The 144179-nt window shown below is 37.5% G+C and overlaps 5 protein-coding genes and 1 pseudogene across 14 annotated transcripts; 4 read left to right on the top strand and 2 right to left on the bottom strand.

Moving 5' to 3' along the window:
- Window positions 1-14128: 14128 nt before the first annotated feature.
- Window positions 14129-19726, bottom strand: LOC107791220 (O-fucosyltransferase 39). Of its 7 annotated transcripts, none has more exons than XM_075228511.1 (11): window positions 19581-19726; window positions 18907-19041; window positions 17291-17353; window positions 17103-17184; window positions 16884-16954; window positions 16694-16782; window positions 16410-16613; window positions 16035-16305; window positions 15545-15772; window positions 15250-15447; window positions 14129-14661 (listed from the first exon to the last, which is right to left on the bottom strand). In XM_075228511.1, exons 2-11 carry the CDS (start codon window positions 19003-19005, stop codon window positions 14452-14454), a joined length of 1515 nt encoding a protein of 504 aa, XP_075084612.1. In that variant the 5' UTR covers window positions 19006-19041; window positions 19581-19726; the 3' UTR covers window positions 14129-14451. The 7 variants fall into 7 exon arrangements, with proteins under 7 accessions (XP_075084612.1, XP_075084611.1, XP_075084614.1 ...); XM_075228510.1 differs by having other exon boundaries at window positions 19571-19725; XM_075228513.1 differs by having other exon boundaries at window positions 16884-16951; window positions 19571-19714.
- Window positions 19727-28268: 8542 nt separating this feature from the next.
- Window positions 28269-32939, top strand: LOC107791219 (very-long-chain (3R)-3-hydroxyacyl-CoA dehydratase PASTICCINO 2A-like). 2 transcript variants are annotated; one of them, XM_016613235.2, is made up of 9 exons: window positions 28269-28537; window positions 28632-28743; window positions 30112-30130; window positions 30230-30318; window positions 30391-30444; window positions 31225-31295; window positions 31439-31520; window positions 32466-32562; window positions 32696-32939. In XM_016613235.2, the coding sequence occupies exons 1-9, from the start codon at window positions 28467-28469 to the stop codon at window positions 32764-32766; spliced, it is 666 nt and encodes a 221-aa protein (XP_016468721.1). In that variant the 5' UTR covers window positions 28269-28466; the 3' UTR covers window positions 32767-32939. The 2 variants fall into 2 exon arrangements, with proteins under 2 accessions (XP_016468721.1, XP_016468722.1); XM_016613236.2 differs by lacking the exon at window positions 28269-28537 and having other exon boundaries at window positions 29973-30130.
- Window positions 32940-34763: 1824 nt separating this feature from the next.
- Window positions 34764-40846, bottom strand: LOC107791218 (MADS-box protein JOINTLESS). Its single transcript, XM_016613234.2, has 8 exons — window positions 40517-40846; window positions 37766-37844; window positions 37319-37383; window positions 37127-37226; window positions 36970-37011; window positions 36611-36652; window positions 35837-36024; window positions 34764-35055 (listed from the first exon to the last, which is right to left on the bottom strand). The coding sequence occupies exons 1-8, from the start codon at window positions 40696-40698 to the stop codon at window positions 35037-35039; spliced, it is 717 nt and encodes a 238-aa protein (XP_016468720.1). The 5' UTR covers window positions 40699-40846; the 3' UTR covers window positions 34764-35036.
- Window positions 40847-61187: 20341 nt separating this feature from the next.
- Window positions 61188-89733, top strand: LOC107791217 (kinesin-like protein KIN-14B). The gene is made up of 23 exons (XM_075228509.1): window positions 61188-61627; window positions 65054-65177; window positions 66326-66412; window positions 66719-66889; window positions 66977-67083; window positions 67459-67590; window positions 67716-67894; window positions 68579-68737; window positions 70070-70161; window positions 72751-72902; window positions 73146-73319; window positions 77903-78049; window positions 78918-79106; window positions 79373-79444; window positions 80419-80471; window positions 80562-80781; window positions 81196-81387; window positions 81485-81700; window positions 82613-82960; window positions 87344-87442; window positions 87881-88021; window positions 88124-88282; window positions 88991-89733. The coding sequence occupies exons 1-23, from the start codon at window positions 61397-61399 to the stop codon at window positions 89444-89446; spliced, it is 3900 nt and encodes a 1299-aa protein (XP_075084610.1). The 5' UTR covers window positions 61188-61396; the 3' UTR covers window positions 89447-89733.
- Window positions 78174-78349, top strand: LOC142168536 (U2 spliceosomal RNA; annotated as a pseudogene).
- A 1065-nt stretch (window positions 89734-90798) lies between the features above and the next one.
- LOC107831564 (uncharacterized) lies at window positions 90799-108072 on the top strand. 3 transcript variants are annotated; one of them, XR_012698185.1, is made up of 17 exons: window positions 90799-91038; window positions 91209-91302; window positions 91740-91784; window positions 91931-92098; window positions 92169-92253; window positions 92389-92495; window positions 98242-98322; window positions 100275-100327; window positions 100414-100516; window positions 102112-102249; window positions 102755-102851; window positions 104132-104354; window positions 104459-104552; window positions 104717-105715; window positions 106645-106737; window positions 106837-107118; window positions 107485-108072. XR_012698185.1 is itself a non-coding variant. In XM_075228503.1 (17 exons), the coding sequence occupies exons 1-17, from the start codon at window positions 90908-90910 to the stop codon at window positions 107606-107608; spliced, it is 2901 nt and encodes a 966-aa protein (XP_075084604.1). In that variant the 5' UTR covers window positions 90801-90907; the 3' UTR covers window positions 107609-108072. The 3 variants fall into 3 exon arrangements, 2 of the variants coding, with proteins under 2 accessions (XP_075084604.1, XP_075084606.1); XM_075228503.1 differs by having other exon boundaries at window positions 90801-91038; window positions 106853-107118; XM_075228505.1 differs by having other exon boundaries at window positions 90803-91038; window positions 91711-91784; window positions 106853-107118.
- The last annotated feature ends 36107 nt before the right edge of the window (window positions 108073-144179 follow it).

The following is a 144179-nucleotide window of genomic DNA, read 5'->3' as shown; positions in this document are numbered from 1 at the left end:
TTTACGGTGTGCCATGTGAGGTATTCACGGATCATCGGAGCTTGCAGTATTTGTTCAAGCAGAAGGAGCTCAATTTGAGGCAGAAGAGGTGGTTAGAGCTATTGAAAGATTATGATATCACCATATTGTATCATCCCGGGAAGGCCAATGTGGTGGCCGATGCTTTGAGTAGAAAGTCAGCTAGTATGGGTAGCCTTGCATATATTCTGGTTGGTGAGAGACCGTTTGCATTGGATGTTCAGGCCCTGGCCAACCAGTTCGTGAGGTTGGATGTTCCTGAGCCCATCTGTATTCTAGCTTGTACAGTTGCTCGGTCTTCTTTGCTTGAGCGCATAAGAGATCGGCAGGATGATGATCCTCATTTACTTATCCTTAGAGACACAGTGTGGCACGGTGGTGCCAAGTAGGTTACTGTTGGAGATGATGGAGTTTTGAGGATGCAGGGTCATATTTGTGTGCCTAATATGGATGGACTTCGTGAGTTGATTCTTGAGAAGGCCCACAGTTCCCGGTATTCTATTCATCCGGGCGCCGCCAAGATGTATCAGGACTTGCGGCAGCATTATTGGTGGATACTAATGAAGAAAGACATAGTTGCGTATGTAGCTCGGTGTCTGAATTGCCAGCAGGTAAAGTGTGAGGATCAGATACCTGGAGGTTTGCTTCAGAAAATAGAGATTCCTGAGTGGAAGTGGGGGCGTATCACTATGGATTTTGTTGTTGGACTCCCACGGACTCAGAGGAAGTTCGATGCCGTTTGGGTCATTGTGGACATGCTGACTAAGTCAGCGCATTTCATTCCTATGGAAGTTACCTATTCCTCGGAGTGGTTGGCAGAGATTTACATCTGTGAGATCGTCTGTCTTCACGGCGTGCCCGTGTCTATCATTTTTGATCGAGGTACACAGTTCACCTCGCACTTCTGGAGGGCAGTGCGCCATGAGTTGGGTATGCAGGTTGCGTTGAGCACAACATTCCATCCTCAGACGGACAGGTAGTCCGAGCGTACTATTCAGATCTTGGAAGATATGCTCCGCGCATGTGTTATAGACTTCAGGGCATCGTGGGATCAGTTTTTTCCCCTTGCAGAGTTTTCCTACAACAACAGTTACCAGTCGAGCATTCAGATGGAACCCTATAGGGCACTATATGGTGTAGGCGGTGCCGGTCGCCAGTTGTGTGGTTCGAGCCGGGAGAGGCTCGGTTGTTGGGAACAGACTTAGTACAGGATGCCTTGGATAAGGTCAAGATTATTCAGGATCGACTTCGTACAACTCAGTCCAGGCAGAAGAGTTATGCCGACCACAGAGTTTATGTTTTTTTTATTCATGGTTGGAGAGAGAGTTTTGCTTCGAGTATCACCCATGAAGGGTGTAATGAGGTTCGGAAAGAAGGGCAAGTTGAGCCCTAGGTATATCGGACCTTTTGAGATTCTAGAGAGGGTAGGATAGCTGGCTTTCAGGCTTGCGTTACCACCTAGTTCAGCAGATGTTCATCCGGTATTCTATGTGTCCATGCGTCGAAAGTATTAAGGCGATCCATACCATGTGTTAGATTTCAGCTCTATCCAGTTGGGCAAGGATTTGACTTACGAGGAGGAGCCGGTGGCTATTCTAGCTCGGCAAGTTCGCCAGATGAGATAAAAGAGTTACCCTTCAGTTCGAGTGTAGGGGAGAGGTCAGCCTGTTGAGGCAGCTACTTGGGAGTCCGAGTCCGATATGGGAGTAGATATCCCCACCTTTTCACCAGCCCAGGTACTTTTGTATGTCCGTTCAAGGACGAACGGTTGTTTTAGAGATGGAGAATGCAATGACCCAAAAGGTCATCTTATGTTTTAGAACTCGATTTTGCGCACTTAAGCCTTACAAAACTCATTTTTATCCTCCTCGATTTGTGTGCGCAGTCGAACATGTTTCCGAAAAGCTTTTATGTTGAAAATTGATGAAAATAAGAATTTTGCCTTAAAAGTTGATTTTGTTGACTTCGATCAACATTTTTGGTAAACGGGCTCAGATCCGTGTTTTGATGGTCTCGTTGGGTCCGTATTGAATTATAGGACCTGGGCGTATGCCCGGAATCGAATTCGGAGGTCCCTAACTCGAGTTATGAATTTTTGATGAAAATTATTTATTTCTAAGAATTGATTGATGTTTGGCATTGTTAGTACCGGGTCCGTATTTTGGTTTCGGAGCCCGGTACAGGTTCATTATAATATTTAAGACTTATCTATGAAATTTAGTGAGAAACGGAGTTGATTTGACGTGATTCGGACGTCTAATTGAGAAGATAGGAATTTTAAAGTGTTCTTGAAAATTTCATTTGATATGATGCTAAATACGTAGTTCTAAGTGTTATTTTGGCAATTTGATCACGCGAGCAAGTTCGTATGATGTTTTTAGACTTGTGTGCATGTTTTGTTTGGAGCCCCGAGGGCTCGGGTGAGTTTCGAATAGGCCACGGGATGTTTGGACTTTGGAAAATCTGGTTTTTCTGCAGATTCTAGTGTTCTCGCATGTCCTTATTCGTGTTCGCGAAGGTACTCTCGTGAACGCGAAGAGTAAACTGGTCAGCTGGAATTTGTTTTCTTCGTGAACGCGAAGCGATAGGGGTGTTATCCTTCGCGAACGCGACCAGCTCCTCACGAACGCGTAGTGTTAGGCACACCTGGGGGAGAGTAGGTCGTTCCTTCATCGCTAACGCAAGCAATGGCTCGTGAACGCGAAGGCCGGGGGGAGTAGACTTCGCGAACACGAAAGAGGTCTCGCGAACGTGAAGACTTGGCAGCTCTGCTCTTCGTGAACGTGACAGTGGCCTCGCGAACGCGATGCACGTTGTCTCCCAATGCATAAAACAGTATCAAACACGGGTTTAAGCCATTTCTTCAACATTTTCAAGAACCAAACGGTTAGAGGCAATTTTCAAGAGTCATTTTTTTCCCCAAAGTGTTGGTAAGTGATTCTAAACCATTTTCTTTCAATTACCCATTACATTTCATGAAGTTTCAACCTAAAATCTAGAGTTTTCATGGTAGAATTAGGGGTTTGGGTAGAAACTAGGGATTTCGGAAATTTGAGGATTTAGACCTCAATTTGAGGTCAGATTCCAAAACCAATTATATATTCGGGCTCGGGGGTGAATGGGTAAATAGATTTTGGTCCGAACCTCGGGTTTTGACCAAGCGGGCCCGGGGTCGATTTTTGACTTTTTGGAGGAAAATTTGGAAAATTTAATTTATGCAATATAATTGATTCCCTTAGCAATATTTGATATTATTGAGTCATTGTTGAATAGATACGAGTGGTTTGGAGATGAATTCTAGAGGAAAAGTTGTGATTGAGAATTAAGTGGCCTTCGTAGCGAGGTAAGTGTTGTGTCTAACCCTGACTTGAGAGAATTAGGAACCTTAGACTATTTGCTATGTGAAATTCATGTGAGCGGCGTATATGTGAGGTGACGAGTACTTATGCGCCGCCAATTTGCCTGTTTTCCATGTTTCTTCCATTTTTCTTAATATTGTCTCTTTTATATGCTTAATTGCTACGTGTTTATACTAGCGTTTTTAAAATGATCGTTCTTATCATGTTTACGGATTTTCTGGCGATAATTGAATATTTGTTTCAAAGTTGAGATTGATATTGTGGAACCAAACGTTGAAGTAAGGTTTGTACTTGTTATTCTATCTCCATGTTGTTATTTATGCATTGCATTATGGTAAGGGAGAGTTTTAATGCACGAAGGGTGATACCGTGCCATATTGTGAGTGTTAATGCACAAAGGGTGATGTCGTGCCATATTATGAGTGTTAATGCACGAAGGGTGATGTCGTGTTATATTGTGAGTGTTAATGCACGAAGGGTGATGTTGTGCCATATTGTGAGTGTTAATGCACGAAGGGTGTGGCCGTGCCATATTGTGAGTGTTAATACACGAAGGGTGATGTCGTGCCATGATATGAGAGTTAATGCATCAAGGGTGATGCCGTGCCGTTTCTATTATTTTTATGGTGAGATTGAGAGTAAAAGCACGAAGGGTGATACCGTGCATTTTTCCTTTACTGTATTCGTTGTTTATGTTGATTCATAGTATATTGGTTGTTCCAGTTATCATTCTGTTGTAGTTCTTATTCTCGCATTTCCCCCAGCATGTTTCTCTCTCCCGATATTTCCTGTCTAGATCTCCATTACTGTTATTTGTATATACATTGTTAAATTGTACAGGTTGATTTGTAGGAGCCTTGCCTTAGCCTCGTCACTACTTCGTCGAGGTTAGGCTCGACACTTACCAGTACATGGGGTCGGTTGTACTGATACTGCACTCTGTACTTTCTGTGCAGTTTTTGGTACCGGCATGGGCTGATTGAGATTTTGCTATTGGACCGCTATCCGGAGACTCAAGGTATATTTGTCTGCGTTCACAGACCTTGAAGTCCCCATCCATCTTTTCTGTTCTACTGTTTCTTTCATTCAGACAGTTGTATTTCTTTCAGACTATTACTTGTAGCAAATTCTAGAATGATCATGAATTGTGACTCCATATCCGGGTGGTAGTAATTAATACAGTTTTTATATTATTCCGCACTTATTAGGTTTCATTTTAGCTAATTATTGTTATTTACTGAATGAAAATAAGGATTTAGTTTAATGATTCTCTAACGTTGGCTTGTCTATCAAGTGAAATGTTATGCGCCATCACGGTCCCGACAGTGGGAATTCCGGGTCGTGACAGTAATTATTTGAGAAAATTATATTTGAAAGAGAGTTATTTGGAAGAATTATATGTGAAATACATTTATTTGAAGGACTTGATTTAATTGGGTGTAATTTTATTTATTAATTGTTGGGCGATATTATTGGTGTTCTTGTTGTATGTTGTGTATATTACTGGTTGTTTTATATTGTCCTTATTGTTATTTGTTTTCTATTATTTTGTATATTATATTTCACAGGCTATTAGACTAGTGAGTGTCTTGACTGTACCTCGTCTCTACTCCACTGAGGTTAGTCTTGATACTTACTGGGTACAGATTATGGTGTACTCATACTACACTTCTGTACATTATTTTGTAGAGCCAGGTATTAGAGATATTGGACTTGAGTAGAGTTAAAGCAGGATCGTAAGGATTCAAGGTAGAGCTGCTTGGTCGTCGCAGTCCCTAGGAGTCTTTTCATTGTACTGTTAATTTTTAATCAAACAATATTGATATTCGGTCCTCGTGATCATTCCATGTATTCAGTTAGACTTCGTGACTCAGTACTACCAATCTTGGGAGGTTTTATATTTATATTTATTCCGCTGTTAGTTTTGATTACTTATTTAATTCAAAAAAATGGCTTCAAAATGTAATAGAAATCGGCTTACCTAGTCTTAGATACTAGGTGCCATCACGATGCCTGTGGTGGTATTTTGGGTCGTGACAAGTTGGTATCAGAGCTCTAAGTTTATAGGTTCTACGAGTCACGAATGAGTCTAGTAGAGTCTTGCGTATCGGTACGAAAACGTCTGTACTTATCTTCGAGAGGCTACAGAACTGTTAGAAAATTTCCACTTCTTTCATTCATGTCGTGCGGATTTGTTGATTGTGGAATTTGAGCCTTTGTATCTCTATTTTCTCACAGATAGTGAGGACACGTGCTACCGGGTTAGCTGAGCAGGCACCCGCACATACTGCTAGAGCTGCTAGAGGCCAGGGCCGATGTAGAGGTCGGGACCGATGTAGAGGCCGAGTCATAGGTCGAGGAAGGGCACGTTCCGCGACTGAAGCACATGTTAGAGCAACAACTGAGGAGCTGCAAGTAGCTCTAGTTGAGGGACAGGTACCAGAAGTATCTGTTGTTACCCCCGGATTTCAGGAGACTTTGGCACAATTTCTGGGTATGTTGGTACATTAACTCATGCGAGATTGATCTCTGTTGCACCAAATATTTCGCAGATTGGGGGAGTAGCTCAGACTCCTACCACAACTCCAGAGCAGCAGGTTCACGTTGGTCAGGTTTCGGGTGTAGTACCGGTACAACCTATTATTCTGGTTCGGCCTGAGGTCAGGCCAGAGGCATCAGAAAAAAGAACAATAGAGGCTTTAGAGGTTTAAGAAGTATGACCCACCTACTTTCAATGGCACGGCTACAGAGGATGCCCAAGGATTTTTGGAAAATTGTCATTGTATTCTCCGCACCATGGGTATTGTGGAAGTGAGCGGAGTTGCCTTTACTACATTTCAACTGTCAGGAGCAGCGTATCGGTGGTGGTAAATCTATGAAGAAGGTAGAGCAGCCGATGCAACACCACCAACTTGGGCTCAATTTTCGAAAATATTCTTGAAAGAGTTTGTTCCCCAGACTCTCAGAGATGCGTGGTGTAAAGAGTTTGAACGGTTGCGATAGGGCACTATGACAGTGTCAGAATATGCTATCAGGTTCAATGAGTTAGCCCGTCATGCACCTATCTTGGTTCCTACGGTTAGAGAATGGGTCTGCATATTCATTGAGGGACTCGATTGTGATATCAAAATATGCATGGCTCGAGAGTTGCAAACTGATACTCCATTTCAACAAGTAGTGGAGATTGCAAGAAAGATTGAGGGTATTTTAGGCGAGGAAAGGGAATCTAAGGAGGCCAAAAGGTCTCAAAGATCTGGAGGGTTCAGTGGATTTTACTCTTCAGCTAGGACCCATTATAACGGAGGCTCGAGCAGTCTGCCAGCTCAGTCCGCACATCAGATTACTCGGAGTTCTCCAGTAAGTTCTTACAACACACCACCGGCATGAGATTTCTATAATGATTATTTCAGTTATCCGGCACAGACTCAGTTCGAGCAACCGTGACCTCAGAGAGGTTGTTATGACTGTGGTGATATTAGGCACATCATGAGAGATTGTCCCAGACTTGGGAGGGGTGGATTTCATCAGAGCAAGCTACAAGATTTATTCCAGTTAATACTCCACGTGCACAATCAGCTAGAGGTGGAGGACAGGCGGGTAGTAGGCGCCTAAGAGGTTGAGGCCCGACCCGTTGATATAATTGCTATGATTTGGCTGAGGCCAATACACCAGATGGTGGCGTTACAGGTACAACCCTGAATTGTTATAAAAGAATATTTTTCCTTAGTTTGATTCGTATCTGAATATTGAGGTGAGTCCTCCTAGTATTCTTCGCTTATGGGTGAGCTTCATAAATTTTGTGATCCACTTATATGTTTATCCCTGATGGGAGATTTGAATATGTGAGCCCGTGTCTGTCATTTTATTTTTGTACACCATTGAGGGCTATAAGTCCAAAAGTAATTCTTATTATTCATTACAGTAGGTTGAATAATTGATTCCAATTTTTATATGAATTATATGCCCTACCTGTATGAGGGTTCATAATGTGTTGTGGAAACTGTTTATGAAATATATTGAAAAGAAGAAAGAAAGGAAATTGAAATTTTCAATTGGCACAATGTGCAAAATACTTGTGATTCGGAGTTGAGGACGAGATCCTCGCATTTTTTATATGATATGAACTATTTAAATCGGGCTACAAGCCGTGGTGGAAGTTATATAAGGACGAGGTCCTTGGGGTGAAATATTTATGATTTTAAATATATTATGACCCGCGGTGTGTGGTCGAGTTTGATCTACTGAAGATTCGAAATTAAATTAAAAGAGCAATTCTTAATTAGAAACTTAAATGGAAAGAGTTGACCGGAGAGTTGACTTTTGAGCAAACGACCCCAGAATAGAATTTCAATGATGGAAATAGATTCGTATGATGATTTCGGACTTAGGCGTATGTTCAGATTTGAATTTGGAAGTCCGTAGGACAATTCGACACATTTTAGTGAAAGTTGGAAAATATAAGACTTTGGAAAGTTCGACCAAAGGTGAAAATTTTGATAACGAGGTTGGATTTCGATTTCGGAAATTTGAATAGCTCCATTACGTCATTTATGACTTGTTTGCAAAATTTGAAGTCATTCCGAATTGATTTGATACGTTTCGGTGCAAAATATAAAAGTTAAAAGATTTGAAAACTTATAATTCGATTCGATGCGCGATTCGTAATTTCAGCGTTGCTTGATATGGTTTGAAGCCTCGACTAAGTTCGTATTGTATTTTGGGACATGTTGGTATATTTGGTTAAGGTCCCGGGGGCCTCAGGCGAGTTTCGAATGGTTAAACGGACCAAAAATTGTGCTTGAAGGAATTCTAGAATTTTCCAGTTCTGGTGCAATCGCACCTGCGATGGGAATGGTCGCACGTGCGCGACCGCACAAGCGACAAATTGGTCAAATATGCGGCCTGGGCAAGACTGGGGAAAGTTCGCAGATGTGGACAGCCTTCCACACCTGCGCAATCGCAGATGCGAGGTTGAGGTCGCAGAAGCGAAGGGAGCAGGCCTGGGCAATGGTCGCAAGTGCAAAAATTATTCCGCACCTGCGAGGCCGCAGAAGCGGAACTCTTCCACATGTGCGAGAGGGCAGTGGTCAGTGGACATTCACAGAAGCGATAATTTGCTCGCAAAAGCGAGCTCTCAAGTGCGACTAAAATGTCCGCATGTGAGAAACTGGGCAGAAACATAAGGATGGAACTTGGCCATTTTTGGCATTTCGTTTTGGAATTTTTGGAGCTCGGATTTGGGCGATTCTAGAGGGATTCTTCACAAGCTTGGTTGGGGTAAGTGTTCTATATCCTAAAGTGATTATATTTCATGAATCTATAGATATATTCATCATTTAACTCGGATTTAAATGGACAAATCAAGATTTTTGTAAAATCTTCCAAAAACGAAAATTTAAGATTTGGAAGTCGAGTTTTTATTGAAATTCGATAAAATTGGTATGGTTGAACTCGTATCGGAATGGGTGTTCAGATTTTATGAAAATTACAACGGGTTCCGAGGAGAGGGCCTCGCGTTGACTTTTGTTGACTCTTTAGAATAAATTTTTAAGTCGACGTATTATTGTCTGGAATAGTTTTCAATGAATTTTAATAAAGTTATATAATTAATTTGGATAAATTTGAGCAGTCCGGAGGTCAATTCAAGCAAGAAGGCGATTTTGGAATACCAACATAACTTCAAAAAGGTAAGTGTCTTGCTTAACCTCGAGTGTGGGAATTACCCCTTAGGCATTGAGTCTTATGTGACATTTATGAAATGTGAAAAGCCGTGTACGCGAGGTGACGAGTACGTACTCGGGCTTATATGTAAAAATTTTATTAGATTAAAGTCTTAGACATTATTATGTAGTAAATTGGAAAATTGTGGACATTTATTAAATTATCTATTTGCCATGCCTAAATCCTTGTTGTTGAATTTATTTTTATATGACAATTTGATGTGATTGTTACTTGAAATATTTATGAAATTTCGTGAGTATTGTTGGTTTAATATTTCTTGAAAATTAATTTCAATATGAATTTTCCCTATGCAAATAATTAATTAAGCAAGTTTAAAAAGAAGTGTTAATATAATTATCTAAATTTGGATTAATGAAGGCTTTGCTTTATGTTGAGAAATTTCTATCTTTGTTGATTGTTTTGGGAGTGTTATACACATTGTGTGAAGCCTTCGGCTATTTGTTATGAAATTAATTGATTTGGTTGTATCTTTGGAATTTTGGTTGTGGCCATTGGGAAAATTGTGATATGAAATTGTTGTGTTGTGTGAGATACTATTTTGAGGAGATAAGGGTGTCATTTCACCGTTGATATTATGTGGGTATAAGGGTGGCATTTCACTGTTATTGTATTTATTGGAACATTGTCTGGGTGGAGCGATAAGGGCGGCTATAGGAGCAATAAGGGTGGCTATATGAGCGATAAGGGTGGCTATTGATATTGTCAGTGCGAAGGGATAAGGGTGGCTATAGGAGAGATAAGGGTGGCTATTGTTAGGGACGATATGCGATGATATGGAGTTGTGGTGTTGGTGATTTTCATGTGATGTTGTGATTTTCTTGTGTTTATTTTTATACCTTGTGCAATTTATCTTGTTGTTGGTAAATTGATAACAATCTGATTTATGTTGAAATTGAGAGCTTGTGGCTATTGCCAGGCGGATTATAAAATAAAATGTGGGCACGAGGTGCCGTGAATAAATAATGAGGATATTGGCACGTGAATTGTTCGTGCAATTGTGATACGAAATGAGAGCACGAGGTGCCGGAAAAATATGATGATTTAATTATGGGCACGAGGTGTCATAGAAAATATGAAAAATGGGCCGAGACCCGTGTTTACAAAAAATATGAAAATGGGATGAGACCCGTATTTTTATGATTATGAAACGAGGTGTCACATGGTGATTTTTTTTAATTGAAAGAATTATATTCAAAATATTTATTTGGAAGGATTTTTATTTAGAAAGTATTATATGAAAGAATTGTATTTGAAAGATATTTATTTGAGAAAATTATATTTGAAAAGATTTATTGAAAGAATTATATTTGAAAGGTAATTATTTGAGAAAATTATATTTGAAAGAGAGTTATTTGGAAGAATTATATGTGAAATATATTTATTTGAAGGACTTGATTTAATTGGGTGTAATTATATTTATTAATTGTTGAGTGATATTAATGGTGTGCTTGTTGTCTGCTGTGCATATTACTGGTTGTTTTATGTTGTCCTTATTGTTATTTGTTTCCTATTATTTTGTATATTATATTGTACAGGCTATTAGACTAGTGAGTGTCTTGACTGTACCTCGTCTCTACTCCACTAAGGTTAGTCTTGATACTTACTGGGTACCGACCGTGGTGTACTCATACTACACTTCTGCACCTTTTTGTACAGAGCCAGGTATTGGAGATATCGGACTTGAGCAGAGTTAAAGCGGGATCGTAAGGATTCAAGGTATAGTTGTTTGGTCGTCGCAGTCCCTAAGAGTCTTTTTATTTTATTGTACTGTTAATTTTTAATCAAACAGTATTGTATATTCGGTCCTCTTGATCATTCCATGTATTCAGTTAGTGTTCGTGACTCAGTACTACCGGTCTTGGGAGGTTGTATATTCATATTTATTCCGTTGTTAGTTTTGAAAAATGGCTTCAAAATGTAATAGAAATCGGCTTACCTAGTCTTAGAGAATAGGTGTTATCACGACGCCTGTGGTGGAATTTTGGGTCGTGACATTAGGATACGCGTGTCGCGCGTGTACCTAGTCTCAACGAATACAAAGTTTTAATCAAGTCAAATATATATTATTGTAATATTTGTGTTTGAGATATATAATAAAACATAACGAATAAATAATGTTAAATCATGAATATAATGATTGTCAATCCTATTAGTTTTTTAAAAAAAAGAAAAGATTAATGTAACTTTTTAACATAGATTTATTTGTTGAAAGAATAATTTATGTTTAAAAGGTATAAAATTAGATATATCGGGAAACTCAACTTTCTAGCAATTAACTTCATATAAATTACTCCATAAAGTTTTACATTGTTAGGTACCTTACATATAATTTACTTTTTGTTAGGTTTATTTCTAGAACTTCTGAATTTATTTTTAAATTTCAGAATATTTATTTTTTTCAAAATTACCATTTACTAATAAGCAACAAAATCTCACGGCATTTCTAAAATATTCTACAGCAGATGTAGGGGTAAAGTCTGCGTGCACACTACCCTCTTTAGACCCTACTTGTGAAAACTCCCTGAGTTTGTTGTTATTGTTGCTGGTTAACAGCAGAAATACACATTTTGATAAATATAATTAAGGAGGTATCTGCGGAATCTTTTGAAATAATCATGGGGACTGGATTTTGGGATTTTGCACCGCAGTCGTTGCCTATACCCCTGCTTACATGGAGCTTCTAGCTCTCAAGACTGGGCTACAATTAGCCCGTGAAAGAAACCTTTTAAATTTAGAAATTGAAACTGATGCTACAGGTATCATTCGGAGATACTTGTTCGATATATTCTAACTTGGTTATTGAGTGCAAGTCACTACTGAAGAAACTGGAGAATTCGCCGATCCGGCATAACTTCAGGGAAGGAAACAAAGTTGCTTACTTTTTAGCCACTCGGAGATCCAAGCAAGCAAACAATAGCCCTCTGTCTCGTTTGGAACAACCGCCGAATGCCCTCTTGAAAATAGTCCATGACGACAAGATTGGCTCTATTAAATCTAGGCTTATATCTAGTAATGTATTTACTAACTTAGTTGAACTTGGGAACCCTTTTGTAACTTGCAATCCAAATGCAAACAGCACGGTGGCAATACCTACTGACGAGCCCAATGGGACTCTTGCTTTATGTAATAGAATTAGTTAGTGAATGAAAATTTCTTATTTCTACCAAAAACAAAAAACAACTATGAGTCGTGAATTTTAATTATGGCTGTCCAACGGGACGGGACGGGATGAGATGGGATAAAATTAACGGGACGGGACGATATTTAGCCGGGAAGGTGGCGGGACGGGACGGGATGAAACGGGACGGGACAAACGGGACGAAACAGTAGGCCCATCCCGTCCCGCTAACAAACGGGATGGGACGGGACGGGACGGTAGGCCCATCCCGTCCCGCTAACAAACGAGATGGGACGGGATGGGTTCGTGGGTCTTAAGTGTCATTTTTTAAAAAAATTTATTTAAGTATTGAGTTTGGCAACGGTTATTCTTTTGACAATGACTAAGTTTTTAAAGTTTGCAACAACTAGTTTTTTTAACTTATTTAATAAACTTAAAAATTAAACGAAAATTAGGAAACTAAGTAAAGAATTATAAAATATTAAAACAAAAGACTTGTAATGAAATATTCTAGTAATTATAAATTTATAATAGAGTTATAATTTATTTAATATAATTTTAAGTCATTAAGTAACTAAGTAAGAGTGTAAGACAATTCATAAAAAAAACTCAAACGCTTAGAGTCTTTTATTTTATTAATAGAACTTTCAAATCTCACATACAAATATAATTCTTTTGAAGAGCACCTAATCTATGCAGCCACCTCCTAGGTAGGGTCCTCCGCTAATGAATATTTATGATCTCCGATTTGAAATCTTGCCGCGCTAAAAGCACTCTCCGATGCTACTGATGATGCTTGAATAGAAAGGATATCTCAGGCCATTATTGAAAGTGTTGGAAAAGTATTGCCACGCTCCCTCTACCATACCAAAAGTTGTTCGTTGCTTTCTTCGTCTTTAATATTTTCCAATCCTTGATTAAGATAAGAATCAAGTTCATCATCAATAGAGGAATCAAAACCTGTTATATCATCCATATCTTCCCATAGAACTTCTACTCTAGACTTAGAAGTAGAAGGAGCAGTTTCACCACATGTTGTTTCCATAGATTTATATTTATCAAACATTGATCTAACATAAGAATATATGTTAGCTTGGCAGTCTTCGAGAGATGGTTATTCATTTTCTTGAATTGCTAAATTCTCATAAATTTTACGAACAAGTATGGGTTAAGTATAGTAGAAATTAAATAAACTTGGGGAATAGGGAAAAAATACTTTATAAATTTTACAATCATTTCATTAATGGCCGGTGCATTAGTTGGATTAGTTTTATACTTACCAAATACAACAAAAATTCCACAAATATACCATAATATTTGTGTAACAGTAGGATAATATATACCAAAAAATTATTTTGTAACATAATAATTTTTTTCTAAAATTTGGTAAGCAATTGGAGCCGTTGCGCAACGGCTAGAATTCAAAAAAAAAAAAAAAAGGACGCGGGACAGGCAGGACAGGACGAAACGAGACGAAATGGCCATCCCGTCACATCCCGTGTCCCGTTTAACATGGGCCCATCCCGTTTAGAACTAAGTGGGACAGGATGGGACGAGACGCGGGACGTCCCGTTGGACAGCCTTAATTTTAATTAGCCTGGATAGTAAGTTTTAGATGTTGAATCTCGAACAGCCCGGTACACTAAACTACTGTTACGCTCGGGATCCGGAAAAGGCCAAACCTCAAGAGAATCTATTGTGCAAGAGGCTATTTCAATACTGGAATGACCTCATTGTCACATGCAGTCAAAGTAACTTTACCGGATATTTTGGAAAAATAAAACCTCTTATTGCAGTAACTCTGAAAAGAAACAATTGCAGTGGCCCTCAAAATGGAAACTGAACTGCGGGACATTAAATCAATCAAGGAAAATACAATACACTGGCTGCATTTGATAATTACCAACCTCTACATACCAAAATGAAACACCCTTTTAAATAGTCTACAGAACTGACATACATTAGTAAAATATCTTTAGACTAGAATACTACTATCTGTATATGCACTCTTCATAGGAGTAATACATATATTGTACACATATTCCACCCCTACAGTAAAACTCACGTGGTAACACATAAATACTCCTATAAGTAAACAGAGGGGTGGCAACTTATTTAACTACATTATATAGGCATAATAAACAATAATTTGAGGTCCAAACAATACAGATCTATATGGTAATCTCAAAACCATTAAAATCTCAGTAGTAACTTTCAAGCTTGGCACATGCAATCAGGAGCAGGATATGTATAAAGGGATTGCTTTGCTTTGCGAAGTCTAATTTGCCCTTGTCTGTTCTTGTGGCCTTCAACTACTGATTCTTGAAACTCAGGCCAATTCAGTGTCTTATTCAGGAATACCTGGCCTAATAATGCCATGTTTGGCCTTATTATCTTCATATTGTTGTATGTTCTATGTCCCACCTGTCATTTCAATGTGTATTCATTAGCTGTGGACCACATGGGATTCAAAAATATATAAAGAAAACATAAAGTTTTGTGAATAGAAACAAAATTTGGGTTCGATTGGGAGAGTATACAACATATATGCCGTGTTTGACTGGACACGAGGTGTAAGGGGAAAAAAGGGACTTTTGCACATACCAAATGTATCCTTAGAGATTTTGGTTTTAGGCGTGCCACAACATTTCTATGATTATAGGAATAGAATAGTAACGGTAAAATGAGAAGTTTAAAAGTTTCCAAAAAAGGAATAGACAAAAAAGAAGAGAGAATGATATCAAATGTAACACGGAGTAGTAATTTTTGGTTTACCAAATTGATTGTTCATCAGCAGCTATTTCTTTTCAAACATGTTAATATTTGGAACACTAAATTAAAGGTAATCGAGAGCTTTAAAAAAAGAAGTTGTTAACCAAAGAAGAACCTGCTTCTGTTAAAATCCAGTGGCACGGTATATGCAGCTATCCCTTACATCTTATGGAATAGATTCCTGAAGTGCAGTACAGCAGCTAAACTGAAACTAGAAGATGAATTGTTTAAAGTGCTTACCATTGCGTTGTGCATATTTCCAGGGGAGGCAGAAACAAATATATCACTGTGCATGCCGACATAATAATCAACTGCAGCTAATAAGGAAGCCTTTCCTTTGATAAGAGCTCTTTCCTCAGAAGATGCAAGGCTCTTTTTATCTTCCATCAGGGGAAACAAATTTCTCAAGGCCGAAATACGGCGTTCCCCGCCATAAACCTAGAAAAGACATGAACAAAAAAAAAGCTTCAGAACACAAAGATATAGGCTTTACTTCAAGTATTTAGCACCTTAAAGAAAGGCTTTCAGTGTTCACCTTATGGGAGGCAAGATATAGGCGAGTGCTATTGTCGAATCCCAAAGCTGCCAGCAGCAATCCAACTTCTTCTGGGGTCAATGGGCACCGTCCTTGACTCCTCAACTCTTCATCAGTAAACTGAGAGTTGATGACCCTTCCTCCCCAAATTACTTGCCGGTATTTAGCTAGAGCCAGATTTTCAGCCTTGCCACCACCAAAATCACAGGCTGAATGAGCAGCCATATCCTGGAGAGATTACAAGTCAAAAGCTTTTTAAAATATCACATTCTAAGTGGAGATAAAATTGCCCAAATACAAAATACAGAAAAAGAGAGTACCGAGAAAAAAAAATTCATCAATAAATAAGTAGAGTATATATTACCATTAACAGGCATTTCTTTCCAGGAAAGTGGAAGTATTGACATTAAATCGGGAGATATTGCAGCATAGCTAGACAGTGCAATATCCTACTAGAATTCAGATAACAGTACAAAGGAAGGCGCTTTACCTTGTCGAAGCGAAGGTGGAGAACAGCGAACTTGCCTGCTCCTTGTTTGGGCTTAAGATCGGTAACCTCTCTGAGGTAGTTGTTACTAACCATGTTGCCTTCACGAGGAGGATTCCTGAGGCGATTGATAAGGGCATCCCCGAGATGTCTGATGTGAGGAACAAAGGCCAATGCTTGAAAGTTGACTTTACATCGTAGATGTTGGAGGTATTTGGGCATGTTGTCGAACGTCAGCCGATGAGAAAATGGCGCTATGGCAGCAATTCCGTAACTGATCCATTTATAAAATATTAATATACTAAGAATTAATATAGGTCACATGACTACCATACAACTAGACCAAAACCTTCAACAGAAATCGATCATGTAACTAACCTCTGCAGGACAGGTGAAACATTCTCTAAATACCAATTTGCTGAAGCATGAACTGGAGCAGTCTTGATTCTTGTAGGTCGAATAGCTGTGCCATAATATTCTCGTGTGCTCCAAGAGAATTCATCAGGCAACTCTTTGACTATAGATACGTCGTCTTTCAATACATTGATGAAGTGATCCACATCAAAGATATCCATGAATGAGCTATAGGAAAGAGGAAGATAAGTTTGTATATATACTTAAAAGTTGAAACTAAACCAATATTAGCAATATACTAAAAATACCTTGAATCTTGCCAAACAGGATTTACTTCCAACTGAGGGATCACAAGTGTGGCGTTCAGAATTTTGGCAACAACAACTGCATCACAAATCTTTTCCAAGAAATATAGATGTCAGTAATGAAGGGTCAAATCTTATAATAGATGGAGTTAATCATTAAAGGAACTATCAACAAAGGAAATGCGATACACACCCCCATTCTCTGTTGATTTAGTCCTCCATCAAGGAACACTTGAACGTACCCCTCAGACTTTTCAGGTACTGCTGCAGAGTGCAAGGAACAGTAATTAGACATTAGAAAATTAGATAGCAAGATTAAGTTGATGCTCAACTGAGAGATTGCTGAACACCGAGCCATGAAACTAGATGTAAAATTCAGAAGTAATAAAAGACGTGATCCATAGATACTCACTGGAGGCAGCATCAGATTCAGTACAAGGTTTCCATCCTTGGTGCGCCAAAGGAGTCCAAAGCTCTGACTGTTCTTCATTGGACTAAAGACAAAGAAGAAACCAAGCAAGACACAAAAACTCATTGACAGGAGAACAGAAGTTAATTTAAGAGGAACAAGTGAAATGTGATCAATAAGGTCTTACGCACAGTTTGGCGTTGTAAAGCACTCTTCGCAAGACGTGAGTGCCTGAATTTTGGAGCATTCAAATCCTGCACATGCAAATAAGCCTATACAATCAAATTTTTCTAAAGAGTTTAAGTCAAATTACATAGCGACTCAAAGCACACAAAATATTTTATATGGACACAAATTTACCAGATTCCTAAAGTTTGTCAAAGAGACCACAAAGAAATTTAGGAATCAGAACCAAAAGAATCTAAATACGTTGATTAGTCCAACTTCCTTCATAAAAGTTTTATTCAGAAAAGTTTGCAGACTCAAGTTAGTTACCCCTTTTCAATCCTTTTATGTGGTGCATAAATTTAAGACCTCACTCAAGGAAGCAACTTTAAAAACCATGGTATAGCATTAAATCAAGATTTTTATTTTCAGTACTACTAACTTTAGATTTGAAGCCAAAACCATGGATTGAAATAGTTCGTTAATTGGTCGGTTCATCTGACCGCTGGAAAAAGGAATGACTGTTTCCTTTTCTTTGGGCTTAGATATGCATCTCTACGCGATGTATTTCCCAGAAAATTATGCTTTCTTCTCTTTGAAAGAGATGTATAATCATCTTGCACCAAACAGAATTTTATTAATATTATTATAGTTTTGGGAAATAGCAACATCTTCTACCGTGTTGATCTACCAAACAAATAAATTTTATCCCAAAAATCAGATCTTTTCATTGACTAAAGAATTCTTCTATACAGACTGTACAGTCAATAGATCCAAACTTCACATTCCTGTAAACCATGCAAGTGGCATGAAGATAGGCTTATACTGAAACAAACCATTAAACAAATGACACTTAACTAGTCCAAGTCAACAGATCCAACTCAATGACTCACCAAACACCTCCTTAAACACAAATTAGTCAAAAACTGCTAGATTTAGAAATTATACCAAAACAATAGTTTTTTTGCCAGTTACTGCTTCACCTTGTGAAGGATTTTGATATCAAAAGATACTACTAAATCAGCAAAATCCACCTAACAAAAATTCAACTTTCTTTCCACACTGCTAGTAAACAAAACCCCAATTTCCATATTCAGAAAATTTCCCCACTTGCCATATCCACCAAAAATTCAAGATTTCATCCTTTCTTCCTCAGGTAGAAAAGTCCACTCCTTTAAACCTACATTATAAACTGTATGCCTAACTCAAAGATCTAAATCTTTTAAAACCCTACCCCCTACCTCCCTCTTTAATTGATTTAAACTTTAAATGACACTTTTCATCAGAATTTCACATACCTTATTTTACAACCACTTTCACTTCAAGATTACATTTTTACTGCTTTTTTCAATCAGATTTTTCCCTACCTTTTTCTACAACCACTTCATTTCAAGATTACATTTTTACTGCTTTTTTATCAGAATTTATACCTTTAACTACAACCACTTTCACTTCAAGATTATATTTTTACTGTTTTTTCCTTCACCCTCTTTCTCCATCTACCATTTGTAGTCAAATCCCAAAAGACCAACAAGAAAAAAAGTACATTAAAGGAAAAACAAAGCTAAATAACTATGTGGGTAATTCATAAAAAAGAGATACAAAATCCAAAGAAAAGATTAAAAACACAAAAGAAAATTACCTTGACAATGGTGGGGGAAGCATGGCTCAAAAGATTAGCACAGAAAATAGGCAAAAGAAGCATAAAAACACCAGCTATAGCACCTCCTCTCATTCTCATGTTTCTCCTTCTGTTGTGACTAATTTGGCTCAACCCCTGATGAATTATAAAGCAAAATAAAGAAAAGGGGGTGGCTTAAAATGCTCAAAAGAACTTAGAAGAAAGGAATACAAGGAAAAAAGAAGTCTTTTTTCAAGAAAGAGAGAAAGAGGAGGAGAAATAAAAGAATCAGTAGGAAGAGGAGTAAAGAGGGGCCATTATGATTATGAGCCTCAGTAAAAGCATCTCACATGGGGACACCAATCTCCATATATTATATCAATCTAACAACAGCACATATAACAAAGTATTGGGAAAAAATAAAACAATCTGGTGTATTAAGCTCATGGGCGAATTTGAAAAAGGTAGAATCATAAAAATGTAATGTACCCAACCGAACCAGTGACCTCCTTGATGCTCAAAGGTTCAAATAGTATCGGAGCACAAGAATTTATTATATGCGCCAACATGATAATAACTTTATTAATTACTTTATATTTTTGTAAAATGCTATAATAACTTTACCCCCAAAGATGCCTTAATCAAAATAAAGGAAAGGAAATATAATAAGACCAAAGAAGCATACAGCAGCTTACAGCTGCCACTGAAGTGATTTTAATTTACTGCTATAATTGTATTAATAATTCTTGATTGTGAGGAGTAAATGCTGGGGGTGGGGTGTCTTTGTCAAAAATGCAGAGACCCAAACCCAATACAGGAAACAACGGATAGATTCATTTCATATCATAGGGAGAAAACAAAGAAAGTAATAAAAAGGTGGAGAGCACCGCTATGTACGTGGCAAGAAATGAGGTGGGGTATGAGTCTTTTTCTTGATTAGCTTTATCGTGAATGTCACAGGTAGACACTACTTTAATACTTTATTAGTAAAATGTTTGTGCTTTTAATGTGACTACTAATAATGCTGGCAATGGAAAATTGGCAATTAGGTGCTGAGCCACCGACACTTTGCTTTGCTACAGTTTTCTAATTTTTAGAGGAAGTTGCGTTTTATTTATTTATTTTTTTATGCTCAACAATATGTCAAACTGGCTTATAGCAAACCTTCGCAATTGGCACGCAAATATTCTTGTCCGTTGGATACCATTTTAAGAAAAAATATCTATCTTTATGTTATGGCTCTATCTTGTGCATACATTGTTGGATTTATTGGTTTAGTACTCCTATTAAGTAATCTGTGTTAAGTATATGATGTTAATCATGAAGTAGTAGGCTGCCTTTCGCTCTTCATCTTGTTCATAGTTTACAAAATGAAAGAACTTTTCTCGAAACATATCTTTCTCATCTGTTAGCTATTTTTAGCGAGTACTGTTTAATCTAGAGAATAATTTTTAATACTTAAAATAACTAACGGTATTTTTGTAAACTTATCAGTTACAATACAATACGATACAGTCAAACCAAACAGCAAAGATATTATTTAACAATAACAAACAATACAATGTATTCAAACGTTGTATCATTAAAACGATACAATATAATACAATACAATACGATACGATACATTATAAAATTATGGGTAGCAATGATCCAAACAGAATGTTAGTGCACTGAACTGTCCTTTTTAGATATTTGGAACGCATGTTGAGATCTGATTAAATTTGGAGTCGCACCCAAAAATCTCATATTGAAAAATTTCATACCCAAAACTCGATTCTAAACCTCTAATTAACAATAAGGGGGTACTTACTACTTCACAACTCTTGTCAGTTGGACCTTTCTTTTGATTTTTCTTGCTCCTGCTATTTTTGGAGCCATTTTCTTCTTTAAATTGAGTAGTATATTTTATTTAATAAATTTTAGTTGGTTAGTGATATACGGTTCAAAAATAATAAATAATAGATTTTTTATTTATTTAAATATTATTAAATTTTTAGTTGCATTATAATTCATACTCTGTAACGTGCGCTTAACTCACACATTATGTTGTTGAATTGTTACATCTAAGTAAAGCCTCGAGAGCTAAAGGGAATATTGTTTTGCTTTGGAGAGGAAACAAGCCAAAAAAATGAGTAAATTTCACCTTATATTTTTAATCTTTGAATTTAAAGATTGGCGTTAGCTTCACCTATTAATAATTTGTATCTTGATCTCAAAGCAACATACAAAATTTAAGAAGAAAAAATAAACAGAAAATGACCTTCAACTCTCCTATATAGGTTGTAATTGTTGATATACAGAGTGGTCAAAATAAAACTGGAAATCCCTTTCAGAGTTGGCCGGAGGTAACTTTTAGGTTCAGTCTATTAAATATATAAAAATAATTAATTTAAAAATTAGTAACTTAAAAGAAATATTAAAATACATTAAATGGAATCCTTAATGGAAATAACTACAAGCTAATTATTGGTTTTAACCAAAATATCACCCACACTAATATGTGTGCAGATATAATGGCTTTGTGGTGGGGAAAAAAGAATTAGTGGCTTTACAAAATTGCTTTACAATACAACTCAATGCACCTAGCTATAGAAATCGACACAAAATATGTGACATTTATAAATTCCTCTTTCACTTAAATATGTTTAAATACATAATACATCAATTTGTGAGTAATGCTTCTTTTAGAGTAACATTGTGAGCGAATAAGTTTTTTTCATTGGTTTTGAAGTTAGAGGAATACTTTATCTCATTCAAAAGGTGAAGGAAATATTATTATCCAAACTTAAAAGGTTAAAAATATTAAGTAAATACCCAATGACCTTCCAATTTGATCAACAAGTACCTAAACATGAAACAAGTTAACAAGGTACGTGAATGATATATTCTTTTTTCATGCAAAAGAAAAAAATAAAAACTAATTTTACGATATAAAATATCAAGCCCTAATGTCATACCTCATTCATTTCAATTATACGATACTCTTTTTATTTTTGGAACTTTATAATGTCTAGGAAACAATTTCATGAAATAAAGATTATAGATCAACTTTTATGAAGGGTTGCCTATAAATAATTTTTGAATTGCCTAACAGTGCAAAAAAAATTATGTTGCCGCATATATAAATTTAGTCATCTATAAAGGATTTTACCAATTCTTATTTAATTAAAGCTCTTGTTAAAATAAAATAACGAAAAAAAATACAAAACTAGCACAATGATACGGAAAATAAGACAAGCCCAACGTCTACATACGACATTTTGATTCTTCTTTTAGCTAATAATTTATTTGTTTTTACCCTTTTGTTTAAGGATCATGTGATTAAATAAAGGGTGAATTATATGATTGAATGACAGGAAGATGAAAAGATGAAGAATCTTTAGCAAATTGTTAATAGACATTCACCTTATCATCTATATTTAATTTATAATTTTCTTCGTACGGCATGTTAACTTTTTGCTAATTTTTAATGGACTTTGTCATTTTAACTAAGAGAAAAAAAACGAAAAAGAATTCCAAAAGGAATTGGACAAAGAATAATGTTAAACGAGTTTTGCATTCCAAGTGGCGGCTCCTCAAAATATCAATAATTTAGGCCAACCACTAAAATGGGTCCCTCAACTAAAAGGGAGAAAAGGAGGGGGAAAAAACAAAAAATTGTGCGCCAATATTAAGAGCATTAAATCGTTTCTTAAGCAAGTAATGAGAGAAAGGAAGAAAAAAAAATTAGTATAGTACTTTTTTTTTTTTAGTGAGAGGCGGATCCAAAATTTTTACGAGACGGGAGCATAGTATTTTATTCAACAAATGTTTTCTAAAGGTTTTTAGTATTCAAGGTGATAAGTGCTTTAAATTAATTATTATTAAGATATATGCATGTACATATACAACAACAACAACCCAGTATAATCCCACTAGTGGGGTCTGGGGAGGGTAGTGTGTACGCAGACCTTATCCCTACCCTGGGGTAGAGAGGCTGTTTCCAAAATGACCCTCGGCATCCTTCCCTCCAAGAACTCCCCACCTTGCTCTTGGGGTGACTCGAACTCACAACCTCTTGGTTGAAAGTGGAAGGTGCTCACCACTAGAGCAATATTTTATAAGTAGTCATTAATTATTTTCTTTCTGTTTACATTTATTTTAATAAATGAAAGCTCCCTATATATTCGAAGTTAGAATATAGTATTTTTTTTTATAGTACTGTAAATATTATTCCATTGATTGAGAATATATTTTTCATCGTTTTTGTACTATTTAAATGTAATTGAATAAAAAATGTACATTCCTTACATCTTGATGACTCTCTGGCCCTTCAGTTCAGACTTGCACATGCATGGAGGTCATTTTTAATACTTGCTTCTCTCCTCCTGAGTTTGTATGGATAAATTGAATTTTACTCTATCCCAAAAGGGATGAAATAATTTAGGAAAGGATTAAATTTATCCCTCTATTTTAAAAATAGGATCGAGTTTACCTTATGTAAGAAATGTAATAGGGAAAAGGTCCAAATATATCATCTACTTTGGTATATTATTTACATGTACCCTTCGTTATACTATAGGGTCACATCCACCCTCAACGTTACCCAACTTTATAAAAATACCCTTCATTAAATGGAAAGCTATCAGATATTAGGGATGACCCATTTTTTAAATAAAACTATTTTTATAAAGTTGGGTAACGGTGAAGGTGAATGTGCCCTATAGTATAATAAAGGATACATGTGAACAATATTCTAAAATAGAGAGGTATATTTGGACCTTTTCCCAATGTAATATTAGGAAAAGAAAAGAACACTTAGCGAAGTTTTAGGGAGAAAGGTAGAGATGGTGAAAATGGTGGTGGTCACGGTAGTGTTGATGGCGGCACTAGTGGTGAAGGGGTAAGAGGTATCAGTGGTGGAAGAAGAAGTGAAAGGGAGGGGTAAAATGGGTTGGGACAGTGAGGTGGCATGCCACGTGGTCAAAATATGAGTGTAGGGATGATAATTTAAGTCCAAACCCATTCAACCTCTCAACTTGCCCAAAGTTGGGCCGCTCATTAATCCGCTATTGTTGAACTCATATCATTTTGACTCAACTCATTTTAACCTGTCCAAAATCTGCTCCCTCTCCTCCCCCCCTCCCCCCCCCACCCCCTACATTTAAAAACCCTATGTTAGTAATACGAGGGATTGGCCGTCCACCTTGGACAACCTTAACAACAAAAAAGGTATATTTGATCCAATTATATAATAGCGAGAGTATCTTTAGACATAATATAATGGAAGATAAACTTGATTATTTTCTCGTTGTAAAGACAAATTTGACCCTTTCCCTAATAATATACACATATCAATTATGTAAGTTGAAATAATAAAACAGATAATTAGTATTTGTTTCAGTTTTATTTTACGTGATCGATACGATTTAATTAGACATGGAGTTCAGAACTAATAGTTTGAATGTATTATTACAAACTATTAGTAGTGGTGAAGAAATTAAAATATAAGAGTAATAGTGGAAATTAAGGTCAGTTTGAAAGAATAAATATCACAACATTTCTTTTGTTTTACAAATATGTAAATTAAAGTTGAATGTATAGTATTGATAAATTGGTAACAATAATTCTAAAATGTTTAAAGATATAGAAAAAGATCATGTAAATTGAAAGGGAAGTTTGACTGACAATATAGATACAACACAACCTTAATTTTTTCCGAGGTAAGAGGATTCAAAATTTTTATTATATAGAAGAGAAAAGAGGAGGTCGACCAAGGGCATCATGGTCATTCCAAAAATATAACTACATTGTATAACAGGCTCAAAAGTTTGATTGTGGGTTTCTATTGACGGAAAAAATAGCCAATATTAATTGTTTATCTTTTCTAGTCGTATATATAGATTATACATAATTTTACACATGTAATATATAAATTATACATATATTACATACTCATTGGCTATTTTTAGTTTAAGTGATAGGGTGGACGATTATTTGAGTTAATTCTTCAACAATGTAAAAGTAACGTTGCCCAAACTATTTTTCAATGGACCCCACTTCCCATTCAACTTGGACTATCTTCTTTAAATGCACTACTTAATTAATATTACTCTTCAATTTGTTTGAAAGGAGACTACTTCATACCTTCACCGTCTAATTTGTTTTTTCCATTTAGTACTTTTAACTAAAAATATTATCTGTTGGGTAATTTTATAATTCAACATTTATTTGATTAAAAACATACAATGGTTACATACATTTATATATAACAATTCTAATGTCTCCTTAAGAAATATTATTTCATTTGTTTTATTTATTGACTATTTTAGGTAAAGAGCATTTTTTTAATTAAAAAAATGGCAATAAATAATGTAAATATTTATTAAGGTGTTCTTATATTAGTATCAATTGATATAATTTTATACAAGTTCTCATTAAATTGAAATTTTAATTTGAATACTTTATAAAATTAGGAAAAAAATATTTAAGAATAAAATATAGTCAAGTTCCTTTTTTATTATAGAATATTGAATAATTTTCAAATTGTATAATAATGATTCCCTCTATAAAACATTATTTGAGAATAATCTAAACAAAAGATTAAGACAACTAATTTGGGGAATTGTTTTCTTTATTATGTATTAGGCATCATAAGAAGCATCATTGTGCATGATTATACTTTTTCGTCTATGATTAAATTTAGTTGGGTACTTCCTCTGTGTTCAATAAATAATTCAACATTATATAAATTTCAAAATACATAAATATAAAATTAACAATTTTTTAAAAAGCTCAACAAATAATTATGGTAAAGAAAGTTGTATTACACCCTAGAGTATCTCAGTCATATCAAATGAAACTAGAAAAATACTGCAATGCTTCAATTTAAGGTCATTTTGATTAGTATTTAGAGTGATTGAAAAAATAAATTTATTTTTAATAAATTATTCAGATATGTCATTAAACTAGAATAACATACAAATTTTCTGGTAAAAAAATCCGAATAATTAAAAATTACAATTAATTTTTCAAAGAACAAAAAAAAAATCTTTTTCGTCAACTATTTGGAAATAAAATGAATATGTTTTATTATTCAAATTTTTATTAATATAAAAAGAAAAAATAATACATTAACACAATTGAAAATACTAAGAGAGTAAAACTATATATATTCAATTTAAACAATGAGAAAATAAATCGTGACTTATTTTTCAATTGAATTTTCAATCAATTTTTTATAATCAATTTTAAGTTTGGTGGTGCAAAATTATTTTTTAAAAATAAAAATATGTAGAACCTTTGTAGAAATACTCTACATTGCACTTGAAGTATTGTATAATCTTTGTAAAATAAAGTGTCAGACTTCAACAAGTATTACAAAGGGATTGGTATAGTAATACGATTTCAAAAAAATTAAAATACACACAACGCAAAAGATTTTAAAAAATAATACAGGTAATGTGGTTCTATACATTATTATACAAATACCTATATTTTTTTCTTTATCTGAAGACGAATAAAGTGTGTAATTAGCAATACACCAAAAAATATTAAAAGGAAGAAAATAAGAAAAAAAAGCAACAATTGGGCCTGTGCATCGCACAGGTACATCATCTAGTATTAAATAACAAGATGCGAAGAAGCTAAAAATTTCAACATCTCCTATGAAAAAAAATTTATAACCGTACGTATATATTGCATTTTTCTGACGAAATGAGTTGAAATTACATCCCTAATTCCACCCTTGAGTAGGAGTCAAACATGTGACCTAGAAATTAGAATCTCCGGAATGACAAATAAATATTATTTTCTCCGGTCTACTTTAAATGAATTTTTGACTGTTTTCACACATATTAAGGAATTCATCTTTTAACATTAATTAATAATAAAATTGACAATATTAACATTAATTTGTTTATTGAAAATATAACAAACCCTCCTAGACTCTTTACTTCTAGGACAACTTTGGAAAAAAAAAGGTTAATTCCTTCTTGATATTTTAAAAAATCAAATATTGTGGATTACAAAAAAAAAAAATTCAAAAAACCAATTAAAGTGGTCCGGGGGAATATTAAGTATTTGTCCAAAATGTAAATAAGTACTACTACATGAGAGAACATGCACAAGTTACAAACTCCATTAATTAAACTCATATAAGTGATGATAGTTGATAACTTTAATAATTATTCCCACTTTTACGTAAACTACAAGGGATCACAACTCGTTATTTGATAAAATACATTAATATTAATTATCCTCGCATTAAGTAAAACTAATCTTTTCGTTTTAATAACGACCTTCAAGCAATTCAAGTCTAAAAATTTGCACTTGCTTAAGAAGTGAGTTAACTACTTAACTTCACTAAACAACTCAATCCATATCACTTGTATTAAAGACAATCTCAACACAAATTAACTCGCAATCATTTACGTATACTTATACTCTCTCCGGTTCACACCGTTTTACCTTTGGCATACCCATTAAAGAAATACGAATTCCTAGAGAAAAAAAAATATATTCATTAAATAATTAACCTTAATTAATTGTTACCTTGACACATTGGAATATGTAAATAAGGGCAAATTTTGAAAAAATAAAATTAATTCCTTCTTGATTATGTAAATAAATACTTATTTTGGACCAAAATAAAAAGGTAAAATGGTTACTTATTATGGACCAGAGGGAGTATCACATTCAAAATTAATTACGATCAATGTGAAAACGTAAATTCTCAACATCCAACATACTTAATCAATAGAAACAAGATCAGTTGTGTAATCACAAAGCAACTCTAGAATATCCAATACATAACTGTTTCAATATATATAACTTACAAATTAACAAAAAGACACATATTGTACAAGTTTGGAGCTCACCAGGATAGCTAACATATACCAATTCAAATAAATACATAAAAGAATAATAAATATAGAAGTACTGTCTAATTAATACTAAAAATTTGTCAAATCTAGAAGTAACAAATAATTTTAATTTCTCTAAAACGAGTTTATGTTCTTTGTATCATGTGAATATTTTTTAGACTATCAAGTTAAGTTGACATACAACAAAATATAATTTTAATATCAAGATTGATATAGTAACCTAAGAAAAATAGAGTGATAACTAGAAGGTATAAAGTAACAACTTGTTAAAAGTTATAACCTACAAAATTATATTAATGATGTAAAAAAACAATTATGCCCTCACTGTATAACATAAATAAAGAAATAATTGACTAGTTCTTTTTTTAATTGCATAGTTATTATCGTAAAACAAAATTGAGAAAAGCCAATAAATTCTCTATGAATAAATTATAACAACTGATTCCACCACATTACGACGTCGTTATGTACACCCTGCATTACTATTTGTATTCTCTGATTTGAAATCAGTTAAGAGTTGCACTAGAACTTTGAGCTATACTCATAGAGTCAGCATATGAATGCGGCCGAAACCGAATCGTAGGTGGGTAATTTACCCACCTACGCAGCTTAATTATGCGTTAACACTAATTCTTCAAATACCCTATTCGATTCTTTGGTTATAGAACAACTCTGAAGAGTTTACAGTGCAGTTTTGATTATTTCTTGAGTTTATCAATGGCTGGCGTTTTAATAGGTCTAAGGCGTGTATATCTCATAATTTACAATTGGATTGTCTTTTTTGGATGGTAATTTGAATACCCTTTTGGAATTCTTGTTGGATTTCCACATTTTTTCGTTTTTTTTTTTTTGGGTGATGAATTTTGGGTTATTGATGTTCAGGTTTCAAGTGTTTTATTTTGGTGTGAAAACTCTGAAAGAATCTGGGCATGAACATGTCTATGATGCTGTTGAGAAGCCTCTGCTTTTTGCTCTAACTGCTGCCTTTTTGGAGGTAAGTTTGAGGCTACGTTTCTATTGTGATTATAGCACTAAGTAAGGTTGCTATTTATGTGGAATTGTAATGCAGGGATTGTCTGTGCGGGGACTAATAATGAAATGTATGTTATTCTTATTCCGGCATTTTATCCCCCGTAAAATAATACATAGATTAATGCATAACTTAGTTCACGTATTATTCAGTACCGCCAATCAAACACCGTGGGGCAATTATGTTTTCTTATGCGGCCAACCAAACACTGTGTTATCTTATGTGGGATTTTATGCTGGGATTGATTGTATTGAAACAGCCTCTTGCATTTCTGCAAGAGGCAAGGTTGCTTACATAAGACCCAATGTGGTCCGGCCTTTTACCGGGATGCCCTATTAATTGTTCCAATACAATCAACGCAACAAACCTTAAGAGGTATGATAATTATGGATGCAGGATAGAATGCTATGTTAGAATTAGAGGATGGCAATAGAAGATCCGTCTTATTGATTCAATTGACTAAATTTTAGAACAAGTTTTGGGAGTACAGCCTATTGTCCTGCTGAGTTAAAAAGTCACTAGTAATCCCAAATAAAAATTAAGTTATCTACATTTCAGAAGCCCTTTATAATATAAAGATAATCCTTTATTAAAAGAGAATGATGCCAAAATTCCAGGAACCAGCTAATTAGTCTTGAGAATTTTCGTGGTTCGATAAGGGAAGGAAGCTTCAAAGAAGAAGAGCCAGAATGTTATGGAGAAAATAGATAGAGAAAAGAACTAGTGTATTCTGTAACTGATTGGTTGTAAATGGGTTCATTTTCAAATACGAGTATTTATAAGCTCAGTTATCATGTAACTTCTCAAACTAACTTGGTAAACACTCTTTAGTTCACTAGCATTAGATAACTGCCTCTAATAGACCTTATGTCTGCTGCAGTCCTGCATTTCCATACATCTCGGCTAACTGCATTCTTCATTTTATTTTGCTGCATCAGAATTGAACTCATACCTCGAGATTTTGGCTCCTCAGCCTTAACCAGGCCAAAGACACTGGGAATCACATCCTTTGTGACCATAATTTCAAATAAAATATTTTTGTCAATTGGAGCTAGTATTGGTGTTTGGGAAAATCCATAACCAAGAGTCACTTGTGTATATTTGACACATAGTTGGGGTGGTAGTTCCATCATGTTCTCTTACAAGGATTTATTTTTTGGGGTAATGGAATTTGACGTGAATAAGTGTTGCAGGAAACAGTGAAATGTTTTCTGGACGATGATGATGATCTTGTTGTTGTTACTGTTGTATTATAATTATTGTTTATCACGAGATGCAAATGTTGAAAGAAGCCTAACATTTGATTGTGTTTCCCATATAAATTGCGGGCAGATACTTCATAGTCTAGTAGGTATGTTTACTTAATCTGAAGCCTTTTTTGTATTCTGTGTTTACGTAAAAGATTTTCTAATAAAATAACCCCTTTATCTTTTCCCTCATGGTCAAACAGGTTTGGTAAGATCTCCAATATCGGCAACTCTGCCACAGATAAGTTCAAGATTATATGTAACCTGGGGAATTTTGTGGAGTTTCCCCGAGGTTAGTATATTCCTTGGCTATTACTATGGCATTATGGAGCTTCTTTACTAATGACTGGCTTGCGGATTACAGATCCGGACTCATCTACTTGTTAGTTCTCTAGCGATTAGCTGGTCCATAACAGAGGTGAGCCTTGCTTATCCATACGCCATCAAATTGTGTCCATGTTTGAGATATCTCTTTGTAGTAACTTGAGATTTCAAGTTCTCAGACAAATAGTTCATGCAATAGCTTAAAAATCAATTCACCATTGGAAGAAGAAAACAAAATTAAATATCAGTTCTCTTACCTAGTATGTATGTTACAAGACTTTATTTCCTTTATTTGGGGGAGAAAAAGAATATTGGGCGACAGAAGGCTGATGGCAGTGCCAAGTGACAGTCGTTTCAATGTAGAACCTTTTTGTTCCATTTGCAGTTAAAGGTCAAAGAATCTTGCTCAAAATAGCAGAAAAGTATGTTCAAACTTTTATTTAGAGAATACATTTTTGAACAATCTCTTTACTCTCAACACAACACCTGTCTGTTCACTCTCTTCACAACCAAACATTCATGATGCAAATTATCTCACTTAAGGAAGAGTCTTACTCCATACTGTAAGCTTAGAATCCCATAGGGTTGACTTAAGCGTCATTATTACTTTATAATTTGTTAGAGCAATAAGAACAAATTTATGCTATTGTTTGATCACGTCGTAAAGTGATATTGTATCATTATTCTCCTCGTGCATCCCTTTCATTCCACTAACTTGTCTCCCCAACTGAGGGACAAATATGTTACTAAACATGCCAGTTCATGACTGTTTAACTGTTAATATTCATTGTGAAAATAATGTTTTGATATTGGTGCTAGTTCATGGTCAAAATAGTATTATTTATAGTGGTGTTATCCTCATACTCAACTTCAGATTATTCGATATTCATTTTTTGGTACAAAGGAGGCATTTGGTTCTGCACCTTCCTGGCTCTTGTGGCTAAGGTATAACCATTTAACTTTTGCCAGCATAAACTAGTGTGGATGATGTGTAACACATTGGATTTTAACCCATTTTGCCACCTTTATAATAATGGACAGATACCGTTTCTAGCATGTTCGTAATAAGTCTGATTTTCTTGCTGCAGGTATAGTACCTTCTTGTTGTTGTACCCTACAGGCATCACAAGTGAAGTTGGTTTAATATATAATGCCCTGCCTTACATGAAGGTACAAAGATCCTCTTTTTCAATTTTTTTTCTTTTTCACTCGTAAAAGCAAATTAGATTAGCCATAGATAAGAGCATATTTCTATCAATTTATTGAGCTAGCAATATTAAGAAAAATTTAAAGACCATCTTTCTATCTAATTAGTTGCTGAAGAGTTGACGAAGAGCTTTCCCTCTGTTGATATTTTCTATTTCGTCAATAAGTGACAAATGACACTTGCACAAGTTTATGAAAAATGATGTTGGGTGATAGTACCAAAACCACCAATTATGTTCTATGTAGAGATTTCTAATTGCAGAGCTGTAAGGGCAGTCCGGTGCACTAAGCTCCAGCTATGTACGGGGTCCGGGGAAGGGCCGGACCACAAGGGTCTATTGTACGCAGCCTTACCCTGCATTTCTGCAAGAGACTGTTTCTACGGCTCGAACCCGTGACCTCCTGGTCACATGACATCAACTTTACCAGTTACGCCAAGGCTCCCCTTCTAATTGCAGAGTTTTATTGAACTTATATTGGAATTTGAAGTTTCTATTAGAAATACATACTTGTGACATTGTTTTACTTTCTCTAAGCCTTTCCAGAACACGTAAGGGCACATTTCGAGACCATTATGTGCTAAACTGATTAACATACCAAAATTTGTATTAGTTCTGTTCTTGCAAAGATGTATAGGACTAGTTTAGGCTAATCGTGGATGAGACACTTCTTGCACGTTATCGTGATGCTTGAAGTATTAAGTAGCTATCTTAGATATTCTTTTTAAAGTAAGAAACGGGACTTTGTGATATTCAGCGCTCGTTATGGCCCAAAGGTGCTCTCTGCTGACAATGCCGTCAATCTTAACTCAAGTTTATTGGGCAGTTTTGGTTGAATATTTGTTCCTTGTCTGTGCTTTTGATTTAGTTTGCATACTTGCTACATCTTCTGATCAAACTATTTTTCTAGGAATCTGGAAAGTATGCTGTTAGGATGCCGAACAAATGGAATTTCTCTTTCGGTTACTACTATGCAGCACTTGTTTGCCTTGCCATCTATGTTCCAGGCAAGAACCTTGTCATTTTTCTTACGACATATGTCGCTTTGTCTCTTTATTCGTCGAGTTTACTATATCTTTACAAAAAAAATATTAGGTTGTTAAAAGCTGTGAATTGATAAAATGATGTTGCGAAATGCAGGATGTCCTCACCTCTACAGATACATGCTTGGGCAGAGAAAGAAAGCACTCTCTAAATCAAAAAAGGAATAGGCTTTATTATTTGTCTAAATTCAGCTTCTTGGAATTCTATTTGGGCAGAAGTGATGTAATTTTTGATGTTTTTCTGATCCATTGGAAACTTTCCACCTATTTTTTCTGTTCCATTAGACTGTTCAGAATAACTAAAAATTATCAGAAACTTCAAAAATAAAGATCTCTTGATCATTTCTCAGAGTAAAGGGCTTATAATGTAAGTACAACAACAACAACGACCTAGTGAAATCTCACTAGTGGGGTTTGGGTAGGGTAGTGTGTACGCAGACCTTACCCCTACCCCGAGGGAGTAGAGAGGTGGTTTCCGAAAGACCTTCGACTTTTAAATAGTTTTTGGCCCGAGCTATAGGTGAAAAAAGCCCAATTTAGAAAACTACAGTCCAGGTGATAATATCAGATACTTCAATTAACAAAGAGGTCAGATCAAATATCAAAGTAAAGCACTTAAATTACACATGATAGAATTTCAACCAAGTCCAAATATATATATTAAGTATAGGGCTAGGTTTATTTTGCTCCTTCTATATACTCCATTTGTTTCAATTTATGTTAACTTATTACTATTTGGGATCAAATAACGTTTTCTTTTATTATGTTTTCTGTATTTTACCCCACGGTGTTGGATAAGACTGGGTATGTTGTTGTTGTTGTTGTCTGTATTTTAAATAGTTGACTATTGTGACTTACAACAGTTATTATTTAGTTTCTAAATAGTATATAATTTTTATTTCAAGAAGTTTGACAAATTTACATCGAAAGTTAGTCAGTTTGATCCTCATTTTTCGAAAAGGTTCACATAAAATGAAACGAAAGAAATATAACTCTATCAGTAAAAGAAATTTACATAAAACAAAAACGAAACGAATGAAAAACTTATTCTATATCGGCAGTAGCTGAAGAAACCATATTAACTGAAGTTCAATCTCTCTTTTTTCCTAAGTTCTTATTTTCTATTGAGTAAGTTTTCGAGTAAGCCTTGAATGAGCCCTCGAAAGCTTGATGCAAATAAATAAATTTTTGACATCAATTTCACTGCATTTTCTTTTCAAAATTTCTGTTAGGTTGGTAAAAGACGTGAAATGACAAAATGAATCTCAATATGACAAAGTAATTATTGGTGGAAATGACACCTCGTAGCCACTTTTAAGCACGATGTTTAAAATATATCTACAATTTACAATATTTTAAAGATTAGTCAATTTCGCTCAAACTTTAAGACACAACGTCCTAGAGTTTAAACCTCAAAATTCAAACTTCAGGACATCGTGTCCTAAAGTTCGAAAATTGTATACAGAAATTCGACTCTTATGTCCTAAATTTTAAATTAGTTGTTCAGAAATTCATGACACTTAGTCCTGAATTTCAAATTAGCAGCTCAAAAATTTAGGACACTAAGTCCTGAATTTTCAAATTTAAGATACTTAATGGGCATTTAGACATGAGAATTGTAAAAGTCCAAAATAGGGGGAAAAATTTTTCAAGTAAAAATGGTATTTAAAATTTAGAATTGTGTTTGGACATGAATATAATTTTGGGTTGTTTTTTAAATTTTATGAGTGGACATGAATATAATTTTGGATTGTTTTTTAAATTTTGTGAGTGATTTGAGTGAAAATTTTGAAAAACAGCTTTTTGAAATTTTTTCAATTTTCGAAATTTTTCAAAATGTGTCTTCAACGAAAATTAGAAATTTTATGAACAAACGCTGATTTCGGAAAAAGTGATTTTTTTTTTGGAAAAAAAAAAAAATTCTTATGTCCAAACGGGCTCTTAATCCTGAAATTTGGGTGAATTGACTAATCTTTAAATACATTATACGGACTTAAAAGTTACTATTGGTGCACTTCACCCTGATTATTGCTCTGGACTTAGCTACTGTTAGAAAAAGTAGACCTTCTGCTACTAAATTAAGTTAAAGTGGAGATTGAATTTAGCAAACTCATAACCATTTTAAACATAATTGTTATAATAATTCATGGCACAAAAGATGTGACTAACTTAAATAGCCAATAATTAAGACCTTACAATATTACAATTAGTTGCCAAGTTAATCATAGATTTTAATGCTAAGTTAGATACATATTATAATACAAGAAAAAGAGACGAATTACATAGGAAAACACCAACTTTCTATGCTTTCAAGAACCATTAGCCAAACATGAATCTGAAATTCTTGGGGTTAGCCTTTTACATTCCACCATATTAGTAGTTAACAGATACAAAAAATAGTCACATCTTTGCTTTTAATTGGACTTTTGCTCTTCCCTTCAACCTGAGTAAGGCAGCCTGCCATATAAAAGAAAAAATAAAACCAGATGGAAGGTAAGAACAACTTAAAAACGACAAAAAGTTATGAATTCAAGATTCTGAATTCCTTAAAAATTATGGGGTTAATTTCTTTTTATAAGGGGGTGTTTACTACTTTTTTTAAAAATGTTTTCCACATATATTTATGGTTTATGTTGGAATATGACAGATCCAATTAAACTTCCTCTTAACACTCTAAGGACCCGTTTAGTCATTAAAAAAATTCACTTTTTTCGGATTTTTTTAATACTTTTTTTCAAAGTCAATGTTTGGCATGAAAATTTCAAAACCAACTTAAAGTAAAAAAATTCATAGTTTTCACTCCAAATCACTCACAAATTTAAAAATAACTCCAATTTATATTCATGTCCATATACAACTCCAATTTCCAAATACCAAGATTTTTTTTTAAAACCTTTTTTCCAGAATTTCACATTTTTTATGTTCAAACGCCCACTAAATCTTGCCTCCGATGAATGAATGTGTGTCGGGTTTTTGACAAAATCAATGTATAAAAAGCCTATAGTAGACGTACAACCAAAATGCAAAAAAAGACAATAAGTAACATGTTATAGTAATTGATTAATTTATACCGATAATTAATAAAATCAGCTAGCTTATTTTTTCTTTCTCCTTTCCACAATCGCATCTTCCCAATAATATTTTAAGTATAACTTTATTGTTTTAATTTACTCTGTAATTTTTTAGATAAATTTTATTAAGAAGAAAAATGATAACGAGTGAGATAAGAAAAACTAACCCCAACTTGAGAGAAGTATCAGAACTGTCATCATCTTGAGGAGGAGGACCAGTAGAGTTACATGCATTAGTAACAGATTCAGATAATTGACCTTCCTCATTTATAAACCCATTTTCTGATTCAACTGCTATTAGTAATTCTGCTGCTGCTGCTGGGTTTTGGTATCCATTATTAGATATTTCCATCACCTTCACACACATTTAATTTATTAGCAAAAATTAATATATATACTTGGTTTCATGCTACGTTGCTCGAATTTTTCAAAAAAGTAATTGAACTTATATCAGATCCTCTAAGAATGCAATACTTAAGGAGGTTCTCTTCACGCGTGGGGCAAATCACAAAATCGTTATAATTACAGGTTTGGCAGGAGGTATAGTTTCGCTCCTGGAACATAGGTTGCTCTCAGAGGTTTCTATAACGATACAAAATTACCGAAGAGTGCGAGCAACCTATCTTCCATGGGCGAAACTATCATTATAGTTACGGGTTCGGCATAACCTAGTAACTTTAAAATTTAATATGTATACATAGTCTACCTAGAACCAAGTAAACAAAATGGATTATATATGATCCAGAACCCATATAAAAAATTTGAATCCGCTTCTACTTAATTAGTTGATTGAATTAACTCCAGAATTCAGTGGATTTGGAGTGGTCTCATCAGATTTTTCAGTGGCCATTATTAGAAAAAGCACGTGCATGTTTCTGTATTTAACTTATCTTTACGTTTTTACGATAAAAACGCAAATGCAGGTGTTTGAGAAAACAAACCTGTTGCTTCAATATTTCATTCTCTTCCATTAGTTGCATGCCCTGTGGTTTTTCACAATATCAGTACCTTTGACGAAAAACAAGTGAAATAATGAAAATTAAAGAGTTTTAACTTTCTATATAAACTTATAGTACATATAATATAAATGAATTTTTACACTATTACTGTCACTTAAATAATCCAACTTTTTTAGGGACATTCTATATAGACTTATAGTACATATAATATAAACGAATTTTTACACTATTACTGTCACTTAAATAATAACTACAAAGAATGTCCCTAAAAAAGTTGGATTATAGGTTAATATACATTGACAAGTTCAACAAAAGTTGAAGTATGTAATTCAGTTCCAGACCTTTTGTTGAAGCTGGTTGATCTCTCTCATTATTTTATCACCCTGACAAATTAACAAAGCAAGTAGCACGTAAGATAACTAAAAAAAACCATGATCATCTGTATAATTCGACGGATTTAACTTATATACACAGACAGTTACGTGAATTTAGACTGACCTTTCTCTCTATGACGCGGGTCAATCCAGCTTCCAGAGACCTCTCCAACTGCTGTAACTCTTCAATACTTAATCCTTGGAGTTCTTCTCCCCTCATTTGCCTGTTAATTAGTAGAGGACACTAAATTTTTTGTGGATCAACTTTTCTTAGATGAAAATGCCGAGTATTATATAGAGAAGTCCGAATTAATACCTTAATCGATGACTTTTCTCAGATATTTCCTTGCTTAGTTTGGAGTAATTGCTGTTCTCTACTAGCTGCAAACAATACATTCACTCTTTAAGAAGAGAAGAAAGAGCAATTTGGTACACAAAGTATCCCGCATTCACACAGGTTCCGGAAAAGGCCATAGCCTAAGGGGTGTAATGTGGACAACCTACCATAATGCAAATATTAGCAGTTGCTTCTACGATTCAAACAGACAACTTTACTAATATTGCTCTAAGGCTTCCCTTCTCACTCTTTAAGAAACCATTTAATAAAATGCTTGCTAGAATATATGTTGCTCGAACTCTCCGAAAATATTGCAGGACGCGTCTGATCCTCCAAAAATAATGTATTTTTGGAGGATGCGACACGGATGCTGCATCATTTTGGAGAGTTCGTGCAACATAAGCTATAATGGACAAAGAAACTTACTTGCAGCTCAAGTGATGGTTGGTCCAATTTTTCCAAATTCTTTGAATGCAAATCACGCCTCTCAAGAATTTCCTTCATGCTTTTCGAAACAAAAGAAATTATAAGATTTCATCAGATTGCGACCAAAGTAAAAATAGTATAATCATATGATAAATTCCCTGAATGCTGAATAGGACATAGGGAACCACAATTAGGTTGTGATTGAGGCGTAGTTGATTAATCCAAGACATAAATGAGTTAACAGCATGTGAGGTTGTGACTTCATAATACGGCTCAAAAATATTATAAGTTACATTTTAAATTAATAATATATATACATATTAAATGAATTTCTTAAGACAAAGTATAAAATTTGAAGCAAAGTTACTGGATTTGATCGAAATTGTATCTTACGTCTTACGCACTAGCTCCGCCCCTGATCTAGACCCTAAATCAATTTTCAGTTATATGTAAAGATTGAATTTAATATAAAGAATGCACGCAAACAATAATCAAGTTGTATAATGTTCCAACTCTTCTTAATTTCGTATTCCTCTAATAATGATACATTATAGTAGTAAGTTTCTCTTTTCTTATTTTTCACAATTTCATAAAGTTAACCACAATATCTAATATCTATATTGCATAACATTACCCCAACTGGTCGTAGTTATGATATTAAACACGTACGAGTAGCTTCAAGAAAAAATCAAGCCTCACAGCAAAATGAAGTCCTACCCGTGATCGTACGTAGAACGTGAAATAAAGCTACAACTTATTGAAGTCTACAATAGTAAATTCTGGATTTATAATGCTCTAATAAGTGAACTTTATTAGAAGTAACTTATAGTAGAGATTACCACTTCAGCTAACTAGTTAACTTGGGGGTTGTTTGATTAACATACAAGGATTTACTAGCTACTTCTATAGTCGGTTTGGTTTGTTTTTTCCAGTTATTTTTTGATTGAAATCATAACCAAATCAAACCAAACTAAACCAAATTTGGTCGATTTTTTAAATTCAAAACCAAAACTAAACTAAACCAAAAGAGTATCGTTTTATTTTTATCAATTTAATTAGTTTGATTTTTCGAGTTTTTACGAACACCCCTACTCTACATTAACATCCTAGACTTCAACACACCACCTTTTATCATGGTGAGGCAACCATTCTAGTAAAGACTTGCTAAGCTATATCTAAATTTCATACATTTTTTGCTAGGTATTACTAGAGGTTTTTTATTTTTTATAATCGAGAATCTCTGAGAGTTAATGAGTTTGTCCCTTCTTCATTTAAATACCAAGTTTTTGTTTGTAACACAAATTAAATTTGTCTAGAGTTACAATCAATTGCATGTTTCCATAAGGTTTAATATATAAACTATAAAATAACCTCAAAGTCAAAGAAAATAGCAACCAAAATAGGAAAGTAAAAGGTAAATAGACTTGCATCATATAGTAGCTATGGGAACCAAGAGCTCATCAAATTTGCTCCTTTTTGCCAATACCTTACTATAATCCAAATGGCAAAGCATAATATTCCTAAAATATGCTTTTTTATTTATCCGAGAGAAAAGAGGTTTGTCCTATTCACCATAAATAGTTTAGTATATGATAAGCTTATTTTATATTTAGACAAGATATTGCCTTTCTGAAACAGATAAGATATGGTGGCCCTTTCGAAAACAAGATCCAGGTTTTATTCGTTTTTGCTTATAGCCCACTGCAAGTTGAGTTACTAAAAATAAAATTATCACATACCTCTCAACTACTCACTACTTACTACATCACTCATTTTGTGTTTATGTTTGTGTTTATGTTTGAGTGTGAGTTATAATTTATTTTATTTTCTTTTTATCTTCATTATTTTATTTTCTTCCTCGTTTCAATTTATTTGAACTTATTTACTTTCATTTTTAGTCTGTGCCAAACAAAAATGACTTATTTTTATATTTGAAAATTATTTAGCTTTATGCAATAATTTATAGACATGCATAATATATATGTCTCATTTAACGCCACAAATTTAAAAGTCTTTCTTTTTTTCTCCAAGTTATGTGCCGGCCAAATAGATTCAAACGAATGGAGTAATATTTATTGGTCCTTGTCCTTTGGTATTTTTCTGAAGAAACTTCCAATATTCCTATCTTATTAGACAAAAATCTCAGATTTTCCATTAATTATAAGCTCAAAAAAGAGTCAATAGCACTAAATGAAAGTTTCTTGAGGTGGATTCTTTTTGGCTAGCTGATAATATTGAAAGGATTTAAGTTATGTGCATTATCAATGTAAATATGTAATTTAATAAAAATGGTAACTAAACTGTTGTCACATATTAAACTTATATTATCGAAATATATAAGTTAAATCATAATTCTTGGAGCTATGTTCTGATCAATGATATATTCCTTTCAGTCCATTAAGCATAACTAAAGACACTCTTTTGAAATCCCAACAAAATGTTTCATTCTTTCACCAAATAAAGTAAAAGAAATCCTATTTTATTCAACGAAAAAATAATCTTTTCCCTTTATTATTAGCTCAAAAAAGAGCCAATAGCACAAAATGGGAAGTTTCTTGAGGTGGGTTTCTTAGCTAGTTGATAATATTTCAAAAGAGTTTAAATTTTGTGCAGATCGAGTAAAAAACATTTTCACAATTGGTCACTTATAAGCTTTGATTAACATTAATATATTACTTTGAAATCCCAACACAGTTTCATTCTTTCACCAAATTAAGTTTTAAAAAAAAATAAAGCAAAAGATATATATACCCGGAGCTTGAATACTCAAAGAGTTTTCCAGTAGATGAGAAAATAATGAGAGCAACATCAGCATCACAAAGAACAGAAAGTTCTTCAGCTTTCTTAAAAAGCCCTCTTCTTCTCTTTGAGAAAGTTACTTGCCTTGCTGTTGAGTTATCAATTTTCTTGATCTGAATTTTCTCTCTAGCCATAGTTGTTAATTATTGCTATTCTTGGTTTTCTTTCCAAAAATAGACAGAAAGAGAGTCAAGAGAGAGGGAATTAAGAGGGAACACAGAATAAACCAGAATACAAAGAAAGATGTTTGTGGGTAAGAAGTCTATATGTGGGAGTTGTGAGTTGTGACCTAAATTATAGAGGGGGATGAGAGATGGACAAGGCTTTCTAATTATAGAGATTGTGTATAGAAAAAGTTGGACACCTTATTTTGAAATGTGTTTTTGAAAAAAAATAATGCTTTTTGGAGAGAATAGTTTGTGATTGACTAATTAATCTCAAAAGTACTTTTGAGCAATAATTTATGTTTGATCAAATTTTTCATAAAGTGTTTTTAAGTATCAAATTGCGAAAATTAATTAATTTAAGTAAAATATGAAAATAAAATTTAAAATTACTTAATTCTTTTAATATAAGTTAAATATATTAAAAATCATTCAACAAATATAAAATCATTCACCCCTAAAGTTACTATATATTAGAAAGCTATCCTAAAAATAATAAGAAATATTTATACATTAATATCCTAAATATTAGGTGTAACGGCTATTTTGGTATATACTATATTTTGTTAAGGGTATTTTTGGTAAAAAAAAAAAGTCAAAACTGTTTCTGCTTTTGTTTTGGGGAAGAAACTATTTTTTTCTGCTTAATGCTTCTGCTTCTTCCCAAAAGCATTTTTTTTCCCAAAAAAACTTGGCCAAACACCTCAAGTTAGGGTAAAAAATGCTTTTGAGAAGAAAAAAAAAGTATTTTTGGCCTCTTGAAAAGCTTGGTCAAACAGGCTATTAATCTATATATACACTGGCAGTGTAAAATAATCTATTTTATTTTTAAAATTATTAATCTCATTTTTTTAATAAAACGAACGTAATCTGTAATCGCCTTTTAGATAACCTGATTGTATGTTAATATTTTCTTACACTATCACTATGTAGAATTAAAACTCATTTTCTACGAGTCAAACTTCTATATATACTAACAGCATTATCAAATTAACTAAAAGATAATAGTATATAACCATTCATAAAAATAAAATTAAGTAACAAGTTTTTAATTAAAAAAAGACAAATTACTTAAGGGGGAACTAAAGCTTTTGAGAAAGCTGGCAGTACGTTTTTTGCCAAAATTAAGAGGGAGTAAGAGAACAAAAACCCTAGAGAGAGATCAGAAGCTTTGGATATAGCAAAAACAGTCCTTATTTGGCCATTGATTTTGGTATTTCAGTTCCAGGTAATGAGAGAGAAGAAAAAGAAATTAGGAAAGATAGGGATAGGCTGTAAAGAATTAAATGCTTTTTTTAACTTAGTCTGTTTTGTCAGGGTGTTTGGTTGGGTCATTGGTTATAGTGCTTTGGGTTTATGGTTTGTTTTTTGGAAACTTAAAAAAGAACTGTTGGGGAAAAGAGTCACCAATCAATGAAAAAATATTAGCATATCAAATTATTTTAAGAAGTGCTTTTTTAAAAAATTAATTTTGAAAAGAAAAAGTTTGTATTTGACTAATCACTCTGAAAAGTACTTTTGAACAATAATTTGTATTTGGCCAATCTTTTCAAAAAGTGCTTTTAAGTATCAAATTACGAATAAGGACATGAATAAATTTATTTAATAGTTAATATTATAAATAAATAAATAATTTTAAAAATTTATTATTACATGCAATAATTAAATCTTTTTATTTTATTTAAGTAAAATATGAAAATAAAATTTAAAAGTACTTAATTCTTTTAATATAAGTTAAATGTATTAAAAATTATTCAACAAATATAAAAGCATCCACCCCTAAAGTCACTATATATTTAGAAACATATCCTAAAAATAAATAAGAAATATTTATACATTAATATCCTAAGTATTAGGTTTAACGGTTATTTTAGTATATACTATATTTTGTTAAGGATATTTTTTGTAAGAAGAAAAGTTAAAATTGCTTCTGTTTCTGCTTTTGGAAAGAAACTACTTTTTTTTACTTCTGAGAAACTATTTCTGCTTCTTTCCAAAAGCACTTTTTTTCACAAAAAAAGCTTGGCCAAACAACTCAAATTAGGAGAAAAAAGTGCTTTTGAGAAAGAAAGAAAAATATTTTTGGCCTCTTGAAAAGCTTGGCCAAACAGGCTATATGTCTTATTGATTTTGATGATCTCAAAATGATTCATGTTTTACTAATTCAAGAAATATTAAAGTGTTTTGAAGGATAATACTCCCTCCTGTCCATTTTAATTATTTATTTTGGTTGTTTTCACACATATTAAGAAATTTATCTTTTAGTACTAATTAACAATAAAATTTAACATTATTAACCTTAGTTTGTTCATTGAAAATACAACAATTACTCCTAGTTTCTTTACTCCTAGGGTAACTTTGGAAAAAAAATACTTTTTCTTGATATCTAACAAAATTAAATATTGTGGGCCACAAAAAAGACCAAAATATCAATTAAAATGTACCGGAAAGAATAATAGGATAATTTGTAATAACATGTTAGTGACAAAATAAAAAATGACAGCTCGATTTATAAATTATCCTGAATTTACGGAGAGTTTAAAGAAGGATCGCATCTCATGGTATATAATAAAGAGAGTCTATTTTAATAATTGAATACAATTATTAATGAGTGTTCCATGACATAAAGTAGTGACAAGATCTCTTTAAGAAAAGAGATTTGTGCTGGTTTCTAGCCAACCAATTAGTAGTGGTATTTTATTTTCATATTTTTGGCTTATATTACAGTTCAGTCCTTTTTCCATTTGTAAACTGTTTTTTTCTCTTCGATAATTAGGAAAGAAGTGTAATGCCATTAAAGATATTTAGGTGTCGTTAGGTACCACATATAAGGGATAAGTAATTCTGAAATTAAATTTGAAATGAGTTTATCCCACGTTTGATTAAAATAAAATTGTAATATTGTTCTGGGATTGTAGTATTATTTTCATCCCTATGAGAGGGTGGAATAACAATATCTGAATAATTAATTTTGCGATAACTTATTTCCCAAAACGACCCCTTAGGGGTTATTTGGTACAATGGTGGGATATCCCATTGGAATTATTATCCCACCTTCTATATGGGATAACTAATTTCACCATTTTAAAAGTATAAAAGTTATCCCCTACTAGCTAATACCCTAAACCAAACATAGGATAAAGTTAATATCAAATTTTATTTCGGGATTATTATCATTATCTCATTTACCAAACGATCCCTTAGATAATCAAAGTTAACCTAGCTAGCTATTATGAAGTGTTAACCTACATATTATATTTATATTTTTTATTTTAGTTTTTTGCAACCTACATATTAGTTCTATTTCTTGATTAGTGCTCCTACTTTTGTTGTTTGTCTTTTGACAGGGCTCAGTGTGTAGAAATTTCCATAAAAGGTCTGGTTTCGGACAATCAATATCTTATGGGTATCATCTAACAGATCAGCGTATTGAATATACTTATTTAGCCAATAACTCAGTGAATAGCAGGAAAAGTTGGTTCCTTAGAATATTAGTGGACCGACTTAGAGGATACGGTTGGATGAACGAGATCCTTCACTATTAACTGGGGTTTCGGATTCAATATAGTGGCGGAACCTTTGTTCGAGAGGTGAAATTGGCACGTATTCATTAAAAAAATTACACTATATAGCTAGCTAAAAAGATTACATGTATATTGATTTTGTTTAATTAGTAAAAACCTTGGCTTCGTCCATGAGTGCACACATGATTGATAATGAAGGGATCCTGTTTCCTAACGTTTCTCCTTAAAAATATTATACCTATTCTTTCAAAGGGAATGTTGATCATTCTCGGTAATCTTCAAAAGATTTACCTAATGCTAGTAAAATCATTGCAATTTGATTCCTCCTTTTTTGAGATTATTTTTATTCTTTTAATCATTCTAATATTTAACGCCCAAGGGTAGGTCCACTAGCCCAAAATCCTCTAAAACGTCCCTAACAAAAAGTTTTCTATTCAACTATATCCAAGTCATATAAGGAACTACTTTTAGTCAAAAGTGTTTACTGAGGGTGTGTTTGGTACGACGGAAAATATTTTTCAAAAGTTTCACGTACACTCACATCTAATCCCAACCCCCTCCAAATTCAATTTTTTATTTTTTTCGATTGTTGCGCCACCCACCCATCCCATCCTGTCAACCCTCCCCTCCCCCCGCCCCGCATTTTTTTTTTGAATTTTGAATTTTCTGTTTTCTGTTTTTTCTGTATCATCCCACCCATCCCCAATCCCACACATTTTTTTATATATATATTTTCAGTTATGGTTTTTTCATTTTTCTGGTTCAAAATTTTATGAATACCAAAGTTATGAGTTCGGAGGTTTGTGTTTGAAAATTTGCGGGTTTAGAAATTATAGAGTTTACGGGTTCGAAAGTTTGCGCGTTTGAAAATTTAGCGGTTTAAAAGTTTATGAAATTTGTGGGTTCGGAAGGTTGTTGGTTCGAAAGTTTATGGCTTCATGTTTATTGTGTCTAAATTATTTATGAATACTCGTGAAAAGTTATTTTTCTTAATTTACGTACCAAATATCGAAAAATGAGTAAGATTACTACTTGTTTTCCAAGAAAATATTTTCTTGAAAAACATTTTCCCTTATACCAAACACACCCATATTTTCCTTTTATATTTAGCAAAGTATGTACCTAATTAATCTCTTATCTAATTGTTATACTCTCATAAATCTGTCATTTTCCAGAAAAGACTAACAAAAAGCCTTCTCATTTTAAGGTAAGGTTTAGCTAGCAAGAAGCTTACCTCAAAACTATACAAAGAGAAAACAAAGTGGGAAACAACCTTCAATATACTGCCAAGTGACAATCATGTATGACTCAAATATTCTTATCATTATCATTTCTCCACCTTTAGCTTTTTTCTCTTTATCACATGTTTCTGGTATTCCCACTTTTTAACCACTTAAAGAAAATAAAGTAGAAAAAGGATAAAAAGAACTCGATCCTTGTTTTACCTTAAAATTGTTTCTTTCTTTACTGTAGTTTTTATTTTATATTTATTTTTAACTAAAACTTTTTCACAAAGAATAATACTATATAGTTTTGTTGCACATAGAGTTTAACTGATATACATTAACCTTGTGAAATAACTTTTAATTTCTAATACTCATGCTGATATTTTGGGTATCATTGCTGAGAATCTAGATACTCGTGTTAGAAATTTTAAGTACCCGTCATGAGATTTTAAGTATTCATATTGTGATAAGTACCAAATATTCATGCTAAGATTTCAAGTATATATGCTGAGGTATCGATTATTCATGAGGTTCAAAGTACCTGCGTTGAGATTGTAAATAATCTTGTTGAGCACAGATAGGTATCGAGTACTCGTGCTCGCATATGTAGATATCAATTACTCGTGCTAAGTATAGGTAGTTACTAATGAATAATTATCTTATATGGAAAAAATTCAATAAGTTCATTCTTTACACAAATAATATCGATGAAAGTCTCTCTCACAATTGACGTGTGTTAGATTCACCCACTAAAATCTTATTTTCGGAATTTATTTGTTACGGGACAAAATTGAACACTAAAGTTTCGGATAGGGGCCATTCCAGCGGGACCCTAAAGATTTGGGGACTGAAATAGTAATTATTGCACTTTGTCACCGTAACACATCGAAGACAACGACAAATTGAAAGTATAAAAGAAGTTATCGTTTGTTATTATCTCGTATCCGGTATCTCATCTAATATCGTCGCACGTGGGTGTATAATAAACGTATCAAAATCACCTGCCCGTGAGCTTTTTTCACGTCACCAATCAAAACTTTTTACCGCTTTTTTAACTGAATTTCTCTGATGCAATTTCGTGACACTTCACTGATATTTTGTACCATTTTTTCTTTAATTGAGTACTCTCACACAATTTATTTCCCCTTTTATAACAGCATTTATCCTAATTTGTTTGATATTTTTAAACTTTCCAAAGGTTGATTTGACTAATTCCTAAAATTGAGACAGAAGAAAATTGTAGTACTAGTTAATTTTGTTTACCTAAATTTTATACGCTAAGGGGTGGTTTGGTTAAAGACAAGTTATATTAAGATTAATTATGCTGATAGTAGTTATGATGTTATTATTTCTTATTAACTGTTTGATATATTGTATTAATTATAATTTTTAATTTTTAATAATTTATCATTGAATAACTTATCTTGTGATTATTATTTTATTATCTCGACACTATTTTTAATAATGGGCTAACTTATTTCAGAAATAGTAACCAAATAAAGGATAAGACGTTATTATATTTTTATTTCAGGATTATTTTTACTTATCTATCATACCAAACGACCCCTAAAGTAACTACACGGAAAGGAATAAAAGAAGAAACTACATGGAACATATGATATTTTCAGCTTTGAAAATATTATTAACAGAATACATTATAATAGTTAAAATTCACTTATTGTGCATCTCAATAAAAAAATATTTATTAGCAAAAAAAATTAGTTTACATAATTCAGTCAAATACTTTGTGCCGAATCAAATAACCCCTTCTTCCTTCCTTACATAATCGATATTGGTTTGGCTAACCAAATGCAAACGGCCCTTAATATTTTCAACAAAACATTATTTTTCATTTTATTTGATCGATAACACAATTTTTTAATTCTTTTTGTAGGGAAATTGGGTCCACCCATAAGGGGTATTTTAAGGTCCAATATGGTTATTAGTTAACCCTAATATTCTCCTGTAAAAGTACACATATAGTGTACAACATATAATACAGAAAATCATTATTTTCCTAAGTTCTCTTCTCCCAAAATCAAACGAGGGGTTTAGACTGTGGAATTGGGGTTGTTCTAACACACTGTGACAATTATCGCCGATAAGTAATTCCAGTCACGATTCAATTCGTTTTCGCTTTCGCTTCACGAATAACAAATAAGTTCTCGTTTTACGATTTACGTGCTAATCTGATATGTTTAGATTAAGGGGTTCCTTCACTTTTTAATTTAAAAGCAATTAAAGATCAGGATAACATTATAAACTTCCAAAAAGAGATACTGGCAGGTACGCATGTGGAAAAACAGTAATCACTGAAATAGCTATAAGCCTAGAACCTGAGAGCTTGAATAATTACTGTCATTTTGTACCTATTTTTTCCTTGTTTTTAGTTTTTCTATTTGTTTTTCTTACGTGAAGGTACGACTCTGTATTTACTTTTATCAGGAGTTGTTGACCTGATCTGCTGTACTTATAATAGTTGATTTGATTTGACAATTTAAACTTAATTTATTTTTTCGAATAACAATTTTGCGAATTTAGTAATGAAAAGAAAAGAAAAGAAATAAAAACTTAAAAGTCGAAGATGATCATATTTTAGAGGTTATTTTACTTTATAAAATTTTAATGCAAGGTATGATGACCGTACAATCCAAGGATGTTTCTTTTCTTCCTTTTTTGTTCTCCTTTAAACATCTACTACTACTAGTTTCCGAAGTGCATTTATTTTTAGAGGCGGAGCCAGGATTTATAATTTATTGGTTTAGAATTTTAGTTTTTTAAAGTTACTGAATTCTAATTTAATAAGTTATGTGTAACCAATTAATGTTTTAAGACAAATATAAGGTATGGACCAAAGCTACTGAGTTCGGTCGAACCCGTAGCTGAATAGCTGGCTCCGCCCCTGTCGATCCTCTTAACTAGGGGTGTACAAATGAAACCAACAAACCGCACGCGATAATCCGAGTCAAACCGAGAAAAAAAATCCGACTATGGTTTGGTTTGATTTGGTTTGGTGTTGGAAAAAAAAAACCGACCATATTTGGTTTGGTTTGATTTTAACTAAAAAAAGTCAAACCGAAACCAAACCAACCCGACATTATATGTATAGAGGTTTTAAATATATTTAATACAGACAAATATTTATTGTAATGTAGTTTATAAATATTTCTTAAGTTTTTTTATAGTTTTATTTTTTAACGTATTATTTCAAGCTTGGACTTATAATTTTTTGATGCTCCAATAAGTTTTATAGTCCATAAATGTTAGTAACTTAAATAAATCCTAAACCAAAATCAAATCAATACTAATGCTAATAAAAGACATTCAATTCAATTGTACTATGAATGAAAATAGTGTTGGATATCTATTTTTAGTTTTTCTCCATGGTTTAGATAAGATGTATAACTTATTTTTCTTTTAGTGGTTAGTCATGTAACTAATAGTACTTATTAGTCGTAATTTTAAATTATATTTATTTTCATTATGGCTTATTAATAATATTTATTTCATGCGATTTTATTATCTTTATTGTTGAATATTTTAGTACAATGCCATGATTCATCTCAAATTTATGTTATTTTATTGAAAAATACTTTATATAGTTTTGTCTTACTAGGATTAAAGACATATTTGGAGCACAAATTTTACGTTTTGTGCTATGAAGACTTTATGGGGGAAAATCAAAAAAAAAAACCGAAAACCGGAAAAATTCGAGAAAACCCGAGATTTAAAAAGCTGACTTTTATTGGTTTGGTTTGGTATTTAGATTTAATAACCCGATATAATTGGTTTGGTTTGATAATTAGAAAATCTGAACCAACCCGACATATGTACTCTTAATCACGATTCGCGTTGAAAAAGTATTATTATCGGTAAACACAAGTTTCTTTCATCATTTTCTTTATTTGATCGCTTAAAGGTAAATAAAACACGATAATAAACAACAGATAATTTTAAGGATAAATACTTATTCACGTTTGATGGATGATGCATTAAATTGTTAAGTGCAAAATTATGATAAATTAATATATTTTTGTATAAATATCAGGTATTTAAAAAAAAATCAAAATTTATGGGCCGGTCCGAGATACGGGCTGGTGACAAAGGTACAACAGGGGACGAGCCCAACTAATGAAAGCCCAATTTATGTTGATGTGGAATTGTGGGTGTTTCTTTTGTGTTTTTCTTTTTCTTTTTGGAACATAATATTCATGAAAGTTTTTAATAAATCTGAAAAAATGGAGTTAAATGTAACTCTTAATTTTTTAAAAGAGGAAGAGAGACTTTCAAAAGAAGGTCAAAAAAGAAAAATAAATCATAAATATGTAGCATAATTTTTATCTTTCTTATGCATGACATATGTCTTGTGTCCCCCACTCTTGATTATCAAATTTCCTTTCTTCTTCTCTGAATTTGGATATTTGTACTTTCAAATTTATATAATATTTTCATAATTTATGATTCCAGTAACACTTAAATTACATACTTATTGTGAATATATTCTCAATTCTCTTTCTAGTTCATCTAACAGATAGACATGTGGGTTCAACCGATAGATACGAAATGTTAATGCATCCTTTAGTATGTTACATTAATTGATGCGAACTTGGTATAATTTTATTATTGTTTGAATTTTTTTCATCCTTACAAATGATTCAGATTAATTATAGTGAAAAACTCAATACTTAGCAATTTACATAGGTTGTCTAATAAATGAAAGACAGTATAAATTGCTCCAAAGGTTTCCAAAGACCAAGTGGACAACTAAAATTAATTGATAAAACTGAAATGGTCTTCATACTTAGTGAAGAAATGATTTTGATCAATTTTACAAGTGTAAAGTCGAGCTTGTGGACCTATTTACTAACTTTAGATATAGTTATATAATTAACTTGTAATTATAACCGATGGATGTCTTGGCTGGCCTAAGAAATCAAAGGATCACTGCTTACACATCTATATTCAGTAGCTAATGTCTTCATTATTGGATTTTGTTTACATTTTTTCACTCGATATCCAATACTTACATTGAACCTGACTAAATCTAGACTTGCATCGAAAAATTTCATATTTAGGGGTAAAACATTTTCTAACAAAGATCTTTATACAGAGGACTCGAACCTCGAACCTCTAATTAAGGATGAAGTAATATTTACCGCTCCACCACAACCGTTATTGGTGTTAAAAATGTTGGTCCTCGTGGGTCATTTCCCATCTATTATATTGTTGTTTCGTAATCAAAACTGACCAAAATGAACGAAAGAAAATCATTACAAACTCTTCTGTATGCAACTATGATTTACTGGTACAATATTATAAAATCTCAAAGATATATAGTTCAGTCATAGCTAATTAAACTTTTAATAATATATAACAAGATGTGTGGGCTAAACTTCAAACTATGACCAATGGCAAGGACCACAGAAAGCAACTGCATGTTATCCAACTAAGCAAAAAACTGCAGTTATACATGGCACCACTTATTTTTCCCTCCCTCCGCCTCATCTTTAAAAAAACTTAAACACATTAGATGTTGACAACGATATAATTTAATCGTTCCCATATAATAGTAATAATATATATATATATATATATATATATATATATATATATATATATATATATATATTTTATACTTTTTTGGCTAGTAAATTGTTTAGCCGTAAAACGGTACATTTGAATTTATACGCGGTTTCTAGACAAGTGAACCAATTTGATCCTGAAATAATACGATGATCGAAAAAATACATAATACTTAACATTAGAATATAGATGAAATAGCAAAAAAGATGGTGATTCTGTGGACACGGTTTCCGAACACAACAATGATAAGATCAAAAAGCAAGAAAGTGAAATTGTGTAAAACTTTATATAGAATATAGTATATGTTCTTGCCAGAAAATTCATCCCTTGTAATGATAACAAAGCTCACTATTTATAGCTACGTCTAGGAAAAGCGGTCCTAGGACCATATCCTTCTTCAATGCCAATTATGAGGGTCATTGATGAAGATGTAACGGTGAACATAAATGCCAAATTCTCTGTAACAGGCCGTCGCTCTTAATGTTGCAGAATATTCCTTAGTAAATGCTACCGGGCGCAGAGCATTTAATACACTTTTACGAACGTTATCTTTTCCGGTGACAAACAGAGTGGCTATGTTCGGTCCTCAGCCATGCCATCTTGGATTCCATGTGCCCTACTTTTAGCCAGTCACGTGTCATATCATATTTTACCCTATACAGATAGTCCCCCTACTTTCCGGTGACATAATTTTGAGTTACCGGAAAGTTGGTAGAAATACCTTTTTGGCGAAAATTATTATAATTCCCTCTGAAAGTCTCTGACATTTGATTAGATGCACATCTCTCTGCATTTAATGCCTCGAACACGCGTCATCTCATGATTCAACATGGCTTTTGCCGGTTATCGAGGTAATCATGGCCATGAATTTAGTCGCCAAAATTTTACTTATACGCAACTTCCTTTTTCTTTGCGTTTCACAATTGCTTGAGCTTCTGATCTGCATCCTTGTTTTCCATCCCTTTCCTAATTTTCTTCAAACACAAACTCTTTACCTTCTTCTTATCCAATGACTTATTCCTCTAAACGTGCTAGTTCTATAAAGAATAAGAACAAAACCGAGAATTCTGTTCCTCTAACAGTGGGTTCCATTATCCCAAGAAGGCTTAGTACTTCGAAGGATTATGAAGAGAATTTTTCTACTGCTAACCCTCGTACATGGGCTATTAGTAGGTACCCTTATTCCATTCGCCCTTTCAGTATCCGTGCTGTGAATGAGGACTGCCGCTGGAATGAGTTAAAAATTATTGCTCCTGATATATCGGAGCGGGCAACCCTCCCCAGGGAAGGTTTTACATATATTTACACGTATCCCTTTACTTTGGGTGCATTTTTTTAGCGGACAGCTTGACTCCATGATTGCGTAGTTTTTCCTCCGTTACCAGGTGTGTTTGGCACAAGTAAGTCCTTATGTATGGAGAACGGTTGCTTGTCTCCGGTGTTTATGCCAGGAAACTGGGAGAGGAGCTAATCTTAACTCATATGATGAATCTCTATTCCCCCAAAATCTTTTGCGGGGGAATGATAAGCCTTTGCAAGCGTGGTCACCATGCTTTGTTGTCTATCATGGATGATGACAACGACTGTGAGTGGATGGAACGGTTTATTGCAGTTTCCACCAATGACATCATTCCGACAACGGCTTCTTCCTTTCCAGTTGCTTGGAACGGCACTCATAAGTTCTTTGTCTAATATTCCTCTTACTAGATATTCTTCTATGGCCGTATCATTTCTTCACCCTTCGCATGTTTCAGCAACTCGATAACTCCCCCACCGGTGGGTTCAGAAGATCTTGGACATCACAACGCCCGAAACTTGTTCATGGACAGAATTAGCCCTTAAATACGAGTGGAAGGACAAAAATCATGGTAACTTTAATTTACCTTGCTTCAATTTTTGTATATGAAGAACTTGGTTGAACCCTTCTGACTTTGTTCATGGAATTACGTCTACATGCACGCTCTGTTGCTGTCCCCGAGCAGGACTTTCTAATTGATCATGTTGATGCAGTGAGACTGCTTCAGGAAGCACATACTCGAACAAGTATCTCCGGGCCTGTTTCGGGTGCAAATACTTCTTCACGGAGTCCCCGGCCGGGGGATAAATAAAAAAGAGAAGGCGTACCTCCGCGGCCGGGGAAAAGAAGAAAAAGGGCAAAGATTGATGCCCCCGAATCATCTCCGGTGGCGATGATGACTGGTTTTCCTTCTGGGCCGGTCGTAGATACCGTGATGATTGATGATGAAGAAGAAGTTATTTATGAGGGATCTTCTTTATACAAAAGGTGATGATCCTCATCATCTCAACATGATGCTCGGCCTGTTGAGATAGTTACACCAACTAAAGATGATGTCTCGTCACTTTGGGGAGAATCTGATTTGGTAGAATATGCCAATTCCCATTTTCGGGCCCCAATTACTGTAATCGGTGATGCAGGGCTGAGTACCGGGTCCTTACCGCCTTTGGTTGTTGAGCATCAAACAACCAACACTGCATTTGATGCAGCTGTTTCTCACTCCTCAACTTCATCTCCACTTTCACCGACACCAGCAACTGCTACATCATTTCCGACTTCATCTACTATTTCAATAGTGGTTGTTACATCATCTCCATCGGCCGCACCTGACCATGAAGAATGTGTTCCTCTTCCACAATCCCCAATTCATGGGAATTTGGGGCAAAATTATGTCGCCCCTTCTGAAGATCCACAAAAGAGGAGGAACATTACTCTTTCAGTCTCTACCGAGTGCAACATGCTATCACGGCCGGTGGAGCTTGCTAATTACCTGAACCCTTTGACTTCAGAAAAAGACTGGAAAAAGATTCAGATACTCTCGGGCGAGTGTTTGTTGAACAATGCTATGCATAATGCCACAGCGGTACGTTCCTTCCTTTCTTTATTATTTCTTCTACTTTTGAACGAATGAATTCTAAGTTTTACCTCTTCTTATTGTATAGGCCAACTTTCTTGCCTCTGAGGGCCTTCAAGGGTTGATTCGTGAGAAGGAAGAACTTACTTCTGAATGGGATCAACTTTTGACGGAACGAGACCATACTGTTCTCTGCCTCTCGGAACTGGAAACCAGGGCTACTGAGGCCGTTGTTTTGGAGGCTCATTTGCAGCAAAGTGAGCAATAAGTGGTAATTATTAGCCAAGAAATTAGGCCGTTGAGGGTTAATTTTGATAAGGCAAAAGCCAAATGGGCAGAAGTCTAGAACGTCGTTCTTGCTGCAGCCGACCATGAGACTACCTTCACTGAAAGAGTGGTTAACTTGGAGGTAAACTCTAAAAGTGAAGAACTTGCTGCTGTGGAGATGAAACATGCCCAATTAGAAGAGAAGTACAGGAAAACCATTGAGCATTATAGGCTCTTTAGTTCAACTGTCCGTGAGCTGGACGTCAGCCTCAAATCTGCGAGATCCGCCCGGGAAAACAATTCCGCTGAGGTTACTCAACTCAAAGAAGAACTCAAGTGCCAAGCGGCTTCCCTCATTGTTGAAAAAAATTATTTCATATATACCGTGAGGAGAAAAACTTTGGAAGAGGCCAAAGTTGGTATCATCATTGATGTCGATGCCGAAATTGCTAAGGCCCGAGAGCTTGAGTTGGCTGCAAAAAATAGACTCCTGACGCAGTCTGATGCTCCAGGTTCTTCTGATTCCGGTTCCGAGTTTTTGAAAATTGAAGAGGGATCGGAAGGCGATGAGGCCGAAGACCAAACTAGGGAAAGCGTTGAGCCATCGGCGTAACCACCTGTTTTTCCTGGCAATGCAAATATTTCTTTTCCTCTTAGTTCCGGAGGCACTGCAGTTTAGTTTTTTCTTTCTTTTCTCATTTTGTACTTGTAACGTTTTGGCCCTTTATTGTGAATAAAGACATACTTTTTTTGTTCAAATATCGTTTGAGTCTTACTTTCGTTTGAATATCCATGCAAGCCTTTAACTTTTGCATTCACTCAAGTATTATGTGCATGTTGTTCAATTCGCGCTCTACTATGTGTAGTCTCAGATGCCTTTTCTTCGAAGCATTTTGGTTCCGAGTATTATCCCTTTTACGTGAGGGTTTTTATGAATTTTTGCGCAAGTTTCCCTTTTACATGAGGGTTTCTACGAATATTTGTGCAAGTTTCCCTTGTACGTGAGGGTTTCTATGAATATTTGCGCAAGTTTATTTTTTGCGTCCTTCTCATATGCGGCTTCGAGTGTATTTTTTCCCGATGACATTTTGGATTCCGGGCATTGATTCTTCTAGAACCAACCCTTTAATATGAGGATTTTTATAAGAGAGGGCCCTCTTATGTTTACGGTGCTCTTGAAGATGACGTCTCCTGTTCATTACGGCACTAACATTTGAAGTACTTGTTTAACTTTCAAATGACAAAATTAGCTCATCGTTCAGACAAGAAACAAGATAAAAAAGAAGGATTTCATTTTATTCCTTCTATTTTGAGAAATTACATAAGCATTTTGCTATGCAGAAAAGAAATTACCATTACTTGTGGCTATCTTGTACAACTTTTTCTACGGGGCTGGTTGCGCAGTCTCCGATCCCGATTATGCATTTTGTTTTCATATTTTTGTTCCTGGTTGACGTGGCAATCATTGTTGTTGTATCCTCATGTTATTCCCCCCAGTGTTCGAATACGAAGAATGCGAATTGGAAAACTGGAAGTCTTGTATCTTCGAGTGTCCTACCAATAAATTGCTAGGTAATCCTTCACTCGGCAACATATCTTGTTTCCCCTTAGGAATTCATGCTATCGAGCGAAAGAATACCTAACAATCCTCTGGCGGTTTGTGCCCATGAACGTTCGGGTAACCTCTATTCGGTAGCAAACTTAACTTCCCAGTGGAAATTTACTATCGAACCAAATATTACCTAATCATCACCGAGTGGAAACTTGTTCGTTTGCCTTGCTATCAAAGGTCTTATTGCTGCTGTCTTTGTAGTATGCTTTTTGTCGCTGCCTCGTTAAAAATCTTGCCAGAGAAATCCAATTGGGACAAAAACTGAACGAAGGAAAAAAAAAGTGCAGCACATACTTTCTGTTTGAGCGTCATTCATCAACAATAATATCTTTTGAGGTATGTCACATTCTAGTTGCTGGGAAATTTGTCCACATTTTGGTTCTCCAATTCGTACGAAACTTTCCCAATAACAGCTAAAATCCGGTATGGACCTTCACACGTTGGACCTAGCTTTCCGCGTTGAGCTTCCGTGTATTTTGTGTTACTTTCCTTAGAACCAAGTCTCCTACTTTAAAAAACGGAAGTTGGTTGTACCTGAAATAAGCATCAAAGAAACTCATCAACTCGTGCCCGGCCATGGCATCAATCATTTGATCGATATTTGGCAGTGGAAACGAATCTTCCGGACACGCCTTATTAAGATCTTTATAGTCTACACACATACAAACTTTATTCTTCTTCTTAGGAACTACTACTACATTGGCTAACCAATCTGGATATCTTACCTCTCTGACCGAACCAATTTTAAGTAAGCGGGTTACCTCTTCTTTAACGAATTTATTCCTGGCCTCGGCAATACGGCACTTCTTCTGTCGTACCGGTGGTATGTTGGGATCCAAACTCAACTTGTACACGGCTATTTCCGTCGGGATACCTGTCATATCCTTGTGCGACCATGCAAAATAATCAGCGTTAATTTTAAGGAATTCAATAAAACCAGACCTGAGCTCGGGGTGCAGTCCTGTCCCTAAGTGAAAATTTCTTTTTAAGAATTCTTCGAACAATGCCACTTACTCTAGTTCCTCTGCCATGGATTTCGTTGCGTCTGTCTCTTCCGGAACTTGGAAATATCTCGGCATCTGATACTGTTCTGGCGATTTTGCCTCTGGAATAACCTCTTCTAACTCGGGAGTAGGCGCTGGTTCCTGTAATTGCTATGACGTGTACTCCTTCTCTTTGCTACTGGAAACTAAGATTGCATTTATCTCCCTTGCTGCCAGTTGGTCACCTTTTATCTGCTTGATTCCTTCGGGCGTTGGAAACTTCAGCAATTGGTGATAACTGATACGTCAAAGGTACAACTTTCAACTCATGTAGCCACGACCTTCCTAAGATGATGTTGTATCCCATATCACCATCCACTACTTCGAAGAGAGTTGTTTTCATTACTCCTTCAGCGTTCGTGAGCAACAAAATCTCTCCCCGGGTCACCCTCACAGGGTTGAATCCAGCGAGGAGTTTTGTTGCCGGAATAATGCTTCCGGTGAGTTTAACTTGTTCCAATACTCTCCATTGTATGATATTAGCCGAACTTCCTGGATCTATTAGAACACGCTTAATTTTAAAATCTAACACATTTAAAGAGATTACGAGTGCGTCGTTGTATGGTAACAACAATCCGTCTATGTCTTCCTCCGTGAAAGTGATATCGTCCTCCCGGAGTCTTTTGTTGTGAGTTATCGATACTTTAGTCTTTTTTGCCGCCGAAAAGGTGACCCCGTTAATCTCGTTCCCCCCAAATATCATGTTGATCGACTAGCGTGGGGTTTCTTCTACTGCTTTCGAATATTCCGCGTTGTCTATGTTGTGACTCTAATTGTTCTTAGCCCGGTCACTCAAGAATTCTCGGAGATGACCATTCTTCAATAGCGTTACACCTCCTCCCGAAGATGTCGGCAGTCCCATGTCCAGTGACCGTTCACCCCGTGGTATTCACACCATAAATTGGGATCCGTCTGACTGGAATCGGACCTCATAGGTCTTGGGAACCGTGCTTCTTTAATGTTCCTCGTGGCCGACACCAGTTCCACTACGCTGACGTTAAAGTTATATTCTGATAACCTGGGGTAAGAAAAATTTCGAGAACCCGACATTTCTTTATCTTGAAGTGATCTATTTTTTTGACTACGATCAGTCCCTCTGTCAACAGTGGACTTGTTTGTTGCTCGGAAATTTCTGCCACGGCTTTCGGTACGCTCGTAGGGAAAAAACCGACCCCTCGAAAGCTGCCTATCCGCGTCGTAATCATCCTTTGATTTTTCTCTATTCTTCTCTCATCCTTTGGCCGATGATGTAGAACCAACCTGGTCGTCTTCGGTCCTTATCTTTGAATCATACCGGTTGTGAACATCTGCCCAGGTTATTTCTTGAAACTCAAGCAGGCTCTCCTTCAGCTTCTAGGAAGCGTCTGAACTTCTCAGATTCAATCATTTGGTGAATGCTTCAGCTGCCCATTTATCCGGGACGCCCGGGAGTAATATTTTTTCTTTCGGAAATCGGGTAACAAACTCTCGTAATAATTCAGATTCTCCTTGCGCGATTCTGAATATGTCGGCCTTCTGGGATTGCACCTTTCTGGCCCCGGCGTGAGCTTTAATGAAAGAATTCACGAGCATCTCAAAGGAATCTATGGAGTGCTCGGGGAGTAATGAATACCACGTTAGGGCTTCCCTCGTGAGAGTTTCGCCGAATTTCTTTAGCAACACAGATTCAATTTTGTGAGGAGCTAGATCATTTCATTTCACCGTCGTTGTGTAGGTGGTAATCTGTTCCTGTGGGTCTGAAGTTCCATCATACTTTGGAACTTCAGTCATTTTGAAATACTTCGGGATTAGTTCTGGTGCCGCACTTGGCTTGTACGGTAATTGAACATACTTCTTTGAGTTTGGGCCTTTCAATACTGGTGGTGTGCCAGGGATTTGATCCATGCAGGCGTTTACTTTCCTTATGAACCGTAAAAGATCATCTTTGAATGAATCGTTCTCGTTGTTAAGAACTGATCTGCTTCCCCCAGCCCCATCGGAGCCAATTTCACCCATGAGAGTGTTGTTGTCGACTCTCTGCATTGTTTGGTCTGCGGGAACAACAAGAGGAATTGGATCGCGCATGTTTGCATTATTCGAAGCATCTGATAGCGCCTGTTTTAGTTCCATCATAACCTGATCCTGTCGCGTGAGATGACCTATGATGATTGCATGTTGCTCTTGCAGGATCCTCACAGCATACGCTACTTGCTCCTCGTCAGCATCATCGGGAGTTGTCTCCCGAACCCGTCGAGGATATCTCTTGTCATGTACCGGTGTGGCATCATTCCCCTAATTGCGAGTGTCATTAATTGAGTCATCGAAATGAGGCTGATCCCCTCGAATTCCAGGGTTGTGAGCATCATTAATAGTGTTATCCGCCATTTTTTGTGATTTTTTGTAAGACAAAATAATCAAAACACGTTAGTAAAAAAAGCCAGGATCAATTTAATTGCACGACTCTCTAGGCCTCACTGTGGGCACCAAACTATTTATCCGTAAAATGGTACAGTTGAATTATACGCGGTTCTAGACAAGTGAACCAATTTGATCCGAAAATAATACGATAATCGAAAAATACATAATACTTAGCCTTAGAATATAACTGAAATAGCAAAGATAGTGATTTCGTAAACACGATTTCCGAACACAACAATGATAAGATCAAAAAGCAAGAAAGTGAAATTGTGTAAAGCTTTGTATAGAATATAGTATATGTTCTTGCTAGAAAATTCGTCCCTTACAAGTTACAATAATAACATAACTCACTATTTATAGCTACGTCTAGGAAAAACGGTCCTAGGATCATACCCTTCTTCAATGCCAATTTTGAGGGTCATTGATGAAGATGTAACGCTGAACATAAATGCCAAATTTTCTGTAACAGACCGTCACTCTTAATGCTGTAGAATATTTCTTAGTAAATGCTACAGGGCGCAGAGCATTTAATACACTTTTACGATCGTTATCCTCTCCGGTGACAAACAGAGTGGCTGTGTTCGGTCCTCAACCATGCCATCTTGGATTCACGTGTCCTCCTTTTAGCGAGCCACATGTCATATCATATTTTACCCTATACATAAATATAATTATTTTTGGTCAATTAGTCAATTTTATATTTTGCCCAAAGTTTCCCAAAACTATAAGTAAAATCAAAACAAGACATAAAGACAAACATCATTGCTGAGAGTGAGTCCTTGTTTCACGAGAAACGCATATTTTCTTGTGAATAATAAAGCTTTAAGGTGTCCCTCTTTTATATCACCAGAATCACTACGGCGTCGTTTTAGTATCAATTTCTACTTTGTAAAGTTTACCTTTCGTCCCTCGAGGATTTGCGTAGTTTCGATTGTGCCCTTCTCGTTTTCGATATTTTCAAATGCTTTGTGATTCATATAATGTATAAAATAATTGTTTCCTAATTCTATTTATTCACCTTTTCTCTTTTCAAATATTTCTATCCAGCTCGGAACCATTCAATCTTTTGCCGTATTACTTGTTTGATATTATGTAGTTTCATTTCTTTAAAATCTTTACTACTTTGTCTAAAATTTGTCTTTAGTTGATCCATTTTTATCAATTTCTAAAGTTATGTTGTTTTTCAATATCATTTTTTTAAAAGATCAAACTTATCACCAAATAATTTTTAAACTTAAGCGATATTCTCCAACATAATTATATAGAATCATATTATATGATATTTGATTCAGCAAAAAAGAGATAGGAGGTTGAATTGTAGAGTTATAAACGAGTGATATCAAGTTAAGTTTATATGTTTTAAATTTTGACGTGAATATTATATGAGCCGAAACAAAATTAAAGCCAAGTTTAAACTTAACATGTAAATTTAATAAAATTCAAAAATTAAATAGAGTAAAATTCGAGTTACTTTTGTATAAAATGATGTGTGTGAAATAAAATTTAATAACTTCATGTGTTAAACTTAGACCATGATATAACAATTCACATTAATATAATGTACAATAGCATTAAATTATCCATCTTTCTATAGCCATTGTCATTGGTAGTTGCTACTAAGATGGTATGGACTTTTAATGCAGTCACAAAGGCGAAGTTAGTTAAGTTTATAGGTTCTAAACTTGCCGTCGAACCCATAACTCATTATAATTAGTGAGTTTACAATTAAATATATATTTAAATTTTTTTTAATATAAATATAAGATATAAGCAACACCTACCGGGTTCATTGGAACTCATAACTTATACTCTTCCCGTAAATAAGTAAAAGAAAAAAGAGGGAACAAACCCTCAAATCCAAAGGACTAAATTAATACAAACAAAAAACTATAGGGACAAAAAATGCAAATGTTCTATCATTCCCCCAATTGAAATTCAAACCACCACAAATTCAATTTACAGTGAGAGAAATAAAGGCTCAGACAAAGCAAAAAGCAAACCTTAGAGAGAGAAAGACAGAAGAGAGCTCTCAAAATCTCTCTTCTGCTCCATTTCTTCATAATTTTATCCCATTGTTTTTCTAATTTATTTATATTTATTGTATGGTCTACATATAGTTTTGATTTAATTGAAAACCTTATTAAAAATGGCGGAGCAGAAGAGCAACAACAATAATAATAGGTGGAGTTGGGATGTGCCAGGGTTTCAACCTCGGAAGTCGACGACGGAGCACGAAGATTATCAGAGACCGTCACCGGCGCCGTTGGCTCGCCGGTACTCGATCTCTGCCGCTGCTGCTGCCGGTGCGCCGCCGCATTTTGAACTATCTAAGCACGCTCTCAACTCTAAGCTCTTGAAATTGAAGGACAAATTAAAGGTCCTTATTTTACATGCCAATTTAGTACTTTAGTACTTTATTTGTAGATATTAATGTGTTTTTGTATAATTGAAGTGCTCTAATATACAATGCATTTGGAACTTTATCTCCTTTTTTGTATTTACCCGAGTTCGAAACTAGTGGTAGAGGATTAATGGCTATGTTCATTTATAGCAGTAAGAGTGATTGATTTGATACTAATGTACAGCTAGCGGCGGATGCAGTGAATTGTCTACAAATTCAACTGAACCCACTATTTTTGATATTGTGTATATATATATATATATATATATATATATATATATATATATATATATATATGTGTGTGTGTGTGTGTGTGTGTGTGTGTGTGTGTGTGTGTGTGTGTGTGTGTGTGTGTGTGTGTGTGTGTGTGTGTGTGTGTGTGTGTGTTTCAAATCTTGAACCTGTAATATTACAAGTATAGCACATTTAGTGCTAGGAACCTTAAAGATGAACACACCGAGTTTTTCTGGATCCATCCTATTAGTACAACAATGTTATTGAGAGGTGGAAAAGTTAGTTATTGAGTTCTTAATTTATTTGGTAGCCAAGTGTTCGATTTTTGAAATTATATTGGATTCTTTTTTTGGTCCTTTTTGTTGGAAATGGTTAGTTTGCTACTAGATTATATGTCTATTTTGGAACTAGCGGTTAAATTATTTAGAGTTGGAAAAATTAGTAATCAAGATTCTAAATTTGTTTTATAAGGTGAAGTTTCTTTCCACTACTGGGTGAAAAATTTCATTTGGAAGTATACTGAATTCCTTTTGGTCGCTATTAGTTGCTAGTGGAGCTTTTCTCTAAATTTGATGTGGTTAGCTCGAGACACAGATGTATATAAATTCTACAGTGCTCTCTAATCATGATAACTAGTTGTCTAAAGCGAGTTTGGCCATTGGATAAAAACTTAAGAATATTAACTTTGGCATGTGGAACTAAGAGATGTTCACTAGCGGTAGAGGGTATATACCTATGTTTATTTATTGTGGTAGTATGCGTGATTGATGCTAGTGTACAATAACAACATAGGGAGATAATTATTAGATCTTAATTTATTTGATAAGCTAAAATTCCTTTTGACTTATGTGGTGAAGTATTCCATTTTGGAATTATGTTGAACTACTTTTGATCCATCGAAAATGGTTGCTTGGCTACAATTCTATGTATGTTTGATCATGTTTGAGAGAGAGACCTCTACAGATTCTAGTATTTACGTCTAGTAATAACTAGCAGCCTAAAGCGAATTCATTTCTTAGATACACAATTAAAATATTAACTTTGGCGTGTGAAACAAAGAGTTCTCCACTAGTTATTACTGAGACAGTAATTAATAGAGACAGAGGATATATACAAATGGTTATTTATAGTGGCCGTACGAGTGATTGATACTAGTGCACATTCACATTCTTGCGAGGTGGAAAAGTTAGACAGAGGATATATACAAATGGTTATTTATAGTGGTCGTACGAGTGATTGATACTAGTGCACATTCATATTCTTGCGAGGTGGAAAAGTTAATCATATAGGTTCTCAATTGATTTGATAAGCTAATTTCTTTCATGTTATAGGGTGAACAATTCCATTAAATTTCTCTCTTGTATCCAGTAATGGTATGTGGAAGTATCTGGTAGGTACAGCAAGTTTTTTGCTAATTGTTAGTGTATTTTGAAGAATCTGCACAAGGTTGCCACACCCTTATAAGCCCATAGACAGGGCTACGTCAAAACCAATGAAGGGTCCGTGTAACATAAGGCGTAGTGCCATAATAATAAGTAAACTAGTAGAAGGAAGTGGAAAGACCATAACAAGCCATTTTCTGGAAGTTAAGATTCTTCTTGGGTTTATTTAATTATCTTATCAAAAAAGATTCTTCTTGGGTTTCTTTAGATATATAGATGAAACTTGAATTGATGAACAGCTCGGGTTACCCATTGTTTTATGGTGTATCTCAGGTTTTTGTTTTCGCTCCTAAATAAGGATATAAACTACTAACATTTTCCAGGTGTATTAGTGGAAAATGGTGAGTTTCACATGAGGAACCTTGGACAGTTTGCTTGCTTTCAGAGCTGATGTTTGATGGATTAGTAACTTTCTCGCATGCCACGTACCAAAACTATAAGTTAAAACCTGGCAGAGACAGTAGTGCAGATTCTATACTTCGTAAACAAAACTCTTCTTCATATTTGGGCAGAGAAGAAACAATGGAAGTGCTACTTATTCTTTTCCCTTCCTTTAGCTGAACCTGGAAAACTTGTGAGGATTTGCCTGGTAAAAGTTTCAGCAGTTGCTGTGAGTTTATACTAATAAGTAAAAGCAGAAAGAGAGAGATGCAGTAGGCGAATGAACTTTGAAGATACCCATATCTAGGAGAGAAAATAGGGAGTTGCATCTGTTTATAGGCACTGTGATTTTTCTTCTTAAAATATACTTATTGCTATCTAACCTTTGAATTAGTAGTGTCAATGTATAAACAGTTGCGAGGAAAGTCCAGATGAAAAAGGGCATTTATTGCATCTCAAGAAAGGGCATACTGGAAGACAAATGGATTCCTTTTTGTCTGTTCCAAAAAAAATTAAGCTAAAAGATATGAAAAGACCCTTATAGCTGTTGAAAAATTTGCATCCAAGTCAAACTTTGTAGCCATAGACTAGTACAAATAAACCCCTAAAAAAAATCTTGGATAGCCAATTCTGAATATATGTATCTCCGACACCCTTCAGCACATGGGACTTGTGGTTTAGACGTGGATCATGTGGATTTTACAAGGGTAAGAACAAGCTTTCCGAAGGTCAAATCTAATAGCATGTCAAAAGCTCTGAGCTTCACAAAAACTCTTAAGGCAAAGGTGGTATTGTGGTCCAGGACCATTATAGATACTCCAATTTTCAAACCATTATGTAATTGATGTATGTTATTGTATACCTCCACTCTATATTTTTATTACTTATTGTTGAAATGCAATGCCAATATCCTTCCAATATTGGACATGGCTGACTTGACTGGACCATGTTATGTAGTGAAGAAGTAAGAGAAATCAAGAGGAAGACACATAGGAGACTGATTTCAGTCTATTCATGCCAATAGAGTGATATAAACTTTGTATATGGCATGTTTTTCGAGTTACTTAAGGACATCCTAGCTAAGAATTAATCACTTTCTAAAAAGTTGTTTTGATGTTATGCATTAGCATGGAACATTGGAACTCCATGATTACCCGTACTATGTTAAGCACAAGGCTTTAAATAAATTGCTGCTAGATTCTTTTGAAGGAACTAACGCCATTTTACCCCTTAGGGTAATTTAGGCGCTTCTTCTGGAAATTGAAAAGATCTTATTCCTAGATAATGTGACCTGTTCAGGGAAAAGCAATAATTCTTACCACACTTGTTTTTTTTTTCCGGGCAGCTTGTCAGGGAAGATTACACAGAGTTGAAACAAGAAGCGAGCGACCTGCAGGAATATTCGAACGCGAAACTAGACCGTGTGACACGCTACCTTGGTGTACTTGCTGATAAAACCCGCAAGCTAGGTAAATGACCAGTACTTTATCTATGTTTGTATTTAAATGTACAACTTTATATTTTGAGGCTTGCTAGGGCAATCCAGTCCAACCCAACTCAACCCAAATAATGCATAGCCGCATGCATCTAGGAATTCTTAAAGTGATTATAACTTTATCTTTTCTCAAAAGCCCCAACATTTTTTAAAGATAAGTTGTAATACCCTCGAGAGTGCCTAAAAACGTGCGGCTATGCATTAAGCATCTTGCGATGCCTTTTGCGCTTCATTTTAATTAAAGTAGGTTAATAAAGTTTAGATTTGATATAAAATCTTATCGCAATTATTTGTTTCAGTATCTTGTCCTTAAATCCACAATGATATTTGAGAAATCAAAATTGAAGACTTAGTTAAGAGTCTATTTTTGTACAATTAAGATGCTTATTATTGCTAACTTGTTTGTGTAAGAAAAAAAGATTAATCTTTATTACTATGAATTATTATATTTCAACAATTGTTCTTCTTGTATTTTTTGTTTTATGCATATGATTGCCTTGCTACTACTATGGAATTCAAGTAATGTGTCATCATTAATAGTATACCATATTGGAAAAGTTCAGTAGACTAACTCCCAATGCCCTGTTCCACAGATAAAAGTACATTACTAAACTCTATTAAAAAAATCTATTAATTGCATATTCAAGTATTACGAATTTCTGTTTGCTTCTTCAGGAAAAATGATAATTTACGGATTAAGATAGGTAATTGAAATTTTATCTTGTTTAGAAAGTTCAACTTAAAAGTATTTTATGCTTCATTCTTTTCATTCCCTCTCCTTTTATACCGCTTTTCTAACATGACCTTTTGGAGTGGGAAACAGTGTCAAACACATGTAAGTTATAAGCTTTTTGCACATTTTGTCTTGACTTCTGTAATAGATGGATTAACAAAAAAGACACAGATGCAACTTGAAGTTAGTTCACAACTTTTTATATGTTTAATCAAGTTTCAAAGCCTTTGAGGAAAGATCACTACTGATCTTGTACAGCTGAATTCTTTTTATCTTTTCTTTTGTCTTGTCCTGTCCTTTAGTCTAATGAGTTTTGGTTATGGTGGCTTCTGATTACCTAGCATTCTGATCATATTTTGCATATCTGTTTTCTCTCTCTGCTTATTCAGATCAAGCTGCACTTGAAACAGAAGCTAGAATCTCACCCCTGATATTGGAGAAGAAAAAGTTATATAATGACTTATTAACTGCCCAAGGTATTTAGTTATCTACGCTCCTGGCTTTATTATTCTAGTTTCCAACCTTGTTACTTAAAATGGGCATATACAATTTCTTTTGATAAGTAAGAAAAATAAGCATATACATTATCACTTGCACACACATGTATTCTCAATATACATGAACTGTTCAAATCTAGAAATAAACTATAATCTAGTCTGGGGAAAAAGTCTTTCAGTACTATGGCAGAAAATGTTTATTGCCTTCAGATAGGCGTAGTGATATATCAGATATGTGTATGTAGTGAAAATATATAGATAAGACCTTATAATTTTTTATTTCAGGAAACATAAAGGTGTTTTGTCGTGTGAGACCTCTTTTTGAAGATGAAGGTCCATCCATTGTCGAATTCCCCGATGATGTTACTCTTCGTATCAGTACTGCTGATGATAGCGTAGATAATCCGAAGAAGGATTTTGAGTTTGACAGGGTTTATGGACCTCATGTAGGACAAGGTACTGGGGATTTACCTGTTTCCTTTCTGTACTAGTTCTTGTACGAGTATGTAACTTTAGTAACATTTTTAGTTTCTCTTTGTGCAGTTGAACTTTTTAGCGATGTTCAGCCATTTGTTCAGTCAGCATTTGATGGATACAATGTGGCTATATTTGCTTATGGGCAGGCACACTCAGGAAAGACCCACACTATGGTCTCTCGATCATCTCTTTACTTCTTTTCCTTCTCTTCTCTTTATCTGTTTATTTTGAACAGTGTATGCATTTCTTCTCTTTATGCATTCCGGCAAACTGCAATGGTAATCTGCTTTAAGCTGGCCAACATTTAAATGCATAAGATCTTATGAAAACTTCCCGTTAGGAGGTTAGTTTTCAAAGCTTTGTATATTTGGTTTTGGTTATCGAAATTCAGTGTTGACAGTGTATTTCAGATAAAGTTTAATAATCTAAGTCATGTTGAGCGATGATACAATTGGGACACATTGAATACTTTTGGCCTTTACGAAAGTTTTGATCTTCCAAATACCCATTTAAGCTGTTGGTTTTCTAACTTTGCCCCCTTCGTGCAGGAAGGATCCAGCCACGATCGTGGTTTATATGCTAGGTGTTTCGAGGAGCTCTTTGATCTATCCAACTCTGATGCAACGTCTACATCCAAATATAATTTCTCAGTTTCCATTTCTGAACTTCATAATGAACAGGTTTTATTGATGTCATGTTTATCTTTTAGATTTAATTGCTTTCTCACCTTCGGCATTCTTTATGATGATCCTTTGAGGAATCCATATCTGAAATTTCTGATGTTAGGGCTTTCCAATTACTGCAGATGCGAGATCTGCTCATACATTCTGGAACTGATCTGCCGAAGGCTCGCATGGGATCATTGGATTACTTTGTAGAACTTCTGCAGGAGAAAGTTGAAAATCCAATGGATTTTGGCAGAGTACTCAAATTGGCTTTTCAGAATCGAGGAAGCGATACGTCAAAGTGTAGAGTTTCTCATCTGTATGGTCTAGAACTCTTTCACATTGGTATCTGTGTGTTGCAGTTGATCCTATGCTTTTTCTCATCTATGTTTTATAATGTCACCTTTCTGATCGCTTAATGGTCTACCCATGAGTTAATCTGAAGTCCTCTAAGCAAGCTATCCGTGGAAAATTGAGATATTCTGTCATAAACTGTTTGCAGTTCTAGAAACAACTGTGTTTTTCTGCTGAATACAATTATGTTTTTCTTCGTAAAAGCACTTCAACAGAAAAAAACAGAATTGCGTTTTTCTTCATCAAAAAACAATTGTGTTTCCGTGTTGAGCATGTTCACATTCAAATGGTGCTTTTATTGGGAAAATAGACATGCTCAACATTACAACATATATTTTACTTGATCTGAGGTATCATTAGAGTTGCATCAGTTTGTACACTCATTCTACTCATGACATAATATATTATTGTTATAACCCTGATTTTCTTATGTTAAGTACTGAAAGGAAAGAAAGAAAGAAAGAAAAACAACTCTGTCTCTATTATGTCTCTGTATGACTGTATCTGTGCTTCTTGCAAGGCAAATGCAGTTTCTGTTAGTCAATATGATCCATGTTCTTTTGTCTAGCTGTTCTAATTGCTTGGAGAAAAATATTGATGTGTTTTCCATTTCTTCTAATTATATGTTTCATTGGTCTTACATTCTCAGAATCATCACAGTACATATACATTATACCAACTTGATCACTGGAGAGACCTCATACAGCAAGCTGTCTCTTGTTGATTTGGCTGTAAGTGAAAGTACTGTTGAAGAGGATAGGGGGGAGCATGCAACAGAGTTGCTTCATGTCATGAAATCACTTTCTGCGTAAGTGGTTAATGTCAATTTTTTTTTAATCAATAATACTTTTATTCTTAACCCGTGCATGTTCACTTCCCATGTCTAGGACATAGTGGTATGGAGTTTATGATGTATTTGTTGGATCACGAATGTTTGGTGGAGCAGTTTGCATTTCTGGTTCCATGAATGACCTTCTCTTTGTTCTCAGTCTGTTTCCATTTATGAATTGAAACTCTGAATGCCTTTGTTTAGCTGATGACATTCATGTGATAGTTCTTAAACCAGAAATCAAATATTTGCTTTTTACAACCTATTACATGTTTTATTTCTCAATTTTTATACATGGAAGATCGCTGGGAGAGTTCTAAAGGACAATGCTTATAGGCATGGAAGCTTAAAACAAAGAGGATAGTTGGTCCCACATCAAGCATGTGGCAAGAGCTCCCTAAGTTGCTCGGACACAGGTGCGGGTATTCGACACGGACGCGGATCTAGAGGCTGGATCCTTCGAGATATAAATTCTATGATTCGGGGATATGGATCCTAGTACGGATACGGGTGCGGGGATTCCTACTATAAATAATTCAAAATAATAAAAATATCTCTAAATTATGAGAAATTTTGTGGAATACTTACATATAGCTTATAAAATATGAATTTCTTTTTTTATTGTCAAGTTGTAGATAAGTAAATGATTGATTTCCTAGATAAGGTGTGCTATTTTCTTCAAATTTACCCTAGTTTTGGTTCTGATTTCAGGAATCAAATTGTATATCGTCTCTAATATTTTCGTCCGTCGTGGTCAAAGTACCCAAAATTGTTTGACCAAATTCGGTACGGATCCCATACCCACACCCATACTAGTGTCGTGTCGACACGGGTGCGGCACCTAAACTGCCGTGCCGGAGGGGGCTGATTACATTATAGCTTTTGAGAACATAGTTGGGCGAGGAAAACCAATTTCTTAAAATTTGTTTCTAAAATGATGCTTGTGAAATGCACCCAAGGGTGTGGCCTAGTGGTCAATGAAGTGGGTGAGAACCATGAGGTCTCAGGTTCAAATCCCAGCGGAGGCAAATACTAGGTGATTTCTTCCCATCTATCCAAGCCTTGGTGGATAGAGTTACCTGGTACCTGTTGCTGGTGGGAGGTGGCAGGTATCCCGTGGAATTAGTCGAGGTGCGCGCAAGCTGGCCCGGACACCACAGTTATCAAAAAAAAAATGATGCTTGTGAAATAGTAATAATTTGGGTAATACCCTCATGAAACAATTACCAAATGATAGAAAAAGAAAACTGTGATACTGTGTTTTAGTGATCTTTTTCTGTATATATACTCAGCTTTGATACTGACATGCAGATTGGGAGATGTTTTGAATTCCTTGACATCAAAAAAGGACATTGTTCCATATGGAAATTCAGCGCTCACCAAAGTACTTGCAGACTCACTAGGTAACTAGTTGATAATTATACTGGTCAATATGTTCTTTAATACTATTTTGCCATGTATTGTTCAATATTTTGTTTCATGTTATTCAATTTTGTGATATTGGTAATAGTAATATAAATACATGCATGCAGACATACACATACACGCGCACACACACACATGCTTATGTGCAGCTGTTTCTGCTTTAGTAGTATTAGTTTGTTTGTTTTTTGTTATTTTAAAAGTCGACCTGGGTCGTTTGCGATGGTTCTTCTAGAGATTACTTGTAAACCACTGTTTCTTTCTCGTGGTTAGAAGTAGGTCTCAAGCTATATGACTTGGTAATGCTCACGGACTAGAGCTTGACACACTAGACAAGGTCATTTTTCTTCTCTATGGTGAAGGGCTCTACCGTGATATTCTGTTAACTGATCTTCAGTGAGATTGGAGAGCTCTACTTAGTGTGCTTTTAGGTTGACAACATCTGCTTATCTTTTTATACTCTTCTTCTGTATGACTAAAACTAAATTATTATATATGCTTACTTTATAGCCACCCCAACTAGCTTTGGATTGAGGCGTCGTTGATTAATTGAGATTTGTATTATTGTAATTTCTTATTAGCTTTAGATTTCTGCTGTATCATGTTGGGGTTGGAAATAATTCTAGAAATCCAACTATCAGATTCTTATGACCGGTGCAACTATCTAAAGCTTAAACATTAAAAAGAAAAGTCTTGAGGACAGTCCTTGTGAGATATAAAAGAAACTGCAGCTCAAATTAAAGCCATAAAAAATTGGGGGGGGGGGGGTTCATGGGACAACTGTCTTTGGCTAGGAGCTTTTAAGATCTTTATATGATACATATATTTCATATCTTTCAACATGGGACACCATTACATTTAAACATGTACCAATTCTAATCATATACTCCCTCCATCCCACTTTATGTGGCGGCGTTTGGCTTGGCACGGAGTTTAAGAAAGAAAGGAAGAATTTTGAAACTTGTGGTCTTAAACAAACCATAGATATCTGTGTGGCTGTAAATCAATTCATTTAGGGTGGAGTAGGAATTCTAAAGATAAATTGTTTCTATATAAGGAAAGGTGACATTTTTTTGGGACTGACTAAAAAGGAAAGAGCGCCACATAAACTAAGACAGAGGGAGTATATCTCAACGCCAGAAAGATGGACTGTGGATACTGGGAACAAAGAACGAGACTGTTGCCTCTGGTTTTCCGAAGCATTAGTTTGTCACCTAACGATAAAGAAGATGACATAGTGTATGATAATTGAGATATGTATATTTGGATCTATCCACCTTACATTTTATCATAAAATATGTGTTTGGCTGGATCTACCATGGCTTGACCAAATAAAAGGGCTTTCTGAAGAGTGCAATTTCTGTATTCTGCCGTTGGACTTGCTTTGAGCAAGAGCCCTTGGTAGCAAGTACCTACTGCTTTTCAGAAAATGCTTCTTTAGTCCAAGATGCTATTATGCTTTCTTGATAAAATGTATTGGTCCAACAAACTATCCCGAGGATAATGTAACACTTTCTTTAACCCTGCATTCTTTACTCACTTTAACCCTGCATTTTTTCTCCTAGAGCTGTGACTTGAGTAGCCCAAGATTCGGAACTCACTTAGTGTGCAAGTTGGTGAAGATATAATTAAGTAAATTAAATTTTCTCTCTCTAGTAACTTAAGCTTTATATAAGCTGTCAAAGGAACAGAGGCAGAGCTGGAGGACTATCCCACTGCATATTCTGGACCATTTGGAGTGAAAAGAACACTGCTTGTTCTGAAAACAAAAGAAATCACATTTCTAGAATAAAGAATTCTTGTGTGCATAACTTGTCTTTTTGGGTGAAGAGGTGTTTATTAGAGAAATATGGATCATCATTATATGGAATTTTTGGATCTGCTATGGAAGATGTAATTGGAGGTTCTTGTGGGTGATGTCTGTTTTTTATGTAATCATGTGTACCATTTTAGCCTCTCTACTCTTCGGGGCAGGGGTAAGGTCTGCCTACACACTACCCTCCCCAGACCCCACTAGTGAGATTTTACTGGGTCGTCGTCGTTGTTGCATCTGTACCATTTTGGTACTTTTATCGATAAAACCTTACCTTATTAAAAAAGAAGACAAAAAGCTTTTATATGAGATGGCCACACAATTCAACACGGTATCTGTGGAGGGCCCTGAGTTCAATTCCCAATTCCACGTGCTTGGTTCATGAAAAAAAATCAAACCTGCACGTGTTGGGAGTGTTGAAGATATAATTAAGTAAATAACAGTGTGCTCTCTCTAACAGTTTAAGCTTTTAAATGAGATAGTCACACAATTCAACACAAGTGATGCTTACAATTTGAAGCTGCATATTGTGCGGATTAGTTGATAATCGAAAACTAGATAAGTCGCTTACGATTTCTTTGTCTGCCATCTGTGTTTGCATCATGGTGGAAAGAGTTAAAATCTTTTGCCTTACTGTATCTTGTGTAAGTGCAACACCACCTCGTAGATGTTTTAACTTTCGTTATTCTGTTACCCCTTGTAAAGTTTATTTGCAGGCTAGATACCTCTAATGTCTTTTCTTCACTTCTTTTTGCAGGTGGAAGTGCAAAAACACTTTTGATTGTTAACATCTGTCCAAATGCTTCAAATTTGTCTGAGACGTTATCGTCCCTCAGTTTTTCTGCTAGAGCTAGAAATGCCATACTAAGCCTTGGGAATCGAGATACAATCAAGAAATGGAGAGATATTGTAAGTGTTGATTTGTCGACCGTGGACAGTCAAACAGGACTGGTGGATGATCCAAGTCCTTGTTCATTTGTTTGCTGTTGCAATGCTTTTTTACTTTGATATAGATGTATCTTACGTGGTGACATTCAGAAATTGAAGTTTGATTCACCCGCGAATTCCAAGTGATCTGTGGGTTGTGAATGCATACGGATATGACACGGCCTCTTGACTAAATAATGGATTTTACTCTTTCCCTTTTGGTAGGCCAATGATACACGCAAGGAATTCTATGACAAGGAGAAAGAGATTATTGATCTGAAGCAAGAAATAGTTGAGCTAAAACAGGAACTGAAACAGGCCAATGATCAAGGAGTTCTACTCTTCAATGAAGTTCAGAAGGCATGGAAAGTTTCTTTTACACTACAGTCAGATTTAAAGGTTTGTGACTATACATGCTCTTTCTTGTTGTTGCCCGTTCTTTTTCATTATTGATCAACTTAAACTTCCGTATATTTTGTTTCCTCAATTTTTTATGCTTCAAGGTGGTTCTTGTTAGGGCAATAGAAGAGTAAAGATATTATTTCTGTGCTATGAAAATTGGACTTATCACTAGTTGGTTGCATGCGTCTCTTAAGAGATTGTGGTGCTATTTTTGTTGTGTGAAATTTGCAAACAATTTACTTTATCTAAGAGAAAGTGTGTATGGCTAACTTTTCTCAGGAAAAGTGTATAGGGTTAACTATTTTTAGGGTCTATTGAATGATATACGCTTACTTAGCGGGGCTTTTGGGTCTTCTACATTCTACCGGAGACACTTACCTTTTAGTCTGCCCTACGCTGTTCTCAGCAATATAATGGTGCATGCTCTCTCTCTCTCCCCTACCCAACCGGGGGTGGGGGGTGGGGTGGGGGTTTGAGAGGCACACTAAGGAGCTTAAAGATATCTAGTGAGACCCACGTAAATAGTTGGAGCTGACTTCCACATATATTTTACATCCCAGAGGGGCTATAACTGGAGATACCCTTTTTTCCGGTACAGAAGTTCCAATAAAAATGGACAAGAAAATGAACCTCTCCTCAACTCATGGTCAACTTTTTTCCTGTGATACAAGCAAAGTCTAAGCATAAGCACTTCTCAACAATTTAGAAGGCCTATGTTAAATGGACCTTGGGCCTAACTCAACTCCAAAAGCTAGCTTATGAAATCCTCAAGACCATATAAGGAGACCAAGGACCTCAAATCCCACCAATGTGGGACAACTCAACACCTCCTCACTCCCAGGCCTGCAAACTGGAGCGTGGACAACATAAATGGGGGCCCAACATCGGTAACAATAATTGGGATGAGCCTGGCTCTGATACCATGTTAAATGGACCTTGGGCTTAACTTAACCCCAAAATCTAGCTTATAAGGTGCGGATTGCCCAAGACCATTTAAGGAGACCAAGGACCTCAAATCCCACAGATGTGGGACAACTCAACAGCAACCTTGATGCCTTTTCAAATTTCTAAGTTCCCTAAAATGTGTGTATATACGGAGACGTGCTGTCTTGAAAAAAATGTAATATCCTTGCGTGCCTATATCCTATGACTGAAAACATACTAAATTCTGCACATTTTTCTCCGTCAGAGACTGCAAGCAGACCTTTGTTTTTCTTTTGTTCTTCTTCTTCCTTCAGCTTTTAGGATTTTACTAAGATATAAACATCCAGACACAAGCTGATCAGTCTCCACCTTGCGTAAAATTTGGCCTACAAAGACTGACCATCTAAGTTGATCTGACATGGCAGTTTAGGTGCCGCACCTGTGTTGACACGATACTAGTATGTGTGTGGGTATGGGATCCGTACCGGATCTGGTCAAACAATTTTGGGTACTTTGACCATGACGGACGGAAAAATTCGAGACAAAATACAATTTGATTTCCGAAATCAGAACCAAAATTAAGGTAAATTTGAAGAAAATAACATACTTTATCTGAGAAATCAATCATTTACTTATCTACAATTTGAGAACAGAAAATAAATCCACACTTTACAAGCTATACGTAGGTATTCCACAAAATTTCTCATAATTTAGAGATATTTTTTTTTTTGAATTATTTTTAGTCGGATCCCCGCACCCGTATCCGTACTAGGATCCGTATCTCCGAATCTTAGAATTTACATTTCAAAGGATCCGACCTCTAGATCAGCACTCGTGTCGGACACCCGTACCCGTGTCCGAGCAACTTAGCAGTGACCATACGCAGTGTTTTAAAAAGCGATCGCTTTAAGCGAGAAGCCGTCACTTTTTCCTACCTGAGGCGACACGACCAGCAAAAGCGATCACTTCAGCCGAGGAAGCGCGAAGCGACGCTGAAGCGAGAAGCGCAAAATCGATCGCTTCTGTCGAGAGGGTTCAATTTTTTTAAAAAAAGTCTGGGTCTTTTTTTTTTAATTATACAAAACAGACCCCAAAGTGAAAGAGACCATTTCTTTCTCTTCTTCCCAAAATCGAACGTTAGCAGCAGCTAGCTAGTGTTCCATTCCAGCCTCCAGCGAGAAAGAGACCCCCAGGTAGTTTTTCTTCTTTTAATCTTCTTTCTTCTTCTTCTTCTCCTTTTCTCTTCTCTTTATCTCTCTTGAAGTCTCTTCTTTCTTCTTCTTCCCGTCCAGCCGTCTGCACAGCTAGGGCATGCGCTGTTTTTTCCCCTTTTATTCTTCTTATTTATTAATTTTTATGTGTATTTCAGTTTATAAAATTAATTATTATATATATAATAATTTTTATGTGTATTATGTTTTGTGTATTTCAGTTTATAAAATTATTTATTATATATATATATATATATATATATATATATATATATATATATATATATATGTTATATTTTCAGTTTATTTGATTATGTATTATGTGTATTTCAGTTTATAAAATTAATTATTATATATATATATATATATATATATATATATATATATGTTATATTTTCAGTTTATTTGATTAATTTTTATGTGTATTTCAGTTTATAAAATTAATTACTCCCTCTGTTTCAATTTATGTGAACCTATTTGATTGGGTACAGAATTTAAGAAAAAAAAGAAGACTTTTAAACTTGTGGCATAAAATGGGGGACACAAATTTTGTGTGGCTATAAATCATTGCATAAAAGGTAAATTGTTTCCAAATAAAGAAAGGGGTCATTCTTTTTGGCACGGACTAAAAAGGAAATAGGTTCATATAAATTGAAACGGAGGGAGTATTTGATATGAATTTCTTACAAGAAGAGTAAAGAATAAGATGTTGATTCTAGTAAGTTAGTGGTTTTGATTTTGCTTGCCCTATGGTTTATGGAGGATTTTGTGGTACCTACTTTTAAGTTTTTAAATTGAACTTTTTGATTATTTATATTGTCTCTTTGCAAGGTTTACATTATGTTTTTTAAGAATTGCGCTTCACTCCAATGAAGCATGCGCTTCGCTTTTGAAGCGAGGCGAGCCCCTGTCGCTTTTTTGCACTTCTCGCTCTCAAAAGCACTGACCATACGACACCTTCATCATTATCCTACCTAATCAAATTAGCCACTAGCTAAGATTAAGCAGAGTACTCTTTATGTCACAATTCTCTCCTAGTCTCCTTCTACCATGAAGTATGATTTAGCACCAATTATGCTCCTTCAAAGTTCAAATTCTTTGAAGTAAGCTCATTGCCATACCTTTTTTTTTTTTTTTTTGATGAAGTAAGATAATATCATTGAAATGGCATCAGGAGGATGCCAAATTACAAGAACAGAAATTATGTTAGCTCCCGTACAAAAGACAAAAAACACTGTAAGCTCTAGTACAAGAGTACCTATGCTATAACTAGGGAGCTAACAAAATCCAAAAAAGTGTCTACCCTATTAACAGGGGAAAGAAAGTTTCAACTGAACAAACTAACTAAACATCTAGCTTTTTGGGAATGTATTGGAGTTGATATTCCATCAAAACATCTGCCATTTCTTTCCTTCCAAACAATCCAAAATATGACTGCTGGGATCATTCTCCATATTCTTTTGATGGCTTTGTCAACTCTCCAAAAAATCCAGCTAATATAGGCTTCCTTGATGGTGTGAGGCATGATCCAATTTATACCGACATTAATTCCCTTATGTTGGTACACCTGGGTAGAGGACCAGCTTTTGACTTCTATAACTTCATGTGCATACTCTGGATATGTGAACCGTATCTTTCTTTTAGTTGCCATTAGTGAACCTAACCAATTTGAGGGACTTTCTAGTAGTTGACATGGAATATACCGTGTTAAAACTACATATTTCCCTAATCCAACAGAATACAGTTCAGGCTTCCTCTATCTGTGCAGACTGTAGACTTGTGGTGTTCTTCATAATGCACAGTGGTGCTTGACTATGCATTCTTGCTCTAGAGTTCTACATATTATACTGAAAATCCTATCTTTTCAACATCGCGTAGTCTAAGATAGGGAAAACAATCCCATCCCATTGTCAGTCTGCAGAAGCCAAGAAAACTGAGCTAACAAATTATTTGTATTGAGAAATTTCTTTGCATTGTGACAAAAGGTGGAATCTGTTTTTCCATAAACTTGATCATCTTTCTTTGGCAAGATCAAGACGAGAACCAAAGATGAATTTAAATGGTCGACATGGTGGTGTCTGTTACTTGGTGCTGAAGAATTCCTTTTTACGTGTTTGGGGATAAGGTTTCTCATTGTTTATGTCATTCTTGTGATGTCCAATCAAAGTGATGGTTGCAATAATTACTTGGTCCGCGTTATTTATCGTACGACCGAACTACTCAATAATTAAAAACCTGTAACTTGTCCTGCTGATGTTACTGCTATTACATGTTCTACTCGTATTCTTTTATATCATCAGGGAAAATATTGCTTCTGAAAATATATTGGTGCACTATCTCCGAATATAATAATTTCTTTCCTCTGTCAAACTGATAAAACTCAAACCTTATGTCAAGTCCGGAAGCATGTTATTAAGAAGCTCCTGTGTTTTCCCTCTGATGTAGGCTGAAAATGTTATGATTATGGATAAACTTAAAATAGAGAAGGATCAAAATGCTCAAATTAGAAATCAAGTAGCTCACCTCTTACAGTTGGAGCAAGAGCAGAAATTGCAGATACACCAACGTGATTCAACTATTCAGATGTTGCAGGTTAGTTGCTTAATATACAAATTGCCTTTTGCTCTGTTAGCCGTCTGGTATAATTATAGATGTTATCTTGCTCCATTATTCCACTCATTGTTGCATAGTGCTTGCTAATTTCAAATTGTTGCTAATACCTTTCTCGGCCTTTTGGCTAAGATCAAGTGTAGTATATTCTTATTAGTTTAATATATGATACGATATTAACTCCAATTTTTTAGGGGGAAGGTCCATCAAGGTAGCTTGCTACCTGGGCCTTTCGCGCGTCGCTCGGTCGTTGCACTATATCCCAGGGCTGACGCACCCCACCAAAACAAAAGAAGTTCAAATTGTTATTACGTCAGCCAACAATGGAAAAGGGAAATGCCTTAAACCTATCATACATTTTTCCCTTGAGGCTGGGGGATTATGATCCATTACGATCTTAGACAAAAAAATACAAGGGGGTTATGATATATGTAGACAGCAATGAAAACATTTAAGAAAGAACTTCTCAAACATTTTAACTGTGCAAATTGACTCAGTTCAAGATGCTTGGAAGCTTTCATGTCAAGCAGGTTACAATTTACTTTTGTGCAGGCTCATCCCTGTATGCTAGAGAAGCTATTTTTCTGCAACTCAAACTTGAAAGAGGATATCATTGCCTCGGGCTCACTGTTTTTAATTTTGTGATGGATGCCTATTCAGTCAACATTTGATAGTGTTATTTTAGTTTCTGCAAGTTTACCTGCATGATGATATTTCTCGCATTTTCTGCGGTTTATTCATTTTTTTGATAATGTAAACGGTATTTCACCTCTTATTTTGTGGTAGAAGATATACATATTCCTGCTGCACATGATTCTGCTTGAAGTTTCTGATCACAGCTATATCATAGGCCAAACTGCAAGCTCTTGAATCACAGTTAACTGAGGCAGCACGTGCCAGTGAGGCTAGGTTAAAAGATGGGTCAGAGTCGAGATCATCAGACCAAACTGGTTTGAAGTCAACAAGGGATGACATGGACTCAATAGCTGTTACCAAGAGGCTAGAAGAGGAACTTTTAAAACGTGACGCACTTATTGAGGTAGCATATTCAAGCTGACTGTGTATAAAGTAGTATATGCTTTTGTATTCTTTAGTTAAATTTTGTTGAAAGGATTGACAACGAGGATGATCAGGCTTTGGTCCTTGCATAAGTCTTTCTGGGCCACAAATATGCTTACATAAAAGAAATTTTATCTATACGTTCAATTAGTATCTTCCAGAAATGGAACTCTGAACCTTTTGGGCTTTTTCCTGGTTAGATATATCCTGCTATTCTTTTCAGTCATTAATGTGTCTTTTTGACAGAAATTGCATGAAGAAAATGAGAAGTTATTTGATCGTTTGACAGAGAAAGCCTCTCTAGCTGGATCAACACAGGTAACCATGGTGTCCCAAGTATTTTTCTCGGATGTGCTAGGGTGTTTATTCTTTAGTTCATTTGTTCCTTACTATTGAAGTGTGTGACCATCTCATCTAAAAGTTTAAGTTAGAGAGGGCACGTTTTTATTTTCTTAATTATGTTTTCAACGTGCCCCCTTACGTGCGGACCTAATTCTTTTTGATGAGCCAAGCACGCGAAAATTCTTTTTGCTAATGGGTGGCAGTGAGACTCGAACCCATGACCTCTATCTGCTCCGATAGCATGTTGAAGTGTATGACCAACTCATCTAAAAGCTTAAGTTGTTAGATATGGCACACTTTTATTTCTTAATTACGTCTTCAACACTTACAATGTTGTTTTCTCTTGATATGATGGGCTAAATGGACTTAAAGGTACTTTATATTTATTTAGACATCATTGATGATTGGGAAGAAAACCTGGGATTGAGATTTAAAATTCTCCAAAGAAAACGGAAGTGGCTAGGAGTTCTATACAACTCGGTAAACCCATCATCTAAAAGATAAAATTTTGTCGTGAGAAAGAAAAAAGGGTACTATTTGACAGATTTACCTTACTGGAAAATGGTACCAAGGAACAGAGTGATATTGATTTGTGGGGAAGAACAAACCGAATATATCCTGCATAATGATGTTTAGCCTGACCGGGAAAATGAAACTCCTTTAGTTGCCTATCAGATGTCTTGGATACCATAGTAATCATGATTTGAGATTTTTTGCAATGAATTGAATCTCTCGCTGGTGTTCAATAATCATCCTTGGATTTGAATCTTAAGATTTCTGGTATTAGTCACTTGTAATTATCATGTGAATGTATTTTACTTTTGTGTATTTCTGATCATCTATGCTAAACTGATAGATCGTGTGGCTTGAGCATTTTGCTCTTGGTGAAAGGGTGTGCTTTAGTCTCATCTAGCTGTTACCAATAAATCTCCTCCGTGCCCTTTCTGCAGGTGTCTAGTCCGTTACAAAAGGTTCCAACCGCTCAGGGTAGAGAAACTGGAAGGTGTACATTGTTAATTGATTATGCATTTTCTGATTTCCTTATTGTTTCTCTACTTTCATGGTTCTTAACATCTTGCTTTGTGGGTAACAGAAATGATATCAATGTCAAAGGACATGCTACAGATGTGCTAGCATTGCCATCACCGACTGATAAGTCTGATAGCACTGTTGCTTTAGTTAAGTCTGGTGGTGAAAAGGTCAAGACTACCCCAGCTGGCGAATATCTTACTTCTGCATTGAACGAATTTGATCCTGATCAATATGATAGTCTTGCTGCAATCTCTGATGGAGCAAACAAGCTTTTGATGCTGGTAGGATTAAGAATTGATTTTTTATTTACCTTTTTGCTCTCTGGAGTACGCATTAGGTCTTCATAGTCTGTCCAGAATATGCTCTATTCGGAGTCTTTATGGAAACATCAAGCTCTATACTCATTTTTTTAGCAACTATTTAGAAATCAGGCTGGACTTCTTGATCGGAAAAAAAAAATCAAGCTGGACTTGTTTAAGTATGTGCCTTGATGTCAAAACAAGAAGTAATTCTTTATATCTGTATCAAACTGGATGTTGTCAAATATTTGAATTGATATCAGGTCACTTAATCTTCTCTGAATGATGGTGTGATGAAATCAGCTTCAATTTATTCTACAAATAACTGACCACTTTCTCTGAAACTACTAATGTACTCTGTCCTGCTATAACTACAATGTTTTGGTCTTCATACAGGTTTTGGCAGCAGTCATCAAAGCAGGTGCCTCTAGGGAGCATGAAATACTTGCTGAAATTCGAGATGCCGTCTTTGCTTTCATTCGTAAAATGGAGCCAAAGAGAGTGATGGATACCATGCTTGTTTCCCGTGTTAGGATTTTGTATATAAGATCCTTGCTTGCGAGGTCGCCGGAGTTGCAATCTATAAAGGTAACAGATTCTGGGTGTTCTTCTAGATGTTATTCCAGTGAATTTCTGTGCTGCCTTTATTTGACTGTCAAAAGCAACTGCCAATTGAATTATCTAGGTTTCTCCTGTTGAGCGCTTCATGGAGAAAGCTAATAGTGGGCGAAGCAGAAGCTCTAGCCGTGGTAGTAGCCCTGGCAGATCGCCTATTCGTTATGATTCAAGTAGGAATGCACTGGTTGATGCTGCACATATTCAAGGGTTTAAAGTAAATTTAAAGCCAGAGAAGAAATCGAAATTATCATCTGTCGTACTGAAGATACGTGGTATTGATCAGGTGACTTATATGAATTACAAGCAATGTGCCTGTCCCTTTTCCCAGTCTGCATCTTTTTTTGGTAATGTTTGGTTTATCTATTATCTTTGTATTTTGTCTGGTAGAGGAATGAAATACTTCTTCAGTAGTTTGTGTTGGTAGCTTCTGTTTTCATGGTTTGCATAGGCTAGTGTCGCATTTAGTATGATCCTAGCCAATGGCTAGCTAGATTTCAAGTTCCATGAATTGAAACTTGAAAGGATGAACATCACCTTCGATTCTAGTTCTGCAAATCAGCTCTCAGTGCTTTCTCGTTCCATCTGGTAGTGCACTCACGATATTGTTCGTCCAGAGCACCATCTTCCTTTTAAAAACAGCCAATCTCTGCATCATTTCATAATATTGTTTGATGCCGTGTGAACATGGGGTGATAATGAAAGTGGTTCTTCACTTGGTACACTAAGCTAACCCTTTTGTTCCTCTTGAATGTGGTAACTACCAGCACTTTGAGACTAAATATGCAGATTTTTTTTTTTAAATCAATTTTCATGTTTGGCTGGCCTAGTACTAATTTAGAAAAGCTCTATATGAGTAGGCAAATATACAGGATACCAATACTGAATTAGATCTTGAACTGAAGCTAGAGTTTGGACAAACGAATTAGGGGCTTGATCACATGTTAGTTAAGCCAACTTCAAAAGTCAGGTACTTGTGTTGGTGGAGGTAGCAGGTACCTGGTGCAGTAGTCAAGGTGCGCTCAAGCTGGCCCAGACACCATCATTATTAAAAAAAGTTGATCGTGTTGCTTGTATTATTTTGATTTATTTATTTGTTATTTTTTCCCTCTCCTGTCTCTAGCTTTTTATTTGTGCATGTTAATCTATTTAACATTTAATTGTTAATGGCTTATGTGACTTAGATTTAATCATATAGGACATACAGAGGCAGCATGTAACTGGTGGAAAGCTTAGGGAGATTACTGAGGAAGCTAAAAGTTTTGCGGTTGGGAACAGAGCTCTTGCTGCTCTGTTTGTACATACTCCGGCTGGCGAGCTTCAGCGCCAAATCAGAAACTGGCTCGCCGAGAACTTCGACTTTCTTTCTGTCACTGATGACACAGTTGGTGGAGCGACGGGTCAGCTAGAGCTTCTCTCTACTGCAATAATGGATGGATGGATGGCTGGACTAGGTGCTGCAGTGCCCCCTAACACTGATGCACTTGGTCAGCTCTTATCTGAATATGCAAAAAGAGTTTATAATTCCCAACTCCAGCACTTGAAGGTACTTCCATGTGATCTTTGGATTTTACTCCCTGCATCTCATACTACTAACCTCTTGCTTTTTGCCTATGCCTATTTGCTTGAACCCTTTCAATGAGAAACTTTTCGTTGGGACATACAAGAGTTGTGCATTATATCATCTTAATCTTCAAATGACATCTTTCTATTTGCTTCTACTTCTTTTGCATTTCGAGCTATTATATTATCACTTGTCTTAACTAAGGATAAAGCCCAAGCGTTGGAGGGGCGGTTGTCGGCTATGGGAGCTTGGAGGAGCAGTGGTGACGCGAGCACTATGTGGTCAGCGACAACAGACTGTATTAGGGAGGCTACGAGAGAGGTGCTAGGGGTCTCGACGGGCGTCTCTGGTGGACACAAAGGAGACTGGTGGTGGAATGAAGTGGTCCAAGGTAAAGTGGAAGCAAAGAAGGCGGCGTACCTGAAGTTAGTTGGGAGCATAGGTGAGGAGGAGAGGCGAGTGTGCATGGGGTGGTATAAGGCAGCTAGGAAGGATGCTAAGCTGGCGGTCACAGAGGCTAAGACTGCGGCTTATGGTCGTATGTACGAGGAATTGGGGAAAAAAGGTGGGGAGAAGAAGTTATTCCGGCTGGCCAAGTTGAGAGAGAGGAAGGATCGTGATTTGGACCAAGTGAGATGCATCAAGGACGAAGATGGTAGAGTATTGATTGGAAGATGCCCAGATTAAGAGGAGATGGCAGACTTACTTTCATAAACTTTTGAATGAAGAAGGGGATCGGGATATTGTGCTAGGCGAATTGGAGCATTCCGAGAGTCACCGTGACTTTGGGTGTTGCAGGCGTATCGAGGTTGAGGAGGTCGCGGGAGCTATGCGTAAGATGAGTAGGGGCAGAGCGACCGGGCCAGACGAGATTCCGGTGGAATTTTGGAAGTGTGTAGGGAGAGCAGGTTTGGAGTGGTTGACTAGGTTGTTTAATATTATTTTTAAGGGGAAGAGGATGCCGGATGAGTGGAGGTGGAGTACGGTGGTTCCATTGTATAAGAACAAAGGTGATATCCAGAGTTGTTACAATTATAGGGGTATCAAATTACTGAGTCATACCATGAGAGTGTGGGAGAGGGTGGTTGAAGCAAGGGTGAAGATGACAGTGTCTGTATCCGACAACCAGTTCGGGTTCATGCCGGGTCGTTCGACTGCAGAAGCTGTACACCTTGTTAGAAGGTTGGTGGAACTATACAGAGAGAGGAAGAAGGATTTGCACATGGTGTTTATTGACCTAGAGAAAGCGTATGACAAGGTTCCTAGAGAAATTCTCTGGAGATGCCTGGAGGCAAAAGGTGTGTCGGTTCCGTACATTATGGCGATTAAGGACATGTATAATGGGGCTAAGACTCGGGTTAGGACAGTAGGAGGCGACTCTGAGCATTTTCCGGTTATAGTGGGATTACACCAAGGTTCTGCGCTCAGTCCGTTCTTATTCGCCCTGATGATGGACGCGTTAACACACCATATTCAAGGGGATGTGCCATGGTGCATGCTATTCGCCGATGACATAGTTCTGATTGATGAGTCGCGAGCCGGTGTTAACGAGAGGCTGGAGGTTTGGAGACAAGGGTTTCAAGCTGAGCAGGACGAAGACGGAATACCTGGAGTGTAAGTTCAGCGCTGAGCCAGGGGAAGTAGGCGTGGATGTGAGGCTTGATTCGCAGGTCATCCCGAGAAGAGGCAGCTTCAAGTACCTTGGTTCGGTTATCCAGGGGGGAGGGGAGATCGACGAGGATGTCACACACCGTATTGGGGTAGGATGGATGAAGTGGAGGTTAGCATCTGGAGTCCTGCGTGACAAGAGAGTGCCACCGATACTCAAAGGTAAGTTTTATAAAGCGGTGGTTAGACCGACCATGATGTATGAGGCTGAGTGTTGGCCCGTTAAGAACTCACATATCCAGAAGATGAAAGTAGCAGAAATGAGGATGTTTACGGTGGATGTGCGGGCACACTAGGATAGATAAGATTAGGAATGATGATATTCGGGAGAAGGTGCACGTGGCTCCCATTGATGACAAGATGCGGGAAGCGATGCTTAGATGGTTCGGACATGTTCAGAGGAGAAGCCTAGATGCTCCGGTACGGAGGTGTGAGCAGCTGGTTGTGGAGGGCACGAGAAGAGGTAGAGGGCGGCCTAAGAAGTATTGGGGAGAGGTGATCAGGCAGGATATGGCGAGACTCCAGATTTCCGAGGACATGACACTAGATAGGAAGATGTGGAAGTCGAGTATTAGGGTTGTAGGATAGGAGGTACTTGAGTCGTGCCTTACTTCGTACCATTGTGGGACTAGCCATGTATGGTTTTTGTCTAAGATAGCTAGTGGCAATGTTGTGGCTTACTATTTCGCTTTTCAGTGCATGTCCTATTTACTAGCTATCGCTTTTTCTTTGCATCTTTCTTCTAGATTTCATGGTGTTCCTATTGTTCTTATGATTGTTGTGGTGATACTAATATTTACTAATATTGTCTCCCTTTGCTTTGCATCCTTCTTCTGGATTTCATGGTGTTTTTATTTATCATATGATTGTTGTTGTGATACTAATATTGTCTCCTTTTTGTCCTTTTGTCTTTTTTTTTTGCCGAGGGGAGGGTCTTTCGGAAACAGCCTCTCTACTCCTTCGGGGTAGGGGTAAGGCCTGCGTACACACTACCCTCCCCAGACCCTATTAGTGGGATTTTACTGGGTTGTTGTTGTTGTTGTTGTTGTTGTTGTTGTTGTTGTTGTTGTCTATCCCAATTTAATTATCATAATCTGTTCACAATATACTATTTTTACTTGTTTATCTTTTAGGGATGCTAAGATTTTTACTATTAGTATTATTATTGTAAGGCTACATGTTCATCTCACCATGCAGCTTTTGAACTTTCTTCGACGAATTGACATACAAGCTTTTGAATTCTTCTCGAAGAATTGATATACACTAATCATTACATTTTTCTTTATAATTATAACATTTATATTGTTTGTCATGTGAATCCAAATCTTGAAGCAGTGTACTAATTTTGGCTTATGATCTGTTATAGTGACGTAGGGAAGTTTTAAGTTAAAGAAACTGCTTGTCAGCAATACTCTAATGTAATGGGTATAGGTTTTCTTATTGATTTGGATTATGCTTCTAAGATCAGTATGTGTTTGAGTTTGAGTTAGCTTGTATTAGTCACTTCTGTTGTTTGCTTGGTGTGTAAAATGATTGTTTACCTATGTCTTCTGTATTCTCTTTGTTTTGGAAGGAGTGGTGATTTGTGGTTTTGAGCTATTTTTGATCTGAAATTCCTTCTTAGACATGATGGCAGCTTCTGAACTTTAAATATGATGGGAAAAATAATAAATTCTTCCTCTTCCTCTTCCTCTTCCTCTTCTCACTCTTTCATCCCTTGGCACAAAATAAAAGTTGGAGGGGCCACCAAAACTTTTCTCTTTCCTGCTTTCTCCCTGACAAGTTGGTATTCGCATGTCTATGGTTGCCAAAGGCGGAAGAAGCTTGTTAGTGAAGATGTCATCTGCTTAGAAGTTCTTGACTTAATAATTACTATGCAAACACGAGGATTTGGTCCTCCACGTGAGACATAAGAAAAATCTAGAGTTGTATCCAATCTTACTAAAAATCTAAAATTTTGCCTGAATGGGCTCTTGGTGGGCAGCTTTTGCTCATTCGTGGGTGGTCTTATCAGCTTATCCTCACTTATCAAAGAAACAGCATAGCTTTAGCATGGGCTACTGAACACTTTTAACTCAGGGCAACTCTTTCAAAGCCATATTTTACCATTTTATCAAGTAGTGCAATTTGCTTGCATGTATAAAGCTAAATCTTAAATTTCGACCAGCTTATGCTATTTGTTCCTCTGGCAGCTATTGGAGGAAAAGGTTTCCTGAACTACGACCCCCCCCCCCCCCCCCCCCAATCTTATCAGCTTATCCTCACTTATCAAAGAAACAGCATAGCTTTAGCATGGGCTACTGAACACTTTTAACTCAGGGCAACTCTTTCAAAGCCATATTTTACCATTTTATCAAGTAGTGCAATTTGCTTGCATGTATAAAGCTAAATCTTAAATTTCGACCAGCTTATGCTATTTGTTCCTCTGGCAGCTATTGGAGGAAAAGGTTTCCTGAACTACGTACCCCCCCCCCCCCCCCCAATTTGGGGGTAGGGTTGGGGGATAAAAAAGAAGAGGAAAACACACTGCAGTGTTTGTCCAGCACACTCTTAATATGGATTAGTTAGTTTTAATAGCTTACAGTTTGTCGTAGTGTTTTTATACAGTTTTAGACAAGAAAACTAGATTGGATCTATTTAGGGGATCTCTTTTGCCTTGTTTCCTGCTTGTGCTGTTTTAATTCGATTCTTTATCAGGACATTGCAGGTACACTGGCAACTGAAGCAGCAGAAGACTCTACACAGGTGGCGAAGCTGCGTTCAGCTTTAGAGTCTGTTGATCACAAAAGAAGAAAGGTGTGTTAGTAAATTGAATTGCTACTTTTAATAATATATGTAATCTCCAAGTGATACTGATCTTATTGCCCTTAGGTACCGATGAACCAACAAAGCTGTAGATTATCTAGTATATCTACTATCGATCTCTTTTGATTAAGAAAGCCGTATTACATGACATTTTCTTCTATTGGTGACTTAATTAATACTTTGAGTGAACCACAATTGCTCGATAAACTGTAAAGCAAGAACTTCAATGTAAGTCTATTTCCTGAACTGCTGAAAGATTCCATGAGGTGTTAAAAAATTGGGTTGAGGATGATTATCCACAGTATCCTTATGCCTAGGCTACTTAATATCCCACAGCTTGTCATATAAACTCATTATTCTTGCATATAGCATTTTATTTGAATTGAGATGGTTGGCAGGCAAGTATGACTCAGTTACTTTCATAATCAGATTTTGCAACAAATGAGAAGTGATATGGCAATGTTGACATTAGAAGATGGAAGTTCACCAGTTCGAAATCCTTCTACTGCAGCTGAAGATGCCCGACTTGCATCCTTGGTTTCCCTTGATGGCATTTTGAAACTAGTCAAGGTTTTTTATTAATTTTCTAGTCTCTTTCCTCTGCATCTTTTGTTTTTTAATTGTGCTGGTGGATCAAGAGGCAAGACCAATCTGATGAATTAACTTCAACAGGACGTATTGAGGCAATCCTCTGTGAACACCCTCAGTAAGAGTAGGAAGAAAGCTATGCTTGCTTCTCTAGATGAACTTGCAGAACGAATGCCTTCTTTGCTTGATATTGATCATCCATGTGCTCGGAGGCACATTGAAGAAGCTAGGCATGCTGTTGAGGTACATGGCTACTTTAATTTCCCCGGTGGTTGTTTAATATCTGGTGCTTCTCTTTGTCATCCCTGAAGATATGAGTCCAAATGTTGAGATTATTATACAATGTTTTAGTAGCAAATTTTCCAAGGGGAGCCTTGGAGAAACGGTCAAGTTGTCTCCGTGTGATCTATAGGTCACGGGTTCGAGCTGTGGAATCAGTCATTGATGCTTGCATCAGGATAGGCTGCCTACATCACACCCTCTCGGGGTGCAGCCCTTCCTCGGACCCTGCGTGTAAGCGGGATGTTTTGTTCACCGGGCTGCCCGTTTTAGTAGCAAATTTTCATGAGTACTGTAGCTGTGCAGCTCTTCAATTAGCTGAGGAAGGCATGCTTGCTGTTACCTGCTCTGAGGTTGGGTGTAGATGTGATAACATTCTATTTGCTTAAGTGAAAATACTGTCTTTGAGAGACTCACTTGTTTCTAGTTTTGAGTATGTGAGTGGATACTATTGCCAACTGCAGCTGAGCTGTCACGAGTGAATTAATGATACCAGAGCTAAACACTGAAGATAATACTAACATAAATTGCTGAAATGATATGGGAACTATCATTTCGAATTACAAAAATCTAGTCCAACATTATTTGTAGTATATATGAGATGGTCATTCAACTAGGATACTCTTTCTGATTTCAACTAATGTATTTTATCTTGCTAATGATTTTACACAGCCGATTCCTGAAGAGGATGACCTGCTTCATGACACCGTACATGCTTCTCGACATCCTGAGGATGTGGGATTAGGGGGTGAAACTGACGTGGCACAGTGGAATGTTCTTCAGTTCAACACTGGTTCAACAAACCCATTCATCATCAAATGTGGAGCTAACTCGAACTCGGAACTGGTCATTAAAGCTGATTCACGAGTTCAGGAGCCTAAAGGGGGTGAGATTGTCCGAGTTGTTCCAAGACCAACCGTTCTTGAAAATATGAGCTTGGATGAGATGAAGCAGTTATTCACACAGCTCCCAGAGGCTCTAAGCTTGCTTGCTCTTGCAAGGACAGCAGACGGAACCAGAGCTCGATATTCCAGACTCTACAGGACTCTTGCCATGAAGGTTCCAGCATTGAGAGACCTTGTTAGTGAACTTGAGAAGGGCGGAGTGCTGAAGGATGTCAAATCATGAGAGGTCTTATTACTTTGAAATAGGGTCTTCTTGCACATCTTTCAACTTTATTGAAACAATGCCAGGTTGTATCTCTTGTGCAACAATGCTTCAAGTGTGCTGATTATTTCAGTTGTGTTGCCTACTTGGCCTGTAATTTTGTTAAAAATACGCGGTAAAGTTGCCCCAATTTTCAATTTTGGGTTTCAAGTTGTGTATAGTTGTATCATGTGTAACATCGTGTAACATGCGATATCCATTTGTAACATTGTGTAACATGCGATATCCAGCTTTTTATTCATCAGAAATGTTCCTTACCCTATTGTTATAGAGCAATTCTGCTTGCTGCACAAGTGAAACAGATGGAAGCAAACCAACTTTGCTCTCAAGATATTCATTCGCCAAACTGGCAAATTACTCCTTTGTCTTTTCAAAACATCAAATTTGTGTCTTTGATTGATAGTTAAATTCAAATATTCATTTCCTTAACCCACTGTTATGTCTACAAACTTCAAATGAGCTCGCATGTTAAATATTGCTAAATAGTGAACAGATTTTGTTCGTTTTATTATTCCTTAACAGTTTTGTATAGGCTATTTCTGCATCAGTCGACTAGGTCTGAAAAATAGACTAAAATATTAAAATCTATAGTTCATCCCTTGTACTTTCAAGTCTATCTAAAAAAAGGATGATACACCTTTTTATAGTATTTAGTAACAACTTAATTTTAACTTTCTACTTTACTAATAATTTATAACAAAGTTTCTATGATTTGTTTTAGACCACAAGTTTTAATTTTTTTTTTTATTCTTGCATGCACCAAGTACTCGAAAGGTTTTCCTCCAATTCTGCGCAATTACGGTCAAATTTAATATTCACTTTTACAATTTAATATTTATCTTCACATTCTAAAAGCAAACAAGTAAAATCTGTTATTTTTGGATTAGAAGTGCATTCGAGGAAAAACCTTAGCATATGAAGCCAGTCAAATGCCTAAAACATAACGCATCGTTTTGTGTCTTCAAATTTCATATAGTTACTTCTTTGTTCTATTTTATGTAGTACTTTTAGTCTGAAAAAGAATGACATATTTTTTATTTTATGAAATAATTTTATTTAATCTTTTTATTTTATTTTTAATGACATTTATAGGTGCAAAAATGTCATGATATATTAATCATCATAAATTTCGAAAGTTCTTCATTTTTTTTCTTAAATATTTTGCTCAGTCAAATACTATCCCATAAAATAAAAAAAAAAATTAAGAACCTATCATAATTATTTGGTAAAGACTAAAGTATAAGATGCAAAGAAATCAAGAAATAAGGAAGGGGTAAATATGTAACAATACCAAACTTAAAAGGAAAAAAAAAACATAAACGGTAGCTCAGTTATGTGACCCAACAGTAGAGAGAGTTCAGGATCTTGAAGGAAAACACACACACACACACACACACAGAGTGAAGCAGAAGGAGGAGAAAAATGGATTCATCTTCATTAACATGTAAAAAGCTAACAGTAATTACAGTATTAGCAGTTTTAATCCAAGTAATTGGCCTTGCTCTTTTTGTTCTTGGTTTCTTCCCTGTAAAGCCAGCACTCTCTGGATTCAGGTACTCAACAATTAATTCCCTTCACATTTTTATATAAAGAAAAAAAATTAGAGTGTTAGTTTCATTTTAGAAAATTCAAGAATGTAATTTTGTGTTGATGTTTTTTTCTTCTTATAAGAGGTTGGAATTTTCATTTGCATTCTAGAACTGATACCTTTCTTTTTCTTCAGTGGGGTAGAGGGTTTTTATCAACCTGGAGCAGATTCAGCTGAGTTTCAGAATACCACCAATTTATCAGAAAGTCAGCTCAAATATCTGTACCAGGTTGGTTTCCTTTTTAGTTTTGGGGGGGGGGGTATTTTTGGATTAAGAAGATAATATTTATGGTTAAAAGAATTTATTCATATTGTGTTATCCCATTTATATGAAGTAGTACTATATATATAACTGCTATTATTGTGTATTATGCATACCATTTGGCATGCTACAGAATTTGTTGAGGTTCTTGAAAGTTTGAAGCTTTGGAGAGTTTACAGGAACATCTGTTCCAATAGCATGTCATGTTGTTTTCTGGGGTACATTTGGTATTATTATGAATGGCGTGTTACAAAATTTGTTAAGGTTCTTGAAAGTTTGAAACTTTTTGAGATTTTACAAGAATATATGTTCCAATAGCATGTCATGTTGTTTTCTGGTGTACATTTGATGCCATTGTTTTCTTGCCCTTAACAGTTATGGTCGTGAATTTGGTAAAACTGCAGGACTTGTCTTTGGTACCTCCTTTATTTGACCGCTTGATACTCATGGTGAGTGGTTTTGTTAGTTTAATCTTACCCAAAAGTGTTTTAGTGACGTTTGAAATCTAGGGGGCAACTTCTGGATGTTGCCATGCTTTCTTTTTAGTTTTTAGGAATAAAGCTTATATTTTTGCTGATAAAATCAAATTTCTTAGGTCATTGATGGTCTTCCAGCCGAATTCGTGCTTGGGAAAGATGGTCAACCTCCGCAGAAAGCTTTCAAGGAAGCTATGCCATATACTCAATCATTATTGAGTAAGGGAAGGGCGATTGGTTATCATGCGAAGGCTGCACCTCCCACTGTCACAATGCCTCGCTTGAAGGTAACCAAAAGGATTTTGGAGAAAATTTATGTTTGGAAAAGTAGGCTTCTCAATAGCTGTGTGTTTGCAGGCCATGGTTTCTGGTGCTGTTGGGGGATTTCTGGACGTTGCTTTCAATTTCAACACGCAAGCTCTGTTGGATGACAACATAATTGGTTAGTTGGAAAATCCTTGTTAAGATTCTATTTGATAAAGTAGAAAATCCGTGTTAAGTTATAGTTTATTAATTGATTAGGCGGTTTCCAGATTAGATGCCTTAACATGGCCCATGGTTTCTCTTCCTGTTACAGTGCAATTTCTAAAAGTTGGTTGGAAAATCGTGATGCATGGTGATGACACATGGCTTAAATTGTTTCCTGGAATGTTTTCGAGGCATGATGGTGTTAGCAGTTTCTTTGTAAGTTTGCTTTAATACCAGGAAGTTGAAGCATTCTTAGTCAATAACACTTATTTCTCTCCTTTTGCCCTTGTGGTGGTGTAGCTATTTTCTCCCTTGTGTAGTTTGTTCTGTCACACTCATCCATTAAGTTAGTTCCCTTTCCAGTTTTATGTGATTTTGAGTATCATTTCCTTCATTTATTCTCTTTAATTTACTTGATTTGCGAAAACATAGAAAGTGTCTTCAGCCATGCTAGTGAAATACCATTCTTTCAGTTATTTGTTGGATTGGATATCTTGGAGGTGAAGGGTGTAATCTACAACTAGGTTAAGATCGGAAATCTTTCGTACAGAGGTGCTTTCAGGTCTGACAAGTGGGAAGCAGAAGGAGCCTCTACTTCATCGTCGGAGAACCGGTCGACAGTACAACGCATAGTAATGAATGGTCCAGTTATAGGTGATGAAGACGTGTTGAGCAGGTGTCTGATCGGGAGCTTCGCAATCAGCAAGGAGGTGCCTACTCTTTCTAATATCCGGAGATGGGCTACCAACAAATGGAATGCAATTCCAGGGGTCCAGATGTATGAGTTACATGGCCCAAAATTCTTATTTGAGTTTCCTTCCAGAAAATTAGCTGAACACACTAAACTGGGGGAATGGAGTTGGAGAAATAATTTAATGAGTCTTGACTGGTGGTCGCCGGTTGCAGAGTGTTTGCCGGTCACTGCCAATCTCGAGTGGGTGTGGATAAGAGTATTGGGATTACCACTCCATCTATGGTCACAAAGAATTTTCAAGGAGATCGGTGATAGATGTGGTGGTTGGATCGAAACAGAGGAAGAAACTTCTCTGCGAAACCATCTTAAATGGGCTCGTCTAAAAGTGAAGGGCCCAGTAGCAGCAGTTCCCAGTAGCATTGAGGTAGAAAAAAATGGAATTATCTTCACAATTCCGATTTGGTGTGAGGCGCCGGTGATATGGAGATTTGTTTCAGAGGTGTCGGCGGTGAACAGAGGAGACATGAACAGTAACTATGACGTAGGGGTTAAAAGGGGTGATGGGTTGGATCACGTGACTAAGGGCAGCTGCATTTTGAATTTGAATCATGGCCCAGTGGATAAAGAGGTGCCAGCTGGGAAGTACTCAACTGGGTCACAGGGTATGGGCCAAGGGAATCTTTTAATTTCTGGGCCTAATTGTGGGTCATTAAAGAGTCCAGAACTGGGAATTAAAAATAGATTTTCGGCTCTGGGTTCTTTTAATAAGCCCGACCCGATGGAAACAGAGATATTAGCGAACATTAGCACAAGGGAATTTGCACTGATGGAGAGAGAAGAAGAGATCTGCAACACAGAATCAACAAAACTAATGAACGTGCAAGGGTTTGAGGAAGTGGCTAGACCAACATGTCCTGAAAGAGAAACTACTCCCTTTTCTTCTCCTATTTCTGGTACAAACAAACTGCAAAATGTAGTAGTACACGAGGAACCCACAAAAGTAATGAACATGCAAGGTGGGGAGCAGGTGTTTAGAGCATCTTGCTCTCACAGAGAAATTATTCCATTTTCTTCTCTTTCTTCTGGATTAAACCAATTGATGGATGAGGAAGACCACAAGACATGGTCCGTGGATGATGCAGAACCTTTAGATGTGCAATTTATCGAGGCAGAGATGGAGGCTTCTTTGTGGGTTCATAAAAACGTTCTAAAATTGAGCAAGACATACGGGGTAAATTTTCAGGGTTGTGAAAGGGAAGCTCTAGAGCTGTTCTCAAAATTGATAGGCATAGACAAGAGTTGAGGGAGGCGTCAACAATGAAGATGTGCACGACTCCAAAAAGGAAAAAAAGGAGTTTGGAGGTTCAGAATTTGGTGTTCAATATGAATTTTCCGGAGTCAAGCTCTAGGAATAGGGGGAAATCTATTAGCAATTTGTATCAATGAAGGTCAATATTATCTCTTGGAACGTTAGGGGATTAAATTGTGTTAACAAAAGAAGAGTGGTGAAATTACTAATTGAGAATTGGAAGGCAGACATTTATTGTCTTCAAGAATCCAAGCTTGAAGGGGATGTACAAGGGTATGTGAAACAGATATGGGGTTATAGATGGGTAAAATTTGGGTGTCTAGAGGCTAGCGGTACAAGGGGGGGCATTTTGGTATTATGGGATAGCAGAGTTACTCCATAACCTGTAGTTTCTTTTCTATAAATCAAAATTTTTCATGGCATTTGTCTGGGGTATATGGGCCTCATTGTAGAATAGAGAGGGAGAACGTTTGGTGGGAGTTAGCGGCTTCTAGGGGAGTTTTTGAAGGGCCTTGGGTTGTTTGTGGTGATTTTAACGTTACAAGATTTATGGAGGAAAGGAGGAGATGCAACAAAATTTCAAGAGCTATGAGAGAGTTTGCTAATTTCGTAGAGGATTTAGAGCTTATTGATCCACCACTTGAAGGGGGGATTTACACATGGAGTAGGGGAGTTAATTCTCGTATAGCGTCGAGATTGGATAGGTTTCTGTTCTCTGCTGACTGGGATGAAAACTTTAGGAATATCAAACAAGTTATTCTTCCAAAAGTTTTCTCAGATCATGCTCCTATTTCTCTGCAATGTGGGGTTTGGGAGAACACAAAATCATATTTTAAGTTTGAAAATTGGTGGTTGGGGACAGAGGGTTTCAAGGATAAAATAGTTTCCTGGTGGGTTTCTTTCGATGTACAGGGCAGACCTGATTATGTTCTAGCCAAAAAACTCAGGTTGTTGAAAGTTAAGTTGAAAGAATGGAGGACATGTCAAGGGGGAAATTTGGAGGTTCTGAAAACTATCTGTTTGAACAAAATTCTTGTACTAGATGTGGCTCAAGACTCCAGGGATCTTTCTGAAGATGAGTTGGTGCAAAAGGCTAGCCTAGTCATGGAATTGGAAGAGATTGCCAAAAATGAGGAGTTAATTTGGAGGCAGAAATCAAGAGTTCAATGGTTAAATCAAGGGGATCGAAATACTAAATATTTTCAGAGGATTGCAAATGCTCACAGAAGGTTCAACAACATTGACAAGCTCAACATTAATGGGATACAAGTGGATGATAAGGAAGTTATAAACGGTGAGATCTTAGCCTTTTATCAGCACTTGTACACTGAATCTGAATCATGGAGGCCAGAGTTAAATTTTCCATATTGTCCTAGAATAAGTGAGGCAGAGGAGCAATGGCTACAGAGGGAATTTGAAGAGCAAGAAATCATTGAGGGATTGAAAGCTTGTGCAGCAGACAAAGCTCCGGGTCCAGATGGCTACATCATGGTTTTTTTTATTCAATGCTGGGATGTGGTGAAAGAAGATTTGATGAATACTTTTCAAAACTTCCACTCACAGGAATTGTTTGAGAAGAGCCTTAATGCTACTTATGTAGCATTAATTTCAAAGAAGGCTGGGGCGATGTAATTAAAAGATTATAGACCTATAAGTCTTATAAGTAGTGTGTATAAGATCATTTCAAAGGTGTTGACAGAGAGATTGAAGACAGTCATTCACAAACTGGTTGACACTCAACAAATGGCTTTTATCAAAGGTAGGCAGATCATGGATGCAACCCTAATAGCAAACGAATGTGTTGATTCCAGGGTTAAAAGCAAGATCCCTGGGATCCTTGCCAAACTGGATATTGAGAAGGCATATGACCATATAAACTGGAACTATTTGCTGAAAACTCTTAAGAATATGGGCTTTGGACGAAAGTGGATCAAATGGATAGGTTTCTGCATCAGCACTGTTAAGTTTTCCATTATAGTTAATTGTTCTCCAGAGGGATTCTTTTCTTCACAGAGAGGGCTAAGGCAAGGAGACCATCTGTCTCCTTTCTTTTTTATAATTGTAATGGAAGGTCTGAATAGTATGATTAAGAAGGCAAACCAGGAGAGATGGATAAGGGGTTTCAAGGCAGTGAATAATGTCAGTAGCAATCTGGAGATTACTCATCTGCTTTATACAAATGATTCTTTGGTGTTCTGTGATGCTAAAGAAGAGCAAGTTAGACATCTGAGGTTGATCTTATCTGCCTTTGAAGCTGTCTCAGGGTTACATGTCAACTGGAGTAAGTCACAGGTGTACACAGTTAATGAGGTCACCAACATTCAAAGATTGGCAGGGGTGCTAGGCTGTCAAGTGGGAAATCTTCCAACAACATATTTGGGGATGCCCTTGGGAGAAAAAAATAGATCCCAGGAGTTATGGAATGAGGTGCTGGAGAGGTGTGAAAAGAAACTTGCTATATGGAAAGGAAATTATCTTTCTCTGGGAGGGAGGATTACTTTAGTCAATAGTGTGCTAGATGCTCTTCCTACTTACATGATGTCTCTTTTCCCAATTCCTGTAAAAATTGAGAAAAGAGTGGATGCTTTAAGGAGGAAATTCATATGGCAAGGGAAAAAGGAGAAGAAGGACTACAATTTGGTAAAATGGAGCACTTTGCTTAAAAGCAAGAGGGATGGAGGTTTGGGAATCAGAAATTTGAGACAACATAACAAGAGTTTGCTTATGAAGTGGCTATGGAGATTTTCTCTGGAGGATCAAGCTTTATGGAGGAAGGTTATCTGTGAAAAATATGGGGCAGATGGAAGGTGGTGTACAACAGGAGCTTCTGGAGCCTATGGTGTAAGTGTATGGAAGTCAATTAGAAAATTATGGCCAGGATTTATCAGCAATGTTAATATCAAAGTGGGGAATGGCAATAAAACTTCTTTCTGGAATGATGATTGGATTGGTAATGGACCTCTTAAAGAGGTTTTTCCAGATTTGTTCACTATAGTGCAGCAACCCCAAGCTACTGTGGCTGAGGTATGGAGTATGCAGGGGTGGAATGTTATGTTCAGAAGGTTCCTCAATGACTGGGAGGTTACGAGTGTGATTGAATTCTACAAATTGTTGGATGGCTTTAAGGGCATCACAGAAGAAGAGGACAGACTTATATGAGAAAGAAAAAACGGAGGAGTATATACTGTAAAGTCAGCATATGGAATCTTGAATAGCTCTGGTCACATGACCAATGGGACATGGCACTGGAAGCACATCTGGAAGGTGAAAATCCCTTTTAAAGTGGCTTGCTTTTGTTGGCTTGTAGTCAAAGAGGCTGTTCTAACTCATGACTGTTTAACGAGGAGAGGAATGCTTATGTGTTCCAAATGTTTCTTGTGTGGAAAAGAGATTGAAACAAACAACCACCTCTTTTTACATTGCAAAGTAACTAGTAGGCTGTGGTATCTTTTCATGAGTATGAAAGGTGTGAAATGGGCAATACCTAGGACGACTGCAGAAATGTTAGATTGCTGGAATGACCCAGGGCAGAAGCATTGGTGGAGGTTGATCCCAGCATGTATTTGGTGGACAATTTGGTTGGAGAGAAATTCAAGGTGCTTTGAAGATAGAGCTAACACTGAACAGAAGATCAAGACGAATTGTATATTTTTGTTTCACTTTTGGTGTAAAGAAGCTCTGGTAGAGGATGTAGAGTCTATAGTGGATATTATTGGGTCTTTGTAACTACCACAAGTCTGGGTTTGCGTTTTTGCTCTTTTTCGAGGGTCTTGTAACTATCTTTAACCTTTAGCATAATCTTTATGCTAAAGGTTTTTCTACTTAATTTATAAAACTTGTTACTTTCTCAAAAAAAAAAAAAAGATCGAAATGCTGCTCAAGGTGTAAGATTTAAATTTGCTTGTACGTGGTGCTGAAAAGTTGAAATTGTTTAGCTGCTTATGGAATTCATCCTGCAGGTTAAAGACACTGTCCAAGTAGATCAAAATGTATCTCGACACTTGGTTGATGAACTTGGTCGCACTGACTGGAGTCTTCTGGTAATCTAGTTGTCCCTTCTATTCGTCCCTTTATTTGTTAAGACATTTTCTAAAACCGGTTAAACGTTGCATGTGTAGATATTTAAATATTAGGCTTTGGTGTATATAGCCCAATCCTGACTTTTGAGTTTTGCTTTGGCTGAATAGGAGGTCTCTCAATTTTTGGAAATACGGTGCTACAAGGCTCCTACGCCCGCAATGAGCAATACTTCATCACAGTCTTCAAGAAAAAATGGCAAGCAAATATCTAGTATATATGGGCTTAGTCCCAGTGTTATCAAAGGCGAAAAGTGCAAAAAGCTCTAAGATGCGTTGGGACTTTAAGCACAAAGTGCAAATAAAGCGTGAGCTTAAATGAAAAAAGACGCAAATGGAGAAAAAATACAAATATGTATATGTAGTTCAAAACTAATAATTATAAGTATGAACAACAAATATATGGACAAAGAAATTGAAAAAAATTACGACAGAGTGAAATATTAATTGCTTAGTGTCGCCTCTTTAGGATTACACTCATTGGAAAGGAAAAGTATGCCTTAGAGCCTTGATGATGACACTGAAGTACCCACTAAGCAAGGTGAAGTGATCAACATGTTTTGTACCTTGCTTCAGGGCTTAAAAGCGCCTTTGACAACACTGCTTAGTCCTTATACTGAATATGTCATATAATCTCACTGCAGTCGGGAAAAAAAATTAGTTTGTAAAATCACCTGAGAGAAAACAAAGAGAACATAATAATATAGTTAAAGAAGAAGCATACCCAGTGGCAGCAACCAGAAGAAAGGAAGCAACTGCTGGCTTTCTGTCTAACGATATAGCAGTAATTATTGTCCTTAATCCCAACTCAGCCTAAGAAATCATCATTATCATCATCACTTTATTGTGTATTTGTCTAGGTTTCATCGTCATCTCATCATTATTGATGTTTGTAATTTAACAAGGTTTATATACTTTGACATGTGATCTGGAAAATGCCTATCACAAGCAAATTAAGTTTATGCTTAGCTAGCGGTATGAAAAGTTGTTCCTTCCATAAACTGAGGCAATCTAAGTTTTGGTTAGCATTGGAAAGAGAGATCAAGATCAATTGCCGCAAGTAGAGGAAGAGTGCTTCTCTCCCCTAGGGCTTTCCTCGACGTAGAAAGTTAGATAGAAGTAAGTGAATGGAGCTCACTTCGTTGAACTTGCTATGCTTGTGAAATGATCTTCGTTACATGCTTTGCTTTTGATGAAAGTGCTAAGGCCTCGTCGCTTAGGTTTTGGCCAACTCAGCCTCTAAGGCATTGCTTTTTCTTTGCGTGGTTTATGTTTGGACCTAGTGCTTCTTACAAACTGATTATCACTATTTTTACCACTAATCAGATGCTGAAGTAAACTAATTTTCCTTCTTGAGTATATAGTGAACTGGTCTTCATATAGGATTTAGTTCCAGAAACTGTTGCTTTGAGAGCTCAAATTTTCAACATGATTCTTATGTCTTATATTCTAAGGTCATACATGTATAGTCCTCCTTCCGTTGAATAACTATATTTACATCCTAATTGCTGGTTTTGTTAACATGCCCGATTGATGTTTCAAATTCCAACTAACACTAGTATTGAACAGCTTCCTTTTTTGAGAATAATTGTTTCCTACATACGTGGAAATCATTATTGAACTAGCAGATACACCTAGATTTTCTAGTACAAGATCCTTTTAAATTAATTTTACAGAGAGTCTATCTTGCATATTGTGTTCGGAATTTTCCTTTCAAAATAGCTGAAAGTAATCCCTCTTATCAAAATGGCTAAATCATTTCCCTTCTGAATGTGGCTTGCGTTGGTCAGTTATATTCTAAATGGGGCATCATATGAGATCCATGAACATGTTGCTGATGGTTCATCTGATTCTCTCTGTGGAATTACTTTTTTGTTTGCCACTACTTGATTTAACATAAGCTTGCACTATTTCAGATTCTTCATTATCTTGGCTTGGATCATGTTGGACATCTTGGTGGACGCAATAGGTGCTGCCATGTTACTTTTGGATTGAGTTTTTGAAGAAAAAAGATGATAATTCATTCATAACATATTCTTTGGGTGTTTATTACAGTGTGCTGATGGCCCCCAAACTTGGAGAGATGGATGAAGTGATCAAGACGATCGATCTAAATTCTTTACCTACCAATGATAATAATCAAGGACGGACACTCTTGGTTCGTGCTTCTTCCTTCTCTCCAAGAGTTGTGTAGATTACTTAATAAGCTAACCGTTTGCTGCTATATTCCGGACGTAGGAGCATTTCCCTGTTATAGATATGAAATAGTAACAAGTGATCAATTACTGTTGCTTTTAACTTTGACATTCGAGTACTTGCCCTTTTCTTTTCCTTCTCCCCTTTTCAATAATTAACTAATTCTGAAGCTTACAGTTAACATCATAACAATGTGTGCGATTCACAATCCGATAGAGACCAACTGTTTAAAATGCATCAGGCCTTCGTCATGATACAATTATAGTAGAGACATCTGGCATCATGTGTTTATTATTCCTTTGGATTTTGTCCAATGTGACTACTCATAACTGTATCTTGGATCATTGAAAGAGAAATGTAAAACCTACATCACTGTTGTCATATGCAAAACGGTCCAAAGTTTGCTAGGGCTTTATGCGCAAAGCGTAATTAAAGTGTGAGATTTAGTAAAGAAAAGTGTAATGAGGAAAAAATAAAATATATACATGTAATGTGCACAAAAATTGTAGGCACAAAAAATTATATGAACAAGAAGTCACTGCCGTATGGTGGAAAAATTATAACTGTGGAATCTTGCTGGAAATGTTGCTAGAGATGTAATAGTTTTGGAAAAAGGGGTGTCACTGGAAAGAGATGCGGTATCACCGGAATGGTGGAAACAGGTACAGTGCAGTCAGAATGTCATCGATAAGGAAAGAAACACAGTGAAACGTAGTGCCACCAAAGAAATCACCCGAAATAGATATGGTGCTGCAAAATGATCACCAAATATAAGTGTCTTTCATTGGACCACTTACCAAAAAGATACAAGACCCAAAGAAAGCCTCAGGCCAGACATAAGCTTTTTTACTCTCCATCATGATCATAGAGGCTTTGATGCCATGTGATTAAATGGAAGAAAGGTAGGTCTCAAATACAATAGACACATGATATTTGTCCAATGAGGGACTATATCTAACTTAAGAATTTAACAGAACTATTATTCCAACACTAAGATTCCAATCCTAACACTTATTGTTCCAGCTTTCCATGTTAAGAACTACAATCCTTTCTCTTAAACCACAGGGCGACGAGGACTTTTTTGCTAAAAGGGATCAAAGGGGGTGATTTAGACTTATCTGCTTCTTTGGTAAAATGTTACTACGGTTTAGTCCAATAAGCCAGCACATCCTTGACATACCTGTGGATCCAAACACGATCTGGATTTTTATTGGCCCCACAGCCAATGTATTTGCAGAAAAAGGTTCTATAGCCGTATAACGTTTAGCACTGAAACAGGACCAAGGCAGACAAGCTCCATGTGTAGTTGCTAAATGGAGGAAAACCAGTTTACTATTCTTTTCTGAAATTTTATGCTGATGTAGATTTTTTTTCTTCTTCTTTATAGCTTTCTTAACATCTGTCTATGCTAATGTGACAGTACATCACCTAATATTCCCCGTTGAATGATGTAAGTGCTGTGGCATACTCTAGTTTTTGAAGATATCATTTGATTATTCAACAAACACCATACTATGGTAATCCCTTGTCTTGTTTATATTACGCACCCATCTGCAGTTGGTAGTAAGTGACCATGGAATGACTGAAAATGGAAATCACGGAGGATCATCATATGAGGAAATTGACTCTTTGGCACTTTTTATTGGTCCAACAAATTTTGGAAGCACATCAGGCACCCCTAATAAGGCCAACCAGGTATGTGGCTATGAATTTTACAGTTGATGAATATTTAATGGACTATTTCATTAGTAGAAATTGGAATCACTTGCCATTTCTTACCATTTGCGTGTTTATCTGCAAGAAACAGTTATTTGTGCTAGGTGGATAAGGGTAGCAGTACCGCCATTCTGATTAGTATGCTTTAAGAAGAAATAGCCAAGTTAGCAGAAAGTCACTAACATATAGCTAGTGTTTCACCCATGTTTTGCGTGGAAGTTAATACAAAATGATGCAATATTGGCTTTTCAAAATAGAAATCGAAATAAAAGGATTGGTAGAATAAGAATTGTCAAAAGTAATTTTATAAGTAGTGATTTTATGCCATAGTCTTTATTGAATGCTTAGGAGGTTTTCATTTAAAAAAAGAAGAAGATATCTTTGATAGTAGTTGCAGGTTTCCTTAATTGCATTAATAAGACAGATGCGATCATCAGCTTATTTATTTATTTATTTATTTATACTTATAAATCTGATGTTTCAGGTGGACCTTGCTTCAACATTAGCTCTTCTTTTTGGTGTTCCAATACCGATGAACAATGTTGGCATGTTGATGGCAGAAACTTTCAAATCATTAACAGGTCTGAATTGGTAGTTTATGTTGTTAATGTCTGAGGCATATAGAATGTTGATATTCTGGTGATAATTGTTAAGTGTCAGAATATGTGTTACATTGTGTTGATGACTATCTAAGTAGGAGAATCTGTGGAGCCTGTGTTTGGAAATCCTGTTGCCTTCTGCATCCGCAAGTGAGGCATGGTCTTGAGGAATTGAATTCTGCATTTTCTCTTCATCTGGTTCTGTGTATCAGAACAACAAATGAGAAAGTTTCTAGCACAGTTGTTCAAGTTACCTGTAATTCATCCAATGACTAGTCCAGACTTCTGAATTGTTTCCACTTTTATCAAACTGGTTCTAAGCTTACTTAATATATTCTGACTGCAGTCTTATTGGCTGTTGTTGATTGAATGTGAAGTTGAGATGGCACAAAATATGTCATGTTTAATCATGGGAGTTAAAGGGAATTTAATCTAGTTTGGTTGCTAATGATGCAATCAAAGTTTTACATGGGGTGCTTTTCCATGTTCCTCACAATTTTTGAAAGCTTTCAGAGAATCCCAGTTTATACATATGCCTTGTGGTTCGAAAATTATCACAGGCTGTTAGCTTGATTTTCGACTGGAGAATGAAACTGGTTGCTGCTATATGCAATCACTTTGGAGATTGGCATCTATTTTATTTTACGATGGATACTAGAATGGACATTTTTGAGGGCTTAATTCTAACATGACTGAGATGGAGAGTTTTCCCTGATGGCTCATGATAGTGAATGCTAGTTCATTCGAGAGTGGAGTTCCTCAGAGTAAAATGGGCTTCACCATGGATCAAATTGAAGTATGCATTTTTAGTATTATACAACAACCACCCAGTATAATCCCACTAGTGAGGTCTGGGGATGGTAGAGTGTACGCATACCTTACCCCTATCCCGGAGGGGTAGAGCATTTTTAATATTATGAAACCTAATATTGAGAGGTTATACTTCGACTCCTGAAAACTTGTCGTTGGAGTACCTTGAATAGGTTCAGGCTAATGGGAATGGTCGAAATTATCATTAGCTTTGGTGCTCAAGTCCGACAAGATAAAGCAGGCTAGATTGAATATCCTGATCGCGGCACACTTTCTATTAAATGGAAGACATAAATAGCAGCATATAGAGTTATCTGAATATAGTTTTTAGTCCTGTCATTTTTCGTGATCGTCTTGCGACTCTTGTTAAAATCATGTATTATCGTCATTTCTTGAAACGTATATGGCTAAAGTTAGTCACTTTCCTCTCTCATTTTCTTCTAGTATTTCAGTTGAACAACAACTCAGGTTATTGGAGTTGAATTCCTGGCAATTGCTTAGGCTACTTGAAGCGCAATTACCTGGTTTAGTATGTGAAAACTTCTTATGCGACGTCTTCAGGGATGATGGATCTGGTCGAACAAGAGGTTACAATAGTGTGGAAGAGACCTTTTGTTGTTTGTATATGAAGGCTGCAGATCTTCACAGATCGTGGAAATCTGGGGAAGAGAAAAGGTGGTTGACGGTTTGCAATAACCTATCTGACACACTTTTTCTCAGAACTTTTATTTGGGGAAAATACTAATTCTTGTGTTGCTTTCTTCTCATATTTGGTGTAGATCTGCTAATGAGGACAATTGTCACAGTATTCTTGTGGCATATCATAATTTCTTAAGAACTGCAAGTGAGTGGCTATCTCATAGGGCAACTGACGTGAGTTTAACCTTATAAAAGTTTTCTTTTGCATTTCCAGAAAGTAGTAGACCATATATAACTATCTCATGCTAGTGAATAGAAGAGTGTTCCACGACTTTTTTATTCTCCAGTATTACTTCCTTTTGTAAATATTCTTATAGTTTTTATTTTATGTTTTTCAGAAACCTGTTGGCCGACTTATAATTGGAGTGGCAGCTATGCTCGTTTCATGTTTGATATTGCTAAGCCTTATGTTTTTTCTAGGGAAGCAAGTCTTCTATGAGCAGAATCAGCAGTTTTTTAACGCCAAGAATGACCTGCGATGGTGGCATTTGGATGAGATTCTTATTCTGGTAGTAATTATTATTGTTGTCATAAGCATGGGATCGAGTTCTCTGGTGGAGGAAGAACAATACATATGGCATTTTGTGACATCCTCGTTTTATTTGGTATCTCTCCGAAAAGTAATGCAGCATATCACAACAAGGACAAAGCAAAATACAAGTGCTACCTTGAGTCAGAAGAGGAATAATTATATCCAGATTTGCTCAATTTTTGTGATTCTCATTTCCGGGAGACTTTTGAGAGGATGGCATCAAGGTGGCGTTAATTGGACTCATCTTCCTGACATTTCAAAATGGTTGGAGCAGGCGGGAAGCACTTATATAAAGTTTTTCCAGCTGGTGTCGGGTATCCTCCTAATCACTATAAGCTTAGTTTCTCTTCCGTGGTCCCAACGGTCAAAAAGGAATATCGTGACTGTGGTTTCCTTAATGCACTTGTTCCCTGGGTTTCTGGTTCTATATTATATCATTAGATATCAAGAACTTTCGTTCGGTACAGGTAGCTATGATGCTACTTTAATGGCTCAGATAATTTATGCCGTCCTAGGTTTCTGTTCAACGACTATTGTTGTTGCTGTACCATGGTGTATACCTCTCCAAAATCATACGCTTTCTGTGCATGAAGTCCGCTTGCCCGCCCAAAGAAAGGTTTGGGGTTTAGGTTTCAGGAATTCTGCCTATGTGATTGGCTTGAGTTATGTATATTATTGGTCTCTTTTACAGCTATTATTGCAGCAGCCCATAAACTCATTGCCTGTACTATTTCTCTTCTTGCAAGTACTAGCTAGCATTTGGTATTCTTCCGGTTCCGACCAGCATCTTAGGCAATGGGTTGAGGTCAGTTAGATCTTTTAAGTATTCATCAAAGTTCTCTTTTTTGCTTCTGCCTTTTTAGTATTTACGATGTTTTTATCTTTGAAATATCATGAGCAAGTTGTAAATTCCTAGTAAACCTAACTTGTCCTTAAAGTAAGAATCTTCAAACTCATTGCGGAAACATTTCAATTTGCAGAACATGTCAGTTAACATGGATATTCCTATATTAGTAATTTCTTGTCAAAAGAAAGCCAGTTCAAACAGACTTATCTTTGATTCTTTTTTTTTTTAAAATCACAATGTTTTGACTATCGAAACAACGTGTAATAATCTTTCTAGGTGTTTCTTCCCTAAATATTTAAGTTTTTTAGTCAAAATTAGATTTATGCTATTACTAATCTCTCTTAAAGTTGGTTGACTGTTGGAAAGTGAATAAGGTTAATTCAAATGGGAACAAAGGGAGTAATGAGAACGATAAATATATGACTAAAGGAAAAGAAAGCAAAACAACAATGGCATCAATATTACCAAATAAAATATGACCAAAAAGAGAAAAAAAAGAAAAAGAAAAAGAAAAAGAAAAAAAGAAGGCAAACATCATTTGATGAAGATGACCATGATTATACTTGTTTTCCATACTACGAAATTCAACAAATATCTTTGTTCATCCTCAATTTGTTTTAGTACTAATGCAGGGAAATATCCTTTAATTGGATGAGGGTGACATTAACTCTTTTAGATTATGGAACAACTAAATAGATGTTTAGCTTCTCTATTGCTATCAATTTCTATAATTCTATTCAATGTTCGCTAACATTCAACTTGAATTAGTCTGGTCATGTCCGCTATTGTTCAATATACATAATATTTTATGTGGTTAACAACTCTTAATACTATAACTGCTCAATGCTAGTTTCACAAGTCTTATTTTTCTCCTTTTTGTGTATCAGGTGGCTGCACTTTATTATATGGGAATGGCAGGCCATTTTGGTCTCGGCAACACCAACACCCTTGCTACAATCGATGTTGCTGGTGCTTTTATTGTAATTTTCTTGCCCAAACATCTTTGCTGTTGTGGTTTCATGCTATATTTCTGTTTTCTTCAAATTGGAAATGATCCATATTGAATCTGATGTTCCCAGTTGATTTGATTGCCAGGGTGTCTTGAACCACTCGACTATACTTTCTGGCATCTTAATGTTCATTATTACATATGCTTCACCAATGTTATACCTCCTTAGCATGGTGATGTACACTTCTGTGAAGGACACAAGTGGTTGCAACATTGGATCTTTGCTTAAGCGGACGCTTGGTTTTCCTTGTCTGGTTCCGTTGGGCTTGAATTCCATTCTTTTGATAGCTTACACAATTGTGTTGCTGCTAATGAGGAATCATTTATTTGTTTGGAGTGTATTTTCTCCCAAGTAAGTGCCACAAAAAGTTGAAATCAGGATACATGTATATATATTTTGCTTTGTCATATATCCAACAGAAGGAGAGCCTTGACTTCACTGGTAAAGTTGATGCCATGTGACCGGGAGGTCATGAGTTCGAGCCGTGGAAACAACCTCTTGCAGAAATGCAGGGTAAAGCTGCATATAATAGACCCTTGTGGTCCGGCCTTTCCTCGACCTCGCGCATAGCGGGAGCTTAGTGCACCGAGCTGCCTTTTTTGTCATATATCCAACTCTTTCTTTGTAAGACAAGTTGTTTAAAATAGTTATGGTCCTTTGTTATTCATCTGATTTTTGAATTTGCATGGTAACTAAAAGCGACCTTTCTTTGTTCAGGTTCTTGTACGTCTGTGCTACGACCATTTGTGTCTGTCTTGGGGTATCTGTTGTAGCTTCAACTGTGATCTATATCTCTTTGGTCTTGGCGTTCCGAGAAAAGTTGCAGACTCATACAGACTAGTCTCAAGAAAGAGTATGACATACGACTAACCCGATCCAAGTGTTCGCTATCAAGAGGTATGCTGGTTGCTTTAGCGTTTAAGGTGATCTAAACGTTGCGGGAAAGTTGTGGATTAAAAGGAAGCATACTACGCCAAAAGCTAGCTTTCTCTATATAGCGATCCGTACTTTAACCAGAACAATTTTGACAGGAAAACTTACACCATAGCAGTTAAATGATTCTTTTTTCTGCTAAGCAGCCAAAACAGTTGACTGAGAAAACTGAAAATGTTGAGCTGTAGATTTTAATTACTAATCGAATTCTTTTTTCTTGCTTGTAAGTTAGAACAAGTTTTGGCATTTTCAATGTAATATCTGTGTGGCAGATTGTTCATGGCTCAATTTTGGACTACCAAACGGGAGAATGTGAACACAACTATGTTTGAACTTCTTGGCTGAATATGATATGCTTTGGTTTTTTATTCATATGGTTTTTTTAGTTTTATATGTAGTAATTAGTCATGTCTCAATGTTTATGAGTTAATACTAGATGTTATTCATTTGTTATCCATCGATTGATAAATTTTCAACTTCACTAAAACTAAAATTCTAGAAATTATGACCACTCCAGCTAATTTATAGTATAAGCACTATATCACAAATTCAAGTAGTCTTATAAAGAACCAAAAATGTGAAAGAATAAGAATTAACCCAAATAGCTGCTTTTTACGCAAATAGCCGGCCAAAATCAATGTTTACTTTTTATAGTTGAATACATAAATTATACATGATTATTGTTACGCGGCGCCTTCCTGAAATTCCTTGGAAGGGCGACGTAAGGCTAGGCAACCGATGTTAGTACGGTTGCTGTCCGCCAACTAAGGTCCCCTCCGTACGCTAGACTAGATTGTCAGTGCCGTACGGGAAAACCAATGTCATGAGCAATTGAAAGAGAGCAGAAAAGAGAATTGAGAATGAAAGAAAACTTGATTGCATTAAATGAAAGCTATTACAGAAAATAAGACGGTGTCGGGGGGAGAGACACCAGTACAGAGAATTGTTTGCTTGCTTGAAAGTTTTGATTGCTTGGTCCCCCTTAATAATGCTTAAAAAAAATAAACCAAAGTTACATGACTAGACCTATGAAAGCTGAAAAATCACACTTAAAGAAAATGCAGCAAAACTACTCTATATTTACAATGAAAAGGACTTAGTCTTCTACAAAGCAGCAACAAGTCCGTTGGCAGCAACTTTGTCTTTAGCATCAGGGTCTGCGCGCGCAGCATTGTCTGCGCGCGCGGCGCTGTTGGCTTTTGCCTGTGGCTGGGCACTGACGATGGCTATCGGTGGGGCAACAGAGGCACATGCGCGCTTGTCACTTGGAGCTGCCGAGACCACGGGGCCGACCGTGGCGACGGGCATTGGGAGGCTGGCCAGGACGCCACGGGGCGCGTCCAAGGGGTCATGGGGCATGGTTGGAAAGCCACCCATGACATTCTCCCCCACCTGAGTTGGCGACGTCCTCGGCGCCTTCCTTGCAAGGTAATCATCAATCAGGCTCTTGTAGGCTTTGAGGTTTGTTCCCCTCTCCTAAGTATTCTCCTCTGCATCACATCCCTGCCATTTCACCAAGAACTCCTGGTGATCTTTTCTTGAGGCGTGAATCACTCGATCATCAAGAATAGCTTCAGCACACCTTTTCCCGGTTGAATTGGGGCCTCGAATACTCGGTATTGTGAGTTGGCTTCGTGAAGGATCCTCCATATCTTCCCGAAAAGGTTTCAGGAGACTGACATGGAAAACAGGATGGATTTTCCACCAAGCTGGGGTATCCACCCGGTATGCAACTTTCCCAATGCGCCTTTCAATGGACAAGGGTCCAATATATTTTTGCAATAGGCGAGTCGTCCATTCAGCTTTGGCTGGGTCATGAAATGGCTAACGGCTGTGTTGTCTGTCTTGACCACGAATGGGGCTCCCAGTAGATAATGCCTCCAAAGGCGTAAGCAATGAACGACAACCAATAATTCTTTCTCATGGGCGGCATAGCGCCGCTCTGTATCCTTCAGTTTCCGGCTCTCGTACGCTACGGGATGCCCTTCTTGTAGCAATACTCCACCAAGTGCATAGTCGGAGGCATCCGTTTGCACTTCGAATGGCTTGGCCAAGTCAGGGAGGGCCAAGACTGGGCTACTAGACATAGCCATCTTCAATGCGTCGAAGGCCTCTGCCCGCTTGGGGCCCCAATCCCACGGGGTGGCCTTCTTGAGAAGTTCTGTCAACGGCACTGCAATGAGGGAGTAACTTTTCACAAACCGCCGATAGAAGTTGCATAGGCCAAGGAACGACCTCAAGGCATGTATATCCTTAGGAGGCGGCCATTCTGTAATGGCCTGAATCTTTTGCTGGTCCATCTTGATCCTCCCTTCCTCGATGACATGTCCGAGGAAGTCAATTTGTTTCTGAGCAAAGGAGCACTTGGATAGCTTTGCATATAATTCGTGCTCCCGCAATCGGGCTAGGACCTTCCGCAAATGCTCCAGGTGTTCTTCTAGTGTCTGGCTATATACCACAATGTCATCCAAATAAACCACGACGAATTCATCAATGTATTCTCGGAAGACTTGGTTCATCAAGGTGCAAAATGTGGCTGGCGCGTTAGTCAAGCCAAAGGGCATAACCAGGAAGTCGTACGACCCATATCTTGTCACACAGGTCGTCTTGTGCTCATCACCATCTGCAATCCGAACTTGCCAATAACCTGTCCTCAGGTCTATTTTGGTGAATACCGTCGCACCACCCAGTCTATCAAACAAGTCTGCCATTAGCGGAATAGGGCACTTGTTTTTCACGGTAATTTTGTTTAGAGCCCGGTAATCCACACAGAGTCGTAAACTACCATCATGTTTCTTTTGGAATAGCACAGGGGACCCGTATGGGGACTTGGAGGGCACAATGATCCCTGTGTCTAGCATTTCTGTCAATTGTCTCCGAAGCTCGGTGAGTTCGGGTTGTGACATTCTGTATGGTGCCCGGGCAGGTGGCTTCGCACCCGGCACCAACTCAATCTCATGGTCCATAGTTCGCCTAGGCGGAAGACGCTTTGGCATGTCTTGTGGCATGATGTCTTCAAATTCCAGAAGTAACTCCTTCACGGGTGCAGGAATGGGACCCGAGGAGCGTTCTATATCTTCCATGCAGAGGGTAGCCAGGAACGTGGGTTCATGTCTTTTTACCCCCTTCTTTAACTGCAAGGCCGAGATGTTCTCGGCTGCCATCTTCATGGGAATGCACAGAATAATGCAAGGCTTGGCCCCATTTGCCCCCATCATCAGTAGCATGTCTGCATACGGTGCGGGCATGGTATTGGTCTGTCTCAGGAATTCCAACCCCACTATTAACTCAAAGTCATCTATGATCACTACGCGCAGGTTGAACTTTCCTTCATAAGGGCCAAGCTTCACTGGTACTTCTTTGGCTATTCCACCCACTGGTTGAGGTGGTGAGTTGATAGCCTTCACACGACCTTTGCCCTTTCCTACAACTAGTCCAAGATGCTCCACCTGAGTCGAGGCTAAGTAGTTGTGGGTGGCACCCGTGTCTATCATTGCCCGAATGGGCTTGCCATTTACCTTCATGTCAACGAACATTAGGGTCTTCTCTTGATGAGGAGGAGTCCTCAAATTCGCCTTCTTATTTCCTTTCCTGGCAATTGGACAGGGGTCCTTCTTCTTGCGGATACCGGCACTGGTTCCCGCTAAGGGCTCAGAAATGGAGCCAACAATTGCATTGAATGCACCTACTGGCTCGGTCTGGTCCGCATCATCGGCGTCATCATCCGTCCCATCCTCAAAAGCTTGATGGGCGTTCATCTGTGCATGTGGACGTTCATTATTCCAATGTGGTCTGCCGCAATGACGACATCCTGAGGGGGGCTTCCTCCCCCGATCATTGTTGTTAGATGCAGCACTAGTACTACTGGAAGAGGGAGCCTTGGATTTGGGTGCACTCCGGTCTCCTCCACTTCTGCTAGGGCCACCAGTGTTTGGTTGGCCCCCTTTGTATCCTCCTCGGACAGGCTGTTGAGGCCTATCCTTCCGGGCTTCCACTTGGTAATTCCCAAGGCACTCTGCTGCTTGGATTGCCTTAGGCAACGTGTCTACCCTTTGTCTCTGCAACTCCATCCGGGCATAAGGTTTCAACCCTTCCAGGAAGGTGAAGAGTTTGTCTTTGTCCCCCATGTCACGGATGTTCAGCATGAGCGCGGAGAATTCCCGCACGTAATCTCGCACTGATTTGGTCTGACGGAGCTCCCGCAACTTTCTCCTGGCATTGTACTCAACATTTTCGGGGAAGAACTGTAGGCGTATGGCTGCCTTCAGTTCCGCCCATGTCTCGAGGGCATCTTCACCAGCCTTGATGGCTTCGTACTTCACCCGCCACCAGAGTTTGGCATCACCCTGAAGATACATGGCAGCAGTTGCTACCTTCTTAGCTTCTTCTAGGCTTCCCACGGCATCGAAGTATTGCTCGATATCGAAAATGAAATTTTTCACTTCTTTGGCATTCCGAGCTCCACTGTATGGCTTTGGCTCAGGAATTTTCAGCTTTTGTGCCATGGGGGCGAGGTTCACACCACCCCCAAATTGGTTTCCCCTCCTCGAAGTAGGCCTTGTAAAGCAGCATTGACAACATTGAGCTGGCCTATTAAGTTGTCTATGGTTTGTTGCATGGCAGTCACCCTGTCTGCCTCTTGTTCCCTGTTGGCCAAATCCTCGGCACGCTCCTGCTGGAGGACCTCAAATTTACCAAAAATTTCAGCTGCCTCTGTGGCTGCTGTTTGCCGGTCTCCTTCAGAGTCGCGACTGATGTTTTTTATGTCAACTTCGGCCTGGATGAGTCTGCGGTCCAGGTCGTCCAACCTTTGCACTAGGCTGGTCTTTAGATCGGGCACCATTTCCACGATGGGCCGTAATGCGTCAACCGTTCCCTCAAGGGTCGCGATGCGATCCCCATAATTCACCATGGTCAAAAATGGTGGTAATTGCAATGTAATCCCTCGTCCGATGTCGAGCCTACGCTCTGATACCAACTGTTACGGGGCGCCTTCCTGAAGTTCCTTCGAAGGGCGACGTAAGGCTAGGCAACCGATGTCAGTACGGTTGCTGTCCGCCAACTGAGGTCCCCTCCGTACGCTAGACTAGATTATCAGTGCCGTACGGGAAAACCAATGTCATGAGCAATTGAAAGCGAGCAGAAAAGAGAATTGAGAATGAAAGAAAGCTTGATTGCATTGAATGAAAGCTATTACAGAAAACAAGACGGTGTCGGGGGGGAGAGACACCAGTACAGAGAATTATTTGCTTGCTTGAAAGTTTTGATTGCTTGGTCCCCCTTAATAATGCTTAAAAAAATAAACCAAAGTTACATGACTAGACCTATGAAAGCTGAAAAATCACACTTAAAGAAAATGCAGCAAAATTACTCTATATTTACAATGAAAAGGACTTAGTCTTCTACAAAGCAGCAACAAGTCCGTTGGCAGCAACTTTGTCTTTAGCATCAGGGTCTGCGCGCGCGGCGCTGTTGGCTTTTGCCTGTGGCTGGGCACTGGCGATGGCTATCGGTGGGGCGACAGAGGCACATGCGCGCTTGTCACTTGGAGCTGCCGAGACCACGGGGCCGACCGTGGCGACGGGCGTTGGGAGGCTGGCCAGGACGCCACGGGGCGCGTCCAAGGGGTCATGGGGCATGGTTGGAAAGCCGCCCATGACATTACACATGCATGGCTTAATCTTTGAGACAAGCATATGACTACTGGCAGGATCAACCAGGTAGCATTCCTCATTGACGTCGGCACCGCATGAGCATGGCCGACCCAAAGGCCACGGCCAAGTCCAAGACGAGCACGACCGTTAGATTGGTTGGCTTTTACATTAATTATTATCGTTATACCACTTAAGTAAATTGTTAAATCATTTCCATTATATTACTTCAAGAATACATATTCATTTGAGTTTATGTACCATTATGTCATTTTTTGAATGAATTACGTGAACTTCCCTAGTTTCTATAGCAGAAATTTTTAGAAGAACTTCCCTACTATAAATTTACGAATTGAATTATTTATACAATCTCATTTAAAAATGAAACATTAAATGGATTAACTCTCATACTTCAAAACCCATTCTTTTTGAGAGAGAGAAAAAAAGAACTATAATAATGCCTAGAGGCGGACCCAGGATTTGAGGACGACGGAGGCACTACTGTGCGCTAATCACTAGCGATAAAATTCGGCGTGCAACTCTTTGAAAACTTAATGATTATAATGACTTATCATCCAAGTATAAATAAAAAGAAGTTCTAAAGAAAAGAAAACACCGAACAAAGAGAGAATTTTTCTCAAAATGGGTGCTATGGGAAGGAAAAGTGTTTGATTAAGCATGTTTCGCACTTTAAATTTTTTAGTTTTTTTTTAAAAATAAAATAAAGGGTCGGTGATCAAAAGGGCGTTCAAAAATTAAAGAAACCAAGATTAAGGGTATGTTAATAGTAAAAAAAACCAAAGAAAAGTCTTAAACTCTTAAATTCCACTGCCGAGTCGGAGTCAAAGTGATTGATGAAGAAGGTTGTGGAATAAGGATTTGTATTTTTTTATTTGTGGAGTGATAAATTACAATTTGAAGCTTTTTACTTTAATTTTAAGGGATTAATTTGATTTTTTTAAAAATGAAGTTGGCTGTTATGTATTATAAAGTTAGAACTAAACCATAATTGAATTAAAAGAAAAATAATAAAGAAAAACATAAAATAATTTGTTATTAAGTATAAAGAAAAAAAAACTAAAGAAGAGTCTTAAACTCTTAAATTTCACTGCCGAGTCGGAGTCAAAGTGAATGATGAAGAAGGTTGTGGAATAAGGATTTGTATTTTTCTATTTGTGGAGTGATAAATTGCAATTTGAAACTTTTTACTTTAATTTTAAGGGATGAATTTGATTTTTTTTTTAATTAAGTTGATTGTTATGTATTATAAAGTTAGAACTAAACCATAATTGAATTAAAAGAAAAAGAATAAAGAAAAACATAAAACAATTTGTTATTAAGTATAAAGAAAGTACTTGTATTCGATTAACTAAAAGGGTTGAAGACAGATTGGAACCTGGATCATTTAGTAAATTAGAGAATTGAAACGCCCAACATAACCACTTCCTCCGTCTGTCTTTTTGTTTTTGGGGGCACAACTAAAATATTTAAGGGGTCATATATATATATATATATGTACAGATATATATAATATATATATACAAAGTTTTTGCCGAGACTAACGGGGTCCCGTGACCCCTCTACATGCAATGTAGGTCCGCCTCTGATAATGCCCCGAGTCCCAAAAATAATCATGTATCTAAATAAACTCTTTTCCAATTATAATGTCAAAGATTTGTCCATCTTACAATGTTGAAACATTTTAAGTTTTATATACCTAGCTATAATGTCAAAAATTTGTACTATAGTAAGTAAGAGAATTTGTGTATTTTAACATTTTAAGGCTTACACGTACATATCCTTGAGATGACCTAATAATGTAAAAAATTTATTATTCTAACTGACATATAATATAAATTACATGTTAAAAGAATTATGTATAGTTTAACTACTTTTACACTAATCACTAATTTAACCGCAATTTATTGAAAAAATAAGCTTATGAATAAACCCTTTTCCAAAATCTCCATGTCCAAAATCGTCATTTTATTTTTTCTTCCGAAAACATCCAAAATTTCACCTCTTCAAAAAATAACCCTTAAGCTCCCTCCCCTTCACCTTCTTCTTTATTATCTCTGCAACCAAAAAAATATGGAGCAAAACGGCAGCAGCTCCCATTATTCAAAAGCCCAAACTTATCTCACTGCCTCTAAATCATTTCTTCAACACCGAAATTTCCAAGACTCCATTAAATACGCTCTTAAATCCCTTCAAAATGACCCAAATAACCCTTCCTCTTCACAAATCCTCGCCATAGCTAAAGTCCTCTCTTTTTCCTCCATTGCCGAAGACCCAAATTACTATTCTGTCCTTGACCTTCCTCTTTATACCCAAGATCAACAACTGATCAAAACTAACTTCACGAATATTACTAATCTCTTAAACCCTAGTAGAAATCAGTATCCTTTCGCGTCCGAGGCTTTTCAGGTTATACTTAAAGCTTGGTCTGTGCTTTCTAACCCGATTCATAAGACCCGTTTTGATAATGGGTTGAAAAAACGCGGGACTTTTTGGACTGTGTGTCCGTACTGTTACTATGTGTATGAGTTTTTTAAGGTTTATGAGGATTGTTTGCTGAGGTGTCAGAATGACAAGTGTAAACGTGGGTTTCACGCGCTGCCTATTGTGGGTCCATCTCCGCCGGCTGACGTGGCGGAGAAGGGTGAGTATTATTGTTATGGGTTCTCTGTTTTGGGTTTAGAAGGAGGAGGAAAGTCTTTGTGGTCACCTTTTGTGAAACAGAATGATGACGTGGCAGAGGAGGATGAATTTGATGTGGATGAGTATTGAAATTTCTGATGGTGATGATGATGACGTGGCAGCAGAGGGGGATGAAAATGGTATAAAAGATGAAACTTTAGGGGTTGAAAAGACATTTGTGAAAAGTAATGGTACTAGGAAGAAGAGGATAAAAATGATGGCACAGAGTTTAAAGAAGGTATTAGGAAAAGGGAATAGAGTTAATATGAGTGAGGTTGTTTATTCTGAAGGAAATGATGAAAATGGTGATTTTGAGTTTGGTGATGGGGGAGAAAAGATTAAGACTAATGAGAGTAATGTTGAGTTTTTTGTGGGAGATGATGATAATATCTATGTTGGTTTGCAAGAAGATTTTGATGTGGGAATTGGAGATATTGAGACTTTTTATAAGTGATTAAGGAAGTTGTTTTCCTCTGTTAATATGTTTCTAATACTTTTGTTGTTGGGGGGTTGGGGGATACAATTTAATGTTACCAAAATTGGCACCTTTTTGAATAGGTGGATACTGATGCTAAAAGTCTAATGCAAATATGATTGAAATGGTAGAGAATTGACATGAATCTTTATTTTCATTATTGACTTGCAATATGTGTAGCTTTTTGGTTTTGTTTTTGAGTTAGTCTAAACAGCTGAATTAGTTTAGAAGTTTCTTGTGATGAGTAATGATAGGTCTCTTTATTGATTAAGATGCAAATATGCCTATATGACAGAGAATTGACTTGGACCTTTATTTCAGCAAGGGAGTCTTGGCGTAACCGGTAAAGTTATCTCCATGTGACCGGGAGGTTACGGGTTCGAGATGTGAAAATAGCCTCTTGCAAAAATACAGTGTAAGGCTGCGTACGATAGACCCTTGTGATCCGGCCCTTCCCCGGATCCCGCGCATAGCGAGAACTTAATACACCGGGTTGCCTTTTTTTTTTCTTGTAATGATATGGTACACTGTTGAATTTAAAGTAGGTAGGAACTTGTTGGTTCCCTGTTTGTATGCAACTCTTTCTACTTCATTGCTGCAGTAGTGTGATGACTTAAAAAGTCATCTTATATTTTAGAACTCGAATTTGTGCTCTTAAGCCTTAAAAATCTCATTTTTACCCTCCTCGATTTACGTGCCGAGTCCGGACAGGTTTCCGAAAAGCTTTTATGTTGAAAACTAATGAAAATAAGAATTTTTGCCTTAAAAGTTGATTTTAGTTGACTTCGGTCAACATTTTTGGTAAACGGGCCCAGATCCGTACTTTGACGGTCCTGGTAGGTTCGTATTGAATTATGTGACCTGGGCGTATACTCGGAATCGAATTCGGAGGTTCCTAACTTGAGTTAGGAATTTTTGATGAAAATTAAAAGTTTGAAAATTATTTATTTTTAAGAATTGATTGATATTTGGCATTGTTAGTATCGGGTCCGTATTTTGGTTCCGGAGCCCGGTACAGGTTCATTATGATATTTAAGATATGTCTGTGAAATTTGGTGAGAAACGGAGTTGATTTGACGTGATTCAGACGTCCAGTTGAGAAAATAGAAATTTTAAAGTGTTCTTGAGAATTTCATTTGATTTAGTGCTAAATTTAGAGTTCTAGGTGTTATTTTGGCGATTTGATCGCGCGAGCAAGTCCGTATGATATTTTTAGACCTGCGTGCATATTTGGTTTGGAGCCCCAAGGGCTCGGGTGCCATCCGGGCGATGCACAAGTTGAGTTCAAACCTCAACAAGGCTGCTGGTGCACCAAATCTGGTGTGCCCGCACCTGCGAGCCTGTGGTCGCAGGTGCGAGCGATAGCCCCGCAGATGCGACCCAGGCCTGGACTTCATTTTTCCTCAGATGCAGATTTTTCTCCGCAGGAGCGGGACTGCAGAAGCGGAACCCTGTCCGCAGATGCGACCCCAGTTGGCCCAGTTCTTTTCCGCAGAAGCGCACATCCCGTCCGCACGTGCGGATGCGCAGGTGCGACCAAAGCACCGCAGGTGCGAAGGTCGCTGGGCAGTGAGTTCATTTAATTCGGACTCCAGCTATTTTTCTTCTCGTTTTCAAAAGGATAGGAGGCCTAGGGCGATTTTTCAAAGACATTTTCTTCCCCAAATCATAGGTAAGTGTTCCTTAACTCGTTTCTTTCAATCTTTCACTTTATTTTACTAGAATTCAACCTAAAATCTAGAGTTTTCATGGTAGAATTAGGGGTTAGGGTAGAAACTAGGTAGTTCGGGAATTTGGGGATTTAGACCTCGATTTGAGGTCAGATTCCAAAACTAATTACATATTCGGATTCGGGGGTGAATGGGTAAAAAGATTTTGGTCCAAATCTCGGGTTTTGACCAAGCGGGCCCGGAGTCGATTTTTTTGACTTTTTGGAGGAAAATTTTGAAAATTTAATTTATGAAATATAATTGATTCCTTTAGTAATATTTGATATTATTGAGTCATTTTAGAATAGATACGAGTGGTTTAGAGGTGAATTTCAAAGGAAAAATTGTGATTGAGAATTAAGTGGCCTTCGGAGCGAGATAAGTGTTGTGTCTAACTTTGGCTTGAGGGAATAGGTATTGTGTGAGTATTTGCTATATGTTTTGTTATTGAATACGATGTATAGTTGAGGTGACGAGCATCTATACGTTGTGGTCGAGTCATAGCATGCGAGTGAAATTCCATTTCTTGCAAATTTGTAGTCTTAAATCTTGTTATCCATGCTTATTGTTGTTGTTGAAATATTGGGAGACTTGTATCCGGTTCCACCAAGGTCGATAAAATTGTGAATATTGATTCGAGGTTAAGATGTTAAATTGTGAAAGTAATCATTGATGAAATATTGATTTTGTGTGAAACTTCTCTCTATCCGTTGTTATTGATTCTGTGAATTGCGAGGAAGAGTGTAAAGCACGAAGGGTGATGCCGTGCATGATTTATTTATATTGTGAGGAAGAGTGTAAAGCACGAAGGGTGATGCCGTGCATGAATTATTTATATTGTGAGGAAGAGAGTAAAAGCGCGAAGGGTTATGCCGTGCAGTTTTATTTGTTACTTGGTAAGGTTGAGAGTAAAAGCACGAAGGGTGATGCCGTGCAGTTATCCTTGCTGTCTTAATTGCTCAATTCGTTTAAGGATTTTCGGTTTAATTCTGTCTTTTCATTATTCTCACTCTTTATGTTGTATTCCCCCACTGTATGTTCCCCTCCCATTATTTCTGCGTTATTTCTTTATTTACTGTTATTGCCACTAGCATGATTATACTGTTCACATTATATGTGGGTGTCTTGTCCTAGCCTCGTCACTACTTCGTCGAGGTTAGGCTCGACACTTACCAGTACATGGGGTCGGTTGTACTGATGCTGCATTCTGCACTTTCTGTGCAGATTTTGATACCAGCTCAGGTTGATCGAGATTTGCTATTGGTCCGCTGTCCGTAGACTCAAGGTAGATCTGTCGGCGTTCACATACCTTGAAGTCCCCGTCTATCTTTTATGTCCTACTGTTTTCTTTCATTCAGATAGTTGTATTTCTTTCAGGCTATTACTTATAGTAAATTCTAGAATGCTCGTGAATTGTGACTCCAGATCCGGGTGATAGTAGTTAATACAGATTTATGATATTCCGCACTTATTATATTTCATCTTAGTTAATTATTGTTAATTATTGAATGGAAATAAGAAATTGATTAATGATTCTCTAACGTTGGCTTGCCTAGCAAGTGAAATGTTAGGCGCCATCACGGTCCCGTCGGTGAAAAATTTTGGGTCGTAACAAGCAGGAACTAGGTGCTCTTGGCAAAGTAGTAAAGAACATGATATACTTATTTCTTTTGATCCGTCTAAGTTTTGGTGGATACTGGTTCCTGTGCTGGTGAGAGGTAGTGTTTGGACATTTGCAAAAATGGACTTTTTTTAGGCTACTCTTTAAATTTTATCCTCAGTAATCCAGTGGCCCGTTTCATAGTATTGTGATTGTAGTTACTTCTTTCAAAGCCCTTTGGTTACTTTATGCATTTTAGCATCAACAAATTCTGTTTATTTTAAAATTTCTGCTCAAATAAAAATAGGGGTAATGCGGTGCACGAATCATTCTGCATTCACATATGGTCGGGAGAAGGGCCGCATCCCAAAAGTATGTAACAAACTCTTCCATAAAAGGCTAAGAATAAGTATGCACCATATAACTATAAAGACATAAATCTTGGAAGTACATGACTACCAATACAAGCTCTCACAAAAACAATAAAAGTTACAATAAAATAATAAAAATTAATGACGATCAAAGTACACTATACCCCATAAAGATAAAAATAAAGAACTCAATGATGCAGAATTACATATAAGACAGGTACTTGGTGTGTTCATTAGTTTGAAGGGGGTGGTGAGAGGGTTGGGATATTTGGGATAGTGGGAAATGAGGGGATAGTAGTTGGAATATTTGGCATAGGAAAATTAGCGGGCAATGGAGGTATGCTCATGACCATGACCAGTGTTTTAAAAGGCATGGGCGTAACGCGAGGCGTTTTATATATGGCTCAGCGGGGCGTAAGCCCCATAGGTATTTAATTTTTAATATTTTATAAAATAATATAATGACAGTTAATATTTATAAACAAGTAAAATTGCATAAAAAATAAAGAAAAATATATATATGTGTGCTCCATCCCCACAAAAAACTAATCAAACAATCTATTATACGTTACTTACAAACACACATAATTTGAATCTAAAAGAATAAAGTTTTCTATATGGAGGAACAAAAAGGATGATTAACTTGCAATTTGAACTTTGGATTTGCTGCTATGAAGAAAAATATAGTTCTTTTTGTATTTGTAAAAAAATTAAAATATTCGTTGCTTTTGAAAAATATTAGCAGACTAGCGGACAAGATAAATAATTGGGAAAACCATAAATTAGAGTTTAAATCAATAAAAAAGGTCTTTACTTTTAAATTTAATACTTTTGAGTTTCTTTTTAAACCTTTTGAGTAATTACCAAACTGACTTTTAAAAATTTGGGTATTATATGAAGGACTAATTCAACAAATTTTGTTTTAATTTTAAAAAGTCTCTAGGGCTTACTCCTTACTAAAAAAACGCGCCCCGAACGCCCGGGCGTACGCCCCAAATTGCGGGGCGTACGCCTCTTGAGACTTTCGCCCTACACCATTGCCCCGAGGCATTTTTGGTACGCCTCGCCTGGGGACTCGCCCCGAAAACGTCTTTTAAAACAGAGCTCATAACTTTTGGGACTGAAGGAATAGTTGGTAAAGATGGCAACGGTGGCAATGCGGCTGTTGGCATGTTTCGGATTTTTGGCAATTGAGGCACAGTAGGTTGTGGCAAAGATGGAATTTGCAATAGGCTACGAGCTGCAAAGCTATGGCTAATGTTTGACATGGACAAAGTAATGACAAAGAAGAAGATAAAGCAATTATTGAAAGTAGCCATTATATGCAAAAATGAATTAGAATGAATAGCTTGAGTTCTTGAGGAAATTTAAAGGAAGTGGAAAATTCTTCTTTGGTTTGAGCTGTGGGTAAGTCCATGAAATGGTTATATTGAGTATATATAGAGAAATTTATGTTGAAGGATTCAAAAGATAGGATAAAATGTGATTGTGGAAGCTTATAGGATTGTGTTGTTTGTTCGCCCTCTTAACCTAATGCAAATTATGGTTTGAAATATATGCCAATTCTTTGAAGTTCGAAAACGACTTCAAAGAACAAGAGGGGCATTCATTTTAAGGTTATTTTTAGAATTAATTTCCACATTCAAAGTTTGTGTGAAACCATATCCAATTAATCATATCTAATTGAAAGACAATGTATATGGCTTGCCTACCTATCATCATCATATATTATAAAGCTTAATAATATTTTTTTATACAAATAGTCGGACGGATTTACTGTTTATTTTTCCTAGCGGGTATACATAGATTATGCACTGATTATACATAGTTAGTTATATATTATATATTCGCGAACTATTTTTAGTTTAAATTATTAGTAGGTGGTTATATTTGGGTTAAAATATTTCTTGAGTAAAGTGATCTCTAACACTTTCAGCTCCAAATGAGACATACGTTGCAAAGCACCCTACGCAAAAGGATGTGCAAAAGAAAGTTAATTAATAAGATTAAACGGCTACTACTACTAAGATACTCCCTTCGTTCACTTTTACTTGTCCACTATTGACTTTGTATACCCTGTTTGACCAAAAAGTGTAAATCTTTGATTAAACTAATTAATTTTATGTAATGAGGGGTTAAACCTAGTTAACGATAATGACCTCAGATCTATAGTCGGTTAACTCAAATAACGTGGAACAATGTTGGGAGGGGTTAAATGCAGTGTGCATTCAATATATCAAGGCGATTAGTGATGGGAGAATATCATGCAATAAATAACAATAAATGACATTAAAGTAAATAAGGAGAATGATTCACCCAATATGAAGTGAGGTGGATCATACCTCCTCCTGACAGTGATGCGTGATAGACAAATACTAGAATATCGAAAATATTCTAGGATCTGGTGAAAAAGTGTGGAATAATAGATAATCGAATCTCTTTAGAAAGGTTGTGTTTGTATTTTTTTCTAGAGAGAAAGTCCATTTTTCCAAGAGAGTTCTTCTCAGAGAATATTACATACCTTTCCCCTTATCTCCTTTTCTATTTATATAAGACATACCTCCAGTTAACCCTAAAAGTACAAATGCAGAGAATATTCAATGGGATATTCTCCTGAAGATCCTATTACAAAACTAGCCGTTACTGCTGCTCTCGATACTGGACCTCTGCCATATTTGACTTCTCAGCTATGAGCCCTACTGTTATTGCTCGACCCCGGCCAAATCACTTTTCGTAATACCACTTCGCGTCGAATCTCCTTGAGGCAGATTTTGACCCATACAGTTAGTCCCTTCGCTTATTGATGCTGACTCTCAGATGACCTTGATGAGCGGACTCTTCTAGTCGTGGTTGAGAGATTTGGGCGAGCAGTAACATTCTTGACGGGGTGGTAATGTGGCACTTTGTGAGCCGTAACCTATGGTCACGTCGATTCAGAGTGACGTCACGACATCATACGTCATTATTACGCGTTTTCCCAATGTATTGCGTTATTTCCTGTGCCTCTGTCGTTTCGGTAGTTGCGCTGGGCATCAACGATTTGTTTTCTTAATACTGATGCCTGGGTTCTTATAAATAGAGATATGGGACTCTTTGCCTTACTCTTTGCATTCTCAAATATTGAATCTCTATCTTTCTCTTCCTTTTTCATTCAGAGTTCCTGCTCTCGTTACCTTTACTCTCGTATCTCTGTTTTCACCGATTCTGGTGGCTTATGCTATTCCCGACTCCTCTGTGCTTGTATCTTCTTCACATATAAACAAACTAAGATGGTTAATTCACCTTCTTGTTCTGCGAGGTATCTGATCCTGTCCCCTTGGCAGTGCGCGTGCCTCCCCATGATGATGGGGTGGCCATTGTTGCTGAGGATGACAGCTTTCCTACGGTGGAGGAAATAATTCCCCGTAGTGAGAAGGCTAGATCTGACTTCTCAAAGTTGCCTGAGGACGACCTCGAGATCTTGGAGTTGTTGATGAAAGAGGCGGCCCTTGCCGAGTTTAGGGCTAAATTAAAAATTCCCGCTCATATAGACCTACACCCTACAAGGCACGATGTGGTGCAAATACACCGCCCTGGATATTGTGCCTACGCATACACCGCCCTGGATTCTTTCCCTATCCTCCCCTTGTCCGAGGAGTTCTGCCACTATTACCGAGTTTGCCCGGTTCAAATTTCCCCTTACATCTATAAACTCATCTGTATGATCTCGAAGTATGCGGAGTTAGTCGGGGTCGAGGTGACCCTTCGTCACTTGATGCATCTCTTCGCTCCCAACTTTTACAAGGGGACGAAGTTACATCTTCGCCACCGAGACCGCAAATGTCTAGTGGTGAAAATGGATGACAAGGGAAACTGCCAGTTTTGGCTCAATTACTTCTACGTCAAAACTGAGGACGTGGTGGTTAATGCAAGCGGGTTCCCCGAGATTTGGAACTACGCCTGTAAACACCTCTTCCTTTTTTCTCTCCTTGTATTTTGCGTTGGCTGATTTCAATTGTATTACCCATGTAGCCGAGGTTGAACCCCCTCCTTTGGTAGAGGATATTCATGATTGGGTCAGTCGGGTCCTCCCTCATACAGTGGGGATTCGTGAATGGTCGGCTTTCCGCACGAAGTTCGGGCCCAAGCTTACCGGTGAGTTCGTCTTAAGTCTTTGTTGCTGCGGCTTTCTGACCGACTGCTTCTTATTGTTTTATGGGAATTGATCTCAACCTTCTTCTTTTCTTTTGTTGTCAGCCCGGGGAGCTTCGAGGAAGTCGAAAGCTCCTACTCATGCGTTCCGCCAAGTGACCTCTACGACGGGGCCTGCTCCAGTCGCGACTGCGACCAAACTTACCCGATCATTCGCCTCTGTTCAGCTTACGGCTCCAACTAGGCCAACTCGACTGTCGGCGGCCTTAGTATCAGGGACTCCGGATTTTCCCGTGCTGCATTTAATAGATGAGTCATCACCGAGCGAGGAGGATTTGGTTCCTCGTAAAAGGAGGTTGGTGGACGTTGGCGACGGAACAATTCGAGCAGTGGATTTTATGAGGGGCGATTATGAGCCGACCATTGCCGCACTTGAAAGTGATGCGGACTCGTCATCTAGAGTTCGGCTGTCAACATGGGCCATGGAAAATATACCTTTGCCTGAGGATAGAGGTAAGGGCGTTGCCGAGGACGGCTATGAAACCGGCTCCGACATTGATGCCGATGAGGTGCGGATGCTGAGCGAGGGGTTAACTAGAGTGGAAGTAAGGTTGGAAGGGTCCACTCGTACCATCGTGGTCCCTATGGATCGGGACCTGCTTGTAACGACCCGACCGGTTGTTTCGAGAGTTGTAGCCCCATTCCCCCTTTTTTCTGCTCATTTTTGTACTTCACTGTTGCTTTATGACTTATCGAGTAGTTGGTTCGGGTCCGGAGAGAATTCAGACTGAGTTGAGACACTTAGTCTCTTAATTGAAAGATTAAGTTGAAAAAGTTGACTGGATGTTGACTTATGTGTAAACGACCTCGAATTTGAATATTGATGGTTCCGTTAGCTATGTTGGATAATTCTGGACGTAGGAACGCGTCCGGATTGTGATTTGGAGGTCCATAGTAGAATTAGGCTTGAAATGGCGAAAGTTGGAATTTTGGAAAGTTTGGCCGGGAGTGGACTTTTTCATATCGGGGTCGGATTCCGATTCCGGAAGTTGCAGTAGGTTCGTGGGGTCATTTGTGACTTGTGTGCAAAAATTTGAGGTCAATCGGACGTGATTTGATAGGTTTCGGCGTCGTTTGTAGAATTTGAAAATTTCGAAGTTCATTATCCGTGTGTAATTCGCGTTTTTGACGTTGTTTGAGGTGATTTGAGGGTTCAACTAAGTTTGTATTGGGATATAAGACTTGTTGGCATGTTTGGTTGAGGTCCCGGGGGCCTCGGATTGATTTCGGGTGGTTAACAGACTTGGAATGGAAGTTGAGGAGTGCTGAAGTTTGGTCTGTTGCTGGTGCTAGCCGCAGGAGCGGCTGGGACTACGCAGATGCAGAGCTGGGGCTGGCTTTGGGTAAGCGCAGATGCGAAGGAAAGTATGCATCTGCGAGCCCGCAAATGCGAGAAGGGCTCCGCAGATGCGGAGTAGTGAGGGAAGGCTGTTTCCGCAGAAGCGGACGAGGGGCCGCAGAAGCGCCTCCGCATGTGCGAGACCTAGAGCGCAGGTGAGAGCCCAGTGATTTAAGTGAATTCTGCAGAAGTGGAGGAATCACCGCAGAAGCAATTCCGCAAGTGCGGGTAAGAGGCCGCAGGTGCGAAAGGCCTGGGCAGAACATATAAATACGGAAATTCGAGATTTTTCACTATTTTCATCATTTTGAGCTCGGACTTTGGAGGTTTTTGAGAGGGGTTTTGAAGAGATTACTGAGATAAGCTCCTTGTATTCATTTTTCTCCAATAATGATGTTTCCCTACTGATATTTTTACCTAGTTGGTGTGTTTTTGAGGTGAAAATTGGGGGTTTGAGGCTAGAAATTTGGAGAGTTAAGTTTGGGAAATTGAATGACCATTTGATGTCGAATTTTGATAAATTTGGTACGGTTAGTGTCACGACCCAATTTTCACCTATAGTTCGTGATGGTGCCCAACTTCACAGCTAGGTAAGCCAACTAGTGAGTAAAACAAATATTAATTTCTCAAATAATTATCCGAGTAATTAAACTCTTCATACTTGCAAAAATTAAGAAAATATGAAAGAATTAATTAATTAAAAAGCAAGAAAAAAAATCAATTAAATCCAAAATTCTACTAGTGTGTGTGCCAAGACCTGGTGTCAAAAGTGTATGAACGACTAGTAGATTATACAAAAATTCTAAATACAGTCTGAAATAAAGTAGACAGAATACAAATACAAGAAGAGGCATTAGTTGCTGCAAAACGGCTTAGAAAGGTAGCTCACCACTAAGCCTCGGGATAACGTGGGTATGCGTCGGTAGGTCCACCTATAGCACCTGTCTCAGGTCCTGCACAAAAAGTGTAGCATGAGTACGTAAACAACACGTACCCAGTAAGTATCAAGCCTAATCTCGAAGAAGTAGTGACGAGATGTCGACTTTGACACTCACTAAGGGTCAATAATATAAAAAAATAGAAATATTTAAATCAACATGATTTATAGGAATAACAATAATTTTCTTTAACCAGCAGAAATAATTAATTCCTTCAATTGAAATATTTTCCAATTTATTAATTAACTTCACAATCTGCAATAAAATATTAAGGTATCGTGTAATTATTATTATTAGGCACGATGTCTGGCGAGGTCGTTCGGCCTGATCCAGAGTGTCGTGTACACTGCCGAGGGACGTGCGGCACGATCCATAGATACATCTATACTGCCAAGGCGTTCGGCCCGCTCCACAAGAAAGGAGGACATTTTTTTATGAACCTCCAAAATGAGAAGATATTATAAGTTTAACACATAAGGGTGTACAATTTCCATTAACAATCAATAATTTGCTCAAAAATTAAAACATGTGAAATTTCGGTCTTTTACTGTTTCCTCTAACAATTTACAATATAATTCCAGTACTTTAATTAAATAAATGATACAATTATCACAAGTAATTCCTGATTTGAGTCCTAAACTATTCGAACTTAGCATAATTAGTAGTTACGCACGGACTCTCGTCACCTCGTACGTACGTAGCCCCCCCACAATTAGCAATAATTATTAATTTAAAACACCTATGAGGTAAATTCCCTCTTACAAGGTTAGACAAGAGACTTACCTTGTCTCAAAGTCCACTTCCCGATTACAATGTCGCGTTAAAGTCTCAATTCAATGCCGAAAATTTTGAAACTATCCAAATGTTATACAAAATAATTAATACATGCTCAATAATTCGAAATTAGGCTATTAAATTCATTACCCAACCAAAAATGGTAAAATTCCTAAAAATTACCCTAGGCCCACATGCCCAGATTCCGGAAATTTTCGGAGGAAGTCGTTACCCATAATCTCAAGAACTCAAATATGTAATTTTCATCCTATTCCATAACCATTTTCGTGGTTAAAATCTCATTTTTGTCAAAACCTAGGTTTTTCATCTCAACCCTTGATTTCCACGATTTACATGTTATAATCTACCCATAATCTATGTATTTAAATCAAAGTATATAGAATTAATTTACCTTCAAGTTGTTAGTTGAAATCCCCTCTCAAAAAGCTCCAAAATCGCCAAAAATGGACAAAAATGGTTGTTTTCCCGTTCTTTAAGCATTCTGCCAAACAGGCCTTTCGCTTCTGCGGCTCCACATATGCGGATAATACCTTGCAGATGAGTCTCTTCCCTACTCGGCTCGCCCGCTTCTGTGGTCAGCGGCTCGCACCTGCGAGACCGCTTCTGCGGTCAAATGCCGCACCCGCGTCCCTTTCCGCTTCCGCGGTCCGTGCCTTCGCACCTGCGCCTTCGCAGATGCGGTTCATGGCTCACTTCTGCGGTGCCCAGCAACCCCTCCTCTTCTTCGTACCTGTGACTCATGGCTCGTACCTGCAATTGCCCCTGCGCAGGTGCAATCGTACGAGAAGCAGAAAGCTTTAGCATTTCTCCCAAGCCCAAAATTGATCCGAGCCTCGTACGGTTAACACCCGAGGCCCCCGTGGTCCCGCCCGAATATACCAACAAGTTTGAAATCATGAAACGGACTCGCTCGAACCCTCGGAATGTGTAAAACAACATCAAAACTAAGAATCATACCTTAAACCAAATTGATTCAACTTAACATTTTTAAAATTTTCAAACTTACTCCGAACGCGTCGAAACATACTTAAACTACTCGGAATGACACCGAAGTTTGCGTGTAAGTCTTAAATCACCATACAGAATTATTCCCAGGCTCAGAATTCCATACAGACCTCAATTACTCCAAAACCTACTCCAAACCAAATTTAAAGAACCTTAAACCTTTAAATAGTTGATTTTCACTATTAAGTGTTGAAACGCTCTCGGGCCATCCGAAACCCGATTCGAATATACGCCCAAGTCCAAAATCATAATACGGACCTATTCAAACCATCAAATCCCGATTCTGGGGTCGTTTCCTAAAAATGTTGGCCGAAGTCAAACTTGGCCTTTTAAAGCCAAACTAAAGAACTAGTGTTCCGATTTCAACCGGAACACTTCCAAATCCCAGACCAACCATCCTCGCAAGTCATAAATTAGTAAAAGCACGTACTAGGAGTCTTATTTAGGGGAACGGGGTTCTAACAGTAAAAAAAATCGATTGGGTCGTTACAGTTAGACTCATGAGTGAATGGGCTTTCGAATTTTGTGACTTTTGTCGGATTTCGAGACGTGGTCCCGGGGGCCGGGTTTGAGTCAATTTCGGAATTTTGGCTTATAATTCAAAATTTTCTTATGGAATTGATTCCTTTAGCCCGTATTGATTGTATTGTATTTCTTGTGGTTAGATTCGGGACGTTTGGAGGCCGATTCGCGAGGCAAGGGGATTTTGGAGTAGAATTTTGCTTGGATTGAGGTAAGTAACAGTTTTAAATCTGGTCCTGAGGGTATGAAACCCTGGATTATGAGTTATGTGATTGATTTGGAGGTGACACATATGCTAGGTGACGGGCATGTGAGCGTGCACCATAGGAATTGGGACTTGGTCTATTCCGTGAAACTATAAAGTTGAATAACTTGTTGTTTGCTATATGCTCTCCCTGTGTTATAGAAATTTGACTGCAAATCATGTTAGAAATCATGCTTAGGCTATGTGATGGTACTGTGGGGACCCGCAGAGGTCGCGTACTTGTTGAATTATTTGCTAATTGTTGTCTTGTACTCAGTCATGATTTTACTTGCGTATCATATCTCAGTCTCTTCTTGATTCTTGTTGATACACTATGTTATTTCTGTTTGGGCTGATCTTTATGATTTCTGAGAGCCCGAGAGACTGGAGAGGTTGGTGACTGAGTTAGGGCCTGAGTGTCGAGTTGTGAGCTATATGTATATATCTTGATTGGGTTGCACGCCGCAATGAGCCTGAGGGCTGTATGTATATGGATCGGGTTGCATACCGCAACGAGCCTTAGGGATGTGTGTGTATATATATATATATATATATATATATATATATATATATATATGGATCGGGTTGCACGTTACAACGAGCCTTATGGCTATTTATATATTATGTGATCGGGCTGCACGCTGCAACGATATAACGCTTGGGCTGAAGGAGCACTTCCAGAGTCTGTACACTCCCAGTGAGCGCAGGTACCTATCGAGTGTGAGTGTTGAGGGCTGAGAGCCGAGTGATGAGCTATTGAGAAAGAATGAGTGACCGTTTCCCTGAGAGGCGGTATTTGCTTCCATTGTTGTTGCACATAGTTGTTATATGTCATTGTTTTGAAACTTCTGAGGGATATTATATCAGGATTTTACTTGAACTTGGCATTTATAAATTGATTTGACTTAAACTGCCGAATTTGAAAGCAGGTCTACTTTCTTGTTGGGATTACAGAAAATGAACTATAACTGCGTTGCTCGTCACTATCTTTTAGTTCCTTATTTATTATTGTTACTTACTGAGTTGGTTGTACTCATGCTACACTCTGCACCTCGTGTGCAGATCTAGGCGTTTCTGGTCACGGCGGCTGTTGAATGAGGAGCCAGATCCCGAAGACTATCGAGGTAGCTGCATGGCATTTGCAGGCCTTGACTCTTCTTCTTTATCTCTATCTGTATTTCAGTTTTTATTCTTTAGACAATGTAGTGGAATGTATTCTGGTTTAGACGCTCATGTACTCTGTGACACCCTAGTTTTGGGATGGATTGTATCGTATTTTGGATATTTTTGTTTTCAAAAAGGTTTTCCCTAATTAATAATTTGCTTCCGTCTTTATGTTCAAAGATTTTACTATGTTGAGATGTTGAGTTGTAGCTTGCCTAGTTCCACGATAGGCTCCATCACGACGGTTAGATTTTGGGTCGTGACAAGTTGGTATCAGAGTCTAGGTTACATAGGTCTCACGAGTCATGATCAGGTTTAGAAGAGTCTTGCGGATCGGTACGGAGACGTCTTTACTTATCTTCGAGAGGTTGCCGAACCCTTAGAAAACTTCACATTCTTGAATTCTTGTCGTGCGAATCTGTTGATTCTGGTAACTAAACTTCTGTTATTCTATTCTCTCACAGATGGTGAGACACGTACTACTGGGCACGGTGGACAGCCACCAGTACCACCAGTCAGGGCCGTGAGAGGCCGAGGTCGCGGTAGGGGTAGAGGTGCAGCTCGCACAGCAACTAGGGAAACACCTGCAGATACACCAGTTGCCCCAGTTCAGGAGCATGTTCCAGTTGTGGATGAGCCTGTGGGACCAGCTTAGGCGCCACCTGTGCCCATTGTGATTCCAGGCCTTCAGGAGGCCTTAGCTCAGATTCTGACGGTTTGCACCGGCCTTGCTCAGGTGGCTTCAGCTCAGGCCGCATCTGCCACTTCTCAGGCCGAGGGAGGTACTCAGACTCTCGCCGCCCGTACACCCGAGCGGGTGATGCAGGGACTTCAGATACCGGGGGCACTACCAGCCCAGCCAGTTGCAGATGCTCAGGCCCATGTGGTTCCTGTTATGTTTGATGATGAGCAGCGGAGATTGGAGAGGTTTGGGAGACTCCAGCCTCCATCTTTCAGTGGTACAGAGGCGGAGGATGCCTAGGGTTTCTTGGACAAGTGTCAGATGATTCTCCGTATAACAGGTATTCTGGAGACCAGTGGGGTCTCGTTCACTACTTTTCAGTTCTCTGGTGCTGCCTTCAGTTGGTGGGAGGCTTATGAGAGGCGTAGGCCGGTCGGCACATCACCCCTTACATGGCAGGAGTTCTCCGTTCTCTTCCTGGATAAGTTCGTGCTTCATTCCCGCAGAGAGGAGCTACGCAAGCAGTTCGAGCAGCTTCATCAGGGTGATATGTCTGTGATGTAGTATGAGATGTGTCACGACCCAAAATCCCACCACAGGCGTCGTGATGGCACCTAGTCTCTAAGACTAGGTAAGTCAATTTTCATTGCATTTTTGAAGCCATTTGTTTTTGAATTTAATAAGTAACCAAAACTAACAGCGGAAATAATTACAGTATACAACCTCCTAAGACTGGTAGTACTTAGTCACGAACTCTAACTGAATACATAGAATGATCACGAGAACCGAATATACAATACTATTTGATTACAAGTTAACAGTACAATGAAATGAAAGGACTCCAAGGAACTGCGACGACCAAGCAGCTCTACCTTGAATCCTTACGACCTCGCTTTAATTCTACTCAAGTCTGTTATCTTCAATACCTGGCTCTGCACAAAAATATGCAGAAGTGTAGAGTGAGCACACCACAGCGGTGCCCAGTAAGTATCAAGACTAACCTCAATGGAGTAGAGACGAGGTACAGTCAAGACACTCACTAGTCTAATACCCTGTGCAATATAGCAGTATACAATAGTACTGGAAGATAACTAACAATGATAACAACAACTCAACCAGTGATATCACAACAAGGCAACATAAAACAACTAATGATATGCACAGTAAGACAATAAGATCACCATTTAATACCGCTCAATAATTAATAAATAAAATTACACTCAGTTAAATCAAGTTCTTCAATTAAATATCCTTCACATATAATTCTACCAATAAACTCTCTTTCAAATACAATTTTCCTCAAATAATTATCTTTCAAATACAATTCTTTCATATAATACTTTCTAAATAAAAATCCTTCCAAATAAATATTTTGAATATAATTCTTCAATTTAAAAAGTCACCATGTGACACCTCATTTCATAATCATAAAAAAAAAAATACGGGTCTCAGCCCATTTTTATATTTTTCATAAATACGGGTCTCAGCCCATTTTTCATATCTCCACGGCACTTCATGCCCATAATTAAATCATTATATTTTTCCGGCACATCGTGCCCTCATTTCATATCTCACCTGCACGGACAACTCACGTGCCAAATATCATTATCATTTAATTACAGCACCTCGTGCCCACATTTCATATCACAACCACAATTCACATGCCAATATTCTCAATGTATATAAGATCCACATGATCAATTTATTTCCACTAAAGTGAGTTTAAAAGTTTTTAAATCAATTAAGAAATCAACAAAGAATTGAATTTATTTTTTATAAATTATTTGGGTGAAGAAAATAACTTTGCACTTATATCAAAGCATCAGATAAACTACTGATTTGGTTGTAAAATTATTTAATTTAAAAATATAATAATAATTTATTTTATTTAAATCAACTCAATCATCGAAAATCAGTAAGAAAACCAGAAATATACTTCTTCAGAGTCTTGTGCTAAAAAGCCAAAGTCTACACAATACAACTAGGAGCACAAAACACATAATAATAAAGTCAACTAGTATACCACGGAAGAAGACAAGAATTTACATATTAAATAAAACCAAATCACCCAAGGCAAGAACATGAATAAAGAAATATCAACAGGGTACTCCCGAGGTACCGCCTCGTAGTCCCAAATCATAAATAAATTCAAAATATCTCATTTACTTATATCACCGCGGGAGCCCTCACATTAAATTTTTAAAGAAATCATTTTCCCGAAATAGCATCCCGCGTTTTAGCCACCCTTATCACACCGCATAACTTCTAGTAGTTCCCCTACTAGCCACGCGTTTCAATCCACCCTTATCTCACCGCATGACTTCTAGTAGTTCCCCTACTAGCCACGCGTTTCAAGCCACCCTTATCTCACCGCATGCGTTTTCAACACCCTGACCTTATATCACCGCATGGCTTCTAGTAGTTCCCCTACTAGCCACGCGTTTCAAGCCACCCTTATCTCACCGCATGCGTATCAATATCACAATATTTCACAAGTCGCACCTCAAGTGCCCAAATATCACAACATTTCACAAATTGCACATCAAGTGCTCAAATCTTACAACATATCACAGATTGCACATCAGGTGCTCAAATCTTTCAACATATCACAAATTGCACATCAGGTGCTCAAATCTTACAACATATCACAAATTGCACATCAAGTGCTCAAATCTTACAACATATCACAGATTGCACATCAGGTACTCAAATCTTTCAACATATCACAATTTGCACATCAAGTGCCCAAATATTACAACTTGCCACATAAATCAACAATACATTATTTTCTACAATAAGGAGCCCATGGCTCAACCATAATGTGCACAAAAATCTTAACAAAATATCCGAAAGTGAACAACTCAACAAAATAATATTTCACATAAAAATCAAGGTGGCAATCACACCAAATCATCATGTAAAAATAATTCCAACAAACAAGGATCTAGGCATGACAAATAGAGGATTTAATAATTGCTAATACTTTCCAATTTAATACATAAGGGCGTTTAAGGATTTTTAATCCATGAAATTGCACATATAAACCAAGTACGTACTCGTCACCTCACGTACATGGATTTCAATTACACAATTTACACATAATACTCAATGCCTGAGGGGTAATTCCCCCACTCGAGGTTAAGCAAGACACTTGCCTCGACGAAACTAAGTCAATGTTTTAAATGATCTTCGTGAGTGAAGCCACCTTCGGACGGCTCAAATCTGAAATTCACCCCTTAATAATACTACGATGGTCCACCACACTAAACAAATTTCAATCTACAACAATGCAAAACAATTGCACCAATATTAGTAAACAAGTTTCCATAGGTTCATTGTATTCATAAATTTCATCGCCAAGATTACCATTCACCTTCTCTCTTATTTTCTCAAAAGTACTATTCATGCCATGAACTAGAGTTTTATAATCCAATCTTTCAACCATTAAAACTTGTAACAAATGCTTCAAATACTTCTAACTACTCATAATAAACGAGTTTGAAGCATTGGAATTACCTCTAGTAGATAAATCTTGAAAAATCACAACTTTGATGATTTTCGTGTTCTTGAGGATTTGATGATGAAATCTTGTATTTGGATGTAAAAATGATATTAGAACTCATGTATATTGAGTGATAATAAACCCAAAACATCATTAACAACTTACCTTGGTTGATTGGACTTGACTTGAGCTCAAAATCGCCCCTTCACTTCAAGAACCCTAACCCCCAAATACATAAAATACCCTCTTTACCCTACCTTGTATTTATAGGCCCAGATTTCTGGGTTTCGGATGCGGCCCTGGATGCTTCGCATCCCCACTTCACTCCTCTTTGAAGGTCGGATGCGGACCTGGACGCTATGGCAGCACTTCACTGCCAGCCTCTCTTTCGGACGTGGTCTCGGATGCTTCGCATCCGCAGGCTCCTCCACCAGCCTTTGGTAATTTGGTCATAATTTCTTGTAGGAATGTCCAAATGACAAACGGTTTGAAGAGTTAGAAACTAGACTCGAAGATCTTTTATTTGATAGGTTGTGAATCACATAACACCTTATATATATGTAGATAATCTCATTCTAATTTAGGTCTTATGCCGAAACATAACAAATCGATCCGGAATGACCTCAAATTTTACACACAAGTCGTAAATGACATAACGAAGCTATTCAAATTTCCGAAATTGAAGTCCAAGCCCGATACATCAAGGTCAACTCTCAGTCGACATTTTTCTTAAAATCTTCCATTTTCCAACTTTCGCCAAAATGCGTCGAATTCTCCTACGGACTTCCAAATCCAAATTCGGACATCGCCTAAGTCTGAAATCTCCATACGAAGCTATTAACACTATAAAAATCCCATTCCGGAGTCGTTCTGCTCAAAAGTCAAATTCCGGTTAACTCTTTTCAACTTAAGGCTTCTAACATGGAATTTATTCTTCCGAACTAATCCTGAAACACTTGAAAATCAAAACCTACGATTCACACACATCATAATACATCATATGAAGCTATTCAAGACTTCAAATAGTTGGAAGGAGCGTAAATGTTCAAAATAACAAGTCGGGTCATTATAAGATGAGGTTTTCTAAGTTGGCCCATCATGTAGTCTGGTTGGTTCCCACAGATAGGGAGAGGATCAGGAGGTTCATTGATGGTCTCATATTTCAGCTGCGGTTACTTATGACTAGGGAGAGAGTGTCTGGTGCTACTTTTGATGAGGTTGTCGACATTGCCCGTCAGATAGAGATGGTCTGTAGTCAGGAGCGGGTTGAGAGGATGGCCAAGAGGCCTCGTGGACAGGGTGGATTCGACGGTGTTTCTTCTAGGGGTCAGTTCTACCACGGCAGGGGTCGTCCTTACAGGCATGCTCAGATGGCTCGCCTAGTTTATCGTGGTGCATTATCTGGCCATGGTCCACACAGTTATCAGCAGGGTCACTCATCTCTCAGTGCCCTTCCAGCTCAGAGTTCGTCCTATGCTCTATCGGGTCAGGGCTCGTCTATGCCAGGTCCTTCTACTAGTTATCCTGGTGGTCGGGGCTCCCTCCAGTCCCACCACCAGCACCGGAGGGTTGCTCTGAGTGTGGAGAGTTTGACCACATCAGGAGTTATTGTCCCCGCCTTACGGGAGGTTCGGCTTAGCAGAGGAGTCAGACTACGGCTTCAACACCAGTTACTTTACCACCTACTCAGCCAGCTTGGGGTGGGGCCCAGTTAGCTAGAGGTCTCCCTAGAGGGGGAGGGCGATCAGGTGGCGGTTAGGCCCGATTCTATGCTCTTCCCGCCAGACCAGATGCCATTGCTTCCGATGCAATGATCACATGTATTGTCTCAGTCGGCCATAGGGATGCCTCCCTATTATTTGACCCTGGTTCCACTTATTCATATATGTCATCGTATTTTGCCCATTATCTAGATATGCCTCGTGAGTCTCTAGTTTCATCTGTTCATGTATCTACGCCGATACTATTTTTGTGGACCGGGTATACAAGTCGTGTGTAGTGACTATTGGGGGATTGTAGATTAGAGTTGATCTCTTGTTACTTAGTATGGTTGATTTCGATGTGATCTTGGGTATGGACTAGTTGTCCCCATGTCATGCTGTTCTGGATTGCCACGCTGAGACCATGACATTGGCGATGCTGGGGTTGCCACGAGTTGAGTGGCGATGTTCCCTAGACTATGTTCCCAGTAGAGTGATTTCTTACTCGAAGGCTCAGCGAATGGTTGAGAAGGAGTGCCTATCTTATTTGGCTTTTGTGAGGGATGTTAGTGCATAGACCCCTACTATTGATTCTGTTCCGGTGGTGCGAGATTTCCCGGATGTGTTTCCTGCAGACCTGCCGGGCATGCCGCCTGACAGGGATATTGACTTTGGCACTGACTTGGTGCTAGGAACTCAACCCATTTCTATTCCCCCGTACCGCATGGCACCGACTGAGTTGAAGGATTTGAAGGAGCAACTTCAGGAACACCTTGATAAGGGGTTTATTATGCCTAGTGTGTCACCTTGGGGTGCACCTGTTCTATTTGTGAAGAAGAAGGATGGAACTATGAGAATGTGCATTGATTATAAGCAGTTGAACAAGGTCACAATCAAGAACAAGTATCCTTTGTCGCACATTGATGACCTATTTGACCAACTTCAGGGTGCGAAGGTGTTCTCCAAAATTGATTTGAGGTCTGGGTATCACCAGTTGAAGATTCGGGACTCGAATATTCTTAAGACAGCTTTCAGGACCTGTTATGGTCATTATGAGTTCCTTGTGATGTCTTTTGGGCTGACCAATGCCCCAGCAACGTTCATGCATCTGATGAACAGTGTATTTCATCCTTATCTCGACTTGTTTGTTATTGTGTTCATTGACGATATCCTGGTATACTCTCGTAGTCAGGAGGAGCACGCCCATCATCTGAGGGTTATGTTGCAGTGGTTGAGGGAGGAGAAGCTTTATGCCAAGTTCTCCAAGTGTGAGTTTTCGCTTAGCTCAGTGGCATTCTTGGGGCACGTGGTGTCCAGTGAGGGTATTCAGGTGGATCTGAAGAAAATAGAGGCAGTTCAGAGTTGGCCCAGGTCATCCTCAGCTACGGAGATTCGGATATTTCTTGGCCTGGCTGACTATTATCGTTGCTTTGTGGAGGGTTTCTCTTCTATTGCATCACCCTTGACGAAATTGACCCAAAAGGGTGCTCCTTTCCGGTGGTCGGATGAGTGTGAGGAGAGCTTTCAGAAGCTCAAGACTGCCTCGACTACAGCTCCAGTTCTAGTTTTGTCATCAGCTTTAGGCTCCTATACAGTGTATTATGATGCTTCTTGGATCGGTATTGGGTGTGTTTTGATGCAGGAGGGTAGAGTGATTGCTTATGCTTCGCGTCAGTTGAAGCCTCATGAGAAGAACTACCATGTTCATGATTTGGAGCTGGATGCCATCGTTCATGCATTGAAAATTTTGAGGCATTATTTCTACGGTGTGTCTTGTGAAGTGTTTACGGATCAACGGAGTCTCCAGTACTTGTTCAAACAAAAGGATCTAAATTTGAGGCAGCGGAGATGGTTGGAGTTGCTAAAGGACTATGACATCACTATTCTGTATCATCTAGGGAAGGCCAATATGGTGGCCGATGCCTTGAGTAGGAAGGCGGTGAGTATGGGTAGTCTTGCTTTTCTTCCAGTTGGAGAGAGACTCTTGCAGTTGATGTTTAGGCTTTGGCCAACCGGTTTGTGAGATTAGATATTTTAGAGCCCAGTCGGGTTGTAGCTTGTGTGGTTTCTCGGTCTTCCTTATTTGATCGCATCATAGAGCGCCTATATGATGATCTTTATTTCTTGTCCTCAAGGACAGGGTTCAGCACGGTGATGCCAGAGATGTGACTATTGCGGATGATGGGGTAATGAGGATGCAGGGTCGGATTTGTGTGCCCAATATGTATGGGTTACGTGAGTTGATTCTTGAGGAGGCCTACAGTTCGTAGTATTCCATTCATCCGGGTGCCGCGAAGATGTACCAGGACTTGAGGCAACACTATTGGTGGAGGAGGATGAAGAAGGACATAGTAGGGTTGTAGCTCGGTGCCTTAACTGTCAGAAGGTAAAATATGAGCATCAGAGACCGGGTGGCTTGCTTCAGAGTATAGAGATTCCAGAGTGTAAGTGGGAGCGGATCACCATGAATTTCGTAGTTTGGCTCCCATGGATTTCGAGGAAGTTCGATGCTATTTGGGTGATTGTGGATCGACTGACCAAGTTCGCGCACTTCATTCCAGTGGGCACCACTTATTCTTCAGAGCGACTGGCTGAGATTTACATCCGAGAGATTGTCCGCCTTTACGGTGTGTCGGTTTCCATCATTTCAGATAGAGGCATGCAGTTTACATCGTAGTTTTGGAGAGCCGTGCAGTGAGAGTTGGGCACTCAGGTGGAGTTGAGTACAATATTTCACCCTCAGACGGACGGGCAGTCCGAAAGCACTATTCAGATATTGGAGGATATGCTACGTGCGTGCATCATTGATTTTGGGGGTTCATGGGACCAGTTTTTCCACTCGCAGAGTTTGCCTACAACAACAGTTATCAGTCGAGCATCCAGATGGCCCCGTATGAGGCTTTGTATGGGAGGCGGTGTAGATCTCCGGTGGGTTGGTTTGAGCCCGGTGAGGCTAGATTGTTGGGTACATACTTGGTTCCGGATTCATTGGAAAAGGTTAAATTTATTAAGGAGCGGCTTCGCGCGGTGCAGTCTAGGCAGAAGAGCTATGACAACAGGAAGGTCCATGATGTGTCTTACATGGTTGGAGAGAAGGTTCTACTAAAGGTTTAACCCATGAAGGGTGTTATGAGGTTTGGGAAGAAGGGCAAGTTGATACCTCGGTTCATTGGGCCTTTTGAGGTACTTCAGAGGATTGGGGAGGTGGCTTACAAGCTTGCCTTGCCACCTAGCTTGTCGAGTGTGCATCCAGTATTTCATGTTTCTATGCTCCGGAAGTACATCAGCGATCAGTTTCATGTTTTGGATTTCAGCACGGTTTAATTGGATGGTGATTTGACTTATGATGTGGAGCCTGTGGCTATTCTGGGTTGGCAGGTTCAGAAGTTGAGGTCAAAGGATATAGCTTCAGTAAAGGTGTAGTGGAGAGGTCAGCCGGTTGAGGAGGCTACTTGGGAGACCGAGCAGGAGATGCGAAGCAGATATCCACACCTATTTGAGACTCCAGGTATGTTTCTAGACCCGTTCGAGGACGAATGTTTGTTTAAGAGGGGGAGGATGTAACGACCCGGCAGGTCGTTTCGAGAGTTGTAGCCCCGTTCCCCCTTTTTCTGCTCATTGTTTTACTTCACTATTGCTTTATGACTTATCGGGTAGTTGGTTCGGGTCTGGAGAGAATTCAGAGTGAGTTGAGACACTTAGTCTCTTAATTGAAAGCTTAAGTTGGAAAAGTCGACTGGATGTTGGCTTATGTGTAAAACAACCTCGGATTTGAATTTTGATGGTTCTGTTAGCTCCGTTGGGTAATTTTGGACTTAGGAGCGCGTCCGAATTGTGATTTGGAGGTACGTAGTATAATTAGGCCTGAAATGGCAAAAATTGGAATTTTAAAAAGATTGGCCGGGAGTGGATTTTTTGATATCGGGGTCGAATTTCGATTCCGGAAGTTGCAGTAGGTTCGTGGGGTCATTTGTGACTTGTGTGAAAAACTTTGAGGTCAATCGGACGTGATTTGATAGGTTTTGGCGACGTTTGTAGAATTTGGAAATTTCGAAGTTCATTAGGCTTGAATTCGTGTGTAATTCGCGTTTTTGACGTTGTTTGAGGTGATTTGAGGGTCCAACTAAGTTTTTATTGGGATATAAGACTTGTTGGCATGTTTGGTTGAGGTCCCGGGGGCCTCGGGTTGAATTTGGGTGGTTAACGGACTTGGAATGGAAATTGAGGACTGTTGAAGTTTGGTCTGTTGTTGGTGTGATTGCACCTGCGAGGGTGCTAGCCGCAGGTGCGATTCCGCAGGAGCGGCTGGGACTACGCAAATGCGGAGCTGGGGCTGGCTTTGGGTAAGCGCAAATGCGAAGTAAAGTGCGCATCTGCGAGCTCGCAAATGCGAGAAGGGCTCCGCAGATGCGGAGTAGTGAGGGAAGGTTTGTTGATGAGGGGCCGCAGAAGCGCCTCCGCAGGTGCGAAACCTGGAGCGCAGGTGCGAGCCCAGTGATTTAAGTGAATTCCGCAGGTGCGAAAGGCCTGGGCAGAACATATAAATATGGGACTTCGAGATTTTTCACCATTTTCATCATTTTGAGCTTAGACTTTGGAGGTTTTTGAGAGGGTTTTTGAAGATATTACTGAGGTAAGCTCCTTGTGTTCATTTCTCTCCAATAATGATGTTTCCCCACTGATTTCCCACCTAGTTGGTGTGTTTTTGATGTGAAATTTGGGGGTTTGAGGCTAGGGATTTGGAGAGTTAAGTTTGGGGAATTGAATGGCCATTTGATGTCAGATTTTGATAAATTTGGTATGGTTAGACTCGTGAGTGAATGGGCATTCGGGGTTTGTGAATTTTGTCGGATTTCGAGACATGGGCCCATGGGTCGGGTTTGAGTCAATTTCAGATTTTTGGCTTATAATTCGTAATTTCCTTATGGAATTGATTCCTTTAGCCCGTATTGATTGTATTGTATTTCTTGTGGCTAGATTCGGGACGTTTGGAGGCCGATTCGTGAGGCAAGGGCATTTTCGAGTAGAATTTTGCTCGGATTGAGGTAAGTAACAGTTTTAAATCTGGTCCTTAGGGTATAAAACCCCGGATTATACGTTATGTGATTGATTTGGAGGTGACGCACATGCTAGGTGACGGGCGTGTGGGTGTGCACCGTAGGAATTGGGACTTGGTCCATTCCGTGGAACTGTAAAGTTTAATAACTTGTTGTTTGCTATATGCTCTCCCTGTGTTATAAATATTTGACTGCAAATCATGTTAGAAATCATGCTTAGGCTATGTGATGGTACTGTTGGGACCCGCAGAGGTCGCGTACTTGTTGAATTATTTGCTAATTGTTGTCTTGTACTCAGTCATGATTTTACTTGCGTATCATATCTCAGTCTCTTCTTGATTCTTGTTGATACACTATGTTATTTCTGTTTGGGCTGATCTTTATGATTTCTGAGAGCCCGAGAGACTGGAGAGGTTGGTGACTGAGTTAGGGTCTAAGTGTCGAGCTGTGAGGGCTGTATGTATATGGATCGGGTTGCACGCCGCAACGAGCCTGAGGGCTGTATGTATATGGATCGGGTTGCACGCCGCAACGAGCCTTATGGCTATTTACATATTATGGGATCTTGCAGGCCGCAACGAGCTTTAGGGCGTATATATATATATGGATCGGGTTGCACGCCGCAACGAGCCTTATGGCTATTTATATATTATGGGATCGGGCTGCACGCCGCAGCGATATAGCGCTTGGGCTGAAGGAGCCCCTCCGGAGTCTGTACACCCCCAGTGAGCGCAAGTATCTATCGAGTGTGAGTGTTGAGGGCTAAGAGCCGAGTGATGAGCTATTGAGAAAGAATGCGTGACTATTGCCCTGAGAGGCGGTATTTGCTTCCATTGTTGTTGCACATAGTTGTTATATGTCATTGTTTTGAAACTTCTGAGGGATATTATATCAGGATTTTTCTTGAACTTGGCATTTATAAATTGATTTGTCTTAAACTGCCGAATTTGAAAGCAGGTATACTTTCTTGTTGGGATTACTGAAAATGAACTATAACTGTGTTGCTCGTCACTATCTTTCAGTTCCTTATTTATTATTGTAACTTACTGAGTTGGTTGTACTCATACTACACCCTGCACCTCGTGTGTAGATCCAGGCATTTCTGGTCACGGTGGCTGTTGATTGAGGTAGTTGCATGGCGTTCGCATGCCTTGACACTCCTTCTTTATCTCTATCTGTATTTCAGTTTTTATTCTCTAGACACTGTAGTGAACTATATACTGGTTTAGACGCTCATGTACTCTGTGACACCCTGATTTTGGGATGGATTGTATCGTATTTTGGATATTTCTGTTTTCAAAAAGGTTTTCCCAAATTATTAATTTGCTTCCGTCTTTATGTTCAAAGATTTTACTGTGTTGAGATGTTGAGTTGTGGCTTGCCTAGTTCCACGATAGGCGCTATCACGACGATTAGATTTTGGGTCATGACACTGCTGGTGAACACAAAAGACGTGGTCACTTCCTTAGGTCCTCTTTGCTCCGATGTGGAGGGCAGGATCCTCGAGGCGTTGAACGATGCCACCCAGTCGGCGAGCATAGCCGGCCTTTCCCTTAGGGTCCATTTTTCGACCTTTCTAGTTTTCGCGCCTTGCACACTATATATATTTTTTATTTTGGTTGATTTATTTTCTTCCTCTTTTTATTTTTTCTTTTCAGACAATTATCTTGGAGATTTAGAGTGCTCGTCGAGAGGAGAGGCGCAAAACCATTTTCAAGAAGATGGAGAGGAAGTACCGTGAATACCGCAACAAACATCGCGAGATCTGTAGGCGATTTGGCGAGAGTGGCGACTTCCAAGCTATTAGGGACGAGCTGAAGCAGAAAGATGATGAGTTAATGAGGGTCATCGGCAAGTGCAACATCCTCGAAGGGGCATTGAGGCACAAAGAAGAGGAGCTCGAGGTGAGCAGGAGAGTTGAGGCCCAATGTGCGGACCTTCAGACCCAAGTGCTCTCTCTGCGGGTCGAGCTCGAGCAATGTTTGGTTAGGGTCGATGCCTTGAGTGGCGAGGTTGCCGAGAAGACAACCGATTTGGAGAAGATCGAGTTGGCCCGGCTGGCAGCTTCAACAAAAGTGGAGGCTTTTGAGGCTGCAATCCGCGTTCTTCGATCTGAGCGGGCAAACAATTTGGAGATGACTAAACTCAGAGAAGAGCGGCTCGATGAGCGGATAGGGGAGCTAGAAAAAGAGGTTTCTAGCCTTGGTGACCAAGTCATCGTTCTCGAGGCTGAGAAGGCACAATTATCGGCTCAGCTGTCCTCTCAAGCTTTTGCTTTTCCTGATGTTCCGTGGGATTTATATGAGAAGTGAAAAGTTCTTGAAGCCAACTTTGAGGATGCTTGTACTAAGGCGCGTGCAGCTCGAGTCGCTTGCGGTTATGACCCTGCTACTCCAGAGGCTGGTGATGACGGGGAAGATGTGGATGGGATTGAGCAGGATGCCTGGTATGAGGATGAGTATTTTTATGGCGACGACGATGGTGGAGATGGTGCTGCTGGGTCGGGTGGCGAGTAATTCTTCTTCTTTTCATTTGTAAATTTTGTGCACACTTTTGCGGGCGTACGTATTAGCCCTTGTAAGGAATATATTTGAAGTATGAAATGTTATTTTCTATTTGGGCATGTATGTTTTTTTCTTTTTGTTCTGCCGTTTGGCTGCTTTAGTTGTAGAAGATTGGTTTATGTGTGTTGAACGAGGTCGAATATCGAATTCAGTTTTGGTTATGGCCGGGGACCAGTAAGTGTTATTTCGAACGAGGTCGAATGTCAGTTAGTTCGAGAGAGGTCAAACGAACTTAAACTTAACAATGGTCGGGGATCGTATGGGTGTTAA

Source organism: Nicotiana tabacum, chromosome 13, assembly GCF_000715075.1.
Source record: "Nicotiana tabacum cultivar K326 chromosome 13, ASM71507v2, whole genome shotgun sequence".
NCBI lineage: Eukaryota > Viridiplantae > Streptophyta > Magnoliopsida > Solanales > Solanaceae > Nicotiana > Nicotiana tabacum.
This window is presented reverse-complemented; position numbering and strand designations above follow the sequence as displayed.

Bases quoted from the DNA above. Each gene is read 5' to 3' on its own strand.
- LOC107791220 (XM_075228511.1), bottom strand. From the start codon at position 19,005: ATGAGAATGAGAGGAGGTGCTATAGCTGGTGTTTTTATGCTTCTTTTG. The intron at 16,614-16,693 runs GTATTTTTAGTA...TCTTTCCTATAG, and splicing joins CCTGTTTGGCAAGATTCAAG to CTCATTCATGGATATCTTTG. The intron at 15,773-16,034 runs GTAAAGCGCCTT...TAATCTCTCCAG, and splicing joins TCCACCTTCGCTTCGACAAG to GATATGGCTGCTCATTCAGC.
- LOC107791219 (XM_016613235.2), top strand. From the start codon at position 28,467: ATGGCTGGCGTTTTAATAGGTCTAAGGCGTGTATATCTCATAATTTAC. The intron at 31,521-32,465 runs GTACAAAGATCC...CTATTTTTCTAG, and splicing joins ATGCCCTGCCTTACATGAAG to GAATCTGGAAAGTATGCTGT. The intron at 32,563-32,695 runs GCAAGAACCTTG...TGCGAAATGCAG, and splicing joins CCTTGCCATCTATGTTCCAG to GATGTCCTCACCTCTACAGA.
- LOC107791218 (XM_016613234.2), bottom strand. From the start codon at position 40,698: ATGGCTAGAGAGAAAATTCAGATCAAGAAAATTGATAACTCAACAGCA. The intron at 37,845-40,516 runs GTATATATATCT...TGTTTCGAAAAG, and splicing joins TTTGAGTATTCAAGCTCCGG to CATGAAGGAAATTCTTGAGA. The intron at 36,653-36,969 runs GTCTGGAACTGA...GAAAAACCACAG, and splicing joins TCAACCAGCTTCAACAAAAG to GGCATGCAACTAATGGAAGA.
- LOC107791217 (XM_075228509.1), top strand. From the start codon at position 61,397: ATGGCGGAGCAGAAGAGCAACAACAATAATAATAGGTGGAGTTGGGAT. The intron at 87,443-87,880 runs GTGTGTTAGTAA...TTTCATAATCAG, and splicing joins TTGATCACAAAAGAAGAAAG to ATTTTGCAACAAATGAGAAG. The intron at 88,022-88,123 runs GTTTTTTATTAA...TAACTTCAACAG, and splicing joins GCATTTTGAAACTAGTCAAG to GACGTATTGAGGCAATCCTC.
- LOC107831564 (XM_075228503.1), top strand. From the start codon at position 90,908: ATGGATTCATCTTCATTAACATGTAAAAAGCTAACAGTAATTACAGTA. The intron at 98,323-100,274 runs GTAATCTAGTTG...GCACTATTTCAG, and splicing joins GCACTGACTGGAGTCTTCTG to ATTCTTCATTATCTTGGCTT. The intron at 100,517-102,111 runs GTTCGTGCTTCT...ACCCATCTGCAG, and splicing joins ATCAAGGACGGACACTCTTG to TTGGTAGTAAGTGACCATGG.